Source organism: Cuculus canorus, chromosome 17 (genome assembly GCF_017976375.1).
Source record: "Cuculus canorus isolate bCucCan1 chromosome 17, bCucCan1.pri, whole genome shotgun sequence".
Taxonomy (NCBI): Eukaryota; Metazoa; Chordata; class Aves; order Cuculiformes; family Cuculidae; genus Cuculus; species Cuculus canorus.
Genome location: NC_071417.1, coordinates 12,044,749 through 12,166,644, shown reverse-complemented (window position 1 = coordinate 12,166,644; position 121,896 = coordinate 12,044,749). Strand labels below are relative to the sequence as shown.

Sequence of the window (121,896 nt, the reverse complement as noted above, 5' to 3'; positions counted from 1 at the left end):
AGTGCGGCCATGGTCCCCTCAAGGGGTTGGTGTCCCCTCAGGATGGCGGGGTCCCCTCATTGTGGGGTTCCGTCATAGCGGGGTCCTCTCATTGTGGGGTCCCCTCACAGCGCGGCGCGCACCCCTCAGGGCGGGGCGTGGGGGCGGTACCAGCGCGCGCCAAGCCCCGCCCCTCAGCGGGGTGGGGGGAGGTGGCACGCGCCAGGCCCCGCCCCGTGCCTGGGTCGTCGGGGGGGGGGTGGGGGGAGAGGAGGAGGAGGAGGCGGTGGTGCCGCCCCCCGTGCGCGCGCCGCGCGGCCGCCATGTTGTTGTGTCGGTGAGCGGCGGCGCAGGCAGCGCGGCGGCAGCGACCCGGGTCCCGGCAGAGGCCGCGCCCAGGCACGGCGGGTGGGGGCTCCCCGCCATGCCCTGCCCCGCGGTGAGCGTCTCGGACCGCGGCCCCGGGGCTCGCGGAAGCGGGAGGAGGGCACCGGGCCGGCCCGCGGGGCCTGCGGGAGGGCGGGCGGACGCGCTGTCACCGCGGGCCGCGCCCCCTCGGCGGGGGGGGACGGGGACAGCGCGGGGACCGCCGCTCGGCCCGGGGCTGCGGGACGGGGAGGAGGAGGTGGCGGGGGCTGCGGCGCTCGGGAGGCCTCCTCCGCGGGTGGCGGGGCGGCCGGGCGAGGGGGGGCCCGTCCCAGTGGGGTCCCCTGGCCGTCCCCTCCCCGCGGGGCTTTTGGGGTCCCCTGCCTCTCCCCTCCCCGCGGGGCTTTTGGGGTCCCCTGCCTCTCCCCTCCCCGCGGGGCTTTTGGGGTCCCCTGCCTCTCCCCTCCCCGCGGGGCTTTTGGGGTCCCCTGGCCGTCCCCTCCTCGCGGGGCTTTTGAGGTCCCCTGCCTCTCCCCTCCCCGCGGGGCTTTTGGGGTCCCCTGGCTGTCCCGTCCAGCAGGGCTTTTGGGGTCCCCTGTCCGTCCCATTCCCGCGGGGCTTTTGGCATCCCCTGTTCATCCCATCCCCTCGGGACTTTTGAGGTCCCTGCCCATGCCATCCTGCAAAGCTTTTGGGGTCCCTGCCTGTCCCGTCCCACGGCGTTGTCAGGCTTCCATTCCACGGGGCCGGTGCTGTCCCTCAGCCCGTGCTACCGAGCTGGGGCATCGTCTCATCTCGCTGCACCCGCTCCTTGGCCGTGGGATCAGCTGTGTTCAGCTGTCCTTGGGCCTGGGCAGAATGTCCGTGCCCTTTGTAGATGGGACTCAGTAAGGGTTTTTATTGGTGTCACTTGGGGGCTTTAATGGTACCTTTTTGTTTCCTCTTAACAGTCCTGTTCTTTTGATGGGATCTGAGCCGATGTTGCCCTTCTCCGGTGAGTAGTGTTCCCCCCAATGTGGGTTTTAAGTTGTTGCACTGAAGTTGTTCCCTCTGCTGCACATTCTCTTAAGGAGTGTTGTTTTAGAGACCTCCTTTTCCTTCACATTTCTGTCTAGGAAAGTGTTTGCACACTTCCCTCGCCGCAGGGAAGGCTGGGTATGATCATGTAGCTTTTGGAGGCTTCAGATCTGCCAGGCGCTCTCCTGTGCGCTCCACCTGCTTGTTCTCTTGTGCGGTGAGCCCATGTCACCATGTGCAGCAGGGCTTTCTCGTGGGAGAAGAGAGCTTGTCTAGTGAATCATGCCCGGTAGGGCTGAGCGTAGAGGTACAGCTTGGCTTCATGGTGGTTGTAAAGGCATATTTAAATGCCTAGGTGAGTCCCTTGGGAAGGGATGGCGGCGTGACTGAAGGAACTGTGGCAGGTTTCTTGCAATACCTGTCACACTAAGCTGTAGATAAAGAGCTGAGGTGCCTTTTGGCTATTATTAAAGCATGTGCTGTAGTATTTGGAAATTAACTTCTGGTGGAGGTGAAGGAGTTTTGACGGAGCAGTGCTTGTGGATAACAAGGGGAGGAGGCTGACATCTGATATCTGCATTGCTTCAGCTGTTACTGATCGCAGCGGGTTCGGAAGAGAGAAGAAGTGTTTTCTTTCATAGTACAGGAAATACCGCGAACTGTAAGCGTTGAAACTTTCTGCAGATAAGTAGAGGCGGGGCGTGAGGTTCTGAAATGCTCCCGTGACAAGGGCTTCTGTGTGCTGGGTTTGGAGTTCGGGGAGGGGTGGATGGGCAGAAACTTGTGGTGAGCAGTGGTGGAGTTTGAGTGGTTGCACTGGAAGGTGCTCTTGTCCTACTTCAAATTATAGGAGTCCTCTGGCTGGTGGTGTTCTAGGTACTTAGCTGGGATACTGTTAATATCCATTGCACCATCTGCACTACCAATCATTAAAATGTCAATGTTCGCCTGCTTAAGCAATACACTATGCAACCCACAGATGATACCAAGTAGGTGGAGCAGGTCAGCTTGATGCGCTCTCATTCTTTTAAGTAAAAATGGCCATCCGCGGCTGGGGGAGATAGAAATGGAGCACACCCAGGCTGCTGAAGATAGAGGATACAGTATTTCATCTCAGATCTCATTCCACCTACGTGCAACCCAGGGTGGTGGAGAGAAGTGTGTTGTCAGCCTTTCAAGAGTAGGAGGAACGTGGCTGTGCAGAGCTTTGATGGGAGTTAACCCCTAACTTAAGGAGAAAGGTATTGTTAGGCTGCCAGAGTGATGGGCAGGAGCCTGACAAATCTGCTGTAGTGAGGAAGAAGGAGTTATGTCCATGGAGTGAATTTGAGGAACTGGGTCAGCACCTAGCATAAAGTTCCAGAGCTTTTCAGCTGCAGAGGTCAAAGGGATGTGATAGCTGTTCCTGCTCTGGTAGCTTCCCATTGGTATGTGTGGCTGGATATAATGAGAGTGGACTCGCCTACTTGATGTTGGAAGTGTCTTCCAGAGCTTGTGATTCCAACTCGTGTGTTAGTGCTTATCAAGTGTTCTAAACTGAAGTAAAAGGTCTGGGTACTGAAACATGTACTTGTTCCATGGTTGCTTTCATTGGCCCAATCCAAGCCATGGAAGTTTTGTTTCAGTTATGCTTATGAGTACTGAATTTTCTAAGCTATAATATGCAACTGTTTAGCATTGGTCTCTGGCTTGAGGTGGGATAAAGATCTGCCTGTTAGATCCCAGGTGGGTTTTAACGCCATGAAATGAGTCCATAGTATATAATTTCAATATCTTCTAGATATTGATGCCATAACTTCCCAGTGCTGTCAGGAAACCTTACGATTATGCCTAGCACTCAGTTCATGTTGTAGTTCTTGTGAATTAACTGGGTTGTTAAAAGATGAAGAAATGTTTGTCTTTGTGGTGCTTCAAAATTTCAGGGTGATTGAGTGTCTTGTGTGAAAGACCTAAAGTGAAGTTAGTGCTCGTTCAGGAATTTGAAATGCTAGCTCTTTACTGATGCTTGCTGACCTCGATCCTGGTGCATCCCAACTTCTGCCTTGGATGCGTCACTCCTGAATGGTGCAGGATTGCTGTATCCAGAGCGGCGCATCAACTCGCATGTGTCAGCTGCTTGTGCCTGCTGCTTGTGGGGTGGGCAGAGGTCACAAACCCCAGCATCCTTTGGTGTCAACTGGGTGTATTCGGTGTGTGGTTGGTAAAGGAAACAGACAAGACTTTGTCTCCTTGCTTTGAGGTGAACAGCTGAGAAGAACTGGCAGAATGACTTGATATCGTAGGAATTGAATTATAAGCTAGAGCAGGAGTAGCCCAGACCTGCTCTTCCCCTCGTCTGTTCAGTTGTTTCTGGGAAGTAGTGTTTTATCCCGTAAGGAAGGACTCAAGTCAGTCTCTCCAGACCAGAGCTGTAGGGAGGAGCAGCCTGTAGTAGCGGGAAAGAAGCATGGCATTGTCCTGTGGCAACCAGTGGCATCTTTCACCTGTAGCTGTTAGGAGAGTCTGGATTGTGTTGCTTTGAGATGGAGGTGCTTCCTTCACCTTCAGGAGGATGTGCCTGTAAGAGAAGCTTGGGACTGCAGCTCCGCACCATGCAGTGAACCAGGGAGGGAAGAGAAAGGCAGGAAGCTTTCTGGAGTGTTGGTTGAGAAGAATGAGGTGTTTCTGGAGTTGAAGGCCATCAAAAGCACAGATTTACAGACTTAGCTTAAAATATACAGCGGCTGATGTCCGACATTGGCTCATCTTCAGAAACACCTCTGGCTGGGAATCTTGATTAAAGTTTAGGAAGCGGCAGTTGATTTGGCATGTGAACGTGACTGCAAGGGAAGCTGTTAACTTTAAGTGTGCTCTGTGGGTCTCACTGGAGGCAACTGAATTCTGAGGGGAGTTGTCCCTCAGGGGTTTTAATACTGCAAACGCAACAAAGTAGGCTTGGTATGATCTTGTTTGAGGTTTCTTGAAACTTCTGTGTGTGAATGAGGCAATAAATGACATGGTAATAGCTATGCTGTAGCTGGTGGAACCCCTCTGAACTCCAATAAGAAAGAAAACCCCCAACCTGGAACAGGACAGCCTAAAGAGATAGGTCTTATGCTTCCTTACGAGAGCTGTATTTTGGAAGACTTGAAACTGAGTGGCTTTTGTTAAGAGGCATTGTAACTAAAATTGTGCCAGCCACCATACTGAGGTATTCCCACCTCATAAAAGTTAATGCTTTGAACAAGATTCTAGTGGAACTTAAATAATTTAGATAAATTAGTCTGTTTTCCTCTCGACTGGGAATGAAGTGAAAAGCTGTAGAGCCGTGTTGCTAGTGTGTTGTGGGGGGCAGGTGGCTGTACAAGCTACCGGTCGTGCCAGTAATCAGATGTGTCCTCAGTAACACGTGCTTATAGGTCTTTAGTATTAAACCCCTTATTTAAAGAGATGAAACAAAACCAAAAGATTAAAGTGCAAATACTTTAAAATATTACTTTGTTCAGTGTTGGAGATAGAGAGAACATGAAAGAAGCCAAGCCTTAGAGAAAGTAAAGCCAGTTGTCCTTGCTCAGCACATCTCACTGTCCTTTTCACTGTTGATTTTGATGGCCCAGCTGGCTGCAGCAACAGTGGGGGTTGGCTATGCTGGTGACAGCTTTCAGCTGAGATGATGACCGACCTGCTGCTTTTGGTGACTTTTGTGGCATCAGTTCTTCATCAAATTATCCTCTAGCATACAAATAGCACGGTCATGGTCAGCTTCAGGACTTTCAGGTGCTCTTTATCTTCTGAAGCATTAGAACTGGTGCTAGCTGTGCTGTGAAGCCTGAGCTTAGGGGACAGGAGCATTTTCCATGCTGTGGAATTAGCTGGAAGCTAGAATGAAATCAGCGGCTTGGTGTTAGTCCTTGGCTCCTTAGGGAAGAGCTGGGTGTTGGGAAGGGCAGACAGAAGAGACCAGCACCCAGACTGGGGTACGTTCTTATAGTGAGAACTGGAAGAGAGAGTGTTTAAATGTTTGAACTTCAGCAACTGGGCAGCAAGGGGGCTGCCAGGGGCCTCTGGGCTCCACAGCATGGACTGGAAGGCAGCAAGTGTCCCTGTGGGAAAGGCTTGTTCTGATCATTGAATAGTGATATTGTTTAACTCTCTCTCCATCCTTCCTGTTGTAGATATTGGTCTCAAGCTGTGTTCTGTGCTCCCCTCTGTTTGCTCTCAGGCCTTCTGGGGAGAATCAGTGGAAGCCTCCAGTGTGAGGGGAGCTGAAACCTCTTTGCTTCATGGGCCAACACATGGGTGTTAAAGCTCTTCTAGTAGTGTCTTTTTGTTATCTTCTGGCAGTTTTACAGTCAGAAGCTGTGATTGCACTTGAGCTTGGCTACAGGAAGAATCAGTGTAACTGCTGTCCTGCTGGCTGGGTTTGAGCCCTGAGAAGGCTTGCACTGATCAGTGTGCCTGTTAGAGCCCATGCTTGGCTTCTTGAGTGAGATTGTTCTGCAAGTCAAGGCTGAAGGTCCTTGGGCAATGTTGGCTATCTTGGTCTGGGTTTTTGTATTGGTTTAATTTCAGAATGAAAGTTACTCTTTTGTTATTCTCTAGCAGATGCGCCAGTTCTGCTCTCTCAGATCCTACTTGGTTTAGCCCTTACTGTGAAAAAGGATTGAAAAATACTTTTCACTTTAGTCTTGGCTTCCTACTTTCCAAGGAAACGGCATTGCAAAATAACTTACTACCTGTATATGCGTCTTTTGTGCAGTGAGGACACTATCCCCATGGATAAGACTTATACTAAAGGCTTTCTTGATTGGGGTCTTTCTTACCCTTGTTTAAGAACGTGGAACGTTTCTGTCAGGGAAAAACAATGAAAAGCTCTGCATCGTGCTTTAACTGAGATTTCTAAAAACAAAATGCCTTGAAATAGAGATCTCTAGCTAGGTTGTCTGTCTGTCGTTTGAGGCCTGTTGTATGTACAGGCCTAGAAGTCTCCAAGTATTTTTAATTCTTTTTATGTGCCACAGGATTTAGTTCCCAGCATAGAGCCGTTATGGGGGGAATTCATGCCCTTCCAGTTGAATTTGTGGGGGAAGACTGCTGCACTGCCTTAATTAAGTCTTTGTAGTTTTCTTTTGTAAAACCAGAGATTTATGCACTGATACAGACATTATTTATAGAAACACTGTTAGAACAGTTCTCGCTTGCCCTTTTGTGGGCCTCATTTGTTTCTCCAACATTGGGACTGAAAACCAGGGCTGTAGACAAAGCGTTAGTTCTGTAGCATTACCTGAAAAGACACAATTTCAGGGAGAAATAAAAATGATTCTCTTTCTTTTCTTTTTTCTCTGTGCAGGTCTTAGGAAGGGCTTGGGGGAAGTTGCTTGCAGTTGGGTCTGTAAAGGGAGGGCCAAGGCCTCTCTGCATGCTGAGGGCTGTAGGTTGGAACCCACTGTGAAGGCACGATGCTCTTGGGTGGATTTGTGACCACCCTGGGAAAGCAGAGTGGAGGCAGGACCTGCCCGCTGGGCATTTTGCCTTTACTCTCTCCCCAGCTCACCCCCTGGGCAGCCTTTTCTGTAGGCATGATGTGGATCACAAGCCTTCCTCGCCCTCTGAGCGTGACTCCTGTTTCTCTGTGGTTTCACTGTTCTGTTCAGTTTTTTGGGTTTCTGTGCAGCTGGAGGTAAGATTTCAGAAAATAGATGGCAAATCGGATATTTCCTTGAGTTTAGCACCACATAGCTTGAGGGAGAGACTATTAGAATTTTGATTTTAGTTATTTAGTTGCTGGAAATTGTAGCTGTAAGTATTGAAGAGCTGGATGAAATTGGAGGCTTAATTAGAGAAACACAAATACTGAACACTCAAAGAGGCTGGGAACAATTTATTTGCACCTACTGGGACAGCTGATGGCTGGATTCTTACTGCCTTTACCAGCTTACAGTGGATCTCACATGGGTAAGATAACTTCCAGTGTTTCTGAAGTGAAGCCTCAGCTTTGTGGTACCGATGATGTTAGAATGATGTGCTCTCCTAGTTGATCTAGTATTGTGCTGTCATATCGCTCTTAGATGCTTTCAGAATGAGCTTGAGTACTAAGCTGCTCATGGAAGTTGTTGTAGCTAAGTTTGGAGTTGGCAGAAAGTGTTTCCGTGGAATCTCTTATCTGGCAGTTAGAACCGGAGCAGCAGCCTGACTCTCCCTGATTTCTCTGCAGGTAGATCAGGATGGGGAGTAAGCCAGTTCCTGTGGCTGCCTGATTTCATCTCTTGCAGCCGTCACTGACCTAAATGCCTACCTGGGCAAGCTTTACTTACTGCATTGCTATCTGTGAGCTTGTAATTGCTATCATTGAAACTCAAACCAGAGGTGAAATGAGATGCTGTGAAGTTCTGCTGGTTGTAATTATGTTTGTTGCATCCTTGATAGGGTGTTTGCTTTGAGGCCTTCTCAGACCTCAGTCTGGATTTGTTGTAGCTGCAAACTGTCTTCGATTTTGCTTCCCTCCAGCCTTCAGTACCTTCCCTGCCTTCCAGAGCTCCTATTATCAAAGGTGGCTTTGTTGTTCTCTGCGTTTTCTGTATGTTCAGGCTTTTAAACTAATTGTCTGTCTCCTGACAAAGAGCAGATAATCCAAACTGGGAAGCTATGAGAAGCAAGCTCACCTGCGTGATTGAACAGCCACTTTGCTTAGAAATCAATATGAGGACATTGCTCCATCCATCCTGCAGCTAAGAAAGTTTTGTGCTCTGACTGGAGTAGAAACCTCTTTGTAAGTGTTGTCAGCCGATAGTTTTGCTTTTATTGTTCTGTTTGAGTTTTCCTTATATCCTTTTTTAACTGCCGGTAACAAATATGTCAGTGTAATGTAGGCATTGGTGGAACTTCTGATCCAAGAAACCTGACTGAGATGTCTGAGCAGGTTGCACTTCTAGGTGATTTTAAGTATTTTCCTTCAATAAGTGGAAGCTAAAAGCAAGTGAAGTGTACTTAATGTAAACTTGCAATTTTATTCCCTCTGCCTGCAGACCTTTTCCTTCTTTCTATCCAAGCACTATGCATGTTTTTTTAAGAGTGGGTAAGCTTTTCATCAGATGAATGACTAATCTTTATCAAACAAGTGTTCGTCTTTACAATTAAGCGTTGCTGTGCTTTAATTGTATGGATTGATGGGCATATCGGTTGTGAGTCATGGGTACATGGGAGAATTCAGATTCTTCATTTTCTCTCACTGCTGGTAGCAGGAATTTGCTGTGAACAGGGCATTATATTCTGGTTGGATACCCATTATAATTAAATTATCATCTTTGTCTATGTTCAGTGAACCTTTCTTTGAGTAACTTCCAAAAGAATGCACCTTTTTGCACTTTGGGAAGATCTGAACTCCGTGAGGGAAAAGGAGGAAGATGGAACGACGTAAATATTGAGGTCTGCTGGGCTTTCCTTGTAGGTTTGGCTAATGGATTATGGTCAAGGCATAGTTGTTTTCTAATGCAGAACACAATAGCTTGCTTGTTTTCTTTTACTTTAGACTGGAATCTCTTAATCCCTTCAGACTCAAGCATGAGTATCACATGATGTGGAGGTGTTTGGTTAGTGCACTTCCCTGCTGCAGAGCATCCCGATGCAGAACAGAGGGGCAGAGGGGGCTGCAGGAGGAAGCCACATGGAAATTTTCAGTTTTGGAGATCCCTGTACAAGTGTTTAATACTTTGTTGCTGGGTTGCATTCCGGGAAGCTAGGGGGAAGCCTCTGGTCAGTTAAAGTAAGGAGATCAGATTTCTGCTCCGAACCTCCTGGCTGATGATACTAACAGTAATACATACTCAAACCACTTATGAGGGTATTTGTATGGAAACTTCCCTGCAGGAGTACTGGGGATACAGCAAATCACAGCTTCTTCTTTCAGAATCTGTGACCATATGGGGCATCAGTTTGTATACAGCTGTGTAAGTGATACTCATAAACCCCTTGTTAAAGTGAAAGGATTATAAATATTCATTAACAGATCATTTCAGAAAGTAGTAGTTTCTTATGTAGCTGCATCATGGTAACAACACGCCCAGTAGCTGTCACATTGCCTTTCCCTCTGTCAGTTCTGCAGACTCCAGTGGCTGGAACCAGAATGCCTTCCACATGTTGCACTGGAGTTTTAGCTTTTAAATGCCAGGATGAATACTGATACTCGGAGAGGGTGATGCTAAACACTGACCTAGTGAGGGGGCCAGGCGAGATGGGTTTGTTGTTGGGGTTCCCTAAAATAGAAGAGGATTCCTTAAGATGATGAAATATGGTCACAAACTGAGATGGTAACAAACCCTCCGGTGGTTTAGGAGATATTGAGCTTGACTCGGTGCTGGTTTTGCAGGATCTGGTATGTTGAGCACAAATCACTGTTGTTTTCCTTGTAGTAGCTTTGGTCACTGATTCCAACGGTGGCTGAAGCCGGCTTCTGTTTGAGTTGTTTTACTTGCGTCAGGAGAAGGAATAATTGGGGAACTGTGAGCCTGGTGGCTTTATCCTTATCTCATTACTCCAGGCAAGTTATCTTTTACTTCACAAATGCTAACTGGTAGGCTGGTGTATGAGCTGTCTTGCTTTCCATTGCCAGGTCATTCCAACTCCTCTCCAGTGTTTTTTTACATGGGCACCTCTTCCTATGTACCCGTGAAAGGTTGTGATAACCTAACAGTGGAAGGATCTAAGAGTGGGAGTTCCTCAGTAAGTCACTGGGAGAGAAAAGCAATGCCAAACCTGCTGTAGTAATCAGCACAGAGCAGGAAGCAATCCTGAAACCTGCTTGATGCGATGCTTGCCCGCAGATAGTGGTTGGGTTCACTGCTAACACTGGCTGCTTCCTGGGTTGGGGTGGGGTTGGTGTGGAGGGCTGAGCCTATGAGTTGTGGGCAAAGGACAGGAGGATTGTGCTTGTTTCGACAAGTGTGAAGTGTGTATGACAAGGACAACATGCGCCATTTCTTGCTTTCATTTTTTAAGACCAGTTTTTAATAAGCTGTTTGTATAAGGTTCAAGTTCAGGTGCTCCTGTCTTTTCTGAGGGTCACACCCAGAGAGCAGGACCATTAAAGTTAATAGTGCTGTTGCATCATTTGCCAGACCGCCACATTCCCATTCAGCACGAAGGTATGAAGACTTTTCCTCTTGCATAAGACAGCTTGGTTTGCTCTAGTTGGGGAGGAGACAGCTTGGCAGCTCACTGCTGAGTGACCTGTGTGCTGCTGTGTCCTGTAGCTTCTCTCTAAACGTTACTGTTTCAGGTTATGTCCAGCCTTTTAAACTCTTAGCAGTGTGCACAGCTGCCAGAGACAAGACCACTGCACATACAGCAGCAGCAATTGTCTGTCCAGCCCTTGCCAAAAGCAGTTCCTTACTGCTTCTGGATTGTTCTTGCTCCTACATCCAGATTGTTTGCCTCTCAAATTAGAAGCCTTGTAGGGCAAAGCCCTGTGTACTTGTCTGTAATTCAAGGGCCCCAAACTTGCAATGTAACTTAATCTACCTTGTCTTCTTTTCAATGTCCAAGCATTTATTGCTATTATTGTTTATTTCTAGTTCTTCCAACAAAATTCAGTTTTAGTCTCACCATAAATGTTTCCTAATGTGTGTCGGGCCAACCAGAGCAAGCAGGCTACTGGGTAAGAAATAATTTTTCTGAATATACATTGCAGACTCAGTAACATTTGTGATTGAGCTACATTGACTTCACCTGCCAAAGCTAGGGAATGATAAGTTAAAATGTGCCTTGTCAAAAGAAATGGATCTGAAGTGACTTGTATCATGAAAAGGGCAAGAAGGGACTGAGGTACTTAAATTTAGATTTATGAAAAGCAAGCAGGTGGGCTGGGGAGAATCCAGGTAAGCTTACAGTTTAAGGAAAGGCTGAATGCTCAAATCCATCTGAAACCTAATTTATGTGCTTGAACTCCACAGTTTTTATATTTACTCTTGCCAAGACAATTAAAGAATTCCTAGAATTTCCATGCTGGGCTTGGAGCGTGGTAGCAGCTTCTGCAGGTGCAGAGAATACTCCAGCCTGTTCAGGTGGGCTGGTGGACCTTGGTGGTTTTATTGCTGGAAAGATTTTTGGGAGTCTGGAGATGATTTAGTGAAGTGCGTTTGTGGCGCTGTTGCGGATGTAGCCAGATGGGTGTTTTACTGCTTGTAAAAGGTCAGCTTTTGAACTTGGACGAATTGATGAATAGTAGGCTTTAAACCGGTGCTGTAGCATCAGTTTTCTTGAACTTCAGCCTCTTGTTTGACTCTGGAAAACTTAAAAGATCTGCTGAAGTATTCGTAGCCAACTAAAATGCCAAAGGTGAAGGAATATCTTGAGGCCAGTTTAGGGAAGGTTTGTTCAGCTGAGGGAGTATCAGTTGTTGTAAAACAACTCAGTGCATCCATCATTTGAAAAAGAAAACGCCATCAGCACCATCTTTCAATAGCCATTAGTCAGGTTTTGCCATTGTGTTCTCCTCTTTGTGCTAAGTACTGTAGAAAAACTTGTCTTGGAGTTTGTACATGTTGAAACAAATACGATGAATTGAAACTTGTCTTGGTGGTCTGCTGCTCATTGGGTGGCTGCTGAAGAGCCACTTCACCTGTAACCCCTTGAAAATCATGCCCATGACTTGGTTGCTTTGATTTTTTTTTTTTCAATAACACTTCAACCAGAGCTCTATAAAGAGTTTAAACAAGATACGGAGTTTATTGCTTATAACAACACAGAAGAGAAAGTTCTGGATCTTTCTATGAAGCTGGGAATCCATAGCTCATGCTGTGTGAGTGACAGCTAAGCCTCTTTATGGAATTCAGAGCATCTTTGCCATGTTATGAAAAGTTCATTGCCTGATCGTGCTCTGTTCCTCCAACATAGAGCTTTTTGTAACCTTTAAACTCTAAGTATGGAACAGGAATCCATCCTGTTAAAACCTGCTTTTGATTAAGAGTTAGCTCCTACTCACCTCTGTCCCACATCTTCAGATCTCGGTTCTCCGCATACCAAGGCGTGTGTCACTCTGAACTGACTGGGCAGGGGAGTTTTCTCCTTTCACAGAAAGAAGTAAATGTGACCAGTAGCAAACAAACAGCCATGTCTGTCTTGTTACGCCTTGTCCATTCTTCACTTTTGTGTACAGTATGTTGTCCATTCTTCATTAGGATTTAGGAGTTGTTGTGGTGAGTTTTGCCCATGAAATTCTGAAGATGTATCCAACTTTGAGTTGAAGAATGTGTGACTTCAGGTTCATCTTGGAAATTATGTATTTTACGTCAATTTTACAGGGAGGAATGGGGAAAAGTCCTTACTAGTGTTTTGTCTGAACAAAGTCAGCTGGGTGAATCCTATAGCATCTACTGAGTGTATGGAATATCCTAAATACAAAGTGCTTGGTGATGGAGTAGGTTGAGTGAAAGAATCCAAATGTCTCAGTTCTGAAGTAAGGAATTGGTCTTATAATTTTTTCAGGTTAGGTAAGGTTTGCTCCACTTTCAGGCCTCACTGGATTTCAAGGGGAGAAGTAGCAGGATTTTTTTGTGTAAAACAATAGACTGGATTTATATCCTTGCTTGGGATTTTGAGATAAGATGGTGTGAAGCTGTGGGAAATGTTGTTCATGCTGAGTGGGTGGGATAGGAGTTGAGGTGAGTTCACAATAACTCCGATGTGTTCTTCCGCTTCCTTCCAGTATTTTAACTCCTTGTCAGAAGTGACACAGCCTTCCTTGCGTACAGACTTGAGGTAGAAATCTGCACCTTAACCTTTGTTTTGGTGTTGCTTCAGCCCGTTGCATCTTCTGAGTTTAGCTGGCAGTCTTAGTGCCGTGTTCAGCATGATTAGACTGATCGACTCTGGAGGGGCAGTTTTTTCTTAGTATTTTTCGACCAAAGTTACTAGAAGTAAAGCATTTAACTGCAGTGCTTTATCTTACATCTGTAGATGAAGCGGTCCCTATCCTGAAATCCAGTTGCTGGCTTACAGCAGTGTTCCTCGGCAGAGCGCTGCTGGCATGCTGCAGTCTCGGGTAGGTGCGGAGTAACAGGGCTACTTCACAGATTGTGCGACTCTGGAGGTAAGAATAAACACTGACTGCCTCACAGCACTGGGCTGTTGGGCTGAGCTTCTGGTGCAGGAGGGCCTAGAAACTGAAAGGGCATCTATTAATGCCGATGGCAAAGTATCCCTCAAAAAAAACATCCTGAACTTGTTCTGTGTCTCAGTTGATTGGAGTTGGTCCAGCCTGCAGAACATGCAGCTCTCCTTAGGTTGGCACAGGGTTGTGTCCTTGTGCAGCCACTCGAGTCCTGCTTGAGATTTATGCAGGAAGTGGAAGCATTCCTTTTTTTCCAAACTATTTTATTAATTGTTAACTGAAGCAGTAGGTTTACTGGGGTTTGTTTAGTATTTGTGGTAAGATCTGATGCATTGCTTGGTAAATGCTCCTGTGTGTTCCACAGGTAAAGCATGCTTAGGCCCTGTGGGTTACTGGATCTGTGAATGCCAAGGTGTTTAACTCAGGAGGGAGAACGGGGGCACTGAAACATCTTTCTGGAAAGCTATTCTGTAACTCTGTTGGTCACGGAGCAGCAAAACTAATGCTGGTGAGCTTAGCATGTAAATGAAAAATGTGTGGAGCACAAATGTGTGATTTCCGAGCCTATTTCTGGAGGTAACAAAGCCTGCACTGGTCATGGCACTTGAGCAGATGTTCTACCTAGCTCTAACAAGGCTGAAAATTGAGTTATTTCTGTTTAATCGCTATACAGTTAAAACCTCCAGCTCTTATTTCCGAGGTTTTATTTTGCCTCGAAGGTAAGTGAAGTGATTTTCCTGTCAGTGCACTGCAGTGATGAAGAGGTGTGATGTGCTTCCAAGTTCTTACGGGTAGAAGGGGACATGTGGGTCTCTGTGCCTGCTCTGGTAGGAGCCTCCTGGAGTGCTGGCATGTCTCTTCTGTGAGATCGGGTGTCAGGCTGCAAGGTAGAGGCAAGTCTGCTTGCACATTTAATCTCTTTTTGATTTGTCAAGATCTCAAAGGTAGAAACAAAAAGTGCTTTGTCCCAGCTGGTCTCATGGCGACTGACACTTGAATTGCTCTCCAGTTGTCTGGTTGCTTGTTTTCTCAGTGAGGCGCTCTGACTGAGTGAAGGTCATTGTTCTGTAGAGGCTACTTCCACTCCCTGAGCTTGGAGTCTTCCATCTATAGGCTGAACATCCCATACTGACCATGTCAAATCAGGTATTTGTTCGAGCAGTTCCAGGTCCAGCCTCATCAGCACAAGTTCAGAAAAACTCCTCTGGCAGCTGACAGCCATTCTATGAAACTGGGCTGTGCCAGGGCTGAACCTTCTTCCTGCCTTCCCTCCGATTCTGGAAGCCCTGTCTCCTTTCCCTCAGTCCAATGAGAGGAGTGTGACTGGTGGTGCTTTTTGGTTGATGCAGAAGCAGGTCTAGAGAACTGGTATCTCAGGGATTTTGGTGGACTCTCTAGAGAATTGTTTATGCTTATTCATGCTTTACTGCTGAGAACTGAAGCCTGGCAGAATATCTGGAACTATTGCTTGCAGGTTCTTGTTCTTTTATTTGTGTATTATGATAAACCCTTCTTCATTGCTAATCCCAGCTGTTTGAATACAGTCAAAAGTCTCAGTCTTTACCTTGCTGTGTAATTTTCATGTGGGCATTTTCTGAAGGTCTAAACATCAGGGTTTTATATTTCTCAGGCATATTAGAGCCGTGTGAAAATTCCCCTGGAACTTGCAGGTGACCAGGAAATATTTGGGTTATCTTTAAGCAGTTGAGCGTGATTTCCTACTGTTTATTTCATGCTTTTCAGGTTTCTGTTTGCATTTACCTTACTTAAGCAATAATAATTAACTTGAAGTGTTGAGCTGATTGAGTTGCTGTATTGGGAGAGCAAACCCGTAACCACAATGCAATAAGCGTTATTGCAGCTTCCTGGTAATGGGAATTGCAGTAGTGGAATACTTGATTTAATAAATTTTTAAGCTGTGAGAAAATAGTGGTAGTGATGGAATGACTTTATAACTGAGTCACTTAGGCAGTACTTGGGCCAGCGGAAAGCCTGGAGTGTGCAGGAGGAATCATAGTGGCTTTACAGCTGTGAGGATAACAGCTGTTTGTTATGTCAATGTAGGGAATGTCTGGGAGCTGCTTGTTCTTCCCATTGGAACACCAAAGAATTAAAGCACTTACATTTTTTTAATTATTGATGATTACGGAGACAGTCAGGGTGACACTGTTTACTTACTTCCAGTGATTCTGTCTGGATCTATTTAAGCTGGAAACTGCAGAGTTGAGGACACTGATATTGCTGTCCTGTCCCTCACCAAACCACACAGCTGAGTCAGGCATCTTTGTCCCCTGAAGCGAGTGTCCAAAATAGGTAAGAACTGCTCACTGAGGCAAAAGAAGACAAGGTCAGACACAAGATGTAAAGGTGTACAGGACAGTGCGTAAGGGCTGTAGGGCAGTTTTTGCTTACAGCTGGCGTGGGCTCTGGCACAATGGATGCTTCCAGCAAAGATCCATCTCTTCTGGGTGCAGGTGGCTCTGGCAGTGGTGTTCTTGGCATGGCAGCTTGGGTAGCCAGCACTGCTGTAGAAATAGTGTAGATGCAGCCTCATAAGACCCCGCTGAAGAGCTTTATCTGGTGTAAGGACAGCTCTGACTCAGTGGGGAACATAGCACCTGATTACATTTAAAGCAGGTATCACTGAACAAGCTAGAATTATTCAGGCTTTGAGCCTCAAGTGGGGTCCTCAGCTCCATCCCATTACCCTCCTTCATCGCATACCGCCTCAGAAACTTGTCCCTTACCTCGCTCAGTGCTGTTGTGCTTACTCTTAGGCCCAGATCTCCAGCTCTGATGGCTGGATCACAGCTGTGTGCTCTGCTGCTCCACTAACTAGGGGAATGCACGTTGCTAACTGCTGGGTAAGCACCTCTAGACTTGGCACCAAGTGCCTGTGGGGAGGAGATTGCTCCAAGACTCCAGCAGTGCCGGCACATGGATGCTCTTTGTTTGCAGGGAGGTGCTGTTCACTGGCAGAGCTGGGTGTTGATGCTGCTCCATACTAGTTCAGAAGTTTCTAGTGTAACAGAAACCTGCCCCAAAGCCAACTTGTGTGGTGTATCCTACTGAATATTATATTCATTTTACAGATACAATTCTAATCCCGTGGCAGCATCTTAAATATAGGCGTTTTGAGTGATTATTGAAGAATTTAAGGGGAATGCTTGTATAACAATAGTGTTTTTAGTCTCGGGTATGGAAGCTCACTGTCGTATGAACAAAACCATTCTAAGTATTCTGCAGTATCACATTCTTGGCAGAGTAATTGTGACGCCAGGGTTTGAATATGAGCGCATCTTACATGTGTGCACTCATGTGGGAATGACAGAACAGCACATGCTAACCTTGAAGATAGTGTTTCCTCCAGTAGGATTTGGAGGATGGTACAATTACCCTTTGCTTTTGACGTGTTATGCAAGCTCAGTAACGTGGTTGTCTGCAGAAGTGACTGCAGGCTTCACATTACAGGAAAATCGTACTCCTTCAAAATGGAATGCATCTCAGTTTCTGTGCTCCATGCAGAGAAAACTGTTGGCGAAGCTTGCGTTGGGCCCCTTCATTGGATGTTACCTCTCAGGAGGATGGTTCTGTTTTACCATCTGCATGAGGAATCCAGCTTTGGTCTCCCAGGCTTTCTGATCTTCCTCTTATGTTTTCAACTTGCTTGTGTACTAGTGTATTCCTAGTTGTTGGAAGGGAGTGCCTGGAAAGTAATCCTTGCAGGCTTCTGTAACGGATAGGTATGAACAGATCCAATGTATGCTCTGTCTCTGCGCTTGCTCTGGACAGCTTCATTTAAAGGCATCATCAGGGGCTTTGTGGACAGGATGGAATGTGTTTCCAAGAGTCAAACTATCTGAAGAGCACTGCCTGGCTTGGCTGTCCTGATTGAGGATGGACTTCCATGGTTATGAAATCAATCAAATACCATCTGTCTGAACACAGTCTTTCACTGCCTGCTCTCCTTGGCAAAACCAGACAGTCTTGTGAACACAGGCTCATCAGGCAATCTAAAGCTGGCTTGCTATTGCAGGCAAATGTCTCTGACCTGAAGGAGGACTTCAGTAGGCTGAGGAAGTCTTTCTGGCAGTTGCCCTCCTCGCTACCCATACCAGCAGGAGATGGGTGTGTGTTTCAAGAGGGAGCCAATATCCACTTGAAGTCATAAGACGTCAGGTTCTATAGTGAAAAGCATTAGTTTAGACTAAAGTGGAAGCAAGGCAGCCTTGACTGCCGGAAGCCAGGCTTGCCAGTGACTGATGAAGGATCTGTACCATGCACCAGACCTCCCTTTAAATGCCTGGGGTTTCTGATGGGACATCAGTAGGGAGACTGAGTTAGGAAATGCCGGAGGCTTGGAGTAGGGGTGGGTCTCTGTGAAAGTGGAGGCATGGCAAGAGGAGGATGCGAAGAGTTGATGTGCTGTTACTGGACTGATTGCCATTCCTCACTCTTGCTGTTTTAATTCCTAAGGCTGCGGTTGAAGTGGCTTTGCTTCCTGCTCTGGCTATCTCGCTGGAGCTGTCAGTGCTGTCTGTGGGCTTCTTTCTGTGCACACCACTGGTGTGGCAGCTGGTTGAGCAGTGGAAGCCTGAGTACGCATCACTGGCTGGTTCTCAAGTCTGACGTCACAGCCAAGAATTAGATGGCTCTCTTTCACCATGGGGATAATGAAATAATTCCTACTGTGTTACTCATTAACTCCCATTTCATTCAGTGACTCCTAAGAGGATAACGAGTACATTAGAGGTGAACTTGCATAAGACTTCTGACATCCTTTTGATAAGATAAATGAGTTAAAGCTATGGCAGGCAAAGTTTAAGCGTGGCAGTGATGCCTCACCAAGGCAGGTGGTGTGTGGAGTATGGACTGACTTCAACACTAATTTGATAGCTTTTTCTTTAGTGTTTTAAAGAAAGTAACCTGCTTTTGAAGTTGTTGTTGGGGAAATAACAAGTAGCCAAAGCCAGCAGAAGGTGCCTTGGTGTGGTGGTTGTGCCTGATTGCTGGGCCCTACAGACAGGCAATGCTTAGCCCAGTGCTGAAGGGCTGTGGGGCAGGTGTGGGAGCCCGACAGATAAACTGGGAGACCCACAACAGTAAACGCACACAGAGGGAAAAGCAGCTCGGTGAAGGAGAGCAGCTCCTGGTGTGTATAAAAATCTTGGTAAGAGAGCCGCTTGAACCTTGGGGGGGTTCTGGTTTTCGTGTTACTGTACCTTGAGCATGTGTAAAATGTGAACATCCCTTAAATATAGGTTTCACGCACCCTCCCCCTTGGTATGCTTCTGTCAGCTTGAACTGCTATGCGCCAGTCTGCAAGAGAACTTGAAAGGGGAGGAAGGCTACCTAATTTGCCAGGGGGTGTCACTAACATTATTTTCAAATTGATAAGACTGGACTACTCTTACCCTTGCTGCAGGACTGACCGCTTTAAAGGAGGCACGGTAATCAGGTTTATTGGCTTGTTTTGGCTCTAATGGGAGTCCTTTATGACCTGGGCTTCCTCAGAAATACTGCTGTGGCTGTTGATGGAACTACTTCACCAAATGTGAGTGCTGTTCTGTTCTGAAGGCTTGCCAGGGAGTTCATCTCCCTCCAAAAGAGGTTTATCTGTGCTGTGCAATGGAGCCAATAAACTGATATAATCAGATTAAGCTGTTGGTGGGAGGAATGATGGTTGGATGTTCAAACACCCAACAAACTGCCTGATCTTTTGACTGTGGCTGTGAGTGCACAGGCATCAGTGGTTCATCCCCACAGGTAGTAACCGAGGTTGTTTTAAGGAGAGGCTGCCATAGCCTTGGACATCTGAAGAAATCCAGAACTTCCAGGTGGCACAGTAGGACCTTATATTACCTGGTATGTATAGAGGTGCTGGATGAGGGAATAGTGCCTTTATCTGGGAAGGAGTTCCAGGAGATGGTCTGGTGAGTCAAGCAGCTGCCATCCTGGAGAACGAGATGTGGCCCCGCTCTGCTGGGGTTGTGCTGGGTGGGGAGTTACTGGAAAGTTCTATGGGGGTGCATGGAGTTACAGGTTCGGTGTTAAACACGCAGCTGCAGGCTGGAGCATGCACCTCTGCAGCGCAGAGCCCCAGCTAGCGGCGTTGGACTTCCCAAATACAGAGCAGAATGCTAAAAAAATTAGAAGCGTTTGGAGAGTGAGACTTCAGACAGCAGGTCTGGGTGCTGGAACTGAAAGATCCTTCTGATGCTTTGAGCTCTTATAGTGTGCCGTTCTGCAACCTTTTAAGCATACCTTATTACCACATAGCCAAATCAGACAGAGTGAAAACTGGGGTTAGCTCTGCAGATCCAGAGCAGAAGAGGGGCTACAAAATGAGCTGCATAGAAAACTCCACACTGACAGCAAGGTTTAATTAAAAGTGAATATAATGAGAAGTTCTGATTTCAGGGTGTGTTGCCCACCTCATTCATGGTGGGGATGGAGTTCATGGGACGGAAAGAATGGAGAAGGGAATTAGGATTCATACATATTTTAAGAGAAGCTGAGCTAAAGCTGCACAGGTGATCACAGTGCTTGCATTTCCTAGTGTGTAATTCTTCACTCCAGGCTTTTTATATAGAGGCATTTTAATGTGTAATTACAAGCTGATTTCCACAGCATGTGAAAAATATCTGCTGTGTCATCCATACCTGGGGCTCGGGCTGTTGGCTTTGCTTCCATTGTGTACGTTATTGTGCAACCGCCTGTAACAACCTTAACTCCTGGTCCAAAAATCCATCCCCAGAGCATGCTGGCCCTGTTACGGATCTCTTCTCTTACAGCAATGCTTATGCACTGGTGCTTTGACCTCTTGAGCTGCTTTGTGTAAAGCAGAGAAATACCAGAATGGGCCATTGCTTCTTACCTGTTCTTGGAAGATCTGATCTTCAGCATCCGTGGTAATGGTCACTGGAGAAAAGAACATTTTCAGTTACTGTCAAGCTTTAAGTTGTTCAAACTGAACACAGAAGTTCAGCCGTAAGAGCTGCTTCCTGTGTTCCGTTGGTTGTTCTAGGAGCCTCTGCTGTTAGAAAAGGATTTCAGTTCTGTCAGCTGGGCCTAAAGCTGGTGCAGAGGTGTTCTGTGTCTAGCTGGTGATGCAGATGCGATGCTTCTATTAAAGCATATGTACCTTGTGTCCTTGTACCTGACAGATTAACTTAAGCTTGCTGAGATGTAGCCTTTCATCTGGGAAAGGCATTTGGCTGATTTTTGTCATTTCGATCAAGATGTACAGGAACTTTACTCAGGCTCTTTCAGAAACACAAGGCCTGAATACTGAGGGAATTTCCTCCAGTGAGCTGCTATTTCTCTAAATTGCAATTGCTTTTTCACCTTGGCTCTGAGTGTTTGCTCCTAGATTTGTCTTCGCACGCAGATCTGTTACACCAGCTGTATCACCTTTTGAAACAAAGGCTTACCAGAAAAGTGAGGCTTAAATACTCCAAGCATTCTCTTCCACATTTTCCCTGGTTCCGCTTAGTGTGATGGCTTCCTTTGCCTTTGAGTATTTTCTGAACTTTAAGATTCTAACCTTAATATTGGAACAGGTTATCTAGAAAGCAGGTGCTTGGAGATGTACTTCTATTGGATGAGTCTTAGAGCAGCTTGATCTGATTGGAGTTGTGTCTTAGGCTTATCTGGTGCTCAATTCTCCTGTTCCACCCAACTGTTCAGAATCTTTTTGCCTGTGTATCGATCCTGGTTCTTTACTTCCCTGTTGGGAATTACAGGGGCAGCAGTAACTTTGGCCATTTTGTACCTGGATGTTGAATGTTCCCGTGGCTGTGAACAGCTCAGAGCACTCTGGTGTTGAGTTGGAGTCTCTCTGAGGAGGAATGCTTCCGGGGAAATGCAGTCCTCCCTCCTGATGGCAGGCTTGACTGCAGGCTGCTTTTGTTTTCATAGTTCTGAAAAGGAAAAAGTCTTGACACAGATTGGCACCTGATGAAATGTTTGAGGAGATCCATGAGTGCCTGAGCAAGTGGGGTTCCTGAGTGTTGCGTTCTTACATTGTCAGCAGCTCCATCCTGTGTACGCGTCATGAAACAAAACATCAGTTGAGGACAGGGGTTTTGCCATTTAATTTCATCAGGATTAAAGCAAGAAATTAGGACCCAAAACTCCAGTATGAAACCTGCTCCTTATCTGATTTTTTTTTCCCAAACATTTCTGTTTACTTTTTGACTCTAGGCCACTGCAGCTCGAGCGTTTTATCCTCACAGGTTTGACAGACATCACTGAGTTCCCCTTCACTAAGTACAGCCTTCCTTTTGCTGCTAAGCTGGTTGCCAAAGTACTTCAATTTGAAGGATAACGACTGAAAATAGACTAATTTAATTGATCTTACTTCATTTTCATCGTGAAATGCTGCCTCTGTGCATTTAGATGAAGCTTGACCCCTGCAGGTCACAGGCAAGAGTTCAGTGTTCCAAATGTAACTTGCACTATTGTCTCATCTTTAAGCAAGCTCCTGAACTAATATGCACGTGGTTTTGTGTGTCTCCATCAAACACAGCTCAAGGGGGACCTGCTGAGCTTCCTGTGTAGGGATGGTTATAAACTTTTTTCCTGTTTCTTTAAAGGAAGGTTAGGTCTGGCTGATAACGATTCAAATGCACGACAGAATTGAACTAGATATTTGAAATGAAATCTACCTTCCGTGATGTATCAGAAACAAAAGTTGCTGTTGAACTGCACTCAGTTCTGCAGTGCCAGTGGGAAAGGTGTGGATGCATTTTGTTTGGGTACCTTGCTGAAGACCCCAAACTTTTTGTTTCTTTAAATGGATGATTTATCTCTTCAATTGCAACCAAGTCTATTCTAGGAAACCAGATTTGGTTTGAGTTATGCAGGGGAGGAGTGAATGTTCTCTAAAAGGTAAAACATTCAAATGACTTACTACCTCTTGTGTTCTTTGTTTCACTGTTCTTCCATCTCAGGGTTTGTTATATCTACCAATATGAATGAGTTTCTCTAAGAAAAAGAAGTGAGAGAGGTTTTAAGTCAGGGCTTGCCTGACTTGAATGAATCAACACTAAACCAGATGTTGTGGAAAAGTGTGTTCTGAATAGTGCTGTTGGAGTTGACTGACACAGAAGTGTCTGTGTGCAGGCAAACGCAGTCACACAGCTATTCACTGGAAGGAAAGGTTGCTGGAGGGTAAGTGCAGTGGGCAGGAATGCATTTGTTTCTACATAGACAGAGTTGTTACTCTCTTGCTTTACTAATTTGTTAAGCTTTTTTTTGAAGGGCATTTAGTATAAAATATGATACTGGAGTAATGCGTCTTTTTGGTAAAAACTGATCAGCAGTACAGAGCTTGGTTGGAAATCCAGCCCTAAGACTTGATGTTCTCTAAAGAAGCTCCTTCCTGTTGGTTGATTGGCCATTGAAGCAGTGATTTGAGAGGTGACATAATTACTGTATAGCATTGATTCTTTTCTCCAAACAAGGCAAATACCTGCTGCTCCCTTCCTAAGGAAGCCTGAACATTCATGTCAATGGATCTTTCACTATAGAACTAAATACGGGAATGGGAAGGGGAGCGACTGCCTGTGGTCAGTAAATGCTAACTGGGGCTGCGTCCGACCTTGTTTCACCAGCAGAGTTGTGATCTATTGCAGATCTTTATTTTAGTTCTCTGTGAAGCTCAGTGTTTTGATACACACAGGGGCTTTGAAAACAACCTCAAAACCTTCTTCAGTGCCTCTCTGAAATGCCCAAATATGTTTAACTTTGGCTTCGTGCTCTTCAGTTTTTTTAGAATAAGCATATCCTGTTAATCCAAGTAAATTCTTTCCTGGCTCTGAATGTCTGTGCAACTTCAGTGCAAACTGACGAGCTTGTGACTTCCAGTATGATGGGAGCTGTTGTAGACAGAAAAGATTTGAGGGAGTTGTCATGGCTGAGCCCATCTTGCCTGGGTAGTCTGGAAATGTGATTTGAGAAGTGGTAATTGTTCTTGCCTTTGTCATGGCTGAGATTTAAGGAAGGTGATTGTGTAGCATACCGCCTGTGTTTAGTGGCTAGAGTGGTACTCAGTATGAGAGTAAATAAGCTTAAAAAATATGTATAATAGAGCCAAGGTTCTAATCCACTGCTGTGGGGCCTTCAGGAGGATACATTTTGCAGTTTGACAACATTAGCCAGTCTGTTTGGTATTAAGCGCAGAGATGTTCAGATACTCAGAACGTATGTAAGTAATCTTCAAATAAGCTACCAAAATTGGAACACGTTAAGGCTGGCTTCAGATTGCTTTAGGTGATCTTGAGAGATGCAAGGCTGACTGTGCCTTGTGCCTCCCACGTCCAAAGGGATGTACAGATGCTCTCTTAAATCCTTGGGATTTGATGAGGCTCTCCAGTGAGGCCGCCTCTCTGGTTCTGATCTCCAGGCTGTAGTTCGAGGCGCAGGTGGCTCAATGTCACTTGTTGGTATGTTCGTAGGACCCGAGTCAAGGCTCACTCTTTACTTGCCTTTATTTCAGTTGTCGAGTCCCATCTCTGGTTCTTAAGTGCAACTTGCAAATGGAAATTAGTATTTTGCCATTTGCATCTACTGCTTCTGGAAGTAACTGGCTTTCCATGAATTGAAAAAGATGGAAATTACTATTTGGAAGACACTGAAGTGATTTAACTATATGAGAAAAGGTGTTTGCTCTTCTGCTGTTTCTCCCAGCTCTGGTGAGTTGACTCAGCTGACCAAAGGACATCAGGGAGCAGGTTTCTGGGAAGCAGAGTGCTGGTAGAGCAGCCAAACCAGTTTGTTTGTCCCTTCTAATCTAAATATAGGAAGCCTCCTTAGTTGGGGAAGGCATCCGAGCTGTGTGTACGTCTGGGGACATGTAGGGAGCCAGAGCTCTTCATTGGTGCGCCTGGCTAAGGGGCAGTGCTGGCCTGAGGCTTCTCTGGCTGTGGAAGGCTTGGCTTATAACAGAGAACACTGCTGTTTGGAGAAGTCAGAACTGGAACTGGATTGATGCAGTAACCTGTTTGCTCTAGTCTGGAAGGGGTTAACTGCTCAAACGTGAGGAGAGGAGTAACCTGTTCTGGTAAATCATGGGTCTGGCCTTAAACTGGAGCTTGCTGTGTAATAGGAGCTGGCAGAACATTCTTGCACACTTAAGCCACCAGTGGTTCCTTACTCAGCTCTCGTTGCTCTCCTTATCGTGCACAGCAGACACGGTTTTATCTCTTCGTAATTTGACTTTTGCCTCTTAGTATTTGCACACATTAAGCGCTGGTTGCCTAGCGAGTGCTGTTGATGCCTTGGCAGTCTGATGGATGATGCCCAGACAAGGATTTGGACAGCCATCTAGGAAACAGCTGTTTGTGATCCTGGAAAAGCTAGCCTGATCCTTCATAACTGCCAAAATGGGAAATTCGGGCAGTTGGTTCATAAAAAGGGGTCTTTTGTGACTGAAGAGGGCCTCCTGTTCCTAGATGAAGGAAGTGAAGGTGGATATCCATCTCACCCAAATGGCCTTCTTTGCAGAACAGGTTTTTTCAATGCAATTTAAGAATTAATGGATTAAAACTTAAGTCCATAATTGCATTGTGCAAGGTGTGCAGTAAAAGAAAGTGACCTGTAGTTGCAGGCATAGGCTCCTTGCGTGTTCCTGACTGTGTGGCTGAGCAATCACACTGCTATAAGCCCCTGTAAGGGGCTGAGTTTCCTCTTACGGCCACCTCGTAACAACTTAATCTGCTGAATGCACTGAGAAATAAGTGTTTGTTCACAGCAGGTACTTGGTGTTTCCATGAAGTTGTCCTGTGACAAAAGCATCCAGTTGTGGTTTGTTCAAGGTTTTAACAGCTTTGTGACAAAGTGTCACAGGAGGAGTGGAGGGGGGTGAACAGGAGTTTACTGAGGATGAGCAAAACCTTTGTGACTTGGATTAACAACCTCTTATCCTTGTTAGTTTCTTGCCTTTCTTCTAGAAGGGAAGAAATAAGTGAGGGAGCATTGACTCATGGCAAATGGGCCGTAAGGGCTTCAGTGGAAAAATGGGAAGTATGAGGAGCAGGTCGTTTCCTTCTTACTCTGCTCTGCCATTTCAGATGGAAACTTTTGCTGTCTGGTCTCAGTCTTGCTCACTTGTTCTTTCTGTTTCGTAACTTCAGTCTAATATTGCCCAGCTTTTCGCGGCATTTTGGTTACTGTTTGATGCAATTTCCCCTCTCCAGCACTCTTGATCACCTCTCTAGCTTGGAACCTACGCAAGTCTACTCCGTTCCCTCCAGCTCCAGCCTTGGACAGCGTTCTATGTCCTGTCAGCTTGCAAAGATTTGGATCCCATCCTTGCAGATCTTTCTGCAGTTCAAACCAGTCCATGATCCTTCACCTAACATTGAGGAGCAGGGAGCAGCTGAAATAAAAAGAGTGATAGAATGGGTTATTGAAGCTTTGAAGGGTTTTTTTTTGAAGCTTTGAACTTCCGGGGGTGGGTAAATTGTGTCCTGGCTGTAAATTGTATCAACAGTTGTAGCATTTGAATCTCATACAAATGGAAAAGGCTTTCAAAGAAAAGAAAACCTGAGATCTTACAAGAAAAAGTAAATGTTCTCACATTTGGGTTTCAGGTTTGCTGTGGTGATTTGGCCTGGGTGGTTTGGAGATCTGTGTAGGAGAATATTGGTGTTTAGTTTTATATTCAGAAGCACTTTGCTAGGACACACTTTTATTTATTGGTATAATACTTTAATTCCACCTAAAGTTCTGCTGATTTTATTCTCTACATCAGTTATAGAGAAAGGGCTCATTCCGAAGGTGAGATTGAGTCTCTCTGTAAACCATTCACTGCTCAGTCACTGCAATCTCAGCAGCGCTTTTCCCACCTCCCTGCTGCACTCTGTCCATTCGAGCTTTGCTTGTTGCTTGAGATGGGTTTTGCTTTAGTGTTGGACAGTTGCTTCTGCATTTCATTTTTGAAGACTGTGTGATCTTTTTAAATAGTATTCAAAGATAATCAGCTTAATCACACTGCTTTAAAAACTGATCAGTGCCTCTGCCGAGTGGGAAGATGAAGGAAACCAGTATGCCCACTTATGGGGGGTTCCCCAGGGAACTGAATTGCCTTCCATTAATGATGAGTCAGAGCAGTGACAGATGTGGACAGAGCTGTTTTGATGCTTTGGACTCTTTAATTTTAGTCTTCACTGAGAAGCACGGGTAGAATGGTAAATGGGGCAGGAATTAAAAATGCTCTTACGCAGGATGCTTCCCATCTGTGTTAAAGGAAAGGGGGATGTCTGATGTGGCTGTTGGGCTCTGTTGTCCATTGAGTATTGATGTCTACGCTTTGTACTCAATTCCTTTCTAAGCTGGAAACGGTGTAACTTCATCTGGGGAAGTGTATAATAGGGAAGACATGGCAGTATAGACAAGAGAATTCCTCCCTGAAGATCAGCATTCCTCCTTCTCTCTGTACGTGTTTTAAAACTTCCTATAAAGGAGCCACTGTGCAGTGCCCAGCCTCGGAGCGACAGCATTTGGGGCAGCTGTCCCAAGGCTCCCACCCCTCTGCGGTTTTTAGCCACAAGCGAGCTGTGTCGCCTCGGAGGTCGGTAGCTGATAGTAGCACTGTGTTCCCTTTCCTTCGCACACCGAGAGTAGGATAGGAGTAGTTTTGGGGGGAAGCAAGCTAAAAAAATCCACTAGGAAGAGCTTCAAGGAGGACCAGAACAGCCCATAGCCAGTGTGCGAGCTAAGGCAGAGCAAAAAGCGGTGAAACACAAAGGTGCTGAAATGGTGAGTGTGTATTAACGGTGGGAGAGAGGGCTTAGCCACTGCAGAGCTGGGTTTGTGGGAAAGCGGAGTCGCTCAGCCAGACATGTACATAGAAAGGGAGAACTTCTACTCAGAAGCTGTGCTTGCATAATATTGAGGTTGTGACATTGTGTGGCGTAACCGATGAAGAAATGCTGTATTTCAGCAAAGGGAGGAAAAAACTCACCTTCCAAATGGTGAGTTACCAGGAGAAAGCTTGGCTTGGTTTAGTTTGTCTGCATCTTTATGAGGGTAACTTTTTCTGTGACTGATAAAACCTGGAATTTGGTTTTTTATTTTCCAAACTCTTTTCACTCAATGCTTATCAAATCCTGCCTCTTCTCTTCTTGCCGGGTGCAGTCTTTCAGCTCAGAAACTGCAGTAACAATGTTCCAGTCTCCTAATTAAACAAACAGGTTGATTAAAACTTCTCAGGAGTGTTTTTCCCAGCTATTTACCAGTGTTTTATTTAAATAAATAAATATTTAAAGAAAAACATTGTCACAGCTTCATGGTATAATTTAGGTTGGAGCTCATACAGCCCGACGCTCTGCTCAGCGTATGGCCAGCTGTGATCATAGGATCATGGAATGGTTTAGGTTGGAAGGGACCTTAAAGCCCATCCAGTTCCATCCCCTGCCATGTGCAGGGACACCTCCCACTGGATCAGGTTATTCCAAGCCCCATCCAACCTGGCCTTGAACACCTCCAGGGATGGGGCAGCCACCACTGCTCTGGGCAGCCTGGGTCAGAACCTCCTCGCCCCCATCATGAAGAATTTCTTCCTAATGTCTAATGTAAATCTTCTGCCTTCCAATTTAAAGCCACCCCCCTTGTCCTATCTGTGTGCTCCCTGGTCAAGAGCCCTTCCTCAGCTTTCCTGGAGCCCCTTCTCTGTACTGGAAGCTGCTCTAAGGTCTCTCCAGACCCTTCTCCAGGCTGGATCAGCCCAACTCTCTCAGCGTGTCCTCATACATGAGGTGCTCTAGCCTTTGGATCATCTTCATGGCCTCTTCTGGACTGTTCCAACAGTTCTGTGTCCTTCTTATGTTGAGCATTCCAGAGCTGGATGCAGGACCTCCAGGTGGGGTCTCGTGAGAGCCGAGTATAGGGGAAGAATCACTTCCCTCAACGTGCTGGACACCTCAAACCTAATGTTGGGTGGGGTTTCTCAGAGGCTGTTAAGGTCTGGAATATCTCCAGGGACAAGGGTTCTACAATTTGGAAACCATTATTCTAAGTTTCCCCTTACAATCTTGTCGTTACTTGTGTTTTAGCATGATTGATACATCAGCCCATAGCATCTTCCAAGGAAAAATAATGGAGGCGAGACTCCTGTGCTAGCCGCAGTGCTCACCTAAAGCTTGAGAACAGGATCCTAAGGAGATGGGTTCAAAGCAAAGCTTAGTTTGAGTGTTCCTGTTTATGCCATCTTCAGAACTGGAGCCTTGTGGCAGAGGGACTTGTGCAAGTTCAGCGCTGGATGATGTTGAGATTTCCTTCAGCACCTGGGCTCCCATAACGAAATCTGAGCCGAACTGGCTATGAGAATGCGTCAGACTAGGGAGCAAGATGGTTCCTTAACTAGACACATTTGACTTTGTAGGATTTACTTGAACAGTCCTGTTCCCTTTCCGTTTGCTTTCCTCAGGGTGCTGAATCTGTTCTGTGGGGATCAGAGGAGCTAATGCAAAGGAGATGGTGGGAGCTCGTGACGTGGGGAATGCATCACTGCTCTGGGGCAGCAGACCTAGATGTGCTGGGCTGTGTTCCTTTGACAGTTCTACACCATCCGCTGGGATCGCTCCCCCTCAAGGAATTGGTGGTTGGAGGCAGTGTTGGAGCTCACAGCAATGTTTCTCCTTGCAGTCAGCTCTTTTTTTTCCTTTGGCATGAGGCGTTGACTTCGGAAGTGATAACATTTGAGGGGCTTATCTGTGCGTCGCAGCCCTGCGAGAGGAATGCTGATGAGTGCGTCCTGAAGGCTTTGCTGAATACTGGCAGGAATAAAGCGGAATTATTAATGCTTACATTGGAACACTCTTCTCCTGTTTTTAAACTTCTCGACAAAACTCTTGAGATTCAGCGCCTTCTTCCAGACCTCATTAAATTAAATAAAAAGCTTATTGCTGATTTTTGCGAAGGTTTTTCTTCTTGGTCCTAAACCACACAAATTAAGTCCACCTCCTGCTACCCTGTGTGTGTATCTTGCCTTTCTAAAAGCAAAGATGTGGCCAGAAAGCTGTCTGTGAATTCAGTGTCGCCCTGGAGTCGCATACTCTGCCTTTGCAGCTTTTTTTTTTTGTTTAATAAGCTGCTCAGCGTTCCTGTCAAAGGTGACTTTGTTCCGACGGGCAGCTGAGGAGTCCAACTTGTTGCATGATCAAGTTGGTGCCTCGCAGTAAAACTAGGTCGTTTTTGCTTTGTGTGCTGTATTTAGTTTTCAGCCCATAAAACTGCTGGAACTGTCATTTGGCTTGGTGAGAGGGAGAGATTTTAAAATAAATAAAGAGCTGACCTCTGCTGCAGGTAACAGAATGTTGCTTTAGAAAGCAACAAAATTGTATTTCAGGATCAGCTGTGGTTTTGAACAGCTGGGATCATCCATAGCGTTGGTTCTGTTAATGCAGAGCATCCGAACGTCGCAGGTTTAAATAACATCTTGATGTAGATATGTGTGAGATTCCCCTCCATGTCCACCATGTGAAATTCTGGAATTTCTGGAGGGTGGACGTTCTCACTGGTTGTGGCACATCAGATACAAGCAAACCATTTCCAGCAGCAAGTTTGTATGCTGATAGAAGTTAGACTTTCCAGGCACATGAACCTGCCTTGTGTTATTGGGAGACCTTCCAAGTTATTGTGAAGAGCAGATCTTTTGGTAGGCTGGATTCAGGGAGTGCTGTTCCATCTGCTTGGCTGCTCGCGTACTTTAGGAATGGTCTGGTTTAGTCTGGAACTGTAATGTTAGGGTTTGAGTATTTTAGAGTAGACTTTGGTGTCCTGGCAGCAGCTTGGATGCTGTAGGAGACCTCTGTGAGTTCCTGCTGGAGTGACCGCGTAGGGATGAATCACAGCAGAGGTTTTCTCCCTGTAATTTTTTTGACAAATGTGTATTTGTGACACAATACTTCAATTGATTTTTGAGGAAATAAGTATTTGTGCAGCAACTGGAAAGTCAGAAAGATGGGGCTTGAGAGGAATGGAATCATGAGTGTTGCTGTTCACCTTGGCTTCTTTGCAGCTTTGTGCAAAGGTAACTAGGCAGTAACCACTGTTTGGGGGTCTTTATCTGTTTTCTTGAGGGAATAAGAGCTAATTTTAGTGTAAAACTCAAAACCACTTTTGAAGATGGGTGAAAAAGCTGTTGGATTGTCTATAACAGAGCTCTCCTGGAGCTTGTATTGCAGAGCTTTTTTTTTTTGTGCTTCTGCGTACCAAAGAAGTTAAAAATACCTCATGGAATTGCTTTGTTACTGTGATTTCTGAACTGTTCCTTACCAGAAGAGAAGCCTTAAACATAAACCTCCACCTGTCAGGATCCAATCATTGGATCTCTTCTTTGGGCACTTTAAACTCTGGATAGTTAGTTCCATAGCAGTCAGTACTTTTTGCTGTGCCTCTTTAATTAAGACGAGCTAACATAGCAGTTGAGTTTCCTGTATAAGTCACTTGCTGTTTCAGAAGTGGGGTTTTCAAATGCAGGTTCATGTTTTAAAGTGGTATCTTTTTCTTTGCAGTTGCCAATGTGAAGCGTCAGAAGAGCGCTGTGTGAAACTGTCTGGGGCAGAGGGGACTGTTTTAGCTGTTTTATCATCTCTCTTTGGTAAGTAACTTGTATTATTTGAGTAAGATGAGCTGCCTTCTGAAGGAGGATTCTGCTGTTATCACTGCTTACTCATTTAAACAAAGTCTTTCCAAGGTGTTGGACAAAAATCAATATTTTACTGAGCTGGCATCTTCAACCTTTAATTGTTAAATCAAAGGACTTCTGATTCTTAGTTGTGCAGTCTTCTAAACATGATCCTTTGTCCTTCCTGCCTATTTCTGAGCCATGTGCCAGTGTATGTGTGGTCAGCTGCTTCCCTGTTCATGGTTTTGAAAGCCCTTCAGGTACCTCTGTCTGCAGTGCCAGGAAGGAGAAACCTTGCTGTCAGGGATTGGAATGCGGAAATAAAGTATTTGTCCTTGTCTCAGAACAATTTCCTTCCACCTGCAAAAGGGGAAGAAATGTTTTCAGCCTGTAGCAGCTGCACCTTCTGCCAAAGTTAGGTTGCATTCCTGACTATTTAAGTCTCAATTTTCTGACACTTCTTTGTCAGAATCTTTGGATTCCTGTCCAGAACTTCTTGGGCAGCTGTGACAGTGTGTACAGAGCTGTGTTCCGAGACAGTGTCAACTCAGTTTGATTTTGGTACTAAAATAAATCATAGAAACGTGGAATGGTTTGAGTTGGAAGGGACCTCAAAGACTGTCCAGTTCCAGGCCCTGCCATGGGCAGGGACACCTCCCACCGGATCAGGTTGCTCCAAGCCTCATCCAACCTGGCCTTGAACACCTCTAAGGACGGGGCAGCCACCACTGCTCTGAGAATTGAGAGTCTGGACAGGGAAGGAAGGGGCACAAAGTGAAATGTTTGAGTACTGTCTTTTTCCCTTTTTCTCCTCCAGTTTTTCTTTTTCCATGCCAGAAATCTAACTAAACTTAAATATATGTGAATTTAAACGATCCTTTATTTAGATAGTCTTTTTTGTTTAGAGCCACTGGCACACAGCTCGTTATTATGTACATAATTTAGACCAGAAGGCACATCTGCAGTGAAAGGTAATTAAGATGTTCCCATACTGACTGAACAGAGTATGAGGTTACAGCCTTTACTGATCATTTATCCTTTTGAGCAGAATGTAAACGTGGAGAATTAACAAAACCAACCACTTTTTTGGTCTGATTTAATATAAGTGAAGCTACAGTTGAAAGGGCAGCACCATGAATTGATAACAGAACCATTTTTGCCCTCAGTCATGACCAAAAAAATCTTATTTCTGACAATGTAAGCAGGTCTCACTGAACTGCGTGTAAGCTGCCTGCTACTTATGTGTGATCCTGTTTATAAGCAGGAACCTGAATGTGAGAGTGCTTTTTATTGAGGTGTTTTCTTGGTCAGTTATTACCTAAGCTGTATTTGAATATTGCCATTTCACTTCTGGGAAATGTTTTTCTGTCATGGAATTGCTGGTTATTTTCAAGCTGCAGTTAAAGAAACCGAGAATTCTGGTGCCATTTTGCAACTAATAAAAAAAAGCTGGTATGGGTCAGCTGGAGAGTGGATCACTGCAGCCCCTTTGTGCTACTCTCACCTTGTGTCACACAGTCCTTCGGAGCAGCACAGTGTGTTAGTGTGGGGGAATCCAATGGAGCAGCCTGTTGGAGTTGCCGGGATGAGGAATGTTGTTCTCCCTTCCAAGGCAGTGTTCTTAAGATGCAGGTCAGACATCCCTTTCCTGGCTATCCTGCCGTCACAGTGCTCCTTTTGCTGTTCACATAACTGACCTGGAAGAGTTTCCTGAATGTGTAGATGGAAATGGATGAGAGAGCTTTGGTGTAGAAGAAATTGTGATGGCAAGTGTGGTTTCAGGGGTGAATCCTCACTGCTTTGGTAAAGGTTACTGTGAGAACAGTGTGTGATCCCCCTTCCTGCTCCCAGTGGGGCTTTCCTTTCCGTGTGGTCAATCCATTGATCCTGAGGCAATGAAGGGAGTGGGATTGGCTTGTTGATGTGATGGAAGATGAATGATTTATTTTGGTATATACACTGTTCATCACATCGGTGCAACTCCTAAGAGTTCCCTGGTTTTGCTATTTTTGCCAGCAGTTCAGTTGCTGAAGCGTTTCACTCATACCCAGAAGCAGTGTGAGCATGCAAACTGTTTGTTTTAGAGACAGACTTATAAGTTCTTGTACCATTTGTTTTGGGAACATCACAATTTATATCCGATAATCCTGATTAAAACTGAAACCACCGTATTCCAGTACCTGAAGGAGGCTGCAAGAAAGCTAGGGAGGGACTTTTTATAAGGGCCTGTAGTGATAGGATGAGGAGGAATGGCTTTAAATTGGAAGGGGGAAGATTGAGATGAGATCTTAGGAAGAAATTCTTCACAATGGGGATGGGGAGGCTCTGGCCCAGGTTGCCCAGAGCAGTGGTGGCTGCTCCATCCGTGGAGGTGTTCAAGGCCAGGTTGGATGGGGCTTGGAGCCCTTGATTCAGTGGGAGGTGTCCCTGCCCATGGCAGAGGATTGGAACTGGATGGGCTTTAAGGTCCCTTCCAACCCAAACCATTCCATGGCTCTATGATTCTGTAGTTTTTCATACTGCTTTCGCCAAATTCACTTTAGAAAGGAAGAATCCCACGTTCATTTAAAAAGCCGCAGTGGTAAAATTGCAGCTGTTTTGCAACTAGATGCAGTGGTTATTACAGGATAAGAACTAGTTCTGCAGTGTTTTGGATAGTCCCTGCTGCTGGTTTCTGCTGGATTTTAGGAGCACTGCTGTAAGAAATGTTAAATGAGTTTTTTCTCTAAACTAATCATGTTCTTATTAACATCCAGGTGATTGTATTGTCAGCTTGTAAAATAAATGTATCTGTCTGAAGCATAAAAGGACAATTTTGTTACAGCATGGGGCCTAATATATTAAAACTTTAAATCAGTAATGCTAAGCATGCTGTAGATTTGTAGTGGAGCTTATCTTTTTAATTAGGTCGGTGTATCTTTGCTAATTGAAGACATTTTCCAAAATAGCAAGGTATTTTTTATATTCAGAAAGTGTTACAGTTAGTGTTTAAAGCTCTGTGCAGGTTGTACATGAATTGTCCAGATGAATTGGTCTGGAAATGTTTGGTGCTGATACTGTTAGGGGTGGTTGTGGTGCCGGAGGAGCAGAACCGGCGCTGGGGAGGAGGCGACAGGTTACAGGAGGCAGAGGTACTGGCTTCATGCCTCCAGCAGGTGCCTGAGGTCACCTCCTCTTGTGTGTCCCTCTTTGTGTGCCCGAACTCTTCATCCTCTTCTGGCTGACTGTAGGGCTGGCAGCTGAATGTGTCAGCTTAGTGTGATTGTAAGGATGGAGATGATCTGTGTGAACCTTACAGGTTTTAAACCCATCTTCTCTTGGGTTGTTAGTCTTCATTACACCAGGATATATCACAAAGTCAGTTGAGTCTGCACCTTCCTTGATGGATGCGCTGTAAGGTGGGGTTGATTGGACAAATACGCCTGCTGCTGAGCCAGCTGTCATTTTCAGTCTGATGGAGCCAGAGGCTCACGTCTTAAATCTTGTAGATCAAGGATAACGGTGCATCATGTAACCTGAAAAACACGCATCAGGAGCCAAAGGTTTGTAGCTGGAACCAAAGGCGTTTGGTAGAACCGCTGAACCCCTCCTTTGCTGGTATCTTCGCGTCAAGAGCAGACCTGGGTTTGGAAGATAAGTGCACCCAAACACGATGTACAGAAAACAACCTAGTCATGCTGGAAGCAAGCACGAGCCCCTGTTTTGAATGCGAGGGCTGGAATTTTGTGGCCTCTGATCAATTAAAGACGAAACCTGATGAATTGATGGCCTTTTTAGCTTTAATCACTGTTATTTGTTAAATATTCTCACCGGTTATGGGGTGGATTAGGTATGAACGATCTTTCTTCTGCATCTTTTGAAACAAAAACGTTAAATGCCTCTGCCTTTTTTAACCCAATATTAACAATACTCTCCTGGTCTTGCTCTTGGTAGAGAGCATTTCTAAACTGCCTGCTTTTCTGACAATGTAGAAGAATGTTCCTGCTCTCCATTGTTCTTGCAGACATGGAAATTTCTGTGCTGCTGTTTTCTTTCCTTGTCAGTATCCATAGTTGATAGATTCAGACTGCTTCTAGCTTCTGTTTTTCTGGTTTATTTAAAATGAAGATTTTATATCTATTTTTTGCATTAATTTTTAGTGAATTAGTGGTAGTTGCAGCTTGATTACGCTCATAATTTCCTCCTTTTATATAGATAGAATCATGGAATCATTGAGGTTGGAAAAGCCCTGTCAGCTCATCCAGTCCAACCGTCAGCCCAACCCCACCGTGCCGACTGAACCATGTCCCCAAGTGCCACAGCCACACATTTTGTGAAGCCCTCCAGGGATGGAGACTCCACCACTGCCATGGGCAGGAATATTTATCCACACACAGACATGTCCTCTGCAGGCTCTGCAATTTTGAATCAACTTGCAAGTTTTATATGCTGTTTCTCCCCTGCTCTGGGGATATCAAGGCATTTTGTTTATTGATGTTGCTGTTTCACAGAGGCTTTGGGGATAACATAATGCGTTCTTCTCACTGACTGTTCTTAGACAGTGGGATGTTGTAGTTTCAGAACATGTGCATCTGCTGCTCCTTTTGCCTTTGTACGCATTGCGTGTGATATGGAGGATACAGTGAGCGCTTCCTGCAGTGGTGCTGTACTGGGGTGGTAAGGGATTCCAACTGGTTTTCTGTCAACCACAACAGGAATAGTTGGAGATGTATTTATAAGTAAGGTGATGTGAACTGAGAGCTGCCTGAACTTGACTGAGGTTTTCATTTGTATCTTTTATGTGCTGGAGATTGAAAAACTCGTAAAATACCCAAATAAATCCTTTCTCTTAAAAAGGAGGAACAACCTACCTGTATTTAAAAAATTGAGTAAAAATAAGATTTACCAACTGTGTCCTAGGCTGCATCCAAAGTAGTGGGGCCCAGCAGGGTGAAGGGGGGGATTCTGCCCCTCTGCTCTGCTCTGCTCAGCCCACCTGGAGCCCTGCGTCCAGTTCTGGAGTCCTCAGCACAGAAAGGACATAGATCTGTTGGAGCTTTGAGGTGGCTTCCAACCCAAACCATTCCAGGATTCTATGATTCTATAAATCTCAGAATCAAACCGTATCACCTGCATTCGCTTCAGGCATTAAGTTCCTGGTAGGGTCAATTGCATAAACTGCAAGAGTGCTCTTTAATGTTGCCAGAAGATCTGCAGGTAAGAGATTGGGGGATTTTTAGACAGCAGAGAGAGCAAGTCAGTAGTGTATAGTGGTTATCAAATCATGGAATGGTTTGAGTTGGAAGGGATCTCAAAGCCCATCCAGTTCCATCCCCTGCCATGGGTAGGGGCACCTCCCACTGGATCAGGTTGCTCCAAGCCCCATGCAACCTGGCCTTGAACACCTCCAGGGATGGGGCAGCCACCACTGCTCTGGGCAACCTGGGCCAAGGCCTCCCCACCCTCACAGCAAAACATTTCTTCCTAAGATCTCACCTAAATCCTCCCTCTTTTAGCTTAGTGGTGCAGAGCTCTTGGAAAGGTCGGTGCAAGGAAACAGATGTTTTGATACATCCATGGATGTAGAAAATGAGTCATAACTATAAAATGGAGAATTTCATCCATATATTCGTTCGCTGTAGTTGAATGAAGGTGACCTCAGGGGGATTATCCAACCTGTATTGCCTAACAGATCAGGCTGAACAATCGCAACGATCCCATTGGGTTTGTAACCATCACCTTTTGTGAAGCACCATCTGCAACTGAACCTGGGAGAAAATTCAGGGTAATCTAGAAAGACAAACATGTTTAAATTGAAATTCTATAAGCAGTGGTGTAATTGCTACATTCAGATGGGTGTTCTCCCAGCAGCACATTCCAAGATGATTTTTCAGAATGAACAGAAGGAGCCAGACACATTTTGAAACAATTCTGTCTCTTGGGAGAGCTGGTTCATATGGGTTTCATCTTTTCATAATTACTGTTTGCTTGTACTTTTCTAATGGCTTAGTTCTCACTCTTTAAAAGTCAATTTGTATTTATTTGCCAGAAGAAAATGAATTTAACTTCCTCGTTATGCTTTTCTGGTTTTCTAGATTTTAATAACGAGTGAAAAAGAGCCTCCAAGTATTGTGAGTGAAGGCGAGGGTTCCTCCTCCTCTCCAGGGCTTGTCATGGTAAGCAGAAGGGTCTGTTTCAGAGCAGCTTAGCTAAAACCTGAAACCATTAAAGAATTCATGTTCACGTGTGAGGCTGCTGAATTTTAAATGCAGTGTTCAGCTGAGCTGGTGCTTTGTCTTAATGCTGTTACAAGTCTGTCTCTTTTTTTAATGACTTTATAAATCTGGCTGCCGGAAGGAAACCTGTGTCTGATATTATCTTTGTTTGTTTGAGTGCTTGTCTTTGAAAGTTTGGTAACTTCAGTAAGTTACTGATACCTGAACTCTCCGAACACTTCATCCTGTTTGGGCTTGCACTGGTCACTGATAGCTCTCTCTGTGGTGAAGAAGGCAGCAGTGACAGTGCAAAAGTTAACTGTAAGGCTTTGTTTTTCAGGATGAAGAGACTCAGCACAGCCTTGAATGCATCCAAGCTAATCAGATTTTTCCCAGGAAGCAGCTGATCCGAGAGGATGAGAACCTCCAGGTAGTCACCACGTTGCTCCCTGCTAGCTCAAATCACAGCAGCTCTGCGTGACCTGGGTGTTGTCTGGCCTCTTCTGTGGAATTTTCATTCACAATTGAGCACAGTTAGACAAGAAACACGTTTTTCTTTTAAATGCTCGTGTACTGTTGATGGGACAGGTGTGCACTGGATTACAGGTGATACCTTAGAGCGTCTGAAGAACACAGCCATTACTTGTGTAGTGGTTTCAAGTGTTGGGTTTTATTCCATAGTTCAGAACTCTTTGGATTTTAAAGCTACCACTACACTCCTTAAATCCTGTCACTGCTTCTCATTACTGAGAAGCTGGAAGTCTTATGTTGTTCAAAATAGATATTTGCGGTTTCTTAATTTTCCAGAGTTCCTTTTGAAATCAATTTAGTTTGAATGCTTTGTCTGTGTAGACACTCTGATATCAACTGAAGAGGAAGTTTATTTCATTTCAATAGAAAGTATTTTAAACAGATTTAAACTCAGGTGGTGTAAAACCAGATTGGTTGCAAGTTGAATGATTACACTTTTCACCAAGCTCAGTTATATTTGGTTTAAGTCACATTTTTTTAATTAAACAGTTGCAATTTTTGTGTGAAGTGTAATTCAACTGCAAGTTTTCTAACTTTGTAAAGCAGTAGTGTGGGGTGCGTTTCATATTTGCGGGGAGAATTATGAAGCCAAAAGCATGATTTGCCCAATGACTTCTGTGTAGCATTTAGGATCTGGTCAAAGCTGGGTACCTGAGCTTGCTTTGGCAATACTGAGGGCTGACAGCATGAGAGATTATTCATTTTGTGTGCTTTGTCTGCTTAAGGATGAAGTTAATAATGTGATGAAAGTGCCACTCGCCATTAAGTAAGGAGTGAGAACATAAATCAAGGGGTTGTCAAGCCGCTTGCCAGAATGTGAGGATATTTCACTCAGATTTGTCTTATGAATTCCTTGTTTTCCCTGACCAAGCAGTTACGGCTCAGGAAAATTAAGAGAAAATGAGGAATTGTTTTTAAAAAAAGGCTCCAATTAACCTCTGAACCAACTTTACCCAAGACTTTCCTTCCTATCAGTAACAGCCAAACTGACTCTCAGCAGCATTTAATTTTGATTTTATTGAATCATACTGTTGCTTGGTTGGAAAAGACCTTTGAGATAAAGTTCCAACTGTACCTGCACGCTAGTAAACCATTCCTGAGCACTTCATCTACCTGTCTTTTAATGGTGTTGTGTGCTTGAGTGTGTGCTCACAGGAGGGACACAACTTTGGTAAGTGGTTTCTGAATGATTTTTCTTCCCCTTCTGAAGGTCCCATTCATTGAGCTTCATGGTGAGAGTACGGAGTATGTAGGACGCGCAGAGGATGCCATCATTGCACTTTCGAATTACAGGCTTCACATCAAGTTCAAGGAGTCTGTTGTGAATGTAAGTGTTATTCGTGCTCCTGTGGTGGTACAGCTATGGTGAACTCAACCCAAATAAGAGAGTTTAGGGTTCCTGGGCTTTAGTTTTTGCTTCGCTCTTCTCTTTTTGTCCAGGATTCAATGGAGTGGCTGTCAAAATGATGCTTGTGAAAGCTCTCTGAGTAGCGCAGAGCTGCCAGAGCGCCTGCTGCACCTGTGCTTGAAAAGAAATACATTTAAAAGTTGGTAATGCTGACATTGCAGTGCTGCAGAAACCAGCTGCATGCGTAAACCTTTTCCATGGATCGTTTCCTAGATCCCAGTAGTAATAGCAACATGGTGTTTTAAATACAAACCCAAAAGCTCCAGTAGACCATGCGTAAATTGGAGGGATTATGACATTCAAAAGTGTTGGCTTAGGTTTAGCCCTGGGATAAAAATGCAGACTCAACAGTGATCTGTCCGTGCATATGGAAATTTGGTTCCCAGGCTGGTCTCCATTGATTGGCTTTTCCTTAAGAAAATTCCAACCTTTGCAGCTGCTGAGTGTGTGTCTGGTCATCATCTCCCTGCGAGCTGATGGCATTGCTGGGAGAAGTGCATGGAGCCTCAGACTTGTATGTAGTTCAAATAGCAGGTGTTGGACACTTGCTTCTTGAGCAACCTGATCCAGTGGGAGGTGTCCTTGCCTGTGGCAGGGGTTAGAACTGGTTGGGCTTTGAGGTCCCTTCCAACCCAACCCATTCCACGATTTTGTGACAGTTAAAAACCCCAAAAACTTCATATGGGCAAGATGGAGACTTCTAGTCGTGGTGAGTTTTAGTATGAGCTTGCCCTTGCGTTTTGATGGAAAAGTCGCTGGTTTGGTGTCTTCCCCGGCAGCTGTAGCACCAGGTGGGACCCAGTCTGAGCTGCACTCCAGTGTTAGGTATTCCCAGGTACAAGACCATACACCTGTCTCCATTGAACTTCCTAAGGTTATGAAGCTAGCTCCCTCTTCCAGCCTCTGTATTGTTCTCTAAACAGGTCTTGTCCTCCTGTTAGATAAGAGTTCCAGTAATTAAAGTAATAGAACCAATTGAGAAATAAAAACTTTGAGTTGTAGAGCGTTGTTGTTGTTTAAAAGATGATAATTTTAAAGGAGAGACAGTTGAGAGGCAGATACAGCTGGAGTGTGATACTCTAGCACTCTATAATGTGATAGCGTTGGCCTTGGATAAGAAACTGTGTTTATTCTTATGAAAGCAGCAATGATTGCTTCTCCGCTGCTTTATTTCAGTAGCCAATATTATGTGGTGAGGCGCCTGCAAATAGAATTAATGGCTCTTTCAAGAGCAAGCTGCCTGTGCAGGGTGTCTGACTTGCTGCGTGCATCAGCCTGACAAACATCACAATGGAGAGGGAAGGTTATCGGTGGGAAGGGATGAGGACGAAGGCAGATAATTCAACAGAGTTTTACTGTGGGAGGATAATGGAGAAGAAGGAGATTGAAAATAAAAGAGGATTGGAGGAGAGGTTTTTGTGACCGGAAAAGAAAATGAAAAAGATTGATATGAAGGATACCCTGAAGATTAATCAGCAGATTCTGAGTGAATAGGTGGTGAGCAGCGTGTGGGCTGTCAGGAGAAAGAATGGCTGTGGAGCAGAGGGCAGACGGGAAGGGCAAGAACAGAGAGTGACTTTGAGAGAAGGAAATTAAAAATAATGCAGGAGTAGAGAATACTCAAATGTATCCGTAAAGTGCAAACAGGAGGAAGAGGAGCCAGGAACAGACTGGAGGAAGGGGTGAGGGTAAGAACTGCTTAAATGGAGAAGAACATGAGAAAAAATGCAATACAAGAGGGCTTGGAGGGGAAAATAAAAAAAGAATTTTAACAGCCAAAGCAGCGTTTGACTGAAAAAGCATGTTCTGTAGAGTCTGAACACATTTAGCTGGTGAAAGGTACCTGATTTTCTATGTTGGTGCCATGGAAGTCAATAGTAGATTTAAATTATTGGTGTATGTGGGGTTGTCCAGCTGGGAAGAAAGAATGGAGGATTCTCCAGTCTGAGATGTATTCCAGCCCTTAATTTATTTGGCAAAGCTATCCCACCTTGTCTGGTCTCCTTCTGCATGAGTTCTTTGCTCTTTACTGGCCCAGTTACCACAATAGGAACACGAGGTAACCTGCTGGCAGCCTCACTAGGCCTGAGAGAGCAGGTTTCGTGCTCCCTCCAGCAAAGGGGAGTCCAGCGCTGCTGTTGTTTGTGTCTGTCTAAAGGGGACATTTTGAATCCCTCTAGTTTCTCCCGCTTTCCCTAACTACATGTTTGTCACCAGCACTGCAGCCTTCTCAGGTTTTTGGACCACTCAGCAGTGGAGCTGGAGCTGCTGATCCACAGTACCACACTTGGGAGCTCTTGCAGTAGTTCTCAATTTTCTTTGTGTTTCTCTCTCTCTTTTCAGACTCCATGCAGTCCTAGAATAAATCCTTGTGAGATGTGCAAAGAAAAGACACTGCTAGTGCTACTTGAAATAAAATTATGCAATCTGTTTAATTGCAGGTTCCATTGCAGCTTATAGAAAGCGTTGAGTGCCGTGATATATTTCAACTGCATTTGACTTGCAAAGACTGCAAAGTTATAAGGTAGGAACAGGCTGAATGCAGAATGGGAGTAACCTTGCTTTCCACATCCTGCAGGCAGCTGTGAGGTTTAAAGACGATGTTTTTTCTTACTTAATGGACTTGCTTTCCCTTACTTTTGTCCGAGCTTGCATGGGTGTTTCTGTAAAGAGAGTGGAAGCAGCATGGTCTATGTTTTCGCTTGCTGTGATACAGTAGAGCTGCAAACCTTGATCTGAGCCCAAATGGCTTGGGCTTGGGCTTATTCTGAAATGAATTTGTCTCACTGCATTTCCCCTGCCTTACACGTATGTATTGCTTTGGTTACTTATAAGGTAAAGAACTGACTAAAACTGCTGAAATACACACTTCTTGGAAAAGTAATCTGGATTTGGGGCTTGGAGGGTTCTGGGCTTGTGCAGTTCTACCCTTCTGTCTGGACACATCAGCCCTCCTGTGTTTTTTTTTTTAATTGCTGTCTTTAAAACCTAACAGCCTGTTGGAAAAGAAAGGCAGGGAAGTGTAAAGCCAGGTCTGCAGCCCACTCTGTAACCCAGGGAAGCAGATAGTATCACTTTAGGGGAGTGTTTATCAGTGTCTGTCCTTCAGCAGAATTTGGAGACAGCTCTGAGCCTGAGCTGCAGTGATTTCCTACTTTTTGCTGCAGAGATTAATTTTGATCTATAAACTTTAATTAACAAGAAAGGAACATTTCTTTTTGATTAAATGTTTGCTGGCAGTACCTTTTGTATAATGAAATGAGCCCGAGTCATAGTGGAGCGCTCGGAATGTTTAACAGGCCAGCTGCTTCCTGAAATGCTGTGTTTTGATGAGGGCTGATTTTACTTTAGAAGTAATATTTAGTTTAATTTGAATTCAATATTTAACTTCCTCTTAACTTGTAGCTCTTGACATTTAAAAAAGTCACCCTTCCTCTCTACATTAATTTATTTCTCTTCAATTGTAGAAGGAATACAAATGATTTGTATTCATGCCCTTCCTTACGAATTTTCCTTCAAAATTCCATCTCTGAGCATCTTGATGAAACTGATGACTCAAAGTTTGGGGCCAAGATAGCAGACTTAGGATGAATTCCTGTTCTTTTCCACCAACAAAGTAGTTTGTGCTCTGAATAACGGGGCTCAAGTGAAGATAGTGCTTGTTATTCGCAATGCTAACTTTAAAGGAATTTAGAAGGCAGGTGTGGGGTCTGTAGGGTGGGATGTGTCCTGCCTGGCTGAGGATTGCCCAGCCTAAGGCAGCAGTCTGGGCTTGCTCTGCAGTCACTGGTGAGGAATAAACACCTCTGGGCTGCAATTTCTCCCAGCTATTTCTGATGTGTTCATGAGCTAGATGTGTCTTTTTCCTTCCACTGGTTGACTTTGAGCTATTTGCAGGTAGGATAATGAATCCTGCCCGTATAGAATGCAGGTGCTGTCAGAAACCCTGAAGGCAACCGATCACCAGCTGAGCTGGATATAAATGTGTGGTGAATATTTTATACTTATAAAATAGTGAAGAAATCTGTCAAAGCAAAATAAATCACAGATCTTATTTCCACCCTTTTATTTGAAAGGGCACAGGAATCCTCTTTGGAAAGACAAGCTAATGTAATTTTAATGTACTGCTTGTAAATCGGTTCCTCCTGTGCATGGAATATTCTCGCTGGTTGTTGTCTGTAGCATTAGGCAAAGTTCAGTGTCAAAAACACTGTTTGTGCTTTCCGCTATGGCCAGGAAAGAGCATCTTAGCATATGAGATGGGGAAATAAGGTAAGATTTCAGGTACTGGAGTTTGTCCTTATTCTCATTTTAAGTACTTTAATGAGATCGATATTTTTGTCTGATAAAACAAGTCCTTGCTTACGGGAATGTGGTGCCTGGATTATAGAGTGTGTGATGGTTTGGGGAGTTGCCGTCTGAGACCGCAGGTCAGCAAGGCGCTGTGAACACGTTCCTGGCCTGAGTTGTGCAGACACAAACTGAGCTCAGTGATGTTGTCCTTGGGTTTATAGTAAACATATGCATAAATGCCTCCCTCATCCATGACTGGCAGGCCATGCCGCTGGCTTAGTCACTCACACAGCATTGCTTCCCTGCTTGCAGTTTATTTTGGCTCTCCAACTGTGTGTTTATTTACTAATACCCGAAGGTTTCATTTTACTCACCATTAGAATGTACATAGAAGCAGAACTAAATAACCCATAAGGTGTTATAACCCGTAAGGTTCTTGTGTTATGCTTGCACAGAGAGTTTCACAGCCAGCCCTCAGCCTGGCCTCTTTTACTGAAAATTAAAGGTAACTCTTTCTGGCACAGGTGTCAGTTTCCGACTTTTGAGCAGTGTCAAGATTGGCTGAAGCGGCTGAACAATGCCATCCGCCCTCCTTCCAAGATAGAAGACCTCTTCTCGTTTGCCTACCACGCCTGGTGTATGGAGGTGTATGCTAGCGAGAAGGAGCAGCACGGCGACTTGTGTCGGCCAGGTATGTGGGAACAATACTGGGGATATTTCCAGTATTCTCATTTGCTGTTCAGAAAAGTCCTTAAGGATGTATCCCAGGTTTTAATGCCCGTTCCTCACAGTAGCTGATAACAAAGCCCATCCTCAGTGCTGCAAGAGCACCCTGCTGCTCCTTTAAAACAGTTGCTGCTAAGGAAGAATGTGACAGAGTTGGTTGTCTGGCTGGGATGGATTGTCCCAGTGTCATCTCTGTGCTTGGCAAAGGGTCAAAGGGCTCCTCGTGGAGCCTCCATCTCTACGGACCCATCCAGCTGTTGTAAATCCAGGCCTGCAGCAGCTGACCTGCTTGAGTTGGTGGCTGGGAGATGATTAATTCAGGCTCATGCAGTGTTCATGTGAGGAGCGGGAAGTGGTTGGCAAGCTCCAGGCTAATTGATTGGGGATTGGGAAGGGACAGCAGAACTATTTCTTTTTTATGGCACTGTTGTACCAGCGACATGATGGAAAGGCAATAAGTGAGGAAGATCAGCCAGGTCTGTAGGTTTTGCCATCCTGTGCCTTGCAGAGTGAACGTTCTCTGATTGCACAATGTCAGTCTCACATTTTACCTTTCAAAGGGAATAAGAAAAGGCCTGCTGGGAGAGCTGGGGTTGTTCAGCGTGGAGAAGAGAAGGCTGTGGGGGGACCTTAGAGGAGCTTCCAGTACTGAAAGGGGCTCCAGGAAAGCTGAAGAGGGGCTCTTGATCAGGGAGACAAAGGACAGGATGAGGGGGAACAGTTTTGAGCTGAAAGAGGGGAGATTGAGATGAGATTTTGGAAAGAAATGTTTTGCTGTGAGGGTAGGGAGGCCCTGGTCCAGATTGCCCAGAGAAGTGGTCCCTTCGTCTTGTTCCTGCACTCCCTGATCAAGAGCCCCCCCATAGTCTTTGAGATAGATCTGTATCTCCATGTATCTCAGGTATTTGAAGACTTCAGGGCTTTCTGAAATATGTGATGGAAATATGTAACATTTAGAGCATTAACTTTTCAATAGATCTCTGTCTCCTTGTGGATGATGGTTTGCCCCGTGATTTAGGGATATGGTAATTTACAGAGACAAGCAAGGGAGAGACTTTCAGAACCATTTTACCTTGTGTTGCTCACACATTCATTACGTTTATCACATCTCTTACCTCCATGAGCCTGGAAGTGTTGCTGTTCCCTTCTGGACGCTGATTAAGTACCTTCAGATCCTCCAGACTCTCTCAAAACAGTTTTTCTTTATTGCTGTTGCACATTTTTCAATTGTGTTTTGATACTTTAGAAAACATATCTAGGAAATCAGTGTTGCTCGTTCCCATCCCTTTAATCTGTTAATCCAGGAGTTTGTGGGGATCCTATGACTGTTATTTGTGTCTATCGTTTAGGTGTTTGACCATCACATTCCCACATGGCTTACAGAGGAATAATGTCCAGTTAGAGATGGAAAACTGGGATGGGAGTTAAATGACAGGGCTTGCCTACAGCCCTATGGGAAGCCTGGGCTGAAATTGTAGACTCAAGGCAGGTTGCCCAAGTTCCAGACTACATTCCGTGTGTTACCCTTTCACTGTCAGTCAGGCCAAAGCTTCACATCCTTATTGATACAAAATTCTTTGGAACTTCTGAAAAGCCACTGGTGTATTCCCCCTGAGGCTGCTGGTAGATCTAAATTGCTTTTGCTGCTGGGCTTGGTTTGATCCGCAGTGTTGTTATTTCTCAAGTGGGTTTCCAGAAGCTGTTTTTTCCAGAGATGTCCTTTGTGGACTTGGGCATTGCTGGAGAGCTGCTGGAGAACCAGCAGTGCAGGCTGTGGGATTTTCACACTAGGATTGTGGAATGTTGGTGATGGTTTTGAACTTTCTGTTCTCCTTTCAGGTTTAATAAGGATGAGTGCAGAGGTGTTTATTTTGAAAAGTAGGAATCTTGCTTCTTACTTCTCATTTGTTTTCTTTCTTCACTTTACCCAGGAGAACACGTAACCTCAAGGTTTAAAAACGAAGTGGAGCGGATGGGGTTTGATATGAACAATGCCTGGAGGATTTCCAACATCAATGAGAAGTATAAGTGAGTTCTGGGGGCTGCTGGTTCACAGCCAAGTGGCATCTCAACATACCGGTTCTGTTAGAGCAGATTACTGGTACTTGTTTCCAAGTTCTACAGTTCCTAATAAGGGACAAGTAGAATTGTGATTTTTTTGTCATTTTATAAAAAACCAGATGTGCCTTTAAAGTACTATTTAACAATAATTAGCTGTTACAGTTTTTGTAGGCTTAGAAATACCAGATTTTGATGTGCTTGCTGGAGGATTTCTTAGAGAATAAGCATTCTCATGGAAGAAAAGGGGAAGCCCTACGTGAACGTAGAGTGGGGTTTGATTGAACTTTTTAAAAGCACTTTTTTTGTCTTCTTCCTTAACTTGTGACATAGACTTCTATTAAAAAAAAAAGTTCGTTTGGAAGAGTTATGCTTGTAGATCCTGAAAATAAGAGAAAACGCTTTCTCTGGTGCTGACAGCGTAGATGAATGTCCTCTTGGCGTTGGGGCAGAGAAAGGTATTACATTCATAGCTGGTGGGACAGAGTGTGCTGGTAGATCCCTAATCCAATTCGGAGCAAACCCCGCAACAGTGCTGTGTAATAAAACCCCTTTCATTGCTCTGTCTGTGCAGGGTAGTGACTTGCAGCTGGTAGTTGGTGTCACTGCGAGAGGAATACCTGTCTTTGTCTGTAAAATCTAGGGAAGGAAAAAACCCTACCCTGTAAATATTTAATACTAAAGACAAAGTAAAAAACTATATGACACGTGGAAGCAGAATGACACAAACTACTCCTTTCCTCTTGTGTCCAGCACTTGAGAAGAGAGTGTTTTTTCAGGCTGATTGCTATATCTTTCTATGATTGTAGACACAGGCTCAGGTCTGTCCTTGGGCAATAAATGCATCTTTTTAAGAGGAGGGACCAGGGATGAACTGTATGATCCAGCAATATATTGTAGTCATTATAGACTGCTTGTGCTGTTCTCCTTGGCAGCCAGGACTCCACGAGATAAATAATGAGCAGGAGATGTGACTGGGAGATGTGACAGTTGCATTGAGCCAGCGAAACATAAACTGGTGCACTCAGTGTGTGTTTCCAGACCTACACAAGTTCCTGCTGTGAATCCCAGTAGTCCAGGATGGTTCTGCCACTGGCTTTTGTGACCCAGAAATGGAGTCATTTATTTTTCAGCATGGAGAGATGGAGAATTTCTTTTCTGTGGTCCAGTTTATTTCAGCAGCTGCAGTTAAAAAACACCTATGTATGAATTTCCTGAGCAAACACTAGCTTGAATCGTCTAATTCTGAAATGCATTTCTGCACCTCCAACGATCACAGTGCTTTTTGTATGTGCAAAGGAGAGGTTCATTAACTTAAAATGAAACAGCAATTAATGAAACAGCAGTTTGTCACGTTGCTTATCTGTGTGTGCTGGCTGGGAAGCATGTAGCTGTGCTATATTGCTTACATTCAACCCTTTGCACCACTTTTCCTGCAGGCTCTGTGGTAGTTACCCCCAGGAAATCATAGTTCCTGCCTGGATCACGGATAAGGAGCTAGAGAGTGTGGCGAGCTTTCGGTCCTGGAAGCGCATCCCTGCTGTGGTGTACAGGTGAGGCTCAGTTTATTCAAAGTAAAGAGGGGTCTGGCTCGTGTCTTGCTGTGTTCTTGCCTGTGTAAGATGATGTGAAGGGGTGCTGCACGAAGGCCCTGGACCTGCCAGGACAGAGCTGGACAACTGGGAAGAGGCAACAAAACCTGGCTCAGCCCCCTCTGTGTTCCTGTGAGAGCGGTACCTGAGCTCATCCACCCTGGGACTCTGTCTGGGGCAGGATCCTGCAGTTCTGTTCCAGAAGGTCTCAGAAGTGGTGTGGGGAACAGGAGCCCGGAACAAAACACAAACCACCCCAAGGATTTAGATATGAAAGGAGGGTGGCAGAGGACTGCTTGCATGAATCACTTGGTTGGAAAAGACCTGTGAGGTGGTCAAGTCCAACTATACCTATCCACTACTAAACCAGATCCCTGAGCACCCCATCTACATGTCTTCTAAATACCTTCAGGGATGGTGACTCCATCTCTTTGGGCAGCCTCTGCCAGTGCCTGAGAATCCTTTCTATGAAGACATTTTTCCTGATGTCTAGTCTGAACCTGCCCTGCTACAACTTGAGGCTGTTTCCTCTCATCCTGTTGCTTGGGAGCAGAGCCCAGCACCCCCCTCACCACAACCTCCTTCCCAGGAGCTGCAGTGAGTAATGAGGTCTCCCCTCAGCCTCCTCTTCTCCAGGCTAAACAACGCCCTCAGCCCTGTTCTCCAGACCCTTTCCCAGCTCCATTCCCTTCTCCGCGTGCTTCAGCCCTTCAATGTCCTTCTTGTAGTGAGGGGCTCAGAACGGAACCCAGGCTTTCAGCCTCACCAGTGCCGAGTATTAACTCTTTGTGCATTTACTCCTGCTATGTGTGTTGTTTTATACCTGTTCAAAACTCCAAGGATGTGTTGGACAGCAGAATGTCCTGGCCCTTGTCGAGCTGTAAATGAGGGAAGGCAGGCTTACTACAGTCACTGAAAGTAGGTGTAATGATTTGTGTCTGTTAATTCCAAACACATCGTGTGGGCGCACTCAGCATTTGCATCTCCTGCAAGTCATTCCGAGGGCAGTCACCTCAGGTAAGATTGATTTTGTTTTTTTTTTAATATGAAAATGAAAAAAATGAGATGGAGACACCAGCACAGCTGCAGGAATGATAAATGGCATCTCTGGCTCAGCACACCAGTGGTTTGTCCCTCATACTCATCTGACGCAGACTGAAGTACACACAAGGACAAAGCCCCAAATGTCTTAAGGGAGATATAAAACTCAGCTTACCAGAGACTGTGTGTTAGCCCTATCTACTCATTTTAAATAGTTTTGATCAGACAGTTTCTGCCTTAGACTGAATCTGGCAATTCTTCAGGACAGAGCTGCTTTTCTGAACTACTGACTTTTGACAGCTGCTTTAGTAGGAAATACATCTCAGCATCTGTTTTTTTCATATACTCTGGAACCTGTCATTTAGCACCTTGGCTGCTTTCCTGGTGGAGTTATCCTCCCATAAATGTTTAAATTGCTTTAAAAAATCAGATGACAAAGGGATTAAAACAATAATGAATACAGATAATTCTGTTAATGCTGCCCGTCCCTTCTGAACAGACAAGGGAAAAGCTGTTCTCAGAGCACAAGCTGAATTTGGAGTTTCGCACAGCTGATGGGTTGGAGGAACAAGGGTACAACGTTTAAGAGCATGCCACAAAACTTTGTTTACCCATCTTAAGAGTTCTTGTTCCGTGCAAAGAGAACAAATTAGCTTGTGACAGCAGACCGTTATCTTTAAATCCTCTTATCTTTTCTCCTTTCCCTTCCAAATAATAAAGGGATTGGCAGAGTTTCTGAATGTTGAGGAATTGCTCCATCCACTGTTCAGCTCTGAGAGGGGAAAAAGGCTTTCAAGTGTGTGTGGAATTTTAAAGATCAAGTGTATTTATTTTTATGGCTGTACATATGAGTACGAATTTTATAAATACATGCAAAAGAATCATAGAATTGTTTGGTTGGAGGAGACCTTTGAGATCATAAAGTCCAACCCTCACTTGCAAGTACAGGGAAGCATCACCGCTCTTTTCTGCACTGCAGAGGAGAGAATCACTGGGTCTGTGTTTCTGGGTGCAGCTTGCATCCCTGGGGATATATGGGAGAGCAGTTTAAATGTTCAAAAGACCTTATAGACTGAAACTGTTTCATCCCTGGCATTCAACCCAGTTCTGATGAGACTATGTATGTTAAACTACGACACAGTTTTTCATTTGTGATCTGAAAATCAGGAGAAGAAAAGTCTTTCTCTTTTTTGATTTCTTTTTACCCTTATCTTGACATTTAGTAATAGATTTTTTGAAACATATTGTTCATCATTCTGCAAACTCACGTCAGCTGGTGGCTGATGATCCATGTGATTGGAAATCCATGTGTAGTTTTCTCTGTGTGTGTTACCATAAAAATATCTTTTGTTGTACTTTTGAAAGGACCAAAGCTCATTTAACAGTTTTTTTTTTTTATCTGTTGGAGGCGATTTGGGGACTACGAGGTTCATTAGTGATCACATGTCAAAAAATTGGCTTTTTTTGCTTTACCTCAGGGGAAAAAAGACTAATAATGATCTGTTTAAGATTCATCCAGTCACTTGTCTGAGAGTCTTTGCTGAAGGCTGGGACAGAGAGAGACCGGAGACACAGACGCCTGGCAGTGAAAGCTTTGCTGTCCTTTCCTGTCCAGCATTCAGAGTGATGACAGCACACACCGGCTGCAGAGCCGAGTGGGCAGAGATCAGGGTGAGCTGCAGAACCACTGGCAGAGGTTGAACTGTCAGGAGCGTCACTGCTGGGTTATGATCAGGTTTCTAGAAAAATCCCACTCCTGGCTGCTGCAGGGTTCCTCTGTCTTAATGGGTTTTGCAGATCCAGGCCCATATTTCTGCAGATAAAGTTTGCCTCTAATGTAGGGTTTGTAGCTCATCTGTTCAGGTCCCAGAACATCAGTGTGAGGGAGAAGCCTTCTGGGGTTTTGTGGCAGGATGGTAGAGAGAACTTCATCCAATACAAACTGTATCCTGAACTCACAAGAACCTGCTTGGGAATCGCCTGTATTGGAGGAGGCTTTTGGTTGCCCGCTGCTGCTGGTGATCTCCCCTGCAGGCAGTATCCCTGGTAGTATGGGAAGCGCAGGCAAACAGAAAATCACCAGGTCCCTCGTTCTGAATTGTTTTCCTGAAAAGCAGTGATGCTTTTTTCAGTTGTGAGTGTTAGGAGTTAAGTAATGCTGTGGAGGGAAGTGTGGAATCTTCATCATCCTCCCCGTCTGTGTAGCTACAAGGACTTGGGGGATTTATTGCTGTACTTGAAGGCTGCTTGAACACAGGGAAGTTAAAGCTCATGCAGAGTCGCACTGTGCATCATAAGGTTGTACAGGGCTTTGTAAAGGCATCACAGTTATTACCTAATGGTGATGGACAGCTCAGTTTCTGTGGGGAGGCTGTTGCCTTCTTTCTGAAGGGCTGGGACATCAGCAGTGGAGCAGTGATTTAATTTTGTTACGTATCTTTTTGGTTACCAAGATTCGAGTGACACCCTCTTATCCCCAGCTCTGTCTCCAGAGACCTCAGAATGATACTTCAACTATTTGCTATTTTTTGTTCCTGTGGCCGGTCCAGCTGGAATGAGCATGATTCCTCTGGCCTCCAACATTACCGTAAATAGAATTGCTTGCTGATTTCTGCTGGTACATCGGAAAGTTGCATATTTGTGCAAGCTTAGGAGTGTTGGGGCTTCACATCTATCAGTGAACTCAACTTCTTGCCTAATAATTCTTCATGGTATAAATGGGAGGCAAAGACCTGGAGATGAAAATACAACAGTTTATGAACCTATGAAAATGATTCCGCAGTCAGCTTGTAATGAAATCTGGGAGAACATATGGAAAAATAAATGAGCTTATCTGAGTGTTCAGAACAGATTTCTTACACTTGCAACGATGTTTTATTTTCTGTTGTTATTTGTGTGAGTGCAGCGGGGAACGAGGTGACCTTTCAGCAATCAGCACATAGATTCTGCTGAACCCATTTGATATTGGGAGCACTGTTTCTGGAGGGTTATTCATTTCAGCGGGAATACATGTTCCTGAGCACAGTTGGCTGGCACCTGGAGTGAGTGCCGTGGCATTCTGTTTGCCTCTCCTTTCACTCAGCCAATGCAATGTGTCATCTGCTTCCTCTTGGGGAAGGCATTTGATATGAAACAGTTACAGAGAGCTATGAAAAACACTTAAAATACCGTATTGCAACCTAGTTTGTAAGTTCAAGTTTTCCAGCAAGGAGCCTTGACGCGAGGTAAGTGTAGTGGCTGAGCCGTAGCAGGAGGCCGGCGCTGCTGCCAGTCTCGGTCTGCTCAGCAGCACTCACAAATGTTAAACTAGTGTGTCACACTTTGTTTCCTCTTACCAACCTGGACTTTGCCTTTCTCTCTCTGTGGCTGTGTGTTCACAGCGTTTTGATGGGAATCACGTGGAATACACTGCCACTGATTCACAGTTTGAGGGTAACTGCCGAACGATGGAGAGGTCCCTGGTAGGAATTGAACTACTGGAGTGCCCCATTTTTCTAATTCTTCCAGGTTATGCACGGCTGTTCTTTGAATTCTCTTTTCAGGCACCAGAGCAATGGGGCCGTCATTTCCCGCTGTGGGCAGCCCGAGGTCAGTTGGTGGGGCTGGAGGAATGCAGATGATGAACACCTGGTCCAGTCTGTAGCCAAAGCCTGTGCCTCAGATTCCAGGTCTAACAGCAACAAATTAGTAAATGGGAATTGTTCCAGAGATTTCTCCAATGGAGGGGACCTCTCTGATGTGGAGTTCGGTAAGTTTTTCACAGTTCCTTTTCTGTAAAGGGCAGAGCATTATGTAAAATCTTTATCTATTGTAGGTACTGAGACAGATTTGAACCGTTTGTATTTGATCAGGCGTACTCCGGTTTCTGTATGTGTAGTGCACGTGCTTTGTGGGACTTGAGTGAATCATTGTTGTCAACAGTGTTTGAAGTATCCTTTTAGTTATTCATCCATCCTCTTCCCAGATTCCTCGATCTCCAATGCTTCAGGAGCAGAGAGTTTGGCAATACAGCCTCAGAAGCTTTTGATCTTGGATGCACGATCTTACGCAGCGGCTGTGGCGAACAGAGCTAAAGGTGGAGGCTGTGAGTGCCCTGGTGAGCAGTGTTCGTTCCCAGTTTTCTTTTAAGTTTAATCAAATGGATTTTCTCAAATGTAATTACACAGACACAGTTCAGTGCTACATATTCAACAGGCTGCGTGGATGCAAGTGCTATTCATCTACATGAAGGTTTGGAATCATTATAGCTATTACACAGTCCTTCGAAAGGATAGGGTTAGTTGGTAATTAACTCTGTTTCTCAAAGCACAAAACCAACTGGTAACAGTGTTCAGTAAATGCTGAACTGCATGGAACATGCTGATCAGCTTCCTCTGCTGAGTCAAGGGTATAAACCAGAGTGAGACAAAGGTGTCCAACGTGCTTATGTCTAAAAAAGCCTGAACAAACTCGTAACAACCCGCTAACCATAGAGAATAATAGTGGTCTAGAATGGTAGCACAGAACACAACTTCTCAGCAGTTTTTCTGAAGCTGGAACATTTTTCAGCATTTATGTCATAACCCAAAGCCACTGAAATCCTAATTCATGTCCATCAGTAATGCATTTGCAGTTACCACTTTGTCTTCTTTGGCACTTGCACATTGTTGGCATTCTAAACAAGGTATTTTTTTATAGTCATTATTGGATACGAATGCAGCCTGTTAAGATTCTGTAGGTGGGGAATCTGGAAAAAGATACCAGACAGACAATCTATAGAGCAGATAACAAATGCTGTTTTGACCATATGTCCTTGTTGTGGTTTTTGCTGCAACAGCTGCCCTCTGACATGTAGCCACCAGCGAGAAAACATGCATTTCCCATTTAACATGTCAAAAGCTACTGTATAACTCATCATCACAGAGCAGAATTTCAAACCAGAAAAGCAGACTATATAGAGAATTGAATTTTCTTCCTGTGTATTGGTTCTTGTATTCCTTATAGAAACCATCCAAACAGCTTGTCACTGACAATATAACTGACTCGCATTAAGTGCTTCCTTTTTGCTGATAGATTCTCTCCAGGTATTGCCAAGCTTGCTTCGTTCTCTCTGTATGAAAATGTCTCACTTCTGTTGTGCTTTTATATAGCATAATTCAGTAAAAAGACAAAAAAATGCTTAAATTGTTTGATACCATCAGCTGTTTCTGACTGGGATTATGGTCCATCGCTAACGGGACCTTCTGGTTGGGCCAGAATTTGTTGGATTGGTAAACAGTTAAGAAATCAAATTATATAAACCATGCTCTTTTAAGAGACTGTCACTTTTTCTTGCACAAGCACTCAGTAATCCTGCGTTCTGAGTCCTGATTAATTATTTTTTCTTTTGTAGAAAAGGTCATTTTAGCTATCATGTCATCATTTTTGTGCAGACAGAAGAAAGAGGAAAAGTAAATCTAGGGAAGGCTATTGAATTGGTGTTTTCCTGCATCTCCTTATCCCTGTTCCTCGTGCAGTTGAGCATTGCTGCTCGAGTACCTCGGCAGCATAAAGTCTCAGCATAATGAAGTGAAGGCAGTGACTGTTCAGCCTCTTTGAGTGGTTAGGAAAAGGGATATGTGACTGACAGACGTTAGTTTACCCAACTTAAGAATGTCTGCAAATTATCAATTTAATATTGTCCACGCTTCGTAGTCTGTCTCTGATGTTTCTTGGTCTTTTTAAGACATTCTATAGCCTTGAGCACAGTGATATCACCGTTCCCATAGATTTGTGCTGTATCTCTAATGTGAAGTGAAACACTGAAAATAAGCACACAAACACGTCACTAAGGCTTTCCTGTTTTGCTCTGCTGTGTTGTAATGTCTGGAATACTGACCCAGCTCTGAGTACTGGCTGCTCCTTAGGGAATACTCATAAACAGATTATTTCATCTCTCCACAGCAACAGTGGTTTGTTTATATGAAAAAGCTTCTTTCAGAAATTAAACTTAGCGTAGTTTTTAGTTTCTTCCCTGTTTCTTGGTGTTTCCCTGCAGAATATTATCCAAACTGTGAAGTGGTGTTCATGGGAATGGCAAACATCCATTCCATCCGGAAAAGCTTTCAGTCGCTGCGATTGCTCTGCACGCAAATGCCAGACCCAGGAAAGTAAGTGGATGTTTGGCGGGTTTTGCCTTTCCTTACGCGTTTCTGTGACTGCCACATTTTGCTGCCAATCTGTAAAGTGAAAGTCAGGTTTTCTTCCCTTGGTGACTTCCCTGTACAATAATGCTGAGCTGTATTTTTTCATTTCCATGGAATGTGGGCTAAAGGAGAGTCATTGGTTTATTGTCTTTGAAGTGAACCTAGAAAATGGGATCTGAGATTGTAATGTAACCTTGAGTAGTGATTGGCACCGCTTTCAGGTGGGCTTCAAAGTGCCAGCACTAGGGTATACCTGCTGGTCATGCTTCTTTACTCATTACAGTTGGCTTTCCTGCAGAAAGTCTAGTAGAGCCCACATTTACAGTGCCGTTTCAGGAGTTGTATCTTATAGCCCTTCATGCTATGGATTAACGAGCCTCTGACAGACCCTCTTCTCAGGAGCTTCTGAGGCCAGGTCTTCGCTAGGACACTGTAGTTGCACCAGTCCTGTTTCCCTCACCACTCCCCTGGTTTGAATTTGCTGCCCAGAGTCTTTCATGGTTTCGAAGTATTCCAGAGTGGCTGCTGTTACCAAACTGGTTGTGTAGGTCTCTACAGGTTAGAGGTTTTTAGGATGCCTGGGAACAGCTGAGGTGCAGGAGATTTCAAAGGCTTCTCAGGTTCCAGCCTTTCATTGAAGCACAGAACTGCCAGGGGTGCGTGGCAAAGTCCACAATAACTGGTGATGAGTCCAAATCATCAGCTCGGAGGGGAGCAAACAGCAGAGGCACTGCAAATGATGATTACCTGTTAATGTGGGTAGACCACTGCTTGCGGTGTCTGTTGCTGGTGATGTTATTTGAGCTTCTTGCAAGCCTCATGCAGCGAAGCACCTCCCGGTGTCCTGTGTGGCTTTGTTTCTTGCACATCTGGAAAAGAGTTAATGAGATGTAAATGAAAAATACTCGGGAATAACATTCACAGCTAATTAAAATAGGAGCTTTGACTTGATAAATTCAAAGATCCAATCCTGAAAGCATTTTAAAAGACCAAAAGCTGTCTTCTCTTCTTTCCGTCTAGTTGGTTATCAGCTCTGGAAAGTACCAAGTGGCTGCAGCACTTGTCTGTGCTTCTGAAATCCGCGCTACTCGTGGTCCATGCCGTGGACCGAGACCAGCGACCCGTCTTGGTGCACTGCTCAGATGGCTGGGACCGAACTCCCCAGATCGTGGCACTGGCCAAACTGCTGCTCGATCCGTACTACAGGACCACGGAGGTTTGTAAGCGGCTGCTGGAGCGTGGGGTGGTTACAGAGTTTGGGTCCTTTTCCAAGGAAGTCTGTCTGTGAAGGATTTAGCTTAGGAATACGTGATACATATTGCAGTTTCCATTACACCACTGCAGTTTCTCAGCCAGCTATTGATACAAAGTCTTTCTTTTCTCTAGAATTCCCAGCTGCATGTTTCCCCAGTTTCATTTTCTTGTTGTCCTCTGTCACTTAGCTTTATTTCTCCTGTTTTTTCAGCCTGTATTTCTTTCTCCCCCATCCTTTTTCAGCACTGTGTGGTATGTGGTGGCTGGGTTCCATCTGCCAGCCCACGTGCAAGATGCCTTTGTTGTCTAGAACAGAAACGTGTGTCTGAGCGCTGTGCTGCGAACGGCTGCTTAAAAAGCCTGGGATGCGTGAGGACCAGGAGGTTAAACTGTAGCAATGTCTTTTGGAGGAAAATGGAAAAGTCCTCTGATCCTTTTCCACATGATTTCTGGGAGTCGTCATCCATCAGGTCAAAACATACTGCTGTGTCCTTGGCACTGCACCTCCTCCTGCTCCCTCCTAAGGGTGCTGTGATTCCTGTTCGCAATGCAGAGTTCTGTACACAGCCTTTGCTTGTCTTCTTGTCATTACTGTATCAGAGGAATACATCAACTGTAGCTGTCCTACAAGGATCAGAAATGGTTAGGAAAATGAGCCTTCAGCATTGTCACAATTCAAGCTTTTCAGCTACCGGCTACTGGTTTTGCTCCAATTGCAGCCATTGACTTACAGAATCATAGAATGGTTTGGGTTGGAAGGGACCTTAGAGCCCATCCAGTTCCAACGCCCTTAATAAGCGTTCTCTATGATTTTTCTTTCCCCTAAGAATCAAACCCTTCCTGACCTGTGCTGGGTTTTAAGTCCTGTATGGTGAAGTGGGCTCTGTTTTGAAACACTCTTTGACCTTTTTGTTAGCGTGAGAAATCATTCAGCTCGACCTTTATTCAGCCTTGTGCGTGTGCCGCATTCGGTGCGCACACAGGCAGGCACTCTCTGAGCCTGCATCTGGATTGGTTGCCTTGATAACAGACAGATCTGCTCATCATTTTCGAGGGAGAGCTTTGGATTTCCTGTCCCGGTGTTGGTTACCACAACCCAGAGGGCTTTGATCAAGGTGGATTTCCTACTCACCCCTGCCTGCCAAGACAGGGCTCATACCAGGAGCTTCCCTGTCAGCTTAAGCTGCTTATTCTCTTCCCTTTTCTGTAGGCTTGGGAATTCCTCTCTGTCCCAGTTTTGTTGTGCGGGATTTCAGAACACAGAGGCATTAGGTAAAGCAGGAGAGATAAGTAAGGAGGCCAGTACTGAAGGGAAATGGGAGTAGCGAGGACACGGGAATGAGGTGATTCCCATGAGTCTCCAACCTCTTACAATGCTGAACCACTGAAAAACAGGAACTTTTCATCTGTACTCTTGTTTCTGCAGGGTTTCCAGGTGCTAGTGGAGACGGAGTGGCTGGATTTTGGCCACAAGTTTGCAGATCGCTGTGGCCATGGTGAGAATTCGGATGACCTAAATGAGCGCTGCCCAGTGTTTTTACAGTGGCTGGACTGCGTCCATCAGCTCCAGAGGCAGTTCCCTTGCTCTTTCGAGTTTAACGAAGCATTCCTTGTGAGTTGTGGCTTGAGAGATTGCTGTTTTATAGACTGCTTCTAAACCCATACCCAGTGCTTCCCTACTGTAGAGCCCCAAGGGGTTTCTGATTTCCCTTCTCACTGCGATACGGGAAAAGGAAAATGGGAAAACTGCCCAGATTCCATAGACAAAATATGTGTGTACTTCAGGGGACCCAAGATCTGTTCACTCTTAAAACCAAAACAGGACCCTCGAGGACTTCTTTTAAGCTTTCAAGAAAGAAACAAATGATATTAATTTAATAGTCTCGCCGAAGAGGTGCTGAAATAACTCTGGTATAATCCAAAGAGCACGAGAAAAGTCAGTTAGTGGCAGTAAAACTTCCCCCTACTTTGATCTTATTTTGAGTTGAAGGCCCCTCCTCTAAAACCAGCCCTCCCCCTTACCTTTACATGCAGTTTTTCTACTGAAATGTAGGATCCACGCGCTGTGTCTGTTTACTTTCGAAGCAGACAGCTCTGCTGTTAAGAGATTTGCCTGGGATGGCCAGAATGAGTTCCAAGGTGGGAAGGCGGGTCTGTGGGAAGGCAGCAGCCGCTGACTGCAGGGCCAGTAACCCGAAGAGGAAAAGCTCTTATGCGGTGTCGGATCCACTTGGAGATTTAAAGTGCGCTCCTGTGATTGTGGCTGACTTGAATTACCGCCTGCCAGCTCAGCCGTGTAACCAAGTGTGTGTTGAGTCCCAGCTTAGATCAGTCAGGAAATGAGATACATACGCTGTAATTGGTTTCACAGCACTCTGCTCACCTGCAGGGGCTGGGTGTGAACAGACCCTTGGCATTCTGGCTTTTATAGACTAAACCCCCTTAGTTTTTTTAGAGTACTGAAGTACCTGTCTTCATTTAAACATCCAAGTAACCCCAGGGAAGTCATATGCTCCAAGTTACATTCTCTTTAAGCTATTTTGTCAGACTGGGATGACAGCACAGAGTGAATAACGCTCAGGATGTATGTGCTGTGTGTGTTTATAGCGCACAGAAAGGAATGCTTTTCCCCACCAATCTTTGCCTTTCTGTGCTGTGGTGATGTTTTGTAACAGGCGTTGTCATTCTCTGCTTGTCCTGCAGGGCTGGGGGTTTGAATCAGCAAGACTTTTACACTTGATTATAAGCGAATATTTTGTCTTTACATTTTTTCCTGTATTTAGGTTATGATTTTAAGATTCTGCTATGCTTGAGCTCTTTGCAGGTAGTTTGTAAGCAGGTATGCAAAAACTGCGAGGTGTATTTGTCTCTCAGGCTTTAGGAAGTGGGGCATGGCCCAGTGGAGGAAAGAGTTGTTGCTTCTTAAGCCTGAACGCCGATTCTCGCGTTAAACTGATGTTTTCTGCCATCTGACAGTATCTGTGGTGGTCCTTGCAGGTGAAATTGGTGCAGCACACCTACTCCTGCCTCTTTGGTACATTCCTGTGCAACAATGCGAAAGAGAGAGGAGAGAAACACACTCAGGAACGGACCTGTTCTGTCTGGTCTTTGCTGCGGGCAGCAAACAAAGCCTTCAAAAACCTGCTCTACTCCTCCCAGTCTGAATCTGTACGTATTCCTCATTCCCCACTGCGTGGGGAGAATCCCTCTGGGGCTCCTAGGCATGATCTTCCCCAAAGTGTCTGCTTTAAGAGAACACTCAAGCTTGTGGTGGTGGGATGTTGTTGTGGCTTAACTGTCATGAACATAGTGTAGAGAGGAGTTCCCAGAGTGTCCTCAGGTCTCCTCATCAATGGTTACTTTGAGAAATTTCAGGCCTAGCGTTAAGTTTGATGTTATTTGAGGAATGTCAAATGCAATTTCAGACATTTCTCTGTGCTGGAAATGTGTTTTTGCTTTATTTTTTGTGACGGAACACATTTTAGTGTTTGACAAGTAGAATCACAGAATCATAGAATGGTTTGGGTTGGAACGGACCTTAAAGCCCATCTGTTTCCAAACCCGCTGCCATGGGCAGCGACACCTCTCACTGGATCAGGGGCTCCAAGCCGCATCCAACCTGGCCTTGAACACCTCCAGGGATGGATGAGCCACAGCATCTCTGGGCAACCAGGGCCTCCCCACCCTCATTGTGAAGAATTTCTTCCTAATGTCTAATCTAAACCTTCTCCCTTCCAGTTTAAAGCCATCCTCCCTCATCCTGTCACTACAGGCACTTGTAAAAGTCCCTCCCACCTCTCCTGTAGCCAACTTCAGGTAATGGAAGGCTGCTCTAAGGTCTGCCCAGAGCCTTCTCTTCTCCTGGCTGAACAACCCCAGCTGTTTCAGCCTGTCCTCATGGCAGAGGTGATCCAGCAGACCTCTCCAGAGAGCTAAGCTGCGTCAGGAGAGTGTCCTGGACCTGCATAGAAACAGAGGCATTCTATCTGTCCTCATCTAAATCAGAACAGGGGAAGTAGCTCAGATTGTGCAGTGTATCTTCGTTTCTCTTAATGCTTTCTTATCTTCAGTTTGGCTCTTCCATAGTAACAGCTCACTGCTGTTCCTGGGAAGGGACTTGGTGACCTCTGTGTGTCTGTGATGAAAAGAAGTGTTGGACACCAAGGGAGGCAGGGTGGTGAGCATGTGGACAGACCCCCGGTCATCAAATGTCATCGTGATTGGGTCAGGAAAGGATTTTATAAATATTTAAACACTTTTTGTTTATAAAAGTACCAGATGCCATAAACCTAACTGTGAGGACTATGCCATGTTTTTGCATATGATGGATGTGACTTCCAATTGTTCCTAAGCCAGGTTTTAATTTAAGGAAAGAGTTTGTGCCTCCATTTGTTATAAAAAAGGCTGAGTTTTTCCATTCACATCGGCCCTCTGTGGCTGTTTTGTCTCCCCTGGCCTCTGGATGTGCTTGGGCTGCGTGCAGATCCCGTTTGTCACTGTGACAGGCAACATCAGAGAGCGCCCTTCTAGACTCATCCACCTGACATTGTCACCACAGGAGTGGATGTGACAGCTGAAAGTATGAGACAGTTTGTGGAAGCTGCTCGAAGGTCTCCCTGGAGCCTTCTCTTCTCCTGGCTGAACAACCCAAACTCTCTCAGCCTGTCCTCATAGCAGAGGTGCTCCAGCCCTGCTTTTCCACAAGGAAGTTGCCTGGGAAAAGAGTGGAACTGATAGAGTGACACAGGGTATTTTCTAACTGAAACAGAAAGTGTGTTCTACAGTCAAGAAATCCCTTTTAGGAGCAAGCTGCCTCTGCAGCAAAGTATTTCTGCCTGTACTTAATTTTTAACATGTGAGTGCTTCTGTTAAAGACAGGGCTGGCTTTGATGAGCCAGAGCCGGTGGAAGGAGATTATTAGTTCAGCTCTCATGTGTCCTGGAATAATGTGAAGCACAGGGAAGTTTCTGCGCTAACAATGGGCCCCTGAGTTCTCCAGCAGTTTGGATTGCTCGGGAGCATTATTAAGGTGTAGATTCACAAGAGCACACTGCAGTGATTCATTCATGAGAAGCTGAAAGCCAGCTTTGTTGTCTCTTAGCCTCTGTCTCCGAAAGAAGAGATAATTGTATGTCCAAGCGTGGCTGATTGAAGGGCAGGGAGCAGCTATGGCATTGTAGAGCAATCTAGAGATCGAGCAAAGCCTCCCAGCTGCAAACCTGAATGATAAACTGCCACAATCAGGTCTGAACATATCTCTGCATTCTGGGAGCGAGCACTTGACCGTCTCTGACCCCTATGTGTTTTCCCCTCGCAGGTGCTGTATCCAGTGTGCCATGTCCGTAATTTAATGCTCTGGAGTGCTGTTTACCTGCCCTGCTCCTCCCCCTCGACACCCACCGATGACACCTGCGCCCCGTACCCCGTTCCAGGCTCTAGCCCTGAAGATCAGCCTCTGGGCAGGTGAGCCTCGAGCCCAGAAATCCTGTCCTGTAAAGCAAGATCAGCAGGGAATATCGTGAGTTATAAAGAGGACAATACTGGTGGTGGGAGGAAAGCGTTTTTCACAGGTTTATTTGTGGGACTGTTGACTGACTTACCCAAAAGCAGTTGGGTCAGTGTTGAAAGCTGTTCTGTTTCAGAGGTGATAGTGGAACAGAGAGAGGATTAGCAAATAGAATTAAGCTGTGGGTATTGCATGGCCTTGCAGGGTTCCTTATTTCCTGGCAGCATATCAACTTTGTTTTGGTTGCCTTGCATCTGAGTTCTTTTTCTGCATTGCATAACTATTCCTTTGCTGTTCTGTGCGCTGGTTCTGCACACACGTTTGCTGGGAGGAATGAGCAGACTGAGAGCAGTTGTGCTCTGTGGTACAGGGATTATTCTGGGAACGTTTGAAGTCTGATCAAACGTGTTTTCCTGTTGGTGAACAAAGAAAGTACTGAAGCAGCTCAGCACTACAGATGGTCCAAATGTGCTCCTAGATAATTCCTCACAGCAGTCCATTACTTAGCAGATTGTTACTGTCCATATTGCAGAGGGAGTTTTTAAACCACAGTAGCTGAACATTTAAGGAAAAACCAGCTCACTGACTTTGGATTCTGATGATTTTTACCTTTCTAGGTTACCAAAGACGAGATCCTTTGACAATCTGACAACAGCCTGTGATAGCAGTGTGCCTACAACCAATCGACGTAGTAGTGACCCGAGCCTCAACGAAAAGTGGCAAGAGCACCGTCGGTCTCTGGAGCTGAGCAGCCTTGGCAATCCCGCGGACGATCCCTTTGAAGGAGATGGCCTGAGTAAGCAAGGCAGGGCTCTGGTTGGAGCAGAGCTTTCTGTTGCTGCCGGTGTGGCAGAGGGACAGATGGAGAACATTTTGCAAGAGGCCACTAAAGATGATGTCGGTCTGGAGGAGCACTTAAGAGGTAGCCTAGAGACAGCAGGAAAAGGGGATGAGATTGCCCTGGATAAGGAGAAGAGAGCGGAACACCTGCATGGGTATGTGAGTGACCTCTGTGAAAAGGCTGAGGCAGATAAAGGTGTTGGAATGAACAATCCAGCATCCAATCCACACCCAGCTTCACAAGGTGCTTCTGAGCTGAAAGGGCAATCGGATGAGTGTTCTGAGCTCAGTAATGCTGTCCAGATGTTACCTCAGGGGAAAGGACTGCTGGCTGCTCCTTTGGAGGGCTTTGGGAATAGAGACACTCAAAGGAGTGTGGAGGAAGAAGGTGTTGGCAAACTTGAAGGAGAAGCCGAGAGCCTGTACACAGCGCAGGCCAGCCTTCCCTTACCTCTTTCAGTCCCGCATGAGGCAAGAACATCCAACATTGAAAGCTCTACGGAAACCTTAACAGAGAGCGAAGGAAAGCAGGAGCTCCTTCTGAAGGGTCTTTGCCACAGACCTCACCTGAGTGACAACAGCGCTGACGAACTCTCTCAAACTATGGAAAATAGGCCAGAGGGGGAGAGCTTGCTAGAGCTTCAAAAACCGGGAACAAGAGTGCATAGGACTTCTGGCAGCAGCCACACACACATCCCGATGCCTTCCCCTTGTGCCTTGCCTTTAGCTGAATGTAAAGATGAGATTGTGTGTAATGGGGAGCTGGAGCCTGAGAACAAGATGATGGAGAAGCCTACGGGGTTTAGCGTCACCCAGAAATACCACGTGACAAATGGGCACTGCGTGAATGGAGAGGACAGCCGGATCAAGGCCTCTCTGAACAGGCAGGTCTCCACAGCCAGCTGTAGTTCCTCACAGTTTCACCTGCGGAACTTACCCCAGAAGTGGATGTTCGGTCACCTTGGGAAGCAGCAGACAGCCAGCAGCCCGGACCAGCCTGCCCGGAGCCACCTGGACGATGATGGGATGCCCGTCTACACTGATGTTATCCAGCAGCGCCTGCGCCAGATAGAAACGGGCCATCAGCAAGAAGTGGAGACCTTGAAGAAGCAAGTGCAAGAGCTGAAGAGCCGGTTGGAGAGCCAGTTCCTGAACAGCTCCTTACGGCTCAACGGTGATTATGGAGACGAAGTGGTAAGTGGAACGGTGGTTGGGCCACTGCTGGAAGCAATGGGCTAGTTACTCAGGTTCTGGATCTCGGCATATTGCCTGCCCTTGCTTCAGTGGTCAGGTAGGGATTTTTTTGGCCATCTAGGGTTTTATAAAACTCTCAAGGTGGTTCTGAAGTGGGCACAGCAAAGGGCAGTTAAGGATGACTGATATTGTCACTGTGTGTCAGTTTGACCACGAATGTAGCAAAGGATTATTTCCAGATGGGTATTTCACAGCACATTCTTGGATGTGCATAGAGATAAATTCAGAGTTTTTGTTACAGCGAGGGATTTTTCTCAACAAACTAAGGCTTTAAGGGAGCTTGTTAACTGTTTATACTTTTAATTGGAAGTTTTTAAAGTTGTAAAAGTAGAGACCGACATTTGAGGTGTGATTCCAACACAGCACACCGGTTTCTGTACCGATCAAATGATCCATGTTGTTGTGGTTGCGAAAGGCATTTTAAAATCAGGAATGAAACCAGTGTAATTCCATCTTCAGGATCTCAACGACTGCACGATTTCCATGTCTGGGGTGGATATTTAAGTTGCTTCTCCCCTGCCTGTTTTTTGCCTCACTTCTCCTCTTTTGACTAATAAATAACAATAAAAAGTCAAAAGGAGTCCAGTTGCAGGCTTTTTCCTGCCGCTTGACTGTAACACTGGTTCAGAGAGCAAGCAGGATGCCCATTCTGTAGAGGCCTCTGTGCACAGAGCAGCTCTGCGGTTGCTGCAGACGTTGTTTTTTCAAAGGCCCAGTGTTATTAATTAAATAAAATTAATGAGGAAGGGGAGAGCTGCTTGGGGAAACAGATAGGGGAGGAGGGAAAAGGTGTGAAGGAGAGGTGAGAAGATGCAGGATCGCTGAAACGAACTTTGTGTCTTCCTGCGGTTATGAACTCCGGGCAGAGGTTGGCCCATAATGGTGGAGGTTGACATAACCAGGACATTCCTTTTCCACTGTGCGCAGTGTGATGTGTTTTTTCCAGTTCTGTAGAACTGAAAAAAATCCCAACCCATTATGAGAGGTTTCCAGCTGTTCTTTATTGAATGTAATGTTGTGTCACAGTGGAAGAGGTGCTGGATAGGCCCAGGTGTGTGTTCTGAACAGGAGAGAGCCTTCTTGGCTATTTGCATTGGAGAGAATGCACGGAGGGTCCTCTGGGCACCCCTTCGGCCCAGCGTCGCCTCGGTCGGCCGTGGTGTCTGTCACTGGCAAAAGCTGGGATTCCTGGCAGGAAGCTGGTGCTCTGGCTTAATTAATTACACTCCCATGGTGTAAATAAGCTTGATTGTGCTAGTGCGCCATCCTCTAGAGAATTCCCCATCTAGGAATCCGGTCTCTACCCTATGTTTGTGCCTCAGCTTGTGAGCAGCAGGCTTCCTTCTGGAGCGCCAGAGGTGGCCATTCCTCAGGCGCAAAATCATTACCTCAAGATTTCTTGCCATTTTTAATGTATTTTGAGGGCTGGCAGAGTTTTAAATCATTTAAAATACAGCTCTACCTGCTAGACTATAGTAAGAAAGCATTGTTCCCCCCAAACTAGATTATGGAATAAATGTGGCTTAAATTCTGCATTTCCCGTGTGTGATTTGGCATCTGTTTTCCACAATTTTTGCCAACAAAAGCATCTTATATATTCTTAGTTTTCATTTTGAAAGTGAGACAGCCTTGGAAAGGAAATGCAGTCATGGAATTGGAGCCCCTGATAGCAGGTTTTTTTGGTCAGTCACCCAAAACATTGCCAGAATTCTTTGCTAAACAGAAGGCTTAAATCCCCTCATCCCATCAGCAGAGCATCAAACCCTGACCTGTTGGGGGTGTGGGGTTTGTCTTTTGCAATTCGTGGCTGTGCAAACTGTTTCACCATGTGGTGTTTGCAGTCCTTGGGTGCCACACGTGCGCTGGAGGGAGGTGACTGGTTACACCGTGCAGACATCACCCACTCTTCCTAGGCAGGAGGTCCTTTCCACTCCTCCCCATGACCGTCCGGTTTCTATTTGTACGGCAGTAGGAATATGGGAAGGTTCTGTTCATCTGTGTTTGTTTGCCAACAGACTTCTATACCCGACTCGGAAAGCAATCTGGATCAGAACTGCTTGTCTCGCTGCAGCACAGAGATTTTCTCTGAAGCCAGCTGGGAACAGGTGGACAAACAGGACACAGAGGTACAGACTAAATCCCTGTAAATCACTCGTTCTTCCTGTAGGATGGGATATCCATAACTCAAGTTATCCTGCAGCTTTTGGTCGTGTGCCACCTCTTGTCGACTCTCTTCCTTGCGTTTCGCTTGTCTCTCACACTTTGGATATCAGTACCTGTGCCTATGAACCCTCTGCTCGCTCCGACTGCGCTCTGGGGAGCTGTGGAAGGGATGGTTAGCTGGAGAAGCTGTAGGTGGACGCCTGCTTGGTGAATATTCTTGGCCTGGATACTTCTAAAGCACAGAAAAAAACAGGGAATTGGACTTCATGACTTAATTTCTGTTTGAGGGAAGCATAGCGGATCTGTTCTCAAAGGGATGGTGTCTATCATCTGTCTTCACTTGTTGCAAACGCTGAATCTGTGCTCTTAAAACAGAGCGAGCACTTCCCTTGTGGTTCTTTGTTTTGAATTGGTGAGCACAAACAAGATGGGTTTGTTCCTCACCAATTGTCCTCACCTTTTATTTCTGCCAGGTGACACGATGGCTTCCCGACCACCTGGCCGCACACTGCTATGGCTGCGACAGCGCCTTCTGGCTCGCCAGCAGGAAGCACCACTGCAGGTAAACCATGCATCCGTAGAGCAGGGCACAATCCCGGCTCAAGCTGTTCCCTCTCCTCTTAAACCAGGGAAGGGCTTTCTCTTGGCGTGCAGCTCCTTTCTTGAGAGTGGCATCGGATCAAGAGTGTTAGGGCAGCTCTGCGTGCTCCTGAGAGAGCAGAGCGTTCCTGAAGGAGCAGATTGCTGTGGAAGAACAGAGCAGTTTCTCCAGGTCATGCAGGGCATATGTTTAACAAATCAGGTGTGGTAGCTGCCCCTCCTGGCCTAAACAGATTCTGCTTTCATTCCTTAAACTGGGTTTGGAGGCAGTCGGCCGTTTCCCTTTTTAAGAGGGTGTAAGCAGTAAAAAATGCTGTTTCGTTGTCTCTGCATTTGATAATTTGATACTACAACTGTATGAATAGCATCTTCCTGTTACTGGTGTAAACCTGTTCCTTCTCTCACCATTCCTCCCTTTCCATTGAATCGGTCTTGTAAGAGTATCTGGGAAGGGCACCGACATGGAGTGCAGGTTTTCCGGATTGTTCCCTGCCAGCAGAGGTGACAGCAGACAATGCCAGCAAGAGGGGCACAGTAAGAAACCCGGGGCAAAGGCCGTTTGATGTTAACTCTGGTTAAAGGCAGAATCCCCAATCTCTAAGATATATTTCAAATAAATCCCTCTTCCTGGTTTCTGGATGTGAGAAAAATTACGAGAACTGTCATTTAAAGAAATGGCAGTGACCACGTTCTGATGCTCTGTTGCTGTTTGAAGTTGTAGGGAATTATAAACTTCTTCCTAGGTCTATATCTGCTTTGTATTTTGCTCCATTGTGTTCTTGGAAGAGGAAACAAACCCAGGGAAGAAGAAATAGAAGTAGAATGTCTTTGAGGGGTTTTTTTTTCATGTCCACATCCATTTTTTTCTCATATTTGTGCAAATTTCTGTGTCTGAAGGCTTCTGATGAAGCCTATAATCACTGAGCACGCAGCTGTGCACAACCAAAGGGTTTTAGAGGAGTTACAGGAGTGTTTCTGTTCCCCTTCATGTGGTGTCTATTGTGGAGCATTCCCCAGTGCTGCCTCCTGGCGCTGTCTGACCTTTGGCCACTGCGTTTCCCTCCCCTTGGCCTGGACACACAGGACACCCACACCAGGAGGAGCTGGCTCAGGGTTTCAGGTTGGGTTCCAAGTTTCTCTGTAGTGTCTTTGTTCTTTCAGCTTCCCGAGGTCTAACCTGGGCTGCCCGGGCTGTCCGCGTGAGCTCTGGTAGAGACCAGTATGGAATGGCAGCCCACCAGCAACCCAGGCATTCCCATAGTGTGTGTTCTCGCAGCCCAGGGATCAGGGCTTGCCCCACATCTGCCCCAGAGTGAAAATGAGTGAAACTCATGCTGTGGGGCCTTGGGCAGGATAAAATACCCACCTTCTGTCTCTGCCTCGATCTCTCTTTCACTTGTCCCCCTCTGAGCTCTTTCTCCCCTCCTTGCAGGGACACTGAAGGTGTTGATCAGATCTGGTGAGCATTTCCAACAGCCTCTCTCTGTTGTCTGCCTGTGTTTTCCTGGTAACCTCTCCCAACTAACTCTGCCTGTTCCCCCTCTTCGTTTTCACTTGCCTAGAAACCACCAGAGATCCGTTATGGGTGGCAGCACAGCCTGTTGGGTGTTTGGATCCCGGCAAAGAGGCCTCTCTTTTCACAGAAAGGCATCTATAACTTGGCTTTTGGTTGCTCACACCGGGGTGTGGATCCACACTAACACCGTCAGTAACTCGTGTGTCCCAGTAACAGAGAATGCTTCACTTCTAACCGAGGAGGATGCCCTTCGAGTGTCACCATCACGCCTTTAACTTTGATTCCTTCCCTTTTTCGCCTTGTTTTTGGGAGAGGTTCACGTGTTGTCAGACAATTCCAGTGTTGCTGGGCAGTGTGATGACACAAACGTGTTTAGAAGGACAGACAATCTGTGGCAGGAGCGGGTAACAACACATGGTGGGGAGAGAGTGTCACTGGTGACTCAGTGAGGAGAGGAGGTGTTGGTAGTGTGCTTTTAAGTCACCCTCCTCAAAGGTTCAACATCGCTTTTCCAGTGTGGTTTTTAGTGTCTCTCTAATCTCTCGAGTGAAGTTGAGGACCACCAGGATAGGAAGGAATTGTGCAGCGCTTTTGGAGGCTCGGGGGAGAACAGTTGCTGTTATCTGTCACAGAGGATAAAACAACAAAAGCATATGTTAGGGAGCTGCAACAAACAGATAATTGTTCTGATCCCTCTGGTTCTGTTTTGACCTCCTCTGTTGGCAGCGAGCCGCTGCTGGGTGATCGCCCTTCGAGCAGCAGGGCTGGGACTGACGCAGCTGCTTTTGTGCAGGGTGTTCTGTGACACCTCGCGGGGCTGTGTTCATTCCCGGTGGGATTTCTGATTGTAATTCCTATCAGGGTCCTTCAGAACCACTGCAGAGAGGCCACGGTGAGCCTCCTTGTGCCAGCGCTGCAGCTTTGAGAGTAGGAGCCGCTGCGCCGAGCTGAGAAAACGAACCCATTGAAGTGAGAAATGGGATTTCTCTGTTGGCTCTTTCCCCATCACTGCTCAGCATCTGGAAATCTTGTCTCTTGGCAAGAAAGGATTAATCAAAGTTGCTGGGTGGAGGCAGAGTCTCTGTCAAGTCTCTTGGCAGCAGCAAGTATTTTCTAGTGCAAAACATTAATGGCACAAACCCCTGATGCCAAAGAGTTAATGAAAAGGGCATCAGGCAGGGAGCTAGGCTGGCAAAACTCCGGCCCCTGGAGAGATGTTCTGGACTCCTTGTAGGAACTGATGGGTTTGGAGGACAGAGCACGCCAGGCTGGCTTGAGCCGCAGCAGGTTTTGAGGGCGCTGCGAGAAGAGAAGGTCGTTGTGATTGAGGTGTTACCCCGGCCTCCCGCAAGGTGCATGCGCTCGTGTGTTCCACCAGCTGCCAGGGATGCTGTGGGAGCGCTTCCCCTGCCGCAGCGCTGCCGGCGTCTCCGAGCATGAGTACCTGGCTGCTCATGTCCCAGCTTTGCATGGTCCTTGTTGTCTCCGTTTATACAGAAGTGCGGGACTGCTGGGAACGCTGCAAAAGGGGCTGTGCTGCTGGCACAACAGGAAGATTGCAGCAGGTGAAATGGGGTTTAACTTTTTTCAGCTGTCCCACACTTCAGTGTTCCAGCAGCGCCCTTGAAAGGAACATCAGAGAAAGTCTCTGAGCGCCGGGGACACTTATGAGTGCCAGAGCAGAGACTCTTGCCTCCTCCTGGGAGCAGGGTGTGCAGCCTGTCCCAAACCCAGGGCTGGGGCCAGACCACCACATCCCTCTGGAGGAAGGCCCCGCGGTTGCCGTGGTGCAGCTCCTCCCTCAGCCGTGTCTCCCAGGGCAGGAGAGACAGGGAAGAGCAGCACCATGCCTGCGGGACACAGGGAGAGCATAATCTGTACTGCCTTTCCCAGAGGGAAAAGTTCCTTCTGGTTTGATGTGCAGCAGCGTTATACAGAGGAGCCCTCGCTGTGGAGAGGTTTGAGCTGTGGCTCTGTACTGTGCTTTGCTCTGTGCTCCTCCCTGGTGTCCGTTGCGCAGAGCTCCGTGGCAGTGTTCGGAGCGAGGAGCACAGGGCGCAGGCTGTGGTGGGCCGGGTGTCCTTGCACGTGTCTGGTGCTCGGGGAGGAGCAGCTGCTGGCTCCAGGGCTGACCCGGTCACAGCAGTGTGAGGAGAAGGACATTGGAACTCGGGTAACGTTGTCAAACTGCTTCTAATTGTTTCTTTTCCATTTCTCTGTTACGGATGCAAGGAATTGCGGCAATGTGTTCTGCTCCAGCTGCTGTAACCAGAAGGTGCCCGTTCCTAGTCAGCAGCTCTTTGAACCCAGCAGAGTCTGCAAATCCTGCTACAGCAGCTTGCACCCCAGCAGCTCCAGCCTGGATCTCGAACTGGATAAACCCATCACTGCCACGTCAAACTGAAGGCCTGGCCTCAGAGCAGCCGGGGAGCAGCTGTGCCGACTCTTCCCAACAGATTCTCGGTGGGAAGGCTGGGAGGATGCGGGAGCCGTGCACTTTGGAGGTTGGGGCGTGGAACACCGCTCGGCGGGACAGACCTGGAGGATGGACTGCTGGATTGTGGGAGTCTCCTTTTCCAGCTCTTCCCCCTTTCCTTTCTGTCCTCTCTGTGTGTATGTGTCTACGCGCGTGCGTGTGTGTATATATAATAATATATAGATGTTTGTTTGCTGGAAGATTGTGGAAGTGGGGAGGGAGCTGGCGCCAGACCCGGATTCCCTTTGGTATTTAACTGTCCCACTGCTGAACTGTTGCAGACAGACAAATTTGAGGAGGAAAGGAGCGGGGAATTGGTCCGGCTGGTGTGCAGTGTGGATCCCCGTAGCTCACTGCTAGTGCTTTCAATCACTCCTCTTACTTCCAAACAGGAAGCTGCTGTTTGGGAACCTGTTGCTGCTAGAAGAAATGGGAATCTCTTTCCCAAGAGAGCACTCTCCCTCTCTGTTCTTAGAGTGGGCTTAGTTCTCCTTGCCGCACGCAGGAGGAATCGGTCACGGGTTTCCTTACTCGGCGGCTCTGTACTTGCACACACAATCGAGGGGTTCCGTGCGCTGGGGTGGGAACACCCAGATGGCGCTGGCTGAGGAAAGCACCTGCTGGTCTGCGAGAGGAGAGAAGGAGACTGAGCCGGTGGCCGCGCTGGGGCTGGTTTTACACTGGTGCCTCTGCAGCTCTCTAAATGCAATCCATGATTTAAATCCAAGGAGGAGGGTGGAAGGGCCTTTGCCTGCTTTCCTGGCCCGGCTGCAGGGTGGGTCACGCCATGGGAAGCTGCTCCTGGAGTAGTGCGCTCCTTGTGGCTCCACTGCGCTTGGCCCATGAGGAGCGCGTTGCTGTGTGTGGTACCCCTGGGATGAGGTCTCCTTTCCCAGTCTGTATCCACTGCTCCAGATAGGAAACACCCACCTGAGAGTTCTATAAAGCCCTGAAATACATCATGGATCCCCCTCTTCCTTCTGTCCCAACCCAAGTTGCTTTTAGAGTCACCTCATTGAAGTGTGGATCTCCTGAACAGATGGATTTAAATGAGCGTTAGGTACCATCCCCGCCTTCCTGACAGCCTGCTTAGCGCCGTGGGGCAAGGAAGGAACTTGGATCCTGCTTCCCTGTGTATTGCCTGGCAGTGTTCCTGTGTTTGGAACAGAATTCCTGCTGGAGTATCCGAGCGTTAGATATGAAAGCTCAACATCTAAGAAACCTTGGGAAAGGCGTGCTTCCCTTCCCTGAAATGTCAGGATTGTGTAACCCAAAGCGAGTGTCCCACAGGGAAGGCCATCTTGGAGTGTTTTTCAGGTTTGAAGGGGAAAACAAGCGTCGAGCTGTTTTATTTCTGACTCGGAACCTCCTGCACCCTTTGCCAGGATCGTTCCAGTGCAGCCACACTGAAGGTTCACAGGGAAACACGTGTCCAGGAGGCTGCTCCAGCGCAGCAGCCCGTGTCCTTAGGGGAAAGGGGGACGGCAGCGGAGCAGCACAGGATCCCCGGGGGTCTGGAGCGGCTTCCAGGCCATCGGGAGGGAAGGGCGAAGACAGTGGTGGGTTCCCAGTACCTAAAGTACCTGTTCCTAAACCAGTGGGGCAAGTGGGACAGACCTCTTCCCTGTAAAGCAGAGACAGCTGGAGCAGAGGGATAACGTGCAGCCCCCGGCTCTGGCCTCTCCGGAGGGGACGGTGAGGGTTCCGGCACGCAGGAAGGGGCTGGCTCTACCCGCTGCAGCCACAGGTGCAGCGCAGTGGGCGATGCCGCAGCTCCTGCCGGGTGCCGAGAGGCTGCGCTACGGGTGGGGGTCTGTGCTGTACAGTGTGAATAAACGCCTGCAGCTCTTAGTCCTTTTTTGATGGATGAAGCACTTTTTTATTACTGTTATTTCTTTGTACGTGAGGGAGGCGCGGCCACGTGCCGCCGCAGAGCCCCCCGCTCTCCAAAGAGACGCAACTGCTCCTCTATTTTTCATTTTTGTCAAAGCGAGAGTAAATACTTTAGAATTGTTAAATATATAAATAAAAGTGAATAAAGTTTAGACTTTTGCATGGGAGCATTTGCTGACATACTTCCGAATTCCTTATTTTCCCTTCCTAGGGGATGGATTTGGGGTTTGGCAGAAACCCTGAGGCCTTTCAGAGGGGCTACAGCTGGGCCCCTCCTGCATCCTTTTCCACTTTGTCTTTGCAAGGAACAAACCCCAGTTGTTCCTGAACTTAGAAGTAAATATATTAACCTTGATTTTCCTGTTGGAAGAGCCCCAGGGAGGGGGAAGGACACAAACTGCCCACGCCACCAGGCCCGGTCTGTACCTTTGGCATGGTTTTCCAAGGCAGGAGAGAGGTGCGAGAGCCACCTCTCCCTTGGTCCCACGTTTCCCTTTTTTCCCTATAACCCACCATTTTATTTTGAAGCGCCAGTCTTATGCCGTTGACCCTGATCCTGTGGCATTCTCCCAAACGTGGGAGCTAACCGGGAATTCACCCTGCACTGCAGGGCATTTGGATCGGGAGGCTTGGAAGGTCCCTTCCCCTACGGTGCCAGCAGGTGGGCGGAACAGAGCCTGCTTCTCATGCCTACACCTGCCTTACCCCCAGCGCCAGATGTGGAGCCACAGCTCCACGGGAACAACCCCGACTTGCTCAGGTTTTGTCTGCCTAACGATATTTGTGTGATTCCAGGGAATCTCCATGGCTCAGCCCTGGTCCCTGGGACTGAGAGCAGCCTCGCTCCCCGCATCCCACGGGGACTGCGCCCCCAGCACCGCTCAGCTCCTCCTGGATCCACAGCCTTGGCCTCAGGGAAACACTGGTCAACTGCTCACCCTCGGCTCCTTTCCTCTCTTCCCATGTCCCAGTGCTGGCAGCGCTTTGCCGCTCTATATTCTGGTGATCTTTGCTCCGTGGTTGGTTTTCTTCTGTTATTAGCAACTTCTAATTAAGAGCTTTGAGTCATGAGGGTAACTCTGAGCAGGTCGATGGATGGGCTGAGCCAGAAGAGGAGCGCACAGGCAGCGCTCGGCTGGTTGGTTACTGTGCACAGAGTGTCTGGGGGATGCTCGTAATCAGTTTAGCATTAGGTTGTCTTGAAAGGAGCAGGGAGTTGGGCCCGATGGTCCTTATGGGTCCCTTCCAACTCCAGATATTCTGTGCTTTCAATCTAAAACTTAGCTCAGAATTTATGTCAGTGCAAACTGCAGCATCCTTGGGGCACAGGGAATGGAAGAAGCTTTGGGGAAGACGCAGAGCTTAAAACAGCTTTCTTTGCTTAAGAAAAATGAAGAAAATTATCTTTATTCTTTAGTTTTGCTACCAATTATAGAGTTTCGATGTAATTTGAGTGACGGAATTTAAACTGCCTCCTCCCCAGAGCTGTCGCAGGGCAGCTTTGCTCACAGCGTTGACGCTGGCCGTTTATGGAGCTGCACATCGCGATTCACTGCATCCCGTGATTGAAGCGCCGTAGCTTGGGAACATTCTTCTCGCCCATCTCAGCAGAGCCAACAGCTTCAGCAGGGTTGAGGTGCCCAACAATTCATGTGAAGGTAAAGCTTCTCTGCCAGCAAATCTTGTTTGATACAAAGCAGAACATGAAAGCAGAAGTCAGAAGCAGAGGCTGGCCTGTACAGCGCCATAGAACGCCCATAACGATCGCATTGGCCAGGTGAGAGCAGGAAAAGCGAAAATTGGGGTTGCAAAGCCTTTGTTTTATGCCATGAGGGATAAATATTTTATGTCCTGAGCGCAGGCCAGCCGTTCCCAGAGCCAGAATGGATTGTGCTCGCAGCCACAGCGCTGGGAAAAGCTGCCCTGGGAGAGAACCCATCTCGAGCAGGAGCCAGGGTGGAAGGGCACGTGCAGTGTTGAAAAGCAAGAACCTAAACGGGGGAAAATAAATACAGAAAATCACCAATCAGCTTTACATAATTTTCCGTTTGATTTTGGGTGCTTTTCATTGAAAAGAATGCACTGGAAGAGCTGCTTCAAGTCCTGATACCAATTAGATCACTTGTAAGGACATTCCAACATCCCAGATTGAACCTCAGTGGCCATGCCTTCGTTAGCAAAATAACTTGGTGCAGAAGTGGAGTTCAGAGTAGAGCTGGTGGTACAGCCAGGGTTACTTGGTTTATCCCCACTACGATGGTAATTCATGGCTTTCTGAGGATTTGGGGCTTCTTTTTGCATCATAACCCACCTGCTGGGTTTGGGGCTGGCCCGGGTAAGTCAGAGCCTGCTGTGGGCAGGGCTGCCCTCGTACACCAGCGCGCTGTCGGCGAGCGCTTCCTCAGCCTCGTAGGTGCTGTTCTGCAGCTCCTGGGCCACGGGGCACAGCTCCTGGTGGCACCACCTGAACAGAGAATGGTGACGGTTGGTCGGAGTCTCGTTATGCAGTGCTGGTCTCAACTTGAGGTCTGCCCACTCTAGAATCCCCACAGAGGGAAAAGCCACAATGTTAGAATCATGAAATTGTTTGGGCTAAAAGAGACCTCAAAGCTCATCCAGATCCAGCGACACCTCCCACAGGATCAGGTTGCTTAAAGCCCCATCCAACCTGGGCTTGAACCCCTCCAGCGACGGGGCAGCCAGGACTCCTCTGGGCAACCTGGGCCAGAGCCTCCCCACCCGCAGAGTAGTAAAACCCACCGAGAACTGTTTGTTTCTGTCTATGATGAGAGGAAGTTTGGTGTCAGCGTGGCAGGGGCTCAGATTGCTCCGAGAGCCAGAGCAAGGTGTGCTGCATTGCACGAGGGATCTCCTGGAGCAGTTAGGGGTGGAGAAGGGCGTTGCTTACCTTCGTGCAGCAGAGATGTCTGTGGGGGAGGCACCAGGTCGAGCTGCGTGTTCAATTAAAAGAGCTCCTGTGAAAGAGTAGGAGACATCAATATTCCTGGGCTCCAGCCAAAGCAGCAGAGCCTCGTGAAAGGTGGGTGGCAGTTAATTCTCAACAGTGCTCACCAGGCTGAGCTGCCTCAGTCTGAAAGGTGGGGATGGAGCTGTCTTCAAAACTCTACCCTTCACCCAGAAGGTATGAAAACAGGACATTCTAGGACTGATTCCTACCTCCTTCCTGGTCTAAAATCCATCATTTCTGTCTTTCCCACTACCTGCATAGATCCTCGCTAGGCTGTAGGAGAAGTCTCTTGCTGCCAGCTCCATGGTCACTGCCCCCTTGGAAGCAGCCGCTTGCATGAACTGTGCGAGGCTGCTGACGGCGTCCTGTATTTGCTTCACGGCGCATTCCAGCTTTGCTGTGCTCAAAGCCAGCTCCATTTTTTTCTAAAAAGAAAACAATCACAGGAAAAATTACAGCGTATTTACCTTCTGTGAGGAAACGGGGCTGGTGAAATCCTGAGCACACCCAGCAGCTACCACCAAAAAGCTTAAATCAAGGTGGCTGTGACTGGTGCTGCCGTGGGTGCAGCAGCCGGGGCACCGCGTGGCCGCAGGAAAGGGGATGTTGCCAAAAGGAAACTCAGCCTTGCCTTGAGGACATAGAATTCCCATGAGACAGACGCAGCGTGTTGCAGGTTTTGTGCTGGCTTTCCAGCTGTGTGTGGGGACCAGATCACATCCCCAGTTCTCTCTAATTGCCTGCTTCTATTGGGTTCTAATCCTTCCTCGTTTATATTTTTACTTCCATTAAGATACCAGAGCTGTGTCCAGGCAGGAAAATTCAGATTTAGAGGAGCTCGTCTCTGCAGATTGTGTCTGTGGGACTGGCCCCAGGACCAGGGCAGCTCTCTCTGATGAGTGTCTGCCAGTTAACTTTGTCTAAAAGTGCCACTGAAAGCTTCCCCCGGCTGCTGTTTCTCCAGTGTCCCAACTATCTTGTGAAAGCACAAGCACTCTCTCTGCCGAGAGTCTAAACCAGTTGCTCTTCTGGCATGGCATTCCCACGACTGCCTCGATGCAACCGTCAGCAGCGCGCCTGTATTTCCCATGTTATTCCCTCTTAGGATGGATTAGCTGAGAAGATTGTGCCTCCTGCATGGAGCTGCCAGGCTGGGGTGACGGCTCGGTCCCCCTGGAGTCACACACATGGAGAGGTGGCCAACTCTCGCCCACACTGGCCTCCAGCCCCGTGCACCGGCCCCCACTGCCCTCGTCGGTGGCCTCGTGCCTCGTGCGCTGTGATCACATCTTCACCGTGTTCCTACCCGTCTTTCTGCGGTAGAGCTAAAGGATTACCTGGGACAGAATTGCAAGGAGAAGCCAGGCAGTATTTCAGTAGCAAAGCAGGTGGAAGGAGGTGCTTTTCCTTAATTAGTCTCATTTGCAGGTTATTTATGAAGCAAAAGCAGGTAAGTATCTGCTGCGCAGAACTGATTTTTTATGGTTTTGAGGCTTTTGGTGCTTAAGCGATCACACGGTTCCTCTTGCTGTACACGAGGATACAGCTGATTTGCACAGTGCTCTCTGGGCTGCACGAGCTGAACCCCATTCTGTGCACAGTCCCTCTGCCCAAGCACCGCCCTGCGCCTTCTGACTATTAATGCCATAAAAGCCGAGCCCTCAACGGATGCTGTTCCATGCTCTGGGCAAAGCGGGAGATAAACACAGCACATGCTGTACAATTACAAACCCATCATCGTTAGAGCAGTTCAGTCTAGCGCCAAGATAAAGTCCAAAGTCTCCTCCAAGCCCACAGAATGCTAATCAGATGTTTTAAAAAGTAGCTTGGAGCTTGTTGCTAACAAAGATTAAAGAGCCCAAAGGCATAACCGTACTCCCGGCAGCCTCGGTGGAAGCCGGCACCACATGGCAAGGCACGGAGCCCCCAGCACGCTTCTATCGCACCCTCGAGCTAAGGGCTGGGTACCAACAGCCACATCCCACGCTGCTGAGCTGCCTAACACCTGGGCAACGTGGAGCAGGAAAACAAACGCATCGTTTTTAACCTTAGGGGTGCAGAAAAAAAGGCATTGTGTTCTATCTGCTCTCTAATGATTTACACTTCTTTTCGGGTCGCGCTCATTCTTTTCCTAACGAAATCCTCTGAAAGATCACGCAGAGTTTCTCACATCCTCCCGCTGCATTTGGGAGCGAAGGGGCTGGAGAACTCGGTGCTCGAGGCAGCAGCAGCTCCTCTTTCTCTCCTGCCTGCTGATCTGCTCCAGTTCCTGCAGGTGGAACCGGGGGAAGACACACACATGGCATCGCTGTGCTGGCTGTGCTGTTCTTTTCTGACTAAAATCTTCAGAGATCAGGAGCCTCAGAACTCCAAAATCGCTGATTTTTTTCTGATGTCACTGGTGTTTTGCTTGCTCCGAAGCAAGACTGTCAGAATGGTCTTTACTTGAAAGATTAATCGTGAGTATTTAAAATAGAGCAACAGGGAGCAACAAGGCTGGAAGCACAAGTCTCATATTAACGCTTCAAGCAGATCTGTAGTCTCACTGTAATAACCTACATTTATTTCCTGCTGCATTAGAATTGTGGTTATGCTCTGAAAAGTACCTGAAAGCGCAATCGTATCTTAGATTGTATGTCTGATTTACAGCTAGAATTTCAGCCCTACGCTGTTGTTCTTGATGCATGACACAGTTGATTCTGAGCTCTGCAAGATGCTTGCAGGACCAGCATTCATGGTACAGCTGGGTTTCTGACAGGACCAAATTTAACCTGAAGTGACTAAAATGCTATAATCAATCAATCCCCAGTGCTACTTCAGAGTCGCTTTTCAGGTTGTAATTGAATTTTAAAGTACACCCAATGCTCTGGCGCAAAACTCCAGCTAATAAATTGTTGGTATAACTTGAAATGACTGCTCTCGGGCAGCATCCAGTGGAAAGCCCCAGCACAGCTGAGCTGGGAACCAGGGCTGCCCTCTCATGCTCTTCTCTCCATGTGTTCTCCCGAGACCTTGCAGACTCCTCTGGACAGGGTGGTTTGTAACAAACTCACCTGGGTATCAAGCACCATAACAATTCAGCTTCTCCTCATCACTTTGCGTGAGGATGAGGAAATTCTCTGCATTTCCCTTTTCCTGAGGAAAACTGGACACGGGGTTCCTGCTCCCAGATTGCAGCACCATCAGTGTTAGGCATCCCATTGACACAAGGATAAAAGCAAAAACAGGTGCCCATGGGGTCAAGGTGGGGAGTTACCCTGTGACCTGACCTTCAGAGAGCAAAGTGCTATGCTGTACTAACACAGTGCTATGCTGTGTTCTCCAAAGCATCCTGACACGGGGCACAAATCCTGCACTCCTTGAAGGCCGAACATAAAATCAATTGTACCAGTTGTGCACGCATCAAAAAGAGAAATGGATTGGAACAATAAAAAAATTCTTTGTGAAAGGGTTCCACACCAGACAGGAATGAGAAAAATGTTTCAAAGTGAGCCAGACTCCCAGAGGCTAAAAGAATTTGGACACCTAGAGCTTCAAAAGAGGTTGTTTATCACCTGTGAGTCAAGACCTGATTCCGGTGTAGCAATTCTGCGCGTTCCTGCCCAATGCTGCAGAAATACCTCCTGGTCTGCCTTGCCGTGCCTGGCTGCTGAAGGCACAAGGGAAAAAGCTTTCTGGCTGCCCAGGTTAAACTTGCCAATTATTGCACTCAGAATCAGTGCATCCCCACAGCTCTCCCAGCTCAGCCCGTTCCAGCCCCTCTCTTGCCCTGCTCGGTGGGCACGGAGGCAGCCTCGGTGTGACAGGAACAGCAAAGGCAACAGCACTTACTGGAATTTGGAGACCTTTAAAGTCTGTACTTGCTTGTTCACCCCCCCCCAGTCTCATACACAGCATGATTTGCGGGAGTGCAAGAGCAATGAGGAGCTGGTTAATTAATAAATCTTAATACTCAACATTACTGCTGTGCAGGTGCCTGCTCTGAATCATGTTGCTGTGTTCTTTAATGCCTCTCCGATTATCCAGCTGTTAGGAAGCTGGGGAGCCCTCTCAGCTATGCCAGCGAGGTGCTTCGAGGGCCACAGCATGGCACCTTTGTGGGGGGATTCGTTTAAATTAGCTGAAGTGTGAGCCCGCAGAGGCTGGCTTCTCTCCAAGTTACTGTTTAGAGTCTAACACCCACTCCTTTCCTTCTCTACTCCGTTACCTTTGGTGTCAGCCTAAGCTGCTCTTTATCAACAGCTGGACCAGTTGGTTTTTTAATCAGCAGGTGTGCTCATCCTACTTACGAGCAGACTGGGCTTTCTTGATTGGTAGTCAGATTGAGGTATTTTTCCTGTATCGAAAGCTGCTTTGAGGGGATGGCAAGAACACACGCGTCTCTGGAGGTCAGACAAGTGCTCAGTACAGAATGCAACCAAGCTGGTGCGGAGGGAAACGTAACAGATTACCAACTGCAGCCACTGGTGAGAATGACTCAGGTTCTCGCTTGTGTGTTTTTGAAGGACCTACAGAGCTGTCAGTGCTGCAGGGAGCGCAGCTACCCAGTCCCTTCCCTTTCCATGGGGTCTGGGTGAGGAACTGAAGGCTACTCAGAGTCATAGCCAGCACTCCAGAGGCTCAAGATTCCCTCACAGTGTCTGGGCTAATGTAATCTGGATCGCTCCACCTGGATTAACAGTGTAATCTGCAAGAGAACACCCTCCGAGACGATGATCATGCCATTTAGGCTGGTTTCTGTTTCCCTTTTCGGGACATATCGAGCCAGCTGATGCTCATTTACCTTCATGAGGTTCTGAGCTGCTTTGATCTCCCCATGACCGCCTGTCATCTGAGCACCTTTAAAAGAGCAGCCTGTAGGCAGAGCCAGAGCACAGCAAATCTAGAGAGGCACTAATGGAATTCCTTTGGCTCTTTCCATCTTTACAGTGGAAATAAATATAGAAAGTCATAATGCAGTAGAGGTAGCCCTAGTGAATATTCAACAGTCCTGTGGTGTTTTTCCAGTTAAGGAGCAAAGCAGCAACACTATTTTCGATTAAAGGAGGTGGCTCTCACATAAAAATATACTGACTTTAGTGCCAGTCGTGAGGAACTCTGACAGTGCAGAACTGAGATGAAAGTACCTGCATTCTCTGCGACACTGCTTTTGTAAGTGCTATTTAAAGAGCAGAATTTTAAGACACCTTCTGAATACTCATCGAAAGCTTTTCAGTTTGGTCGTGTTCCCTAGCAGGAGAATAAACACCACGTGAGGCTCTGCCAAGGTGGGCGCACCAGACTGACCAGGGCTTTTGGTGTGGGCTCACCTGCACTGTGGAGAAGAACACATCCATCACCTGTCCTTGACTCTTGGTGAGGGATCGCAGGACATCAAGGGCCAGGATATTTGTTGTTCCTTCCCATATGGGCAGCACCTGTGGGGTAGAAGTGACTGTGGAAGAGCATGAAGGAGCCTTTTTGAGTGACTGCAATGAAGGGGAATGTGAGGAAACAAAGACATGGGGCAGAACTACAGGATATTATGGGAGTCTCCAGAGATATCTTGCCTCACCACAAGGGGAAAGGAGCAGTGGTGATGAGAGCCAGGAGCACAGTGCCATAACTGAGCTAGGAAACAACCCAGCACCAGGAACAAATCACATTCCCTCCTTGGCAATAACTGGGCTCAGCAGGAAGGCAAGTGGGAAAGAGCTGCCACACCTGGAGCGAGTCTAGGGAGAACCGTTTGCCTTGAGCACGTGTTTAGCAGGCATGGGGTTCTGTGCAGGGGACAGGAGCTTTTTGTGCCTCTCCTGCTTCTTTCTTACCAGAGTATCGCGGACTAGGACTGGCAAGCCTGTATCCTCCACATACCCTTGTGCTCCAAAACTCTCCATGCCCTCAACGACAACAGCAGCAGCCTGAAAAATGCAGAGAGCTGGCATGAACCACATTGCACAAGGGCTAAGAACAGCAGAAACCTCTGACATCACGCAGCAGTTCTGGCTGGAATGGGACTGACTGGATCCCACTGAGTCAGGTTGCTCATGATATGCTGCAGGAGGAGCAGTGTGGGAGATGAAGACTGAGTAACACTGAGAAAGGACCTGGAGGATCAGTCAGACCTTGGGAGAAGATCTAGGGAGAGTCCACCTCAACACAGTCCTCTCTAGGTAAGGATAAGCCTGCAGTTTGCTTGGTACATGAGAGTAACTGTCTCTATGCAGGAGAATCTTTACCTTCTACCTGTCTATGATGTGTAAACTTCTGTGTATTCACATTGAGGGTAATTAGGAGAGGGACAGACCCCTGGAGTTAGTAGCCAAGCTATTAACACCTTCTCTTTTATTGATTCATAACTAGGGGAAAGCCATTCCCCATGGCTCAGTGCCCCATTTGGTCACAGGTAGCCTCACGGCGTTCCTCTGCGGCAAGTGGAGTCACACAGTGCTGGTTCTGTTCTGATCAAAGGTCTGATTGGTGGCCTTGCAAGCCAAGGGACAAGTCTCCTCCCCACAAAGTCCAGCCTTGGTGCAGAGATACCATTCCTGCAGGCCCTGTAGCTGGAGGTCCCTGCCCGTATCCCCTGCTATCACTGCCCTTTCAGTTGCCCCTGTTAATTGCTCCTTTTCCCAGCTCCGTGGTTGCTAATGTGCCACACAGCCCCACTCCAGGCTAATCAAACCGGTTGTTCCATACCTGCTTCCCAGTGTACAGCTTGGCCACTGGTACCAGCAGTCTTAGCAGAAGCTGGTCTTCCTTGCTCGCCATGGTGGTTTCTGCAAGCCCAAGCAGGCGAATGATCTCCATAAGCAGAAGAAATGCCCCTCGTGTCTGCACCTGCAAGCAGAGGAGTGAGGAGCTTCACTGGCAAGATCTTTGACTCGGGTTGATTCCAGCACCAGGAGACTATCTTGAAGGGATGCACGGTAGTTGAACGTGGGCAAAAGGCCACCCCTGCCCGTACAGACCCACAGCTTCAGAGACAGAGACCCTGACCACCCAAGCACAAAACTTGAAATAGTAAAGGCAGTCCAGAGCTGTGCTCTTGGATGCTGCAGTGCATTATGAGGAAAGGGGCGATGCCATTTCATTGTATTTACTAAGAGCCTTATCAAAGCTTCTGTCAGGCATCCAGGTCGCAAATCCACATCCTTTCCAAGGGTAAAGGACATGAGAGGACAATTTTGATGGTCAACCTCTGAGCATTAGGAGCTGTCTTTGACAGATTTCTTCCTGAGGAAATTACTTCCCTGGCAAGTTGTGGTTTGGGAAGCATGGGGACACGGAACTCCGTAGCCCCTGTGAATAATGATGTGCTATGAAACTGTGGCCTGTATTTCAGAGGTGGAGTTGTAGCCACAGACTAAGAGATGCTGGAGCTTTAAGTTATGTTTGACAGAGGTTGACTGCTTTCCCTCTCCCTGCTGTTGCAAGAGTATTTTTCAATACTGTTTTAAACATTTGCATGAACCTGCTGCAGCCCCAGGGCAAGGACTGGTGTTACCCCTCTTCAGGGAAGAAGCAGTGCTTGGATGAATAAGAGGAGGAGAACTCTGCCTTCTTTTTGAGGTTCTAGTGGGACTGGGAAGCCACCTGTACCCTGCGGATTCTGTATGCTACTACAGCTCAGCATTGTGGCAAAGCCGAGAGACGTTTTGCAGTGAGTGAAGGCCCACACATTAAATTCCTCCCAGAGCCAGAGTGCAACTCGTGCTGCTCTCTCTTCCGTTGCGTGTTATTGCCTCAGAGGTTGTGCTCAAGCTCAGTGTCTTGCTGAGATGAGCACTGTGCAGGTACACAGTGAAGACAAACTTCTCAGAAAATTAAGCACATGGTGACAACTGAGGAATTCTTCAAGGCTACTGGGAACAGCCCATCTCCTGTGCATGGGCTGCTGGGGAAGTTGGGCAAGTCTGTATCAGTCTGTTAACTTGCAGTTTAGGAGACTGCAGCATCATGCTTAAGCTCTGATGCCGATGACCAGCTTCAGAGGTCATGGCATATCAGAGCAGGTGCACACTAACTCTGGCATTCCTCTCACCGTTGTTTAGGATTAGGATAAATCAAATCCAGCAGAGAAGCTAGGTCTATTATCAGATCAAATCCCACTAGGATATGGCAATCCCCCTGCTGCACACATCTCACTGGCGCAGAACAGCCTTCCATATCCGACTGTTGCACACAGCGGGCTGGCTGTGCTCGTTAGCAGCCGAGTAGCTCTGCTCTCTTACTTTGCCAACAGGTTCAGCTCAGCTGCTAAAAGCCTTACCTCCAGTCGGGCAATCGTCTGCATGTGTAGGGGATGGTCCTTGAGGAGCTTCCCAAAGGCAACTCGCTTACGGGCGTACTCCCTGCTCAGACTGACCATCCTAGAGAGAACAGAGCCAAAGAAAGCAGTTAGACCAGCAACGTTCTGTTTCTGAACTTTCCCTTCCACCCACCCCCACTGGAAGATCCCTGCTCAGCTGCAGCACCCCAGCCCAGGCCACCCACCCACAGGCCAACCTTCTCCAGCCCTGTTGCCTTCCAGTCCTGTGCCTGCAAAGGCATCAGATGTCAACTGGCTGCAAAGCTGAGCCCTGCAATGTCCCCTTGTCCTGATAAGCTGTTCCTTCAGTTTGGGAGGAGATCTATGCTGCTTTCACCTTCTCATGTGAGATACTGCAGCAATGGTATTATGGATTCGCGTTATGGTCAACATGTTAGAGATGGAAGCCACTCCACGACCCTCTGCAGAGATCTGAAAGCATCAAGAAACAAAGGCTGATGTGAGCCTTTCTCACAGCCTTGGAGGTGGACACATATCTAAACACAAGTTATGACAACTTGCTGTCCACTTGGTCTCTGTCTGTCTTCAGGCACCACGAAGACCTGCTTGCTTCAAAATACGGCTGTCTCATTTTAGCCAACTCTGCAGGACCACAGAGGTGGCTTTGGAGACCACATCAGCACGACCAGTCCTGGTCCTGCTGCTTGTTCCTACCTGCATACTGCACAGAACTGTCCCTCAGCTGGGTCAGTACAACTGCACTAGGGAAACGGCCAGCCTAAAAATATTTTTCTTTTTCTTCCCTCTCATCTTTTCCCCAGTTCTTCTCAGCTCTGCCCCACGCACAGACTTGCTGGTAAAGTATTCTGTGATATGAAGCCACAGAGTGGAAGAGAGGAACTTTTTCAGTTGGACCCTCTGAGTGGTCTGTCATGCCAAGCCAACCCAGTCCCCCGAGGAAGGGGAAACCTGACTGTCCTGCTTTCAGCTGGGAGAGAGTTAATTTTGTTTTGGCTGGGATGAAGCTAATTTTCGTGAGAAGCTGGGAGGGGACATAGCCGGACAGGTGACCCAAACTGGCCAAATGGATATTGGATGCCGTACGATATCATGCTCAGTGCATAAAGGGAAATTTTGCCAGGGGAAAGGAATTGTGGCTCAGGATTACATTACAGGCTGTTCGTTTCCAATCAGTGAGTGGTTTGCACTGCACATGATTCACTTTGTATATTCTTTTATTGTTATCGTTTTCCTCCTCATTTGCTGTCTTGTTAAACTTTTTTTATTCCAGCCCTCCAGTTTTACCTTCTTTGTTCCCAAATCTCCTCCCCATCCCACTGGGACAAGAGAAGAGAGCTGAGCGGCTGAGTGTTTCTTTGTTGCCGACTGGGCTAAACCACAACATTTACGTACCAGCTCTGCTTTAGCTCCATTGAGCCACAGCTCTGCCGTTGCCATCTGCCGTGTGCCCAACTTGTCTTTCAGCTTTTGCAGTTGGATGTTGTTCAGCTTCCCCTCCTCATCTCGAACTTTCAGGAAGAACAGGGACAGGCCACTGGAACCCTGGAACCATTGAAAAGAGTGCAAAGAGGATTTCATTACAATGAAACAAGGAAGAAAATGAATGTCCCTGCTCCTTTACCTGGTTCCACCATTGAACAGACCTGTTTTACTTGTCCTTCAGCATCCACTACCCTGGCCAGGGTTAGTGTCATGTCAGAATCAGCAGCTGAAGTAAACCATTTAAAGCCACTGAGATGATATGAACCATCTGGCTGCTTTCTGGCCACTGTCTCGGTGCCATTAGCTGCAAGAAAGGAAATCATCGTGGCTTTATGGGAACTCCTGTATCAATCAGTGCCGATTTTTGGGTTAAGCAGCAACTCTTTTAAGTCACCTCTTGCTAGCAAGATGCGGTATGGATTAGTGGCTAGTCTTTTTCATTGACCCTGGATAAGAAATTCAGCCAGAGCTAAGTACCGGAAAGGAAACATGCTCTCTTTAACTGCCAGCCTTCCCAGCAGATGCTTCAGATGAACAGCTGGTAAAGTCAGTGCCTTGTAAGCAGGAGGCACCAGGGTGTGTAATCCAGTGCCTCCATTTCTTCCGAAGCTACTACAGCCAAGAACAAAGGGTGCTACAGAATCGGAGTCCTGCAATGATGCACATCTTCCACTTCACAGCAAATCCTTTCACATTTTCCTCCAGGAAACCTGCTCATCACTCATCAGATACAGGTGACTCCCACTCCATATTTCTGTCTCCACAGTAGAGTTGTGGGAATTCCTGGCCCATCCCACTATTACTAACATTAGCCAAGGAATAGAAGTTGAAGGCCAAGAATGCTTTCTCTGTCCAAGATGGGATGGCGCAGACTGTCTCACTCAAGGTTTAGATCGTAGAGCTAGACATCGGTGTGCTACCTGTGCGCTTGCTCTGTACCAGCTTGTGTGTGCTGCACGCATCACTGGACAGAATTTGGGCCTTTTATTCCTTTAAAAGGAGAGGATTTGGAAGACTTCTGCAAGGTTCCTAAACCAGCTACGTGGCTATGCAGATTCTCCACACCTTCATTCTCTCAGCTCTCATTCACACATCTGGGTGCTGCTGCAGAACACATACCAACATCAGAGCCTCCTCTGCGCTCTGTCATCCACTGGCCAGAGGTCCAGAACTTCTTGGGGTCACAGGATGTCAGATGGTCAAAAGCATTTTTCAGAGACTCAGGAATACCTAGGGACTGTTTAGGAGGAAGGAAGAGAAAAAAAGGTTGATCATAACTCAGTAGATGGAACAAGACAGCAGCTTTAACTAACACAGATGGCCTGCAAGCTGGCAGGCAGGGCATCAAACGTGCTGCCCTGCGGCACATCTGCATGTACTGCTGAGAGCCTGTGAAACTGCACAGTTCCCGCACGGTTGCCGGAGCGCAGCACAGACAGAAGGTACAGGCAGAGGATGGAAAGGAGAGTGCTGAGCATCCCTGCCCACCTTGGATTTCTGCACTGCCAGTTGTCTGGACAGAGAGTTTTTGAAACAGCACATGTGCCAAGGTGCACTGACACAGTGCAAAGGGTGTTGCTAAGATGCAGAGCCAGGTTTGCAGAAAGTCTTGCTAGCTTGGTTAATGCATATCGGGTATAGATCTGGCTCAACGCCTTTAACTGCTGCTCCACACAAGAAACAGGAAAACAAACTAACTCTCTCATAGTAAAAATATATGGAACACCTTTCCAGCTACCTGCAATGCCACAGGTTTTATGTGCAGTACAGTGTTGCAAGTAAACATAAAACCTAGCCTGGATGGAAAGACTTCGTAAGTAAAGGAGAAAGGCAGTGGGTGATGGAGCTGAATCACAGCACAAGGAAGGGCCATGCCCAGAGCCAGATGGCAGATCAGCTCTCCTCCATCCTCGGCCAGTGCTCTGGTGCCTAACCAGTGCTGCCAGGACGCGGGCTGTGTGCTTGGAGACCAGCTGAGCTCGTACCTCAATGACTTTGGCTGCTCCATCAGTCATGGCCAGTGGACAGCCGAAAATTCCAGAGCAGCTTGAGAATAAGTACAGTTTGGCAGCCTGGTGCAGACGGCTAGGAAAGAGAGAGAGGGAAAACAGACAGGCTACGCAGCAGTTCAACAGCAGGAGAATAAAACATCTTGACTAGGAAGAGAGGAACAAAATACAGCCAAAATAGGTGAGAACAGACTGCTCATTTTTGAGAGGGCAAAACATGTTTCAGTCAGGAAGAGAGAAGAGGAGCAGTCAAGTTTCTCAGTCCCAGAGGGACTGGCACTGCGGGGCTGGATGGAAGGCATTGCTCACCAGATGGGGTATGTTAAGTGCAGTTGTTAAAAATAAGAAATGTGGTTCCGTCTCCAGAGGCTGGCATACAGTGACAATGCAAATAAACTCCCAGCTCTTCAGCCGTGTAACCACTAGTGCGTGTAAAGCTGGAGCAGGGCAGGGAGCTGCCGGGCCCTGGAATCAGGAACGTGACATCAAAGCGTATTATGATCAACTGTTGGCCATTAGTTACGGCTTATCATTGCCGGTGCAGAACATCACAGCAGACAGGCACTGCTGTTCAGTACAGCAAGAGGTGTGCTTCTGCCCATGCATCATCTGTTACTCGTTATACAACAAGAAGTTCAGTCCTACAGGATGCTGAATACACCTTGCTGAGAATAACCAACAAGCACCAAGTCATTCCCACTCTCCCCCAATTACCTCCAGTTAGCATATCTCCTCTCGTAGGCCGCAGCAATCAACCCTTCTTCTGCTGCGACCTCCTTTATCCTCTTCCAGGCTGAGGAGGTGAGGATGCGATCCACCCGCTGCCCCCAGGCATCATACTGCTGAAACACAGGGGGGTTCAACTCGCATTCCCATCCGAGAGTTGTGATCTCGGTTAGCAGACGGTTTCCAAATCTCTCCAGATCTTGATTCACCTCCTCCAGTACCTGTGGGGCAATGAGAACAGCCCTTTAGCACAACCCTGGAAGGCAAGGAGCCACAGTCCTAGCTGGAAAGGCAGAGGACTAACTATATTGTTCTGTGGTGCTGGTGGTCTCTTGCCACTCGGCCCTTCCATGCATCTGTAACGGAGCAGGACAGCTTGTTTCCCAGCCTCTGCTGGCACAACGGCACTCAGCTATCACCTTTTTATTTTTCAGAATAATTTTTTTAAGTTCTGGCAGCACCTCTGTATTTTACAAAAGACAGAAGAGCTTTTGTATTAGGGCTGAGAACTGCACAGATGCACACGGGCAGCAGAGTTGCAGGACTTGATCTCCAGAGGTCCTTCTAACCTCAGCCACTTGAGGTATTGCTGGATAAAAATGCCAGGGGAAAGGTGCCAAAAGTGGAAAGCCTTCGTCTGAAAACTTGCACTTTGCTCTGGACTTACCTGCCTATCAGATTAGAAAAGGAGGGATGGAACAATCATTTGAGCATCAGCCAGGAACATAGATTCAGATTTCCACCCTGCAACCAGCTTCCTGAACAGGCCTTGGTAAGGATTCATGAGTCCTCATTTCAGCCAAGCTTGGCTGACTGGGACAGAGTCCACAGTCAATGGAGGGAAACCGGCAACCATAGAGAAATGATTAATTCCAGCTCTCTCCGATACCTATGTTAAGGTGACAGGAATTGCCTGCTGCAAGCGCTCTCCACTCCCTGTGGCCATAGCCTAATGCAGTCACCTAGGCTTCAATTACCGGACTTAAAGGTGATTAAAACTGGGCCAGGTGGAGTCACTCTCCAGCACAGGTGGACCCTCATTAGCATAACTACATCCAAGACTATAATGATGGTCACAGAAAGACCTCATCTTTCATCAGAGGAATATTTTCGGCTGTTCTTTACCCCCTCAAGAGATGCCTCAGTATAACAATTGTGGAGATGAATGCCATAGCTGCTGCACCTGAAATGGTGTAATTCTAAACCACATCAATTTGCTGTTGATGAAATACAAACACCGCTTCTTGTTCTTCACCTCCCCTGTATTGAATTTTCATTAAATGCCATCCCCTGTGACTGATTCTTTCATCTGTTCAGCGTGTGTGATGAGGATCCAACACAAGCTGCCCCGTTAGTAATAATGGAAGTCTCCATCCTCAGACCAGCCAGGCTGCCTTCAGATGAGTGGTGACAGTGTTGAAAATCACTAACGAAGCCCAAAACATGCAAGAGAACCCTGTCAGCTGATAGAGCTTACGCTGCTCTCCTGTGCTGCCTCCAATGCTTATTACATCTCAAACATTTGAAGATCATTTTAGAGGAATAAACTAAGAATCCAGGGTTCGTGGACCTCACTGACACCTGAAACACAAGAACCTTAAAACTGGTAGGTTTTGTGGACGTAAAAATATGAGTTTAACCAACAGGTCTCTTGGTCAGCCCACGACAGTGAACTCAAACTATGGCAGGTGAAGTCCATTCCCCTCGTCCACATCTGCTAAAGAAAACCACCACCAGAGCGCTCGGCTGTGGGCTCACACCCTGACCACACTCAGCCTTAGGAACAAGCAAGGTCATCCAGATGACTGTGTTTACTTCCAAGGTAAGAGATCAGTTTTTTTCTTTTTCTAGAGATGACCGGTCAGCAAACACCTGCACTGACGATTTCAAACCACCACTCTTGTTCCTACACCCAGAGCAATCCCAGGACACCACTAAGCCACCTTCTATTTATGTCCTGACAGGATTTTCCACCCTAAACATTATTCAAAGAAAACAATATTTAAAGAATGCTCATAAATTCCATCCCCCCCCATCCCAGTTAAATGCCTGAAGCCACAATTGGGCTCAGAAACATTCAGTTCACGGTCCAAAACAGTGACTTAGCCAGAGCTGCAGTGCTTATGTAGGGAAACACAAACATGCATGCCAGACCTTGGGAGGAAGATGTGTTTTCAAGTAACTCCGAAGCAAAGGGTCTTCCAAATACTGGTTCCCAGTCTCAGGCTGCTCTTGAAAGAGGGTCTCAGTTTCTCTTCTTGCAAGGGGTATTTCCAGGTCTTCTAACAGATGTTTTTCCTGAGCGGCAACCTGTTGCCCCTGCCACGCAGTCATGTTGATTGGTTTACGACTCAGTATGTGGCACCTCTCCCAGCTGCAAGGCAAAAAGCGACCCGACTGCCAAAGCTTCCAGGTAGCACTGGATCTCCACCAAGGCAAGCAGGAGGTCAACATGATCCCACAGAGCCCTGAGCACGTCCCACCAACGGTTCCCACCTCCCAAGCCTTTCTCGGGCGGCAGAAGCACCAATCTTAGGCTGTTTTGATGTTGTGAAGTTATTCCAGAAAACTCAGCGATGCCTTCTCCCCTCCTTCTGGGAGGAGCTCCCCAGCAGCTGTTGTCGTGTGAACTAGGGAAAAGGGTTTTGGAAGGAGATCAAAAACTGGACCAGAAAAGCACAAGCACTCGGAAAACACCATGTGCTCCCCTACCAGCCAGGACAACTATCATAACCAGCCAAAATGAATATTCTGGAGCTGAGGGTGCCAGGGGCTGTTCCCACCAGCATCCCCTGAAGCAGGATAATAACAGGGAAGAGATAAGAAGGAAAATACACATTTCCTGATCCGCAGAATGACAAAATGCCAAGAAAGGGGAAGAAATAATATAGCCAGCAGGAGTAGGGAAGGGATCGTCCCCTGTACTCGGCAAAAGTGAGGCTGAGCCTTGAATCCTGGGTTCAGTTTTGGGCCCCTCACTCTAAGAAGGACATTAGGGGACTGGAGTGTGTCCAGACAAGAGAATGGAACTGGGGAAGGGTCTGGAGCCCATGGGTTCTGGGAGCGGCTGAGGGATCTGAGGCTGTTTAGTCTGGAGAAGAGGAAGTTGAGGAGAGACCTCATCGCTCTCTGCAGCTCCTGGAAAGGAGGCTGTGGTGAGGTGGATGCTCCTCTCTTCTCCCAAGCAACAAGTGATGGGATGAGAGGAAATGGCCTCATGTTGCTGCAGGAGAGGTTTAGGTTGGATACTGGGAAAAATTCTTTCACTGACAGAGCCCTGAAGCCCTGGCAGAGGCTGTGCAGGGCAGTGGGGAAGTCTCCATCCCTGGAGGGGTTCAAAAATCGTGCGGCCGTGGTACTTGGGGACAGGGTTCAGTTGGCACTGTGGGGCTGGGCTGATGGTTGCACTGGGTGAGCTGAGAGGGCTTTTCCAACCCTAATGATTCCATGATTCTAAATGGTTTATCAGAGTTATTCTGTGGATAAGTTACTGGCGAAATAGAGACTCCGCCTTCCTGATCTGGACTGTGACACTGGCTCCAAAATCATCTGCCTCTTACGGAGTCCCCGATGCCTTTAATTTAAGCAATGGTGTTGTCTCCCTTTCCCTAGAGAGGCATCAAAATATTCTAAGAGCTTGTTTTCTGGCTCGGAGTGATGTAAAACCTGCTCCTGGTGCCTCAGGGGACCCCCCACCTCAGTGACACCCCCAGCCTCAGCCCATCCCCACTTCAGGGACCCCATCCCATGCCTCGGGGACCTCGTGCTTCTCAGGGACCCCCTTTTCTCCACCTCAGGGACCACCCCCTGCCTCAGGGACCCTCTAAGCTTCAGAGAGATACCTCCACGACCCCTCAGGGACCCCTCCTGCTTCAGGAGACACCCCCCACCCATCACTGACACCCTCTTTCAGGGTCTTCTCCTGCCTCAGGGACCCTCTAAGTGCCACAGAGACACCTCAGGTGCCCTTTAAGCAGCAGATCTCAGCCCCCTTCCTGCTCCTCAGGGCTCCCCTCCACCCTCCCCAGCTTTAAGGACCACCACCCCCACCTCAGGGACCCCTGGGAAGCTGGGACACCTTCTCTCCTATCCCAGTCCCAGAGCAAGCCCAGGTTTGGCCAAGGTGAGAGGGCAAGGCTGGAGGGCAGCCTGCTCCAAACCAGGCTGCTCAGAGAGAGAAGCTCAGTCTCAGCAATGTTTCCTTGCACACTACATAAATTGTAGATGCAGCATGTTGCAGAAAACACATTTTCTTATCTCTGGCTCATTTAAATCAGCTTTATTTAGCTAATAACCTCATGTCGGAATAATGCTTTTGTTGGCTTTAATTGCATTCCAGCCCTGTTCGCAGCGCTGTGCCAATCATGAGTAAAAATAAAATCCTTTCTGAAAATATTTAACATCTTCAACATTTTGCAGGTGTATATTTGTTTAAATATACTTTCATAGCTGTAATCCATCCTCATTAATAAATGAAGCGCTAAATTTAGCATAAAAGCTGACAACATGTTCCAATCAACATGACTTAATGACTGACAGCTAATGGAAATGAGGCCTTCATGGAAAGAAAAGCTGGAAAGGTACAAATGCAGAACAAGATTAGATCAAGTGTTTTGATAAAAGCGTGCTGCTCGCTGCATTCTGCCACGGATTAAATCAACCCACCATCTCGATGTTATTATTTAGGTTGTTAATAGAAATATTGACTGGCTGCAGACAAGGCTTCTTCGGGGACCTGTGTGTGGTGGTTCCTCTCGTTAAGGGCTCCTCGTTAGCAACTGTGTGTGGGGATCTCCCAGCAAGACGTTCTTCAAACCGGGTAGCTCATGCCTTGTTAATGCCATCTAATGGAAGTTTTTAATCAAGTTGTCAGCCGGTGCTAAGTTAAGCACCTCCCTGAAGTGCACAACTTGTAGAGTCCACATTATTGTTTTTCTCAATCAGCTTTTCCATTCTCGTAGGAAGATTTTCTTCTTTAATCCAGACTCGTCTAACAGGGCCCGCTTTCATGGAAACAATATGGACTTTGCTCTCTTCTTTCTTCCCTTTTATTTCCTCCCTTTCAAGGTATCCCTGAAGAATCATTCCTTTATTCTGACCAGGATTGATGTTAGCGCCTCTCCTACTTACCCTTGCTAAATTATTGGCTGCTTTTGGCAGACTTCCCATTCTTTCTCGTTCCCCCTTTGCGCTTTTTAACGGTTGCAGGAATTAACATTGGTGGTTTGCAATACGAGAAATGCATTTTGAAGCGGCGCCGGCTGACACCAGGTGCAGTCATGGCTGTGAATTTCAAACACTATTGATTGTTTCCCAGGGAATAGAGGATTTTCCTGCTCTGCAGACCCACAGCACTGTGGAGTCTCTTTGGTTTGCTTTGCTTTTCTTTAGCTTTCCTGGCTGGCAATTAGCTTTCAGACCTGAATAAGGCTGAAAAAAAAGTCTTATTGTTAGCTTCAGGAAGAGGAGAATTAGGAATGTCTCTGTATTTTCCAGGTGTTTCATGTCTTCCCTCCCCTCCCCTCCCCCAGGTTTTAATGACAGGTGGAAGGAAGGCCTTTGGGAGACAAGATGGCCACTTGTCAGCTTTTACAGACCAGGCCCAAGAAAAAGCCCTCTAAGGTAAAAACCTTGAAATCTGATGGTTCTAACAATCTTAACTCCTAATTTTATATCTGGCACGCCTTCACCCGGTGACGTGGGAATGCTTTTTGCTGTCTGCTCTGTTCTTGGTTGGATTATTATTAGTGAGTACAGCACAGAGCTTTGAGGTGTATTTGACTAAATAAATGAAGGTTCATTAGGTGCACGAAGGGCTTTATTAGCAGGAGGAAAGCAAAGCATGAATAGAGGACTTAAATTCAGCGTGCTTTCTGCTGAGATGGTTCACATTGAAGTCACACAGTGTCTGCTCCAGTCGCAGGTGTGTGACTCTGACTTAAAACCACCCTGAAGACATTCGGCCTGTGTTTGGCGCTGGGAGGCTCCGTCTGCTGTCAGATCTCAACAAAGGCTCTGCCACACCGGCACAACTCTGCCGTTAACTCTGTAGCACCGAGCTGGTAGGAGGCCGTACACCCCCTTTTCTAAGGGTGGTTGTTAAGAACCAGCCTCGGTGCAGCGGAGGGAGTGGGAGCGCTCAGCCATGATAAAAGGGGAAGGAATAACTAATGTGTGAGTGAATCATGCTGGAGCCATTGATAACTATACTTAAAACATTCAGTCCCACCTCTGCTAGAGCTGAGTCCTCTCTGTGTAGTATGAAGACCAGAGAAATGTTAAACTCGGCTGTTGACCTCTCTTTCCACCTGCTGACAGTGATATCTATATACATACCATACCCTGGGCTGCGTCAAAAGCAGCGTGGCCAGCTGGTTGAAGGAGGTGATTCTGCCCCTCTGTTCCTCTCTTGTGAGACTTCATCTTGTGAGTCCTGTGTCCAGTTCTGGAATCCTCAACATAAGAAGGATATGGAGCTGTTGGAACAGGTCCAGAGGAGGCTACAAGGATGATCAGAGGGCTGCAGCACCTTTGCTACGAGGACAGGCTGAGAGAGTTGGGGTTGTTCAGCCTGGAGAAGAGAAGGCTCCAAGGAGACCTTATAGCGACCTTCCAGTACCTGAAGGAGGCCTACAAGAAAGCTGGAGAGGGAGTGTTCACAAAGGCTTGGAGTGACAGGACATGGAGCAATGGGTATAAACTGGAGAGGGGCAGATTTAGACTGGACATTAGGAAGAATTTCTTCCCCATGAGAGGGATGAGGCCCTGGCCCAGGTTGCCCAGAGAAGTTGTGGCTGCCCCATCCCTGGAGAGGTTCCAGGCCAGGTTGGATGGGCCTTGGGCAGCCTGATCCAGTGGGAGATGTCCCTTCCCATGGCAGGGGGTTTGGAACTAGATGATCTTTACGGTCCCTTCCAACCCAAACTATTCTGTGATTCTATGTTCCCTGTGTTAACCTAGAACAATGCTATTTTTGACTTTGCCCTTCTTTTTCAGGAATCACTGTTGTTCCCCGACAAAATCACTACGGAGCAGCAGTCTGCAGTGCTGGTAAAAAGGCTCCTGGCCACCTCCGTGTCCTGTATCACGTACATGAGAGGGCTCTTCCCAGAGAGCTCTTATGGAACTCGCTATTTGGATGGTAACACTATCAGTTTGTGCTGAATTCTTAAACCTACTTGCTCTGTTTCAGCTACTATCTGTTTTTTCTGCTAGCTTCCAGGTGCTCAGATATATCAGTTCCATTTACTGGGAAGTTAGCTGACGGGCCTTCCTGAATCTGGATGCAGACAGTGCTTCTGCATCAGATAGATGGAGAGCACAGAGACAACCTAGAGCTCTTGGCAACTCATGGCTTTTCTGACAGTGTTTCTTTTGGTCTATAATCATTCCTCAGTATTGCCAGGCCCCAGGGGCAGCAGGGTGCCCTGCTTAAATACTTACTTAAAAATCAGTAAGTATTTAAAAATTAGCTCTGTTTGGTGTATTTTGTTTGCCATTGGGCAATTGAGCCCTGGAGGCTCACATTTTGAGCTTTCCTTGCAGACTGAAATTAGATTTGTTTGGGTTTTCATTTGGTTTATTTTCTCTGTGAAATTTTTCTCATGTAACTTTAAGGAAAAAAAAAAAGAAGAACCAAAGTCTTATTGTAGTATCACAAGAATTAATGATACTTTGATTCATCAGCAACTTTATGTTAGTCCAAGATGTGTTGGTAGGATGTGAAATGTCTTTCCATGCATTCCAGTCTGCTTCCATGTTCTTACCTATACAGTTAGCTGTCCTGAAATGTGGTCATGTGTGCTTTGTGGATTGGTTGAGGGCCCAGGGAATCCCAAATTGGCTCTTGATCACCTAGGCTTAAAAAGACACTACTCTTTCTAATCAAACGTCAGGTCTTTCAAGTGCCTATTTGATCAAGAATGTTAATGTCTGGCCTGCTCTTGCCTTTGAGTGCTCTTTGGTTGAATCCTGAGGTGTTATTAATTCACCTCTTCATTCTTGTGGGTTTCCTCTTTCTGAACGCTTGAAAATAGAGGCAGAAGGAATAGTGTGGAAAAGCTTAACAGAAGCAGTTTATTCTGTGCACAGTCGTGTACAATGTACGGATGTTGGTGAAGTCTGAATGCAGAAGTGAAGGTGTTGTAAGGGACTGGGGAATAGGTGGGAGCAGAGAAGAGGAGGGAGATGAGGATTGAAGCTGCTGGTGTGAAGTCCGAATGCAGAAGTGAAGGTGTTGTTAGGGACTGGGGAATAGGTGGGAGCAGAAAGGAGGGAGGAGAGGAGGGAAGCTGCTGGTATACTGAAATGAAGCCATAACGAGCACTTCTGGGAGAGCCCAGAGCATCTGAGAAGAGTCATGACATTTGAAATTGCAACAATAAGCTTGTGTCAGCACACCTGGGGCTATGTGGAAACCCAACATTTCCGCTCAGGAAGGACCTCCAGATAAAGCATTTTATCCAGAAGTCAGAGGGTGGCTGGCCTAGTTTCAGTGTTTGCCCGGCAGCTGTGATAAGGGTTGTAACTGTGCTAAATCTGGTTTTGCAGACCTCTGTCTAAAAATTCTCCGTGAAGATAAAAGCTGTCTGGGATCATTGCAGATAGTCAAGTGGTAAGTGAGTAACAGCGAAACTAAGACAAGATTGTGCTGAATAGCAAGACATCTACCCTTTGCATTCTTCTCCTTCCTGAATTTGAAAACATTATACCCAATACTACCGGCTATGCCAGTCCGGCTCCCACTGCTGCAGCGTGTGTGCTTGGCCCTGTGCGTAAGCAAGACAGAATTAGCTGACCAGAATCATGTGAGTTCAAGGTCTGTTGAAGTGTCAGCTGTAGTGAGGTCATGGTCAGGCCCCAGACAACACCCAGGCAGCGTAGGTACGGAGAGAGAGGCAGGAAAATCATGAGATCAATTCTGTTGTTGTTTACTGTTTTCTCTTTTCACTTTTATGGAGACTCTCGTAGCTTGTTCTTTTAAGTATGTACAATATTTTATCTCTCTGGATACTGTGTCTGAACACCTCCCACTGTCTTGTGTGGTATTTAGGGTGTATTTCAGAGCTGGCAGGTTCCCAGCAAGCAGAAAGTAGATTTTGATGTGCTGAGGAGATACCTAGCTGCACATCCTTTGGCTCAGAGTAAATATCTGACCATTGCTACCTTAAATAATATTTACTGCTTTAAGAATGTCCATAGCTGTAAACTCTGCATCAGATAACAAAGCATTTACAAGACCAGACATGTCAGGCTGTGCTCAGCTTGAAGTTCCAGCCAAGCTCTCTACAGGCCAATGGGACAAGAGCCATGGGAGAGCAAGCTGGAGAGCAGAACTAGAGCACTTGGAGCCAGCCTGAGGCCGTGAATCCTTGTCTTTGTCAGGATTTAAGTTGGCTGCAGGCTGACAGGAGATGGCCCCAGAAGTATAAACAACACACAGATGGGAGGGAAGTACCTTTATAACTGTTGACCTGAAAAGGACTTCACAAGCCCAAAATGTTACTAGCTGTTTTAATTCCAGAAAAAGTGCACTTTGAACTGTAACTGATGTGTGTGTTTACAGATCAGGAGTTAAATATTACTGGTATATATACTAACATGTTTTTCCCTGGCAGGATCCAAGGTTGTTTTGATGCTTTGGATAGGCAGTATGTAAGTTTTTTCATGTTTTTTTTTCATGATGTTTCGTATATTTTCATAAAGTATGGACAAAAGTGTCTTCCCTTTCCTGCTTTATGTTTTTGTAGTGATCTGGCATGCACACTATACACATTTGCAGCTGTGGGGTAGGGGCAAGACCTATCCCTGAGTATGTATACATGAGATTTGGGGTTTTATTCCTTGAGCCCAAATATTGGCTGCCGTTGCTCTCTGGGCTTGCCTGTATATGGTGTGTGAATGAATTTGCAGCCCAACGTGGATTTCCCATAGTTCTGCGTTCTACATTTGTGTTCTCTACTGTCTGGATAGAGACACTGCCAGTCAGAACTGAGCTCTTGATCTCCATGCCTGCTTTCTTGAGAGAGAAAGCGCTTCTGCTTTCCTTCATTTTCATCCCCTCATCATCCTCTCTAACCCTCCTAGAATTTCCTCTTGGGTTCAGAATTTATTACTGGTTTGGCAAAGTCATCCATCAAGTAAGGTATAGAACTGGTTCCAGGACAGAATCAGTCAGAAAGTGATCACATTCCTGGCTGATTCTCAAATAAACACTGCTCTATGCAGGAAACATTCCCAACTGTTGTCGTCTCTGTCAGCACTGCTCATCAATCCAACTCTCAGTTGGGGCAGGTGAAGCGCTGTTAGCTTTGGCACTGATGATCAGATGGGCTCCTTACATCAGTACAACCGTCAGCGTGCGTGAGAGACTTCTGAACATTGTGAACTCATTTTATCAATTGTCGATAGGTCTAGGTGGTATTTAGTCCTCTGCTATTCAAGAGACATAAATTAACCTGTTATTTGACAAGGATTAAGGAAAAAAACGAGCAATTTAATATATTTTCTAGGATTGTTTTCAAGAGTAGTCCCATGCTATAAGATAAATCAAATATCTTTGGGGAGTTCAATAGCAGAGAGCAAGTATTAGTCTTCAGTAGGGATGGGCACTCTTGTAAAGGAGTTTTAAATTGGCGCCACCTTTGGAGATTTGTTTAAATCTTGTTTAAATTTATTTGTTTGAATGAGAATCCCGAGAGAGAGCTCTGAGTGCGCAGTTGTTTTCCTGGGAAACTGCAGTAAAGCCAAGCACACTGGCCACTAGATGTTGCTGATGCTGTGCTGTGAAGACTGCAGGAAGGTTCTTAAAGCACCGTTTGTTGCGTGTCCCCGTTCCCTCACTGTACGCAGGCAGCTCGTTTGTGATTGTCTGTCTTTTCCTTGCCCGCTAGTGTTAGACTCTGATTTTGTTTTATTTTTCCCTCCTTAGTTACACGTTGCTGTCCTAGCAGTAAGTATATGAACACAAAGTGGTTTTTTTCCCCCCCTCCCTGCTCGAAAGAGATGAGGAGTCAAGGTTGTGTCATCCCATTGGTGCCTTTTTTAAGAGGAAGTCAAAATGCATGTAGTTTTTAAAGAGCAGTGCCCTTTCTTACATACGGTGAATATAACCTACTCAGTATGACAGACTTCTGACCCTGAGGCCTTACATGTGTCCTTAAACTCCTAGAAGTGCTTTCATGAGCTTCCTATCGTTGCTTCTTTCAAACTCTTGCCTCCCCCCTTGGAAGCTGCTGTCTCTTTTCTATTTCCCTTTGCCAGAAGAGTATGAAACCACACGCTGGCGTTACATAGTGAGTTTTTTGCCCTGGTTCTCTGTAAAGCACAGAGAGCTATCATAGAATAGTTAGGGTTGGAAGAGACCTTAAAGATCATCCAGTTCCAACCCTCCTGCCATGGGCAGGGACACCTCCCACTGGCTCAGGCTGCCCAAGCCCCATCCAACCTGGCCTGGAACACCTCCAGGGATGGGGCAGCCACAACTTCCCTGGGCAACCTGTGCCAGTGTCTCACCCCTCTCATGGTGAAGTACAGGTATGCTATGGGTCTGTTCCGTGCATAATCCAAGTAGTTAAATTGCAAGGATCAACAGTTGCCTGTGAGGGCTGGAATGGGAATGAACCTCATTCCTCCACAATGACAGAGACGAGTGTCTTCTACCTGTCTTTGAAGTGGTAAGTATCGACTGCTGATAGAGGAAGCTGTTTCTCAGCCGTTCCTTTCTCTGATCCCATGCTAAAGATAGTACAATCTTTGCTGTAACGTGAAAATATCATTGTTTAGTCACTTTTCACTGATTCAAATTACCCAAGGGGAGAATGCCTTCACTGTGCTTTCTTATAACAGATTTACACCAATCCCGAGGAACCGGAGGTAAGAAAGAATCTTAATTAATCTTTGAGGCAGCTGAAGGCATGGGTGAGTAGATTTGTATTCAGAGTGGTCTTGTAAATTTAAATTCTCCTCTGACATAACTGCTTGGTGACCCTGTTTCTCTTCTTCTGCATTCTCTCAAGAATGACAGCTCAGTGAGCTGGATTGTGATCAAATGCTCCTGCCAGGCACTAGGCTGAGGGCCCAGGGATGTTAACAGCCAACTAATGGGCATGTTCCTGGTTTTGGTTTTCTTTCCTGAAGAGAAAAAAATGGGAAATTCAAAATCATTCTTTTACAAACCACTTTTATAACTGCAGTGGTGACAAGAGACCTGGGTTCTTTTTTTTTTTTGCAGAGAAGTTTAGGACAGAAGTTAGCAGTCACTTCAGATCTGGGATGTTTGTGTAGTTATGTTTCTACTTTGTCTACATCTAGTGTAGTGTGAGGTATAAGCGAGGTTCTGTATCCCTGCTGTCTCGGCAGAGCAGACACAGAGAACGGCTGCAGGTTCTTTACTGACCTGATTGCAGTTCTTCTGCGTCGCACCTCAGCATCTGTGGAGGGAGGAAGAGTTTAATCCACACAGAGGCTGAGATTTCTAAGGAAGGCTCAAAGTTAAGGGCTCAGCTGAAGTCCTACTATTCAACCTCATTGCCTCTGGAAAATGTGAATTATAGGCATGGAATTGGACTACAATAAGTCCTTTCTCTTGTGGTGAAGCAGTCTGCTCTTCCTCATTATTTTATTCTCTAAAATCATAGCAAATCCTGCCCTTTTAAACGGAAAATCAACTGGTTTTTGTAAAAAACATCCGAGACCAATGAATTTCAGAAACTTGCCCATGCAACACAGTTTGTATTTCCTAGTAATTAGAGTCCTCCAGGCCCTTGTCCCCGTACAGAACTTGTGGCCAGGCTTCCTTGTGACACTGCATCACCCATGCAGCCTCACATTTTTCCTCTCAGTAAGGGAGGACGTGCGTACGTTGTGATGCTTGGCTGTCCACAGAGCTGCAGTAGAGATTTAGGCTGCGGAGCCAGGCCCGCAGAGGAAGTGGAAGGACACGATTCTTTTATGATTCTTTTTGCGATTATTTTATGATTCTTTCACTGCTAGGTAAGCTGTGGTTGTTAAGATGATTTGCCAAAGCCTGTGCAAGCAACAGTAGAGTTAAATTAAAGTAATGCTGTGCTTTGGCATAATGTTGTGCAAGGACAGTGCTAAGTTCAATGCACACCTTTGCACTGGTTGTTGAAAGAGATCTGTTTCTTCTCTTTCCCTCTCTCATTAAATCTCCAGATAGTGACTGAACTGTATCAATTCAAATTCAAGTACAAAAATGAGGTGCCCCAGATGGACATCAGCAGGTAATAGTTTTGGTTTACTTCTCAGGATTACACAGTGAAAACTGGGTTCTTGAAGCTTTGAGAAGAAACTGCGCTGTATGATTAGAGCATGTCTGAGTCACTAAGCAGCTGTAAATATCATCAGAGTTGAGGATGTTCACCCTGCAGGATGTGAACTGCCGAGCTGAGGAGCAGAAATGCTGTTACATAGCACGGCGAGGCACTCAAAGCACACCAGAACTGAAATCAGGATGGTTTATAGAAGCGGTGCCTAATCAGGGTAGCGATGCAGAAACCAGCGCTTCTGTTGAACTTGCTACTGTCTCAACTAATAACAAGTGTCCTTCCACAAGACAGCCTTATGCTTTCCAGGGGAGCATTTCCAGATATGATCCCTTTCACCACGATCCCGAACCCAGAATTATTCCCCTGAGCATTTGCATTGTATTCCACTTGAGCGGTCTTGTGTGGGTGACCCAAGAGAACTTTCGCTTATGATGCCTGAGTTGATGCTGCAAAACATTTGGCAGGAAGCGGCAGCTTTTTGCATCATTTTGGCTCTGTCTATTAGACATTTTAAAGCTGTGTTTTGTGGCCATAATCCCGTGTAGTTTGAAATAAACACTATCAAAAGCTGTTGGCTACAACCAAAGCAAAGAAAAAGAATTAACCCAGTTTTAGTTTTCTTCAGCAGTTGCTCTTGGTGAAAGATGGATCTTAGGGCCTTGGAACCTGCCTGTATAGCAAGAGAGCTCTGCTGTCTGTATGCTCCTCAGGAAGCTCCTCCACGACATTCCTGTAGTGCTGTTTGCCACTCTACCCCTAAACACATCTGCATCACTTGTAATATGTGGCAAAAAGATTTTCTCTTGGGCAAAGCTGAACAATGTCTGAGTCTGGAGTGTTCTGATGACTGTACCCTGTTTCTGCTTTAAAGCTGCTGTCAGTTGTCCTCTCTACCCTAAGGGAAAGAGGAGACCTTTGGGATCTGAAAGATCAGATGGCTCTTGCCATTAGTTCCTAGAAATAACAAGTCCCCAGATGGACATCCCTTGGTGTCATGGTACAGGCCAAAAAGAAGCTACATCACCTTGCTGTTGTGTTTGTATCTGTTCTGTCAAAATCTCATTCTGCTCTGAGGCTTCAAAGCCTGTGGCAACGGATTCCTGGGCTCTGTTCTGTTTCCGCAGTGACTGACACTGCTAGCGTGGGATCAGGTAAGTACCTGCAGTTGTGAGTGATAATCAGAATATTGGGTCATCATTGCTATCGGCTCCTTCAGCGGATAACGCTGCCTTTATACACCTGCAGGGTTTATGGCCATAGGCAAACTCTGAGGTAATAATTCCGTTACACGCATTTTCTGGATCTGCATCATTGTATCTGAGTGGAAAAGGGCAACTTTCTCCTAGATGGTCTCTGCTTTATTTTAGATGAATTTTGGAGGAATTGCTTGCCATGGTTCCCAGTCCTTCTGAGACGTTCAGTTCCTCAGCCTCTACCTTTGATGCCTTGCCTCATCAGCTTCACAATCTTATTCCCATATTGAACCAATACTTGACCTGTTCTTTCCTATCAAAATCTCTTTTTTACTTGTTACCTTTCCCCTTTTCATTTCTAGTCCGCTAATCCCGAGACTTGTGAAGGTGATGTGTAAGAGAAGGTCTGCCTCCTCTTTACTCTGCCTTAGGCATTGCCAGCACGTGTGCTCTCACTCAACATACACTTCTGAACATCCACGGTTTAATCTGACAGCACAGTGTACTCAGCACAGAGTTTTGCTGCTGGCATTTCGGAGCCCACCAACCCATTCCTTGCATACCCTGGGAATTCAAGCTGTTCGACAGCCACTCGGTTTTTATGACAAGCCAAGAAGCTTCAGCTGGAAAGGGAAATCAGTCTTAGTGAAGCTGTTCCTTCTAGTGGTTTAGTCAGTTAAATAGAGCCCTGGGATTCTCTCACCTCTCTTAGATTAATTACTGCTTTTGAAGCAGTTTAGGATGACTGTGTTCAAGATGATCGAGTCTGTGTAAGGTGTCGTCTACCTGCCAGGAGTCTCCCAGAGATATCATTTTGTGATGGGAGAGCCACATGTTTTTATGACTCCTTCCCATTGAAAGCTAAGGAAGTTTAGTTTCCTTAGTCACATAGTGACTCATCTAATCCATCTTTAACCGTCTCGAGGTAGCTGACTGACCTAGGCTTCTCGTCTCACCTACCCCCGTAGTCAAGAGAAACAAACTCCTCCAGAGGGCGATTCATCCCCTTCTGCAGTCCCTTCAGCTTGTCTAGACTGCGTGCTCAAACCAGCCAGCTGACATTTGGGTGGGTGAAGGAGGTGAGAGGAATGCCCCTTAGTCACTTGTGAAAAATGCACTTCTGAGCTTGTTTTTCTTACGTGGAATTGAAGTGAGAGCATAAAATTCACTTCTCTTCAAACTGCAAAATGGACTTGAAAATAGCCCCAGTGATGAATCGGCTTTATATGGGACTCTCACCTCATTCCTCTCATTCCTGAGATTGCTTAGGTGAAAGCCACTTCTTTTATGGTCCTTTGATTCAGTTTAATCATGTTCAAACAAGTGAGTCATGACTTTTGTGTATAATGAGGTCCATTGCCCCAGCTACAAAGTCTGTTCAAATGCAAATGCCATGCCTCTTAGTTTAGAGCAGTTGTTTTGCCCATGTCACCCCATCCCTGGAGCCTGTTTCACTTCCCTGTTTATCTGGAAATTACATAAAGGCATTGTAGCTTTATTGCTGGTGGTTCCAACAAGTCAGTGGGCGCACTGTATTTGTAGTTAGATCGTGAATATTCATGACTGAGGAAAACAAATCTGTTATTCTTCTTCCGACTGTAGCAACCAAATGAACTTTGTGAATGGAGTGCGCAGTGAGGACATTAAAGAGGCCAGCAGGCTGCTGATCCGGAAACTGTACCTGTTAATGCAAAACCTCGGCCCGCTTCCCAACGACATTACCCTGACCATGAAACTCCTCTACTACAATGATGGTAGGTGGGGAGCAGCGTGTGCTCTTGGAAAAAATTCCCTTTCCATCAGCTTCTGTGATAATTGTGAGCCCCTACAGAATCATAGAATGCTTTGTCTTGGAAGGGAACTTTACAGGTCATCCAGTTCAACCCCCTGTAGGAGCAGGGACATCTTCAACTGGATCAGGTTCCTCAGGACCCCATCTAGCCTGGCCTTGAGTGTTTCCAGGCATGGGGCCTCCACCACCTCCCTGGGCAACCTGTGCCAGTGTTTCACCACCCTCATTGTAAAACATTTCTTCCTTATATCCAGTCTAAATCTCCCCTCCCTTAGTTTAAAACCACTGCTTCTTGTCCTGTCACAAGAGGGTTATGGAGAAAGTAAAGCATAGAAAGGTGAAATTATAGGAGCTGTTAAGTGATAACAGTGAGCAACAGTAAATCCTTCCGACATGCAAAGATGCAGATGCTTTTTAAAAAGGGGTTGAACATCTATGTGAGAAGTACAACCACGCAGTGTGAAAAGGACACATCTTTCTCCACAGCTTTGTTTGTTTGTTTCTTATTTTAAGGAACAGGCATCCTACATTTGTTGGGTTCTGCTCCAGAAAGTTGAGCGTGTTAATGGTATCTCAGCACCCTAAAGTTGTTATTTCTTGGAGCTTCCTGATTAGATTTGCTCAGCTTATTTTTTCCTTTGCATTCTCTCCCTTCTTCCTGAAAAAAAAACCAGAATATTTTTAGTAGTCGATATTGTTACTTGAGGCTGGTATGTGCTAGTTCTTTCTAAATCAGATTAAGGAGAGATGGAACTTGATTTCTCTGACATCAGTGGGTTCTTTCTCCCTGTGTAGTAACTCCCGAAGATTACCAGCCCCCAGGCTTTAGAGATGCTGGCAGCCCTGGTGACCTGTTTTTTGACGGTGATCCTGTCAACCTGAGAGTAGGGTCAGTCTCCACCGGCTTCCACCTCATGAAAGTTAGAGTGACAACGGAAAAGGAAAGAATGGGCTCAGCTGAAAGCAACCTTATCCAGAAGAATGGTCCTACTGAGATCTCCCATCAAGGGTTGGACTGTGATGAAGAGGAAGAGGAGGAGAGCACGAAGGTATAGAAACAGCTCTGTTCAGTTCTCGCTGGAGGAATGGAGTTTATTTAGCAAAACTCTCCTTAAAAAAAAAAACGTATCTCACAATCCTAGTTTAATAAAGGTGACAGCTTGATTAGGGCAGCAGTGCTGCAGCGGATTGAGCACCGAGGCTGGAAAGCCGTAGCCAGAAAGTGAATTTCATTCCAACATACCCACTGATTGATTGAATCTAGTCTGCTCTCCTGAAAGAGAGCAGTGATTCTGCAGAGACGCACAACACACACACACACAAACACACACGTGTATACACAGGCATGCACAAACCAGAAAAAAAAGAGCAGAAATGGCATCTCTGCTTGCCTTTTCTCAGGACTGAGCTATGTCCCACTGAGTGGCGAGGTGGGATTCTTTCCGCTTGCCTCTAGCCGTCTAAAAGTTATGTGCAGTGTCAGGTTTCTCTAGGCCCCCTCCATGCTTAGTGGAGGAGAGGCACCTTCAGCAGGTAATCCAGATGATTTCTTTGGACACCAGGCTAGAATGTGTGGTCCTCTGGTGGTGCCTCCCCAAAATGGCAGGAGGGACAGCCTGGACTGGTAGGTCAGAGGCATGATTTAATTCTAGGTGGTCAGTGCTAGGGAATAACCCCAACATAACTCACTCATGAAGACAGGAAGCCGTTTAGATTGGAATTCTGTTGTTTCTTAGTCTTTTTTTTCTCTTGAAAGACCTGTCAGCTTTGGAGAAGGAAGGTCTGGACTCTGAAGATCTATAAAAATCTATTAGTGCTGTGTTTATGTATTTGTCACCTTGCCATGTTTTTTAGGTTATGGTATTAAGACAAAGCATCATTTGCTTTACAGAATCAGCCTCTCCCTGTCAGAGCAGATTCACGTGAGTGTGGAGAGGACGGAAGGGACTCCCATCCTGGCTGGAAAACGGAAACATCTTCTGTTTGCCTTCTGGCTACTGGTAAACACTCAGTTTCAAAACTGAGGAGCTAATGTCTCCTTAACATTTAGATTTTCTCACTTTGAAGTGGATGGACAGTTTGTCAGGCTGTTTGAATTCTGTGTCAGATTAGATTGAAATGTATAAAGGGCCTCTAGGTTTGTTAAGAGAAACATTCAGGTTTATATCAACATCTTTCCACCTCTTTATCTCAGCAATTTCTTTCAAACACGGAGGAAGTGCACAGTTCATCAATACCGAGTCACACTATCTACATTTCCACCAAGGCTCTTTTCCCTTAGCTGTTACGGTTTAATTTTGCTAATGACTTCCATATGTGAAAGCATACATGAACATACATGACAAAAATCTGCCTCTCTGTCACTTCAGTCATCCTAGCTTCTGCTACACCGTGTTTAACCTTTGAGGCCCTCCGATATAGCCTGTGGAACAATACCATCTAGTGACGAAATGGCAAATAGCATTTGTGACATCTCTAGGCGGTGTTATAAAGCAGCATTTTTGTCTATGAAGTCACCTTTGCAGGTCTTTCTCCTGCAGAATCTCCGATGACTAATAAGTGATGAACTCATCCTGCCCGCTTTTTCCACCGTGGGGATGTTAATAGGATCTTACCCCTCTAAGCAGTTGCCTGTTTTCATGCACTTTGAGGTCCCCCATCAAATGTTATTGAAACTGTATAATTGGGTCAGTAGCCAGGGAGAGCTCCCCTCCTTCCCATGTACCCCCTCTCCTGGATGGACAACATGCATTAGGAAATCAGGTTAAAATGGGGTTTAAGAATTACTTAGTGCCAGGTTGGAAGGGACCTTAGAGATCATCTGGTCCAACCTTATACGTGATCTATAGTTTAAATGGCCCAGCACCCTGTCAAGCTGAGCCTTAAAAGTGTCCAGCATAGAGGAATCCACCGCTTCCCTTTGGAGATTATTCCAGTGTTTAATCATTCTCTATTTCTTCTTGAATACGGCTGGAATACCCTCAGGAGCAACTTCCACCCCTTGTCTTTTCCATGTGATTCATCGTAAAAAGGGAGTCTCCATCCTCTTGATGGTCACCCTTTATGTACTGGTAGATGGTGATAAGGTCTCCCCTGAGCTTCATTGAGAGGAGTTGGCATGGCCTGGGAGCGAAGGTTACACGGTTTCAAATCAGGCATGGGGTTTTTCTACAGCGATTTAGTCAGGCCTCTGGATTTATTTTCAATTAAATGTTGGGGTTTAACTTTGGAGCTAATTTTGATTTGATATTTGCATTGTAGGTGGAAAGAAGATGGAAATAAAGGAGACTGGCAGGATGCTTCGCTCAAGGGCATCTCAGCAGGTGAGCGGGTTTTAGTGGCTCTAAGGTATGCCAGGCAAGGTGTAATTCATTGCCATGGAATATGTCATCTAGGATGGTACAAGATTGTTCAGTATCAAAATACATAGAGGCTACAAAGTGTTACAGCGTAGGGATATAAGCATGAATTGGAAGCACTTAGGAAGCAACTTTCTCTGGTCAGCTTATTTCATGCTTCCAGCACAAGAAATCTGTCTTGTTCTCTGGAGCTGGCACTTGTGGATACACAAGCAGACTACGTGTGTCCATGTCCCAGCCAGGCTGGTTTACCTGTGTGATTTTCGATTAAGGTTCTGAAATGACCAGCTTGGTTTAGGTCTGAAGGGTGTGTTTGTTACCTAACATGGTCCTCCCCTCTCCTTTCCTGCTTCCAGACTATCTTTACAGGTGAGTCACAGGTACTTACTGGACCCTGTCCTTTTTTGGCTTCCTCTCTAGAACAGGAGGAATTCTCCCCTGGAGGTACTATTCTCTCTTTCCGTGGTTGTTGGGGCGACCCAAGGAACTTGTGTAGACCAGACATGTAATTTTAGATAAATAAACCTGTGTGAAATTAATTCCATCCTGAATGCCCAGGCCAAATCCTGAGTCAGAAACAGAGCTCCAGTTCGTGGGCTTGTGCAGAGGCTTTTTCAGTGACAGGGCAAATCTCTGAACACCACCAGCCTTGCCCCTTGATTCTCCTCCCATTCAAATTAGTTGAAAATCATGTGAGCTTGACTGTTCAGAAGCTGAATCTTTACAGGATAAGTTAACGAGAGTAGGAAATTGCTACTAAAATTTTCCCCGCCTCTGTTGAAAAGAATCCCGGGGTGTCTAACCCAGACAGCAACTGGAGACTACAACTTAACGTGTCATTCAAAAGGCATCTGTGAAGTATTTGCCTTGACTCTGGATCTTAGAAATTAACTTCTCTGCCTAAGCTGGTATTTTTCAAACTTTAACCACATTTTTTTTTCGTGTCACATCCTCCAGTTTCCTTCTGATCATTGTTTATTCTGTCGTCTGTGTGAAAACAGGAGCCTTTTTTGTTTGTAGTTCATGGTTGTCCCACTGATTCATCCTCTGACTTTCTTTTGGGGCTGTCACGACTGTAAGCGGAGCACCAGGCACCCCTCTCGCAGCATGTGCATTTCATTAGAGCACGGTAGCAATAGCGAGAGTGTCTGAAGGTGGTGGAAACAGAAAAATGGAAGAGTCACTTTATCCGTTGCATGTTTCCAAAGAAAAAAACCTCACAAACCTTCTGCCTGGTAGATTCTGCTTGGCAGGGGAGAGGATTTGATGTGTTACACTACTTTTTAAACCATCATAGCTTAGAAGTTGGCTAATAGTTCAGTCAGCTTAGGGAAAACCAAAGTCAAGCCAGTAGTTAAAAAGTACAGATCATCCTTGTAAAGCCAGCACTAATGAAAATCTGACACTATTTTCCATATGAGAGGGACTTTCCCTTCTTTTCTGAGGGAAGTGGTTAAAACAAATGGCCATTGTGTATTCCTCTTGAATCAGGAAGCCAAACTGGTGAGTGAAGTTTGTCTTAGAAAATGAAGGATGGGAAGTCTGAGTTAGGTATTATCTAATGGGGTCAAGTGCAGGTAAGATGGGCAGGAGCAGTCCTGTTGGGTGTGAATGCAAACACCTTGTTGCTATCCAGGCTGCAGATTAATCAAGTAATAACATTTTCCAACTGTCAGGTGTGTTCAGAGAAGCTCTCTGCTTTAAAGAGCTGTAAAGTCTCCAAAGTGACTTATTTTCTCCTGAATCTCAGAGTTTAATCATCTTGATGTGTGAGGGCCCTGGGAACAGCCTAGTCTGGGTCATGGAGGTCTATTTTTTTGGGGCAGATGTGAGCCCTTGGACTTGCAGTGCTAGGGTGTGCCTTTGAGTGTTAGTTTTCCACCAGGAGAAGATCCCCCTGAACTAGCTCACAGGTTGATTGCTCTCATACCAGCAAGACCACCAGGGATAAGCAAAACTGGACAGCGAGGAATGGGCAAAGAGGGTCCAAGAGGGACACCTGCCCTTCTGGTGGCAGTGTGGTGTTATCTGTTCAGTTTTGCACAGAGCAGCACCACAGGGACTTGGGTTTGAAGGTGTTCTCTGTGAAGGTAAACATTCAGGCCAAGATTTTCAGAACTAGAACAATGTGGAGTGTCCCAGCATCCGATATGTGTACAAGGATCTGATATTCAAGAAATGCTGCATTCAGAAATAGTACTTGCAGTCACCAATTGCTTTTGGAAATGTGGATGAGCCCATTACTACTCTTCATATTCCTCTGGTTCCTCGGTTAGCAAAAATAAAAACTGTGCTGCTAACTGAGTTTATTGATCATTATCTTCCTGACCTACAGCTCTTCAGGAAAACAAAGAATTAAAGTATAAACAGCTTATTTTTATCTAATCGACATGGGAGAGGCAGAGGATGTGGATCTGCCAAAAGAGAAGCAGCTATTCCTGTCCAGCTAGAGCTGTAACCGGCCACTGGTAATGGCCGTGGAGTGTCAGAGGGCTTTCCAGATCAGAGAACAATTTACATGTACTCAGCTAGCTTGTTATCTGCATCTCATGATTGATGATACTTAGGATCAAATGAGAGATTGCCCTTTCCCAGCAAAGCATTTCTGCACTCAATCATCCGGAGTTAGACACCAGCATGTAAATGAGCCCACCTCTGCTGACATCAGGAGAGTTTATCTGATTGCATCAGACGAAGGTTTGGCCCAGTGTGCTGTCTTTGTGCAGCCTGCCACCTTCCACTGGCTTTCCAGGAGTTGTGAAGAGATGGGTGAAAGAGGGACTTGCCGCTCATTGATTTAACTCGTAGAAATCTACTGATGAGAAAGGGGTCCTGCACTGAGTTTATGATAACTTCTTGAACTCTTCAGCAATCCTTTAACCTTCTTGTCCTGCAAACTCGTTTTGGTAAGCTTTGTCGTCATGTAAGCAAACATGTTGCCGTGGAATGAGTTTGGAATGAAACAGAACTAGAAGATGAGTAAAAGCTGACCATGTGGACGCCTCTGCAGTGTTTTATCTCCTGTCAGGAAGCCGTGGGCTGAAGTTCTGGGGTGGTCCTTAGAGCACAGTTACACTGCTTAGTGCAGCAGCCGTGCAGAGAGCCCTGAATTGCCCCTGACCGAGCCTGCGCGAGAGCTGGAAGTGGTGTAGCCCTATCAGCACAGCACAACGGAGTTCTGCCTCCCAAGTTCTGGCTTCATTAGCCAAAGCCAGACACCGCTAGACAGGCCATTCTTGTGCTGCTTGGCCTCTGTGGGACATGAGGAAACGTGTTGACAGTTGGCCTTGTGTAGACACAGTCAGTTTGGATCATTGATAGCTGAGGGGTGTCTGCGCTGCGATTCACTGCCTGCTGTAGGCAGCCTCCTGCCATGCGGATTAGCTCTCTTCACTGGAGCTGTCTGAAAGCTGGGTGTCTAGGGAGAGATTCATACCTCAGTGTTGTAAGTCAGTGCTGGTTTAGACCTCAGAGGACAGCCTGTCTGGCCATCAGCTGCTGCTCCCATGCGCAAGGCTTGGCTACCTGGCCACATCCTCTTTTTCCAAGGGACTGGGTCAGTGATGGAAGCCAGTGTGAACAGTTTTTCATGGATGACGCATTGTGCATAATACCTACCGCATTTCATTGATTCATAGAATGATTTGGTCTGGAAGGCATCTCAAGGTCCATCCAGTTCCACCCTCCTGCCATGGGCAGGGACACCTCCCACTGGATCAGGTTGCTCCAAGCCCTATCCAACGTGGCCTTGAACACCTCCATGGGATGGAGCAGCCACCACTGCTCTGGGCAACCTGGGCCAGGGCCTCCCCACCCTCACAGGGAAACATTTCTCCCTAAGATCTCATCTCAATCTCCCCTCTTTCAGCTTAAAAATTTGCCAGTGATCGGTGTCTCGTTGGTTCCCAGGACCCTGGTCATCCCAATGGAGATCCATGCGTGCCTTTACCAAGCTTCTGTGTTGTATGCAGCTTCTGTCTGAAAGTGAAGGTCAACACGACTGGATTCAGTTGCAGAATAACAGCTTGGAGATCAAGACCTTTGCTGTCTGTTTTTTCCCAGGCAAACCTCTTTTAGAACTGCCATGACAGAAAGCAGTTGAAGGGTGAAGCCGACCATTTGCAGAGCAATAGGAAAGCATTTTTCTGTGGCAATGTCATTATCTTGAACTTTTGCAGAAAAGAAAAAAAGCAGAAAGGTTTATCTCTAACTGTCTATCAAGAGAGCTGTATCTGATGAGAAGTTCCCAGAACATTTTCTCCTCCAAACCAGCTGAGGCTACACAGACCCAAACAATGAAGAGAGCAAGATTCAGAGATGAGCTTGCCTCTCTCCTTCCTGTGAGCTCAGGCCATGCTGGGAGGAGTGAGACAGGGAGGTCAGGAAATTCCTGGCTTCTCTCAATTCACGTCAGATCCTCAGCTGTATCTTGGGGCCATTCATCCCTTGCATGAGTTATTCCTGCCTAGTGGGCAGGAAACAGTTTCCTAGTGATCTCTTAGTGCAGAGGTGAGGCCCGTTGCCCTGCAGATCCGGGGAGATTTAACCCTTGCACCCTCTGATTCCCTTGCAGCTACCCTAGGGACATCTGCTGGGAGCTTCCATGCTGGCTGCCTGTACAGAAGTCAATAACGTGCAAGCTAACAACCAGACCCTCTAGGGAAATCTGCATAAATTAAGGCTGGACAGATCTAACATCCTATGAGGGACTCAGACGGGTAGCAGCCTAGCAGGCAGAAGGAGCGTCCATTGCCTTTCACCTCCTCAGTTACAATACTGTGATCTTAAAGGAAGGCTTCCAGATGATTCAGGAGGCACATTGGATTGTGATCCTGCACTCAGAATGGCCAGCACGGCAGCACAGTGTGATTGAGGGTCCTGGAAGAGGTTGTCAGGAGCGGACTTGACGCAGTTTTTTTCATCGGGTATATTTGAAGACATTTTATACTTTTACACTCTGAAAAAAATCCGTTCCTTAGTCCTTCAAAGGCTACAAGGTACGTAAGGAGGCCTGTGGGATTTCCAGTTTGCAAAGAAGGAATTGCGTTGAATGTCAGGGATTTTAACACTGGGCTATGGAAAAGGCAGGGACTCGTGGTAGTTGGTGATGTGTTGGCATGGCTTCCTGGGGACAGAAATGTGGCAAGGTTCCACAGAAGCACCACAATGAGTGTCTTTCATTCTTCCACCTGCGTCAACTGGCTTTCATGCTAACCAGCATGATTCTCCTCCGCTTATACAGATGAAAATCAGGATTAATTCCACAAATGTCAGTGTGATCGCTTTACTGGAGACTGATATGAGACCAGCGCTGAGCCCTGTGCTGCTGTTGCAGGATCACAGAGAAGGGAAGGGGCAACTGGAGACCATCGTGTCTAAGCTAAATGCTCAGAGGAGGGTGAAGGGGAGCAGATTTCTCGGGAGCTTATCCAGTCAGGTGTTGAATATCTCCAAGGATGGAGGCTCCACAACCTGTTTGGACAAGGAGCGCTTGATCACTCTCACAGTCAAAAAAAGTTTGTCCTTAAATGGAATTTCCTGTATCTCAGTGCAATCCATTCCTCTTGTCCTTTCACTGTGATGCACCTTGTGAACCTCGATTTCTGCTGGGCTTGGGGAGCACAGATCAGCCAATGGTCAGGGAGTAGGTGTGAATCGTTGCCTCCAACCAGAGAGAAATGGCCATTCACCAGGGATCCTCAGCTCTTAGAGGATCAGTTTAAAGAGTCCCTGGCTCAATTTTTGACAGTGGCAAGCGTTTGCTGTGCTGTTGAGTCACCGTTAGCTGAAATCACAGGATACATCAGGCACTGTCTCTCTCTGAGTAAAATTCCCTGGTGGTGACAGACATCCCTGACACCTGGGGATCGCTTTGGCTTATGTCAGCAGTTCAGTCTTGTGTCTCAGTCCTTATTCTTCTAGCTTGCTTGATGGAACTGGACTTCTTTTGACATTAATGTGCTTCTGTACTTGTTGGGATAGTTACAAGGTGCCAAACCAAACACTCTGTGTCCCTAACAAAGGGAACTCTTCTGAGGGCATCAAATTTGCCAAGTGCCAAACCTCAGCATGGGGCAGGCCAGGGACAAAGAGGGACACAGTCGGATGCTCTTGTGCAATTTTAGCTTCTCTGCATAAGATGCCTTGGGAAGCAAAACACATGTCAGAAGAGCTGTAAATTTGCTTCAATTTATGCTGGGATTTTTTGGCTGGAATACATGGGGACACTGGGGACTGAAAATTGCAGAGCACAAAACTAGGTCCTGATTTTGTCTATCTAAGAATAGCAGTGTGGCTGTGGTCTGCTCATTCTGTTTCATCCACCAGTCTGCCTTGGGAAGGCTTTAATCTCAGTCTAATCTATTTTTAGCCTGATATCTTCTCCAGACAATGCGCAGCTGTCCCGTTAGTTTTATGCCAGAAATTAGTAACACTTGTATGATTCACAAGTTAGCTGGGTTTTGACAGAAAAATTCTGTGGCAACAGATTACTGTTTTACATGTCAAGCAGTGTTGTAAAACGGGGGATTCACACTCTCTCTGTGCTTACAGTGTGACCTAGAGCCAGAGCTGTGCCTTGGAGTCAGAAGGTCATAGCTTTGCTCCTGTCTTTGCTCCTTGATGTGGACTTGTCCTCACAGAATTGTGGAATGGTTAGGGTTGGAAGGGACCTTAAAGATCATCCAGTTCCAATCCCCCCTGGATAGGCTAAAATAGGAGAGTTGCCTTATTCAGATGATTGGGGCCGGGAGACTGGGGATCATTGCTTTGCTTTATTGTGTGGCTGGCAGGACAGGGGACACTTCCCACGGGATCAGGGGCTCCAAGCCCCATCCAACCTGGATGAACCCCTCCAGGGATGGGGCAGCCCCCACTGCTCTGGGCAACCTGGGCCAGGGCCTCCCCACCCTCACAGGGAAACATTTCTCCCTAAGATCTCATCTCAGTCTCTCCTCTTTCAGCTGAAAATCATCTCCCCTCATCCTATCCCTGCACTTCCCGATCAAGAGCCCCTCCCCAGCTTTCCTGAAGGCCCCGTTTAGGTACTAAGGTCTTGCTCTTCCTCCTGCCTGTCCTGCTGCCAGCATGATCCCTCTGCAGGATAAGTGTGTGAGGCTCTGGTCCTTGCCCTCCTTGCTTTTATATCAGAAGGCTCATCCATGAGCTGAGGGCCCATAGCAGTTGTGTAAGACAAAAACCAACATTCATACAGCACAAACTCTTCCATCAGTCATTGTAAGACAAGCATCCCAGTACATGGGAAAAATTAGAGTTAATTTGGCTTTGATTGTATATTTAGTCAATGGGAGGGATTTCCTGCTTTCCACCACACCGTTTAAGAGGTTTGCTTTCTGATTAAAGTCAAATAAACGTATGTAGGATCTGATTTAATCCCATTTAGAGCAACATTTTTGGGGAAGAATCTTGAGTGTTTGGTTAAGGATAGGACTTGGAAGAAGTTGGACCTGGAGTCTGTTTCTGGCTCTGAGTTCCTACATGAACTTGTAGCTGGGCAGGGACAGGACGGGACACGTTGGCTTTGCTGAAGTACCTCACACAGCTGTCATCTTATTCCCTCAACAGGTGAACAGTTCTTGTCTAGAGCACTCGAGACCTTGCGTAGATGTTTGTATTCTTCTCAGGTTCCTGTGAGGTTCATGCTGCCTGTGGTAAAGAGGAGAAACTGCTGAAGAATCAGAGTGGGCTCTGTGTGAGCAGCTGCTCACTGTGGCTCTTTCTTCTGCCTCAAAAGTATCTCGTCCATGCAGAACATTTAGGAGGGAACAGCAAGGTGGTAAAAACTAGCGAGTAGAAGCCTGTGCTGCAGCAGATCTGTTCCTCAACAAGGGAAATCAAAGCACCAACTGTAGCTGATGCTCTCTTATGTAGTTTAGGCTAAAATAGGAGTGTTGCCTTATTCAGCAGAGCGTGGCCAAGAGACTGGAGATTGTCGCTTTGCTTTACGGTGTGACCAGCAGGACAGGGGACAAACTCTGCAGCTGTGTTAGCACTGGAGAGGTTTGGGATGCAGTGTTTCCCTGCTCTGGGCCCTTTCCTTCAAAGAAGGAAGCAGGCAGGTTCAAACGATGCCAGGGAAAGGAAAGTAAATAACTGCTTCAAGTGCCAGTTTGAGCAGCTGGATATCAGGTCAGGAGCTGTAGCACAGAGATCCACTTATCACTCTCTCCTCAAGCAAATATGCCTTGGGCGGCATTGGAAGTTCTGTCAGTCTGGGTGTGGAGGATGAAGGAGAACTTGCCCGTCCCACTCTGGCAGATTCTTTTATTCTCTGGTTTAATGGAAAGGAAACTGTACGTTCTGCATTAAGCAATATTGTGTTGCTCATAATGAAGAGGAGGGGAGGAAAAACAATTTAAAACATGATAGAGAGGCACACTGAGATTGTTTCAAACTCATGTGCTGTTAATCCATAATCAGAGTTATTTCACACATTATAAATACCTTTGCTATGCAAAGATTACCAAAGCCTCATCCCAAGGTCAGATAGAAAGCAAGCCTTGATGACGTGCGTGGGGAATTCTATAATGACCACAGCTTGTAATCTGGAGACCTTGTGCTTGTCTCCAGGATGCATTCTGGAATAACTCTTTATTAACTCCTCGTGTCTATCCTGCTTCAGTTACAGGATTCCTCATGTTTTACAGTGAAACTGGAGTAAAGTGCTCCTGCTTTGGAGCAGGGACTCGGTTAGGACTCTTTTCCCTCTTCATTCGTTGTACGTTCATCTACATGAACTTCTCTCTGTAGGCAAAGTCAAAACGATGTGCTGTGGTGTGTCCTTTCAGCTCAGTTCCAGCGCAAGTGAGAGGAGTTTCACTGCCAGAGTGTGTGCTTCACCCCTTCTGGGTGGGCGACAACACTCATTTTTCTCTGCAGCTCCAGATTATTATTGTAAACATGCAAATATGTTATGTGATAACGAGAACAAGTGAGTTTGTCACTTGGCACAGCCAACACTTCAGCTGTCGTTCTGGCTCTCCATCCCCCTGTGGTCTGTCTGAATTGCACCCGCCATTGACCCGTTAATATTCTACTGTACATTTATCCATGGTTTTTAACCTGTTGGTTTGTTGGCCCCTGAACGTTTTTGGAGGAGATTTGTGGCTTTCTAGAAGGAAGTTAAGCCTCTTGGAGAAAAGTTTGCTTTGCTTAGCTATTTGTCACAGTTCACAGGTAACGTTTGAAGTCTGAGATTGACCAGTTTGTGTTGCATTTTAACAGATAGAATCATAGAATGATTTGGGTTGGAAGGGACCTCTGCCATGGGCAGAGACACCTCCCACTGGATCAGGGGCTCCAAGCCCCATCCAACCTGGCCTTGAACCCCTCCAGGGATGGGGCAGCCACCACTGCTCTGGGCAACCTGGGCCAGGGCCTCCCCACACTTATCGTGAAGTGGAAGAGAAGTACTATGCGTCTCCTCCTGAAAACCTATTTCCAGTGACCACGAATTGAATATGTGTCCCTCTTCTTCTGTATCTTTTGATGATTATCTAAGGCTGGTGGAACAGCTCTACCCTATAAGCTATTACATTTCCCAAAGGTCTCCTTTTCCTTGTGTTTTCTTTCAGCCCTGGGAGGATGGGTACTGTTCCTCATGCCACCAAAACATCATTCTCTGTCCTTGAAGCTAAACTTGTTGCTTTCACAGATCTTTCAGTCCCAATTCCACGTAGTATTCCAATTTTGATTCCTTGCCTAATTTCTTTTCAGGAGAATGGGATCTCAATGCAAGAGGGTCTAAGAAAATGCATTGTAGTTTCAGAAGCTGTATTTCTTGACTGGTTGAGCAGGAGCCCGTTCCGTGAGAATGATCACTGTTTCTGATGGTTCTTACAGATAAACTACCTGAACCTTGCATTTAGCCAGGAAGAGGTAACGAGACCCAAGAAGAAAAGGAAGGTCAGTGAACCAGAGAAGCTGCTTCTGGAAGGCAGGAAATGATGTTCATCTGACACACAATACATTTTGGAAGGTGTGAGTTTGCATTGTCATCTGACTAGTAAAGACCTTTACTCTCTTCCAATACTTAACTCTTCCACATACCACATGTATTTCTGCATGGTTATTTGTCTGGTACAGATGTTGGATTGCAAAGAGACAGCAGCACCACCACTGTAGCGACAGTGTCAACCAACAGCACTTGTTTGATGTTCTAAAGTTGAGGATTTATGATTCCATGTGAATGGTGTCTGTGTGCTTCTTTCTCCCTCACCCTCCCCCACCCCCTCACTGGCTAACCCTCCTCCTCGGTGGCCTGTCTGTCCTTTGCCAACGTGTCATCAATATTTAATGACACTGGAGAAGAGGCTTCAGGGAGACATTATAGCGGCTTCCAGTGCTGAAAGAGGGCTACAAGAAAGCTGGAGAGAGACTTTTTACACGGGAATGGAGTGATAGGATGAGGGGGAATGGCTTTAAATTGGAAGGGGGAAGTTTTAGATTTGATTAGGAAGAAGTTCTTCACAATGAGGGTGGGGAGACCCTGGCCCAGCTCGCGCAGAACAGTCATGGCTGCCCCATCCCTGGAGATGTTCAAGGCCAGGTTGGGTTAGTCTTGGAGCAACTTGATGCAATGGGAGGTATCCCTGCCTGTGGTGGGGGTGGTGGAACTGGATGGGCTTTGAGGTCCCTTCCAACCCAAACCATTCTATGATTGTATGATTCTATGAAGATGAGCTCTCTGAGGTATCAATGACAGTGAGCAACAAGTCTCATGATTCACTAGATTGTGCTTAACTTCATCCTCTCTGCTCTTTCCGGAGCATAGATTTTTTTTCAAAGAGGGGGTTTTATCTGTATTGAATACAGAGATAAAGTAATCTATACCCATTTTCTGCCGGTGCTGAATGTGTTCTTTCTGACTCTGTAAACAGGGTTGCTATGACTTTATTATCAGCTTATTTCTAAAACAGCAACTCACCATGTACCAAGGGGTTGAGGCAGTGGCATGATATAAATTGTGTGTAAATGCACTGTTACTGGAGTAAGAGGAGAGAAATGATCCTAACTGGTCTTACACATATTTTAGATATTCAGGGAACAGCCTTTGCATTTCTTTATATACACCACAAAAGAGACATTGAAATATGAAGCAGTGAAGCAGGGAATGTAACGCGTTCTCTTCCCAATGTAGTGCTGAGTGCCCGAATTGTGCAAAACATAGGGTAATGCGAAAATCAAAGCACTAGAGTACAGCAGAGGAACGTGTCTGGTAGTGTGGCAGCATCTCTGACATTCCAGAGATGCAACAAAGATCTTTCAAGACAGGATTTGAGGAGCAGCAGCAGTTTTGGAGGTAAGGTGTTTCTTTGTGGTGGATGTCAGATAGCTCTGTAGGAAGCAGTGAGGATCACTTGGCAAGTGTCTGACCTTAATGTCTAGGGCATCTGATGGAAGGACCTCAACCACCTGTGCCATTGACACACCAGGCTCCCTGTCACTGTTAATAAGGTGATGTCTTCTGCTCGAGCTGGTCCCCAGACGTCAGGGACCTTCCATCTTTCCATGATGGGTAGAAGGTGGGGATTGATGCACCTCTCCTGTGCTTCTACTCTGCTTGGTCATCTGAATGAGCTGAAAGCCAGACTGGAACTGGGTGACTGGGTAGAGATAGCACTGGAGCTGAACACCTTTAGAAGTGCAGTTGGTCTTCTCTAGGTAGCTGTGTAAGTATTGCAATCCTGATGCTAATGCCACCGCTGTCCATACTTGGCCCAGGCAGACCGACCACTGGCTGTCCCTGAGCCTGCAGCCATGTCTGGCAGATTTCCTGGCGTGATGCCTATTTCACAAAACTTGTAGAATGTGAGAGCTCTCCATTTTATCCTCACTTTCCGTCCCGTGTTCTCATTTTTGCACCTGTGGCCTAATAAGCCAGTTTGTTCACATGCCAGAGCAAACCAGAAATCTTCCTTCTGCCCAGATTTTTTAATGACATTTACTCTCACGCCTGCACATCCACGGGATGTCTGCGTCCTTCTCTGCAGAGCTACACCTCAGGGCCTGCCTTGACCTGAAAGCTCTGCCCTGCGCTGCTCGAACATCTGGCCTCACAGTCCTTCAGCCCCTGACTCCTACCTGTGCCCAAAACCTTTTCCTGTTGCTTTATCATAGAATCATAGAATGGTTTCGATTGGAAAAGACCTTTAATATCATCGAGTCCAACCATCGATCCAGCCCTGCTAAGTCCACCATTAGGCCACGTCTCCAGGTACGACATCTACTCATCTTTTAAACACCCCCAGGGATGGTGACTCCACCACCTTCCTGGGCAGCCTGTTCCAATGCTTGACATATAGGACATCAGGCTTATGGGAGAGTGTCAAACGGGACTGTGACTATGGCTACTCCAAGTCAGCCCCTCTCCGTGCACACAACCACGCCAGCCTGCTTGGTGCATGCTGAAAGATGAAAAGCGTCTTGTCCCATGAGGAAAGTGAAGTCAGCTCTCTTGTGTTGCCACAGAGTAAGAGCGTGCACACAGCTACCACCAAGTAAACCCACAGCTTAGTTCGCTGCACCATGTCTTGGTCTCTTAGCCATGGCCAGAGACTCACTGTCTCACTTCACCTTGGCTTCTCCTCAGCTATTTTACGGTAATGACTTTTAGTCATTTTCATTTCAGGCTTGGTTAGAACTAAAGTAACTTGCGATGAACTGCCACGGTAAGCGTCTGATTTTTCTCTCCCACAAACTTGTGGTTACGATCAGATTCTAAGAAAAGTCTTTCCACTGCAGATTGGAATCATACAAGCCACTTACACGTATCATTTTATTTATTAGCGATTCTGCCTGGCCAGCTAAAGGTAAAACTCCCTTTTTTTTTCTGGTGTTTCGGTCGCATTTCTAGTTAATACTCATTAACTGACTTAATGTGTGTTACACATCATCAACCTGATTCACTACTGACATAAAACAGAAGCAATTCGTTAGTAACGGTCCCTTGCCAATTAGTGAACTAAATTACGTTTGAACAATTCTCTTCAAAGATTCTCCTCCTCCCCACGCATCATTTGGCAAAGTCCCCGAGTGCTTACAGTAATTACGTGCGTGCAGTGAAAGGAGAATGTTACCTTTTCAACCAAAATAAATGAATATGCGATCTCTGGTCTAATGTAGCAGTGAGTAATACAAAGAATCACAGACATCCTCCCTTTGATCTCCCGAAGATACCAACAGCAATTAAGGTTGCAAGCTGCTTTAAGAAACAGAATATTGGGAACGTTCTGTCAAGGGAAAGTGAATGCTTCACGGGGTTTTCAGAAAATTGATGAAGAAGGAGAAGCCTTTCTCGTTTATCATGACCACAAGCTTTTTATTAGATGTGATGTGGGTATCCTCAACCTGCCCTACCCCAAACAGCTTGGCGGCGCTTCTAAAAATCGCTCCTTGTTTCTGGGATAGTGTTTAACACGAACAGTACCATCTCTGCTTCAAAATGAAAGTCAAACTGAAGTCAAACGGAAAACGCATTGTCTCAACCACATCCTTAAATACACCGTCCTCAACCAGCACAGAGCCCCGGCACCGCACACTCATCTGATGGTCAGGTTGTGGCATTCGTTTTTCACCTAAACCCAGAGGATTCTTTCGGGATTTCCACCGCCGCATGTGATCTAGGAAATCATCTGAGTGATGCTGCTTTCGGTTTTGGAAGGAGAGCAGAGCAAAGAAATGAAACACGCCACGGGGGCAGGAGAAATGAAGAGTCTTCAAACAGGAGAGTTTCTCACTGTTTGCCATCGGTTTTGCCACTGATTTCATTGGACCTCTATCAGAGAATCACTGAACCATAGAATCCTAGAATGGTTTGGGTTGGAAGGGACCTTAAAGATCATCCAGTTCCACTAGAAGTTGTATCACTATCCATGGTGGTAACACAAAAATCACATTTTAACACTGTCCAAATGAGCTAAGCAATCACTTAGTTCCTCCAGTGGGTTTCTGAAGTGATACCAGTGAACCCCTTGCATGTACCTTGCTATAAATGTGATTAGAAATCAGCCGGTATTCTCTCAACTATAATCCTGCTCATAACTCTTTACCCGGAGGACTATTTCATGAGATTACCATCTCGGGATTTGGGCTGGAACTTTAATTTCTGTAGCTTCTGCATTCTTCCTCTTGAGTCAGCTGGTAAAGTACGTAGTTGTGGCCTACGTTTGTCGTGCCACAGGGCTGCCATTCT

General features: G+C 46.4%; 3 protein-coding genes across 13 annotated transcripts; 2 read left to right on the top strand and 1 right to left on the bottom strand.

Annotated features, from left to right (window-relative positions):
• The first annotated feature begins 260 nt into the window (after nt 1–260).
• Nucleotides 261–72,683, top strand: MTMR3 (myotubularin related protein 3). 9 transcript variants are annotated; one of them, XM_054082636.1, is made up of 23 exons: nt 262–418; nt 1,296–1,339; nt 30,970–31,055; nt 35,277–35,738; nt 37,157–37,237; nt 37,617–37,706; nt 39,018–39,134; nt 41,657–41,739; nt 44,033–44,199; nt 46,166–46,262; nt 47,732–47,845; nt 52,468–52,673; nt 52,890–53,021; nt 54,942–55,053; nt 56,110–56,305; nt 57,770–57,955; nt 59,341–59,511; nt 61,661–61,806; nt 62,467–63,883; nt 65,959–66,069; nt 66,580–66,668; nt 68,139–68,165; nt 70,455–72,682. In XM_054082636.1, exons 5-23 carry the CDS (start codon nt 37,235–37,237, stop codon nt 70,624–70,626), a joined length of 3,636 nt encoding a protein of 1,211 aa, XP_053938611.1. In that variant the 5' UTR covers nt 262–418; nt 1,296–1,339; nt 30,970–31,055; nt 35,277–35,738; nt 37,157–37,234; the 3' UTR covers nt 70,627–72,682. The 9 variants fall into 9 exon arrangements, with proteins under 9 accessions (XP_053938615.1, XP_053938611.1, XP_053938607.1 ...); XM_054082632.1 differs by lacking the exon at nt 35,277–35,738; XM_054082638.1 differs by lacking the exons at nt 262–418; nt 1,296–1,339 and adding an exon at nt 7,962–8,110.
• Nucleotides 72,684–73,977: 1,294 nt separating this feature from the next.
• Nucleotides 73,978–90,648, bottom strand: LOC104056147 (acyl-CoA dehydrogenase family member 11). 3 transcript variants are annotated; one of them, XM_054082643.1, is made up of 15 exons: nt 90,206–90,647; nt 88,040–88,272; nt 87,302–87,401; nt 86,436–86,553; nt 85,478–85,620; nt 85,227–85,376; nt 84,190–84,284; nt 83,814–83,913; nt 82,241–82,381; nt 81,370–81,462; nt 80,869–80,976; nt 75,813–75,984; nt 75,500–75,566; nt 74,903–75,055; nt 73,978–74,272 (listed from the first exon to the last, which is right to left on the bottom strand). In XM_054082643.1, the coding sequence occupies exons 1-14, from the start codon at nt 90,503–90,505 to the stop codon at nt 74,932–74,934; spliced, it is 1,944 nt and encodes a 647-aa protein (XP_053938618.1). In that variant the 5' UTR covers nt 90,506–90,647; the 3' UTR covers nt 73,978–74,272; nt 74,903–74,931. The 3 variants fall into 3 exon arrangements, with proteins under 3 accessions (XP_053938618.1, XP_053938617.1, XP_053938619.1); XM_054082642.1 differs by having other exon boundaries at nt 73,978–74,582; nt 90,206–90,646; XM_054082644.1 differs by lacking the exon at nt 73,978–74,272 and having other exon boundaries at nt 74,999–75,128; nt 90,206–90,648.
• On the top strand, nt 88,283–117,864 carry HORMAD2 (HORMA domain containing 2). The gene is made up of 13 exons (XM_009557320.2): nt 88,283–89,873; nt 93,583–93,673; nt 95,048–95,192; nt 96,602–96,665; nt 97,669–97,705; nt 98,982–99,002; nt 99,899–99,925; nt 101,228–101,295; nt 104,136–104,287; nt 105,121–105,374; nt 106,217–106,325; nt 107,587–107,648; nt 117,546–117,864. Exons 2-13 carry the CDS (start codon nt 93,623–93,625, stop codon nt 117,648–117,650), a joined length of 1,095 nt encoding a protein of 364 aa, XP_009555615.2. The 5' UTR covers nt 88,283–89,873; nt 93,583–93,622; the 3' UTR covers nt 117,651–117,864.
• The last annotated feature ends 4,032 nt before the right edge of the window (nt 117,865–121,896 follow it).

Excerpts from the sequence above, each read along its gene's own strand:
- MTMR3 (XM_054082632.1), top strand. Across the intron at positions 37,707-39,017 it reads GAGAGGATGAGAACCTCCAG|GTCCCATTCATTGAGCTTCA; the intron begins GTAGTCACCACG and ends CCCCTTCTGAAG. Across the intron at positions 68,166-70,454 it reads GAAGGTGTTGATCAGATCTG|GAATTGCGGCAATGTGTTCT; the intron begins GTGAGCATTTCC and ends TACGGATGCAAG.
- LOC104056147 (XM_054082643.1), bottom strand. The coding sequence starts at position 90,505 with ATGTTGACCTCCTGCTTGCCTTGGTGGAGATCCAGTGCTACCTGGAAG. Across the intron at positions 75,985-80,868 it reads TGTTCTTCTCCACAGTGCAG|AAAAAAATGGAGCTGGCTTT; the intron begins GTGAGCCCACAC and ends TTTTCTTTTTAG. Across the intron at positions 75,567-75,812 it reads CCTAGCGAGGATCTATGCAG|GAGCTCTTTTAATTGAACAC; the intron begins GTAGTGGGAAAG and ends ACTCTTTCACAG.
- HORMAD2 (XM_009557320.2), top strand. The coding sequence starts at position 93,623 with ATGGCCACTTGTCAGCTTTTACAGACCAGGCCCAAGAAAAAGCCCTCT. Across the intron at positions 97,706-98,981 it reads ATGCTTTGGATAGGCAGTAT|TTACACGTTGCTGTCCTAGC; the intron begins GTAAGTTTTTTC and ends TTCCCTCCTTAG. Across the intron at positions 104,288-105,120 it reads ACTCCTCTACTACAATGATG|TAACTCCCGAAGATTACCAG; the intron begins GTAGGTGGGGAG and ends CTCCCTGTGTAG.